This window comes from Sinohyriopsis cumingii, chromosome 7, assembly GCF_028554795.1.
Source record: "Sinohyriopsis cumingii isolate HCF-2022 chromosome 7, ASM2855479v2, whole genome shotgun sequence".
In the NCBI taxonomy this organism is placed as follows: Eukaryota; Metazoa; Mollusca; class Bivalvia; order Unionida; family Unionidae; genus Sinohyriopsis; species Sinohyriopsis cumingii.
In genome coordinates, this window is record NC_142967.1 from 59,650,188 (window position 1) to 59,761,641 (window position 111,454).

At 34.6% G+C, this 111,454-nt stretch overlaps 2 protein-coding genes across 5 annotated transcripts; one reads left to right on the forward strand and one right to left on the reverse strand.

The window, feature by feature from the left end:
* Positions 1-1,316: 1,316 nt before the first annotated feature.
* On the reverse strand, positions 1,317-37,676 carry LOC149795345 (transmembrane emp24 domain-containing protein 9-like). 3 transcript variants are annotated; one of them, XM_089965119.1, is made up of 5 exons: positions 37,503-37,676; positions 26,624-26,739; positions 20,739-20,843; positions 14,777-14,923; positions 1,317-4,201 (listed from the first exon to the last, which is right to left on the reverse strand). In XM_089965119.1, exons 1-5 carry the CDS (start codon positions 37,633-37,635, stop codon positions 4,052-4,054), a joined length of 651 nt encoding a protein of 216 aa, XP_089821245.1. In that variant the 5' UTR covers positions 37,636-37,676; the 3' UTR covers positions 1,317-4,051. The 3 variants fall into 3 exon arrangements, with proteins under 3 accessions (XP_089821245.1, XP_089821243.1, XP_089821242.1); XM_089965117.1 differs by lacking the exons at positions 1,317-4,201; positions 26,624-26,739 and adding exons at positions 5,070-6,694; positions 28,042-28,157; XM_089965116.1 differs by lacking the exon at positions 1,317-4,201 and adding an exon at positions 5,070-6,694 and having other exon boundaries at positions 37,503-37,675.
* Positions 37,677-37,825: 149 nt separating this feature from the next.
* Positions 37,826-102,116, forward strand: LOC149795346 (uncharacterized). Of its 2 annotated transcripts, XM_089965120.1 has the most exons (13): positions 37,826-37,967; positions 48,357-48,515; positions 53,672-53,731; positions 57,144-57,248; positions 62,666-62,788; positions 74,055-74,227; positions 81,597-81,669; positions 84,478-84,562; positions 87,459-87,597; positions 91,154-91,230; positions 96,437-96,622; positions 98,322-98,576; positions 100,993-102,116. In XM_089965120.1, the coding sequence occupies exons 1-13, from the start codon at positions 37,875-37,877 to the stop codon at positions 101,400-101,402; spliced, it is 1,938 nt and encodes a 645-aa protein (XP_089821246.1). In that variant the 5' UTR covers positions 37,826-37,874; the 3' UTR covers positions 101,403-102,116. The 2 variants fall into 2 exon arrangements, with proteins under 2 accessions (XP_089821246.1, XP_089821247.1); XM_089965121.1 differs by lacking the exons at positions 37,826-37,967; positions 48,357-48,515; positions 53,672-53,731 and adding an exon at positions 54,299-54,350.
* The last annotated feature ends 9,338 nt before the right edge of the window (positions 102,117-111,454 follow it).

Here is a 111,454-nt window from a genome sequence, read left to right on the forward strand (position 1 = left end):
GTAATATCAGGAATAACTATATATCTTACATAAAATTCTGCCCCAAATCATCCTGTAGTCCACTTGAAATTTCTCCAAGTTCCTTTTAAATTAACCAAAAGAATGTTTATGGATAGGCAAAACATGCCTAAAAGTCTTTGAAATCTGCCTGGATTTTTTTATATACAAAAATCATGCTAAATGAAGTGGTTGTAAATTTACATATTTGAAGCAGAAACTCCAGAAGTATCATTTGTTCCTCCATCAATAGTCTGAAACACTTAAATTCAATTCAGTGCCACCAGATACATGTATGCACACACAATATCATGCACAACTTATCTCGCCTCCTCTGCTCATTACCCAACTTGTTTGAACACTTGTTAATTTGACATTCCTGCATACCGTTTTGGACAATATACCCAGGAATTAGCACATACTGTGTAGTAACAAGCTCAGCCACTATGTTGTAAAATTCATAAATTTAAAACTTATTATCATTATAAGCTTAATTTCAATTGGTGTCATTGTTGTTATGGGTGTAATGCCAGTTTCAGCACAAAAGGCTATACATGGCAGCCAGTATATTTGGTGGAGGAAGAACCCTGAAAAAATCCATAAAGAATCACCAACCATCAGGAAGCTACTGGCAAGCTTTCCAAATGTCACAAAAAAAAGCAGGTAAATGTAATCACTTTTGCTATGGTTGGTAACGTTCATGAACAAGTTTTAGGATTCTACGAGAAATAACATTAGCAAAATTTAACACAAATTAAAACTTAATATCAATGCCTACATAATGCCATTAGAAAAATGATACCAATTTCTTGCCAATGCTTTGCAGGCAAGAAAAATTTACATTTTTGTACAATTACTTGAATACTAAAATTTTATACAGGTTCAATTTCTTGACATTTTTGTCCCCAGTAATGACAGTGGAGAGGCAGATAGCAGTAAATGTGAGAATGACTGGGGCAAATTTACATAAATCTATTGCTGATATTGTCTTCCAAAGTTTAGAATTATATGTATTTTCGTTCTGCACTGAATCTGCTAAATACCGTAACTCACCTGTGAACAGTTTTGTGGTGATGAATGTTTTTGCTTACTCCGTCAAGAAAGCCCTACATATATGAGAAATATTTTGGTGTGTGGTAACATTTTACCAAAGTGTCGGTGCATTATTTGATAAATTATATCATTTTCAAAAACTTTAACAAATATACCTTAACACTGCTGACAGTGATGCTGCTGTCAAGAAGTGATAACTATGTCTTATCATTCACAAAAGAGACAACAACCTGACTTATGTGTCGGGAAGCAAACAAGAAAAATGCTGAGGATATTTAATTTTATTACAAGACTTTATTTACCGAGTAAACAAAACTAAGACAAAAGAAGTTTAAAACAAACACAGTTTATACTTAGACCATGTAGTTATTTCTGCCAAAATAAAAGTTTTTCTGATACATCAAGAATCATGTCTCCAAATTCAAAATAAAACCATGCATTGCAAGATGAAATAATTAAACTGGTAAAAAATTGGTAAATGATCCTTGTATTGACTATATATACTCACGAGTCAACTCCAACTGCAAACAGCATAGACTGTGATCTAATGCACAGGAAGACAAAGGTCTGTGTTGTTTGTAGCTGGACTCGACTAACAAGCTCCTATATATGGACAACTTGAACACATCCAACCTTGGACATGGCAGTTTGACATCTTACACGAATCATGGATTGTATTTGTCCTTTAATTCCTATAAAAATATAGGATCCTTTAAAAGACCTATACTTTACCAAACTGTCCTGTAATTACTAAAGTTTACTTTCAACCTTATTTTTTCCCCGGCTATGCCAACATTTACATGATCTAGAAATCTGACAAAAAATGTATCCCCGTAGTGCACATTTTACCATTCTGATTACAACTCATCTAAGTTATATTTTCAAGCAGCTGAACATAAGTCATCTTGTGTTGGTTCTGTGGCTCATGCTTGTCTTCTCTGTATTGGAAAAATATTAAATCTTTGTATCTTATAATCATCCTACATTGATGAAAAAGTAGTAGTAACTTGATTACAAGTTGGATGTTTCCAACTGGAAAGTTATGTTGTTATTTGAAAGAATAAGTATGCATCAAACCACAAATGAATGAGGTCATGAAAAACAGTCCACGTTTATATAGGGACTATACAAAAAATGCAATGTTACTTTTACATAATAACTAATTAGTACATAAAATTATTAAATATATAAAGAAATGTGTACTTTACACTGGAAAAACAAACCTGTACTCAAGTAGCACATGCAATTCTGATGTATAGCTGATGTCACAAAATTGGACACGTCAAAACAGTCTGATTACACAAAAATGTCAAATTCTTGGGTCACTTTTGCCATGTTATGTAATCAATGAATAATGGCAGTTTATGTTCAGGGCTGTTCCATTAAAACATACATGGGAACCAGGGAATGCAAGTTTAAGGCAGGGTACTCACCCATAGATGCAATTTAGAAATTTCTTATCATTTTAATATGAACTCAGTGAAATTAAAGTACCCTGGCATACATTTTTTAAACACCACCTTCTCTGGGTACCATGTACGTTTAAATGGAACAGCCCTCATATATGAAATATCTCATAAGAAAATGTATTCTGTACAATTTATACATTACTTTTCATGCAAATACATTAAACAGTTTAAACACTATATAGGTCTTCCTTGTTATAATATGGTAGTTGGGTCCATAACAGCCGACTGCATTATGTACTGACCCATGTTAGAGTAAGACTCATGGTATGTACTAAATCATGACATATTGAGAAGTGTTGTATACCCAACAATAGTATAATGGGGATTAACAGAATCTGTTAAATTATAGTGTTAAAGATAAAACGCTAAGCTTCACGTTATTTTCTTTCAATCCATGTTGTACATTGGTACGATTTTGGTTATGGGGACCATAGTGGTACAGATTTATATCCGGAATCCTGTTACAATGAACCATGTTAAAACATGGGCAAGCTTTATTACTTGCATCAAATGAAAAATTTATAACATACATTAATTATCGTGAAATCTTATTAAATTATAGTGTTAAAGATATAACGCTAAGCTTCACGTTATTTTCTTTCAATCTATGTTGTACATTGGTACGATTTTGGTTATGGGGACCATAGTGGTACAGATTTATATCCGGAATCATGCCACAATGAACCATGTTAAAACATGGGAGAGCTTTATTACTTGCATCAAATGAAAAATTTATAACATACATTAATTATCGTGAAATCTTATTTTATTTGGAATACCAATTTTAGTGGATGTTATAGTTACCACCAACCATGAATTTAAGAAAGCCAACTAGCTGATTTTGCAATAGAAACACTGGGATATCTATTACAAAACCAAAAAGTTAAGTGCTGGCAAAATCGTCAGAAAAAAATGATGAATGCTGATATCCTTAAAAATAAATGAATTCACAAATATCTATCATTGGCTGATGTGTAAAGTCATTCCTAGTTTAAATCCTCACTCAGATTTTAATTTTACAACAAATATGACATGAAGTATGAATATCACTGACAATAATTTGTTGTGTAAAAAACATTAAATTTCCTCCGTTCATACATTCATGTGAAAATTGCATACTGAATTTCTACCCATTTATCTGATGCAAGCATTGACACTGATTATTGTTTACTTGTTTTCAAAATGTATTTATAATGGAACTCAAAAACTTTATTCCTCAAGATGGCATTTATGTACTACAGACCTTATGATTCCCTGTTTCAGAAATTTAGTTCACGAGCCAAGCCTTCTGAAGCAAAGGTCATAGTACGTTCATGCTATCTAGGGACAACATTAAAAAAGTAGTGTCATTTCCATTACTAAAGAAAATTAGTTGTTACTAACATCTTTATAATGACACATCTAAAGTCTAGGATGCAACATTTTAAAATTACAATTACTCCAATATGTCACACAATAACTTCAATTTATCACACAATATCTCAAATTTATAACACAATAACTCCAATTTATAACACAATAACTCCATTTTATCAAACCAGTTTCTTTGCTAAGAAGAATCGTTTCAAGTGAATCATCTGAAGAAGACCAATAACTATTAGAAGCAGAGTCTGGCCAACTGACCACCAGAATACTCGCTGATTTGTACTCTCACTGGTAAGACGAAAACGTTCTTCACGAGTCTGAAAAATGGGTGTTACAATAATTATTTTATGTTACAATGATGATTTACTGCAAATGAAAATGAGAGGGTGGTGCTATTTGCAGTCAGAATGACTAACTCAGATTTGATGGCTAGAAACGAAGTTATGCATCAATAAATAGAAATGGGATTTTTAGAAGAAAGTGTACTGTGAAATAAGGAGGACTGAATTAATATCAGCCAATATTGGTGGGCATTTACAGAAAAGATAAATGGGTTATAGTACATTTTTCTTGGTGCATTTCAGATGGCAAGGAAAGTAAAATTCACAGAGGATGTAATTATATATGGCAAAAAATACGCTTTTACATTTAGCATTTATATAGGAACAAAGACACAACAGCAAAATAGGTTGCAGGGAAACAGGTAAGGAAAGCTCTTGTTACACAAACTGCATTTATGTATGATCTAAAAAACCTCAAACTATTTACAAAGTTTACAACTGTCTCTTAAATATTATTCATTTTAAGTTACAGGTTTGCCTTTCCATAGTCTTTAACCCTTGCATATGTAAGGGTGGAACTTGATGTGGTACTAATTACCGAATGTCTCAGGTTGTTATTATTTTATTAGCTTTTTGATATAAATAAAGAACTGGTTCAAAAGTTAAAACTTTTACTTTCTTTAAGATTCTATAAAATATTATTCATTACAATGACTCCTTTGTCATTATAGACCCATCCACCAAAAGTACGGGGATTCAAATAATAATAACTCCACATATATCTTGACAAGAAATACAGGGTTATTTGCAGAACTGAAATATGGGGAAATTATCCGAGTGTTGCATGGGTTTAAAGAAGAAATAAAAGGCATGGCTTGAAAGTATAATGTGCAATTTTCGTGCATTCAGTTGTTTTTTTTTTTTTTTGCATGGTTGTTTAAAAATTGTCATGAATCCAACAAATGTATACCCTAGAATACATGTTGGAAATGTGAGTGTTCAAGTAGATGAAGAATGGAACTAACAAAGGAATGATATTACATCCGTCAGACATAAATCAATGGTAAGTAAATAAATATTTGAGAGAGAAAATCTTGGGAAAGCAATCATAATGAACAATAAAGTGAATAAACCTCCCCCCATTTATAAATAATGTACCATATATATTAAAATATACCCATGTACATATTGGATCCAAAAGCAAACTGCATAAACACAGATCTGCCATCCCAGAAGCTCTGGGTCTCTGCAGTTTGTTATGTGTAATTTGTTGAACAAACTAAAGAGACCCAAATCTTATGGCATAGTGTGTGATGGCAGATCAGGCTCTATGATGTTGGCAGCTGGACTCGATTTATATGCGAGCACATATGGAAGTTTCACAAATATGCTTGGCAGACAATAAATATGAAAATCATGGATCACATATGCAATTTCTGCCAGTTATGTTGCACCTGCACCTTAAATATGCCAAGTGTATCATTCTTGCTGCATAAAGTGTATGCAGTGGCATCAGAATAGTGTGTACTCCAAGTTTCAGTTGCAACAAACACAACAATGGCGAGATGCCAACTCCTACTGAGGTGAAATAGGAATGGCAGCTTTCAAAAATCAGAATCTGAACATGAAAATAGGAAAACCTCAAATTTTATCCAACAGTTTATTGTATGCATTAAATCTTATGGATTGGTTGATACATGCTTCCTCCAGTAATTTTTCCGACCATGTAACACAATTCATCGAGAAAAGACTGCATGACATGGCATTTGTCCAATGTTTATGCCTTGCGTTTGCCATTTAGAATGTGTGTAGTAAATATTTTTTGGCCAAAGTATTTTCCTCATTGATCGTTTTAAATTTTAAACCTTTCTTAAGAGTTTCTCAAAGCTGGTGTGAATTCCAACTGTTCAATATTCCATTACCTTCTGTGATTTAAATATACTGGTGATCATGTTATAGTTTGCCTAAATAAAATTATATCTGACCTGAAAATCTGAATCTGAAAGAACTTACTACAATAGGGTTATCCCAGGTTAAAAATAGTAATATTCGCACCAAAACTGTAATTGTTTTCATCTCTGCATTAATATTACATAGGCACTGAGTATTATCAAATTAACTTTGCATTACATGCCCACTTATAGGATAAAGTAAACAGACACATCAAAAACATGACTCATATGCCCTGCAGTGCTTGAACTAACATATATTTTTCTGGTAATCAGCACACATAATTTGTACATAACCTAATTAAATCAAGAATTTTCAACTTTAAATGTAATATTGTCTATAAAAAAAAGATAAATTTTAAGAAACCACAAGATTTTTTCTCTCAAAAAAAAAGAAATATCGAAAATGTAAAAACTAGAGATCCTTAAATTATACGAGCTTCTTGGCCTCAAAGAAACTCTTAAGGTGCCTCATCTGCCAGAATCCAGTAATTAACAAAATAACTGTTTGAGCTATTGACCACCATAAGACTCTCTGGTTTGTGCTTTCACTTGTTGCTCGAAACCTTTCCTCTCGATACTGAAAATTGACAAATACAAATAAAACTTGTAAAAACATGTGGAATATCAATGAAGCATACATTTAGCATAGATTTTTGAGGGCATGTTACTGTAGATCATATTTTAGTATCATCACTTTTTGTAAATATTAGCAGCCTGTGTATTTGCAACAGAATGGCAATGTATACAGCTTTTTGTATCAGCATTCAAAATACACTGGTACAACATGCAGCAAAATTCTGACTTTGTGTACCTACTAATTACAGTTTGAGTAAATGTAGTCGGCATAGTTGACCAAGAGTGCAATTAAAAAGGATGAGTTAATGACCCAAATACTATATACCATTTATACTTGCTTGTAAGGTGAATCCAACTACAAACAACAGTGACCATAACTTGCCAATGAATGCACCAGCGGATCAGGGTCTACACTGTTGTTCTTTTTGTAACAAATCACATAGACCCAGTCCTAGCACATTATGCAACAGCAGATCTGGGCCTATGCATTTTGCAGTTGGACTCAACTTATAAGTGAGTGTACATGGTAGTTCAAAAGCATATCAAAGTGCAGAATTGCTGTTGCATACTCAACACAGTAAGTAAGAATGATCCTTTGACAGGTCACTAGTTCCAAAATGGAACCACAAATCAAACTGTCATTGTGACCATGCATAAAAAACTACTCAGCAACACTGACAGCTGGGATCCATATTGTATAAACAATTTCACCTAGAGGCCACCATTATTTTTCATTAAACAATGTAAGTCTGGAAATAGGGAAGTTCTAATGGTATATATGTAGATCCAATGTCAGCTCCAAAACCATTTCATTAAACATGTCTTCACAATTTTTTAAAATATTTCTTAATACTTGGCTACCAATAATAAATTTCTCCCTGAACATTCAGCAGGTTATTTGGGTAAAATTCTGTCACAAGATCAAAAATTCACCTATCATTGATTTTTTTTATATCTCGGAGTACAATCTGAGGATGTGTCATATTTATGGAATTCCTCAAATTGTTGTAAAGGAATAAACTGATTTACAGGTGTACAAATTAAGAAGTTATTTTTCATTCTTTCTTCCATCTCTTCCACAGTCTAAAATCTCAACACTGTCAAAAGTATCAAAATGAGATAATTTATGGCTCTAAATTTGAGGAAAACTTTGAAATTTTGGTAAGACTGGAGCCTAATGGTGGAAGTGAGCTTCCTACGTAAATCAGTGGCAATGACATCTAAATATTACAATTCCTAAGCTGGCAACAATGACAATCCAGTCAGTTCAAGAGCAAAATATTTCTTCAAAATTGACAGAATGTCTATTTTAGATTTAGTTGAAGTAAAAAAAAAAAAACAATCCTGATTTACTTTCAACAACACTGAAAGAATGTGTATAGTGCATTGTGAAAATGTGGGTTTGCACCAAAGATTTTTTTTTGTGTATACAAGTACTATTGTGCAGCATATACACAGTTCTACAAGAATTTTTCTTCACTTGATTCAAACAAAATTAATATTAAAATTAGTTCAAATAATTGGATTAATCTGAACAGTTAAAATATAGCAGATTAGTGGTATAAAATGAGGCATGACCAGCACTGCAACTTAGTTCCAGGATTCATGTAATATTTTGTCCAACAGCCTCCAAAACTTGACCTCTGTGCTCTCCCAGCATGACTTTGTAGGCACATTTTGTGCTTCACCACCATTAAAGGGACTAGTTGATGTTACTGATTGACATTTGAAGAGCCAATGCACAAAGCCCACCCACTGAAAGTCTGGTGTAAAATCCCACTTTTGAAAATTCAATTATCTCTATGTAGATTACACATTGGACAATAAACTAATCATTTTAAGAGGGGCTTGTATATTCAGTACATGTGTGCTTAGATCAGCCTCAATGCAGTATACTTCTATCTGCAGTTATTGTGGATGTCAAAGATTTATGTGCATTCCCAATACAGTTTAAATTATGCAGCTAAATAAGTCTACATCATGATCAATGGAAAGCAGATCACAGACACAATAGGAATTTTACATTTTTTATTTATTCAAATAAATCTGAACAAACTTAATGCACCAATTTGAGGCACAACTTTTGGTTTCCGTTTAACAGCATAAATTTATCATACTGTTACAAAGGAAAAGTAATTCTGTGAGACATGGAATAAAAAGAACAGAAAAACTGAATTTACAATGTAATGCGAACAGTATGCTATGTCCTTAATCAGTAATGGCAGTACAGTCAACAACAGCATGTGTTCCCAAAGTTGAAATTAAAAAACTTTGTGCTAGCTAGTACTGAATGCAACAGGGCCTACTGCATGTGAATGGTAAGGGAATGACCATTTAAATTTTGGACAGAGGCCTGCAGGGACTGGGATTTTCTTTCTCATTTGTAAATTTTTTCTTCTTTCATTACAATGCAAAATTTTTAAAAGTAAAATGAGCTATAGGGTAAGTTCATTTCCCCCACATAAATCAGAGCAAGACAATTGTTTTCAAGACTTTCATAAGGAATCCCATAAAATATTAAATAGTCTGTCCCTATGAGAGATTTGACATCAGCAGATGTTTACAAATAAATCAAAACAGTACCCACTGTCAACACTGTTAAATAATATTTGCAAGATTTAGCATCAAATGAATATGTAAATTTCAGCTTAGGAATGTGGCTTTCAAAATTTAAGTAAACATCAGTCAGGTAGACATTGATCCTATGATCAATTACCTGGGCACCAAATCAAAGGCAAATGGTATTAAATGTTTACAAACTACTTTGCTGTAGGGTGACAACAGCATGAAAGGCATGCAAAAGTATTTTTTGGTGGTTGAAGCGTAAATAAAAGAACTGCTCATTTTAGTATTTATTTGTACCAAAATACGAAGTAAATAAAAACAAAAATGGTAGATGAAACTGTGAAAAATAAATATGCAATGCTTGCTGTGCTGTTGCCCATGCTACTAGTGTAGTCCATGTCTATGTGATGAATTCTGATGATATGGTGTTACACAGTAATCATGTTACAACCTTTAGCTGATGTTATTTCACACAGATTGCAATGAAGACTATTTTTTATCTTAGCATATGCCCAAAGTTTTGCTATTTTACCCAGGCCTCACTCACTCTGTTAAATCTGAGGATTTGGTAAACAGTGTTTCCAACTGACTTGTAACTATAATGAAATTGAGTTTTGATATTTTATTTTCAAGATGTAGACAAAACACACACACAATCCTTTAGCCCTCAGCTTTAAACCTTTCATTCACAGTATGTTTTCTCCCTCTGTAACATTCCTGTGGTTTAATTTTACATCTTTTTCCAATCATGGTTTATTTAAAATAATGACATGTGCTTTTAGATGCAATCTGATATCCTGCAGCACATTATTTAGTGTCCACTCACAAACTACTGTCTCTCTCCCTGGTGTGAAATAAAACCATGGTATATTTGTTATAACAAAAATATATCCATATAAATATTATTAATATACATCTAGCTAAGAACAGCTTCACCAACAATAACACCTTTAATGTTGATATGTCTGTGTTTGACAGACACGCATTTGATGAGAGCCATGTTTTACCATTTGATCATGCATTTCTCTTTAGAATATTGGCTGCATATGAAATTTCCTTATATCAGTTTGGTGTTGGTTATGTTGTTTTTTGTGTTGGGGATACATTTATTGGGAAAACATCAACATGATTTTGCATATCTTAAGCTGTTGTGAGTACATCACCTTTCTTTTTAAAAAGATTTTGATTATTTGATACATTTTCATTCAACATTTAGCTGATAATTCTGATGTCAAATTTGGTCTGGAAGAATACTAAAAACAAAACTGAGTCTGATAATTTACAAGGACAGCAATAGAGATAACTCAGTGCCCAACCATGCTCTCTCTCTATCTCAATAAAACTCTTAGCACATACTTACTGTCATAAACAGTCAACCATGTCCATTTTATCTACATCACATCCTGTGGTGGTCAGATACAACTCCTTCAGAGGGTGTGGTTTATACAGCTATTATCTGTATGTTTTTATTGTTGTAGGGTTTAACGCCATTTTTCAGCACAAGATAGGCTATACATGACGGCCAATATAAATGGTGGAGGAAGAACCCAGGAAAGAACCACCGACCCATGAGAAGATACTGGCAAACTTTCTCTCATACCCACATTGGCTGAAACTGAGACTCAAACCCACATAGACACAGGTGAGGTGGCAATGATCCATAATGGTGAGTACTTCAGATCACACGGGTGCCCTCTATTCTCTGTAAGAAGCCATGACAACTACATCTAAACGTATGGAGAGGTGGTAGTGGGTCTGTCTTAGTCCTCTCCACTCACACGACTCATGGAGAAACCAAAAATTGTGTTACCTGTACTGTACTTCAAAAAGTGCAATGATACAAAAGCAAAATATTTGGATTCAAACAGATCTTAAGTTGATTTTTCTTTTTTGTTTTCTTGCGAACTACTGCACAAAGAACATACCATTTCCAACCAATACCAGAAATTTACAGAATGAACAGCGTAAACCCTTTTATTGCAATGCCAGATCAGGGTCTTTGAAGTCTCACTGAAATAATACACGGAAATGAATGGTGTAAACCCAGATCTGCCACATTACTGAAACAGGCCAAGGTCTATGAAGTCTGAAATAATACTCAGAATCAAAACTATATCTTAATATGTTTGGATCAGGGCTGTTTGCAATTGGGTGTGCATGAAAACATCAGAAGCATGCTGGTAAAGTACATGGGTTATGCTGTGCAGGGCTGTGAAGGACAAAGGCCTGGTTATTGCAAATTTCATATGTTTTGTAGCAAACTTATTTCACAAGCAGTATGCTAATTATCTTGCAGCAATGACAGTTTAATAGTTGTGTAATCATACCCTGATATTTATTTTTATGTGATATATTTAACATAAAGTGGATCATTTGGTAAAGGATCAATTCCACACAGCCTACAAATATTTACATCATTTTTTTAAAATTAGCTATTAGGTTTTCCAAAGAAAGATGAATTTCAGTTTTAGGGGATTTTTACAAACAAGTTCATTAATTAATATCAATATGATACTTTTAAGTTACATGACACACATAAATAGTTCCAGGAACTGACAAATCTTTAGCCATGGCCACAGGGCTACTGGAACTTTTGGTCTGGGCTACTCCATTTTGAATTAAGGAAGGCGTTTAACCATGATTTTATTTTTCAAAACAGCAGTACAGAAGTGTTTCAAAAAGAGAGAAAAAAATCATATTAATGACTATTAAAAAAAAGTCAAACGTAATTCTTACAGCTTCATTATTCTGGTAGGCCCATGGGCAATCAGCTGATTTGAAAACTGTCAGACCCTGTTAATGTCAACTAGCTGAATTCTGGAACCAGTGACCCAACAAATAAACTCAATCATTCATGCTATAACCATCTCAACTATGAGTTAAAACCAAACATCAGGGAGTCATGCCAGAAGGCGATTCTGATGAAATAGTCACCCTCGCCCAAGATAATTTGCTTAAACAAGACAAGAAAACAAAGTTGGCTTCGCTTTACCATGAATTTGTGCTTACCCCCTCATTTTTCCCACCTGAACCCACTGATAATTTGCACCAAATGGTGTTATCTTGTTTTTTAGTGTTGGCATTGTTATAAAATGTTTGTATACCTTACACAATAGAAACTTGCTTTAAAAATGAACTGTAAGTAGCTTCAGGTGCCTGTATCTACACAGTGTTGCAATTTTACTGCCAAACATACAAATGTAAAATTCTAGGAAGTGAGTGAAATCATAAACTATTCAACCCAAAATCTAAGATTATTGCCAAATATGTGTCATGAAAAAAGTATGAAGATGTTACTTTTCCCAACATTTCACCTGAAAACTAAGTGGATTAACATGATGTTGTTGTTGTTGTTGTTGTGGGGTTTAACGCCATTTTTCAGCACGATAGGCTATACATGGCGGCCAGTATTAATGGTGGAGGAAGAACCCGGAAAACCCTGGAAAGAACCACCGACCCACGAGAAGCTACTGACAAGCTTTCTCACATGCCCACATTGGCTGAATCTTAGACTCGAACCGCCGCAGACAGAGGTGAGATGGCAGTGATCCGTAACGAAGAGCGCTTTAGACCACTCGGCCACTTGGGGCCCCAGATTAACATGATTAGCCTTTCATGAGTATTAGTAACCAATTTTCTGGAATAGTCATCTATTTTCAAGCTCACCTTCTAAATCTACCAACAAATATAGGTAGCATTTTTCTAGATTCAAGACATACATTTATTAATATAGTCATAAAGAATGAGCATGTTTTGTACAAAAAAAATTGCGGAGCCAGTAAAACACCAGTTATTGATGAATTTATTTTGTAACTGCAAGATCTGACCTAGAACTCATGGCTTTCCTTATCAGCCAAGATCTGGGTGATCTACCCAGCTACTTTGACTTTACATCTGGCTCCTTAAAAAAAAAAAAAACCTGTAACCCCATGGATGGGGGGGGGGGGGTCCCACGACATCCTGTCTACATTGGTAAATCAGGGTCTGGAGAGTGATTTATCAATGTACAAGTTACCATTTCTTTATTTTAACTACACAGTGGTTTCCTTTGTTTTAAACTACTGAGTTTGAAATCATCTGATATATAAGAACTAACACAAAACTTTCAAATCGGTTGGTGTGGTAGCCATACTGGATGCAAGACTTGCACTATTTTCTTTTACAAACATGACATTATTATAAATATTTTGGTGAAAATCCAATGTCTGTATGACCATTCATTCAAGAGAGTGCCAGCAACATTATCTTGATGGTCATCATGGAAGCCATATTGGACAAAAGAATGGCATCTTTTTAATTTGGACCAAGGAGATTTCTTAAGAAGTCTTTTGATGAAAACCACATCTGAATGTGACCATCCATTCAAGAGGAGTAGCAAGAACAGAATATTCAAGTGGCAGTACTGAATCACCTGGACACAATAAGAAGTCTTCTGGTGAAAACAATGTCAGTATGACCATCCCTCTACAAGAAGTGATAACATAAAGGCTGTTCATGGTTATACTGGATGTCAGATACACAACATTTTAATTTAAGACCAAATAAACATAATTATTAGTCTTCGAGTGAAAATTTAATGCTCATATGACCATCCATTCAGGTATAGTATCAATAACAAGATCTGAAAGATGGCTACAGTGGTGGCCATGTTAGATGACCAAATGGTACCGTTTTCATTGATGACCAACAAGACACCAAAAGAAGTCTTCAGGTACAAACAGAATCCATCAAGAGTCTAGGAAATATAAGCAAATACAAAACTTTAACCTAACCTTACTACAAATTTTCTGACACTGACATGACCCCAAGGTTGCATGGGTCAAAACACGTGTGCAGAATCATTCACCTTAAGTTCATAACGATAACCCAAACAGTGTATCCCCTAGGGGTACAAGACTGAGAGTCAGATTCCCCTTGATGTCCGAATGAATAAATAAAATAAACTTTGTTATCAAAACTGTGGGTCAAAATAAAAGTTGGGGGTCTCTAAAGCACAAATGAGGGTAAAGGGAAACACTGCCAAACAAGCAAGGTGTTTTGGAAATATAAGCAAATAAAGATTCATGCCATGTACAATAAAAATCCTTCAAGATATTTTCTAATTATATGCAAATGAAAAACATTGACCAAAACATTAAACTGTTGCCACTGCCAATGAAAAAGCAACTGATACATTGAGATTTTTCCTAACATGGATTCAATAAAAAGGTCATATGCCAAGGGAAGAAAACTACAATTTTATTTAATTTATATGTTTTTGTGCAAGTGCAATGATGGCACTACCTTATTTTAGACATGGGGTTATCCAATGTCCAGGGCTTCAAGAAGCGAAAAATTCATGGAAACCCTGTTATGAAAATGTCATGCAGGGACAAGCTTCTGAGTTCTGCATGTACACAGATTGCTATATTTTATGATAGACAGGCTAGCACACAGATATAAAGGCTACAGCCATATGCCTTAAATAAAAGCTGAAAAAAGATATTGAAAAAAGTCATAGAATAAGATGTGTCATTACCCTTTGGTAGTTTTGTTCTTTAGTGACTTGTTCAACTTGGTCAACAAGCTGTCTAATGCGAAGTTGGAGCTCGGAGAGTTTATCTTTTGCCTGGACCTGTTGATAATCTATGGCATGCTCACCAACCTGGATATCTAAATGCACTCTCTGAAATGAACCAGTATTTCAGTAATGTCAATCATAATATTTTAGCACCATAAAACATGATGAACCAGTATTTCAGTAATGTCAATAATAATATTTTAGCATCATTTAACATGTCAATTCGATATATTCATAATACAGATTTGGAAGTTGTTTATTCATCAGACTGGTATTTTAAAAACCAAGTTTACTGTTAACAAGAATGACATACTTTGCACTAAATTCTTCAAGATGTTCAGCTTCAAAACAATGTGATTTACCACAGTTGCTATCTCAATTTAATGCAGAGAAAACATGCATGTACATGTTTGTGCTAGTGCATATGTACCTGTGTGTCCCCTCATCCCAAACCCGTTAGTCCTACCACAAGAAGGTTGGTTAGTATTCTGAAGGATTTTGCATACATAAAAGGCTGTGAAAATCCTTAGATTTTATACATACCTGAAACGTTGAGTCAGCAAAACTAGTCAAAATTTCATATTTATCCTTCATATTTTACATAAGATTCAATGCAAACTATAAAATTCCAGAAAAACTACCTTTCTGAGGCAGGCTGATCATGTTAATCTGCGATCCTAAAATAAAGTTGTCTTTCTTAAACAATTTTAAATAGTTTAAAACTGTTGAAAAATTGAGAAAATGCTAAAATACTGTAGCATACAAATCTGGTCATCATATTAAGCATACAAACATAAAAAAGAAATTTTTTTTGTCAACCAGGAAAGAATTTTATTTTATTTGTTTTAAAAGTGTTAATCTTTTCCCTCTTACATCTAAATTACCTCACTGATGTTGGCTGATAAAGACCTATTCCCTGAAAAATTCTTCACTATTTTGAATGATGCGTTTCCCTCAGTTGCAAGCAAGTAAAAAGAATAAATATAGTTGGATCGAGATACAACTTACAAATAATAGTAAATGTATGACAATTGATGTAAAATTACCTTTCTAAAACATTTTGACTGATATATGCCTTGTAACAATGGTAACAGAAGTAATGACTTTTAAGATCCTTTTATGATATTTCATTGATTTAATTTAACCAAGTAAAAAAAAAAAAAGGAAATTAGAAAAGGAAACAGCAACAAAAAACCAAACTTTTATATATAAATACAGATAAAGTTTAAAGAACTGGTGAAATACATTTTCAGTCTATGAAATCAGATGGTATATATAATTAGTGTATGGATACAAGAACATATTTTACATATCACAATAAAAGAAAAGTAAATTGTTTATTAGATCTTGTACAAAAAGATCACAATAAAGGAATAATTGTAAAAAAGTAAACTAAGTGACCATTCATAATTTATTTCTGTCAAAGGAGATTATCAGCACTGGTTATCACAGTACTCAGTTTGGCAGGTAAATGCAAAAACATATACAGATACAAAAAAGTCTGATGTGTTGCTCAATTTGTGATCTGCACAGGAAACAGGTATTCTTCAAAGCATGCTACAAGTAATATTTCTCGTGCATGTATAAAATGATTCCTTTTAATCCTTCTTGGAGATGATAAATAAGAAAAAAAATTGCAATAACCTAGGACCGTTATAGGCTAATAAATAGCAAATGCAAAAAACATCTCTGAATTTTAATCCAACTATGGACTATATTTCATGCAGTGATTGTTAAGAATTCCCACAGCATAAGATTCTGCATTGAAAATAAGTCTGTTGATTTCTACATATTTAGTGATTTCCAATCGTAAAGTTCACCACAAGGTGAGATGGGAGTGGGAGTGGTGGCAAAGGGGAAATGGGAACGATATGCTTTATGATGTTTCTGTCAATCTGAGGAAATCTGGAGTGATACCATACATGTATATGAGTAAAACATGCATTGATACCACATGTGTATCTCAGGAAATCAGGAGCATAGCTGCCAACATTCCAGGCTTGCAATTAGTGAAAATAGGGATAAAAAGTAGTGAATTTGGACATGAATTAGTGAAAAATACCATGACAATAACTCCATCCACTCTGACAGTCAATACTAGTATTACTACACTATATACAGTAAGATCGCAATATAAAACTAAAACACTACATATATGCACAAATATATCTGCATTTCTATTTATTATGGTATTCATAAACTTCACATGTTCTTGTGGTTATATATCAAGACATGATACTCTGGCAGACCTGAACTTTCTTAACTGCTTGATTGTAAATTTGTTTTCTAAACAGTTCAGACTTCTTGCCTGCTGGTTGATCTTGGTGACTAAAATTGCTGACAAATTTTCAGCAGCTAAGAAGGCCCTAAATTCTGTCTTATATTTCCTCACTAGAGAAAATATTCTTTCGCTGTCACTGTTGCTGTGAGGAATGCACAGGAGCTGCAGCACTTCTGGTTTTTCAACAGGAAAATTTGGAATCGATTTTCGAGTCCAGGAACATGTCAGAACAAATGTTTAGCATGGTCTCCAGCTGATAAAGGTAGATTGTGTTCAACAAGAAAACTCACAAATAATGCTTCAGCGTTGGTAGCTTGCAGGTCTTCCACTGATGGCTTAAAATATTCCAGTGCTGAAATCTGCGATTTCTTAATTCTCACAAATTTGAAGTGTTTTTTGCAACCTATGTGCTTCTTCACATTGTCTCTGCCACCATGCCCAATACTAAAATTTGTGGCACACAGTGCAAAAAGCATGATATATATCAATGTTTAATGGGAGAATGCACGGCCAATTTTTGATATATTCCAAATTAAGTTTCATTTTTTGAGCAATACATTTCGTTTTCCTTGGTGGTGAAGACATTTTCAAGATCTTACATGTGATGCCAAATGGTAACTAAAATCAGTGTTGGTGATGTATGTGTGGAACAAAATTCCGGTTAGGCCCCAGTTTCTCTCAAAAGCATTTGTAAAACTACTCTTATACATATAGATTAAAACAGGATAAAAAGCTTGCTACCGGGCCAACTGTACTAATAGGCTATAATTCTACTAATATCGCGACCAGCAGTACCAGACTGTTTTTACAACTGCCAATATCACGACCAGCGCTTAACAGGAAATCTGTTATTTTAAAAAATATTTAAAATAATTGAGAATTGGAGAATTTTTGGCTTGCAGCTTGAATCCAGGAATCGCTGAAAAAGTCGTGAAATTCATGCCAAATTCATGAGGGTTGGCAGCTATGCAGGAGTGATACCAGATGTGTCTCTGAGTAAATAATGCAGTACAACCAGACGTGTATCTGAGAAAATCAGGAGTGATACCAGATGTGTATGTGAGGAAATTAGGCAGTGATACCAGATGTGTATATGAGCAAATCAGGCATTGATACCAGATGTGTATCTGAGGACATCAGGCAGTGATACCAGATGTGTATATGAGGAAATCAGACAGTGATACCAGAAGTGTAACAGGGCAAATCAAGCATCAATACCAGATGTGTATCTGAGAAAATCTAGCACCAACGTAGAGAACCTATGTCTTCTTATTTAATAAATAACACATAATTTAAAGCAGTGATACCACTGTTTATCATAAATTTACCTTTCTTCCAATCTAATAAAAGTATGGAAAGAAGGAAATGACATTTAAAAAAATGTTGTTTGACATAAACCATTCTTTGAAATAACCAAGATGTGAGGTTTAAATAATGTTCAAACATTCAATTCAGAATTAAAAGATGCCACCATTTAATTCAGTTAATGAAGTAGCTCATAATTTCTTTCTTTCCCTGGAGTGCTCCAAAAGCAGTGATGTAATACATCAACAAATTCCATCTGTAACTATCTAATAACAACATTTGCAGGGATGGTCCTGGCTTTTAAAAAGCTGTCGCCAAAAAAATCGCCAACCTCAATATTTTGTCGCCAATTTTCAAAAAGTGTCGCCAAAAAAAGTAGTGTACATTTTTCCAAGTGTTAATTTAGTCTATTAATGTAACAGGCAATGAAAATTACAAAAGATGGATTAGTTAATACTTTAATTACAACAAGCATTAACAAAATGTTACAAAGTGTTACATGAAGATCCGTCACGATTTTAGGGCTGCCCACTTGTTGAATGCAGTTTCAAAGTCTAATTTTTCACATCTGTACATGCTGATTCTCATTAAATTCTCTCGAGATGAGATGCAGAGCTTATTTCTGATGTCAGTTTTTATGAGGTTCATCTTACTGAATCCACGTTCACAGTCCTCAGTGCTGACAGGTGACGCCAGTAGTCTCTCAGCAGCCCCCTCCCCCTTTTATGGCTAGCTTCACAAAGCTTGTAGCAAATTGCTTCCTAAATCCCTAGAATGATCACTGAATGCTGTATAAATTTTCTCGACAAGAAAAATATGATCTCCATTCCCACGAATGAAACTTACATGAGTCAACACCTGGCAATATTGGACCGTATATATAAGCATAAATTCACACCCAATTTAGGGATTCTTTCACTCCTGTATTTTGAGAAATAAATAATTATTATTAATTATGCAAAACTGTTGTTTTTTTTGCAATTTCTTGTTGCAGAGTTTAAGTCTCTGCAGCCGTAACACGGGACTGATGGCAAAAGGAAAAGATCAATGAGTAAAATGCTGCACTGGCGACAGATGTAATTGTGATTGAGATTTTTTCCATTTGCTTTGTATTTATACACAGTAGTCGGTACTTCAAAGGTTATCAGTTTTCTATGAAGGTTCAGCAAAACTAATGTATTGGTATATGTATAAAAAAACCCAGAAGGATTAGCCATACAATTAATTGTATCTGTTCTATTCGCGTCTTCAGAAGTCGGTCAGTTGTAGGTATAGTGCGGTAGCATGATTGACTGTATCGCAGCATACAGTACTCAGCCCAGATGTCAGCATAAGCAGATTATGATGTAACAATGCACTGTAAAGATGGGGTTGTCAATAAGAACAAAGGATCGTTTGCGTAACAGATTGATTCCTATGCATTGCTTAGTCAAGTTTGTGGCTTCCTTTCGTTCTGCCTTTTAACTTATCCAGTCCAAATCCATGATTGCATGTACAAATTAAATAACCAAAAAGTATGTCGCCAAAAAAATCACCAGATGGGATATTTTTGTCGCCAATAAGGGAAAAAAATCGCAATTTGCGACATTGGCGAAGTCCAGGACGATCCCTGCATGTGCATGTGGCACACAAATTTATTCAAGAGGGAAAGAAAGAGGTAAACAACATTTTCTTAAAAAGCAGATCTGAGTAGAAAAATCATGCATTAAAAAAATAATAAGCCTCTTGTGAATACTGGTGATCAGCTGGCATGCTGAAATACTTTGAAGTGCAAACTTGGGCTGAAGACAGTCCGACATAGAGTGGTGTTGATTTTTTTAATTTTACAATGGCAATGTCATCAAATCTTGTTCTGCAGCTTTTGACTCAAATTGGTTGACATATGGATGTTGCTGATCAACACTGGATGAATTTGTACATGACAAAAATAGCAGGATTTCCCAGTTTGAGGAGGAATTATATAGATCATAATGTGACCAAACAATGATGTTATCTGATTTTAATGAAACGCAACAATGTTTAGGACCAATATCTTTCAAGCTTCAGTATTATTCAGGGGATTTGGCACATAAAACTTTTTGTTGGTTCTTGTTTAATGGCACAGAAGGAAATAAAGGTTATTTAGTGTGGAGTTACCTAAAGTAAATGTTTATTGCTCTGTGACACTCCACAGTAGACAACCTAGGCTAATCCAATAGCAGGAATTAAACCTGCATAATTTCATCACTGAATCAACTGAGTTACTATAGTTCCTTTTTACAGAGACACCTCTTTATCTCAAGTTCAGGGAGAATATTACCTTTTAACTTTAAATAAGAAAACTAACAAACTTACCAGCTGTCCACTGGAGAACCAGGCAGTGGAGTTTGAGTGAAGACAGATCACGTGTTCTCCTGCCGAGTGGGATGTAAATGTAAATCTACCTTCAGCTGCATATGTCTGTGATAAAAAATAAATTTTTATACATATAAAAACAGTTTTGCACAAAAATTTTGAGCAATTTAAATTAAGTTATATTTATGAATAAAGGTTTTCCTTATGTACTATTGGCATTATGCATGTTAAACAAAATTTGCCCAAATTTGAAGGTATTAAATGCCGTACTCTTCATATGGCAACTCTAAAAGCCTCATTTACAGATTTTGTGCACAGTGAGGGCATAGGATGGGCTAAGCCACCATCACTGAGAAAAAAAAACTTGTATTTAATCAATCTGCTAAAATTATATATGGGATGGTCTTACCATTTCAGTTTTAATAATTTCAAATGCAACCAGCCTGGTCAAATTTATTTCAAAGTAAATTTAAAATGATTTATAATGGCTTAATAAACAGAATACAATTCATATAATGTACCAACAGATCAATGTTGTTTCTTCTACTGATAATTCCTGGCAAAACAGGACAGACCCAGATCTGCTAGTGCATTATGCACCAACATATCTGTGACTGTGTAGTAAGCAGTTAGACTTGACCTATAAGTGAATATATATGGTAGGTTTCTGAATATGATGTATGGAGATAAAAAGCAAAAAAACCACAATGGTAAATATAGAGATGGCAAACTAGAATAGACTAAAAAATCTTGCACTTAATTTCAATGCCAAGCACATATATATATTGTATATATATATATACATATATATATACTGTAACAACATGCACATGAACAGTGAATCCTCATACCCAGCTCCCACTCTTGTAACACAGATATGGCCATGGATGCCATCAAGTATGATTGTGTAATTGTGGAGTTGTCAACCATTTTGAAAAATTCATATTATATGTAACTAGTTCCAAGCGATCCTAAAATACTTACAATTTTGTACAAGTTTTATGGGTATATTTTCTTGTTCTACACTTGGTTGATTATCTTATAAACTCATAATGGACATTAAACAGAAAAGTATGGGGAAAATGCACCCATCAGGAATGATCTAGTTCAAATATTTCAGATTCATCAAATTTGCATGGGTTGAAATTCATAATCTTCATCAAATACGTTTGAAAAATACACAAAGAAATGGATACATTGGTGAGTGAATTAATGAAATAACATAAGCTTTCTGGTGCTAAAAGCTAATTTACTGCAGATTGTAACTCACTAAAGGCTTCCCAATTTATTTTCTACTTTACATTGATTTTTTAATTAAAAAAATGTTCTTTGAACTGTTACTGTGATTATTAAAACAGAATAAGAATTCATTTTCTTTATTATTTAATAAAAAATGGATCCATGTTATTTTACATCCATTCCATTCCAGTGTTCACAGTATAAGCTACCATCTGGTAACCAATGTAATAAACAATTACACAGCTCGCCATTACAAAGTTTTTAGCAGTCTCCAGTAGCCATTACAAACATTAATTATCACTTCTGTCTAAAGTGATCCTGACAATGAAATGATGGTTTGTTTATCTAATTAATTTTTTCCCCACAATTTTGTCTTATTAAAGTTTAAGTAATTTCTTTGTAAAACATAAACTTTGAATTTCATCACTATATTGGCAGTTTTATGCTGATATTACACTGATCCAATCACCCAACCATAAACCTACCTACCAAATGTGACAGGACATACATAACAATAAACTAGCAGCACTATAATGAGTTGATAAAAATCAGAGGTTAATGTTGTTGTTGTTGTTATTATTATTTAATCATTGTTCTTAAACTGCACATTATTACCACTGACCTAGAAGCTAGACTATACTGAGTAAAAGTAACAGGCTGTGAGTATCCAAGCAACAGCAAGTAGTACAAATATAGCTTATGCATCAATAACTGCCATTGCATTAGTTGGTAAATGTAAAGAGGGGTTCCACTTGTCAAAATGTAATGATGTGATCATGTTGAGTTGTTTATTTCAATATAACCTGTGCTGAGAATTACCATATATATTCGCATACAAGACAAATAATTTTGGAAAAAATAAAAACCTGGAAGAATGGAGGTTGACTTGTCCACATGACTAAGCCTAAACTTGAAAAGCTAAGTTTTCTTAAGGACTACTGGTATATATTGTTGTTGTACATGACTAATGAGAGAACATGCCTAACCTACAGGGCCTCCTCTACTGAAACCCAATGTGAATATGAGTATCGATTCAGGTGGTGTAGCAACAGCAAGACTTTCAATATGGCTGAACTTGTGGTTCCACTTAGGGTGGGTCATGAACATTGTAATGTTTTACCTATTGAATTTGGTGGTGGTGGGAGGGGGTTGGCTTATATACAAGTATATATGGTACTTTTACATACACTAGTATTCATATGCTGAAATTTGTAGTGTGCTTCAGCAACAGTTTGTACTATGATAAACACAGCAAAATTAAACTCAGTCCCTATAAATGAGGCATCACATGAAATGCAAGCAGGCCACAGATCTAATTCGTACACTCGTTCACATGTACAAGACATAGGGTAGCACAATATGTCAATGCAGGGTGATTAATACTGACAGTCTACCACTTGCAAAACAGATTCATTCCTACTTACAACTTCACTAGTCATTCCTTCTGAGGCCAGGATATGCGTGAATAGCATATCAATGTGATTATCAATGCTAATACTTAACTGTGACCATTTGCTTTTATGCATGTATAGAATTATTAAATTTCATAAGTTTAACCAAACTATAACTCTAAACATGAAATATGGGTCAGAAATATTTCTTTTTAGAATAGGACTGCAAAACTTGTGAAGATGCACCCACTCACCAAATTTCATGATTCCTGATAGGGTAGTATGCATACAGTATGCCTAAAACATGAACGGAGATGATGCCAGAACTTTTATTATCAGCGGGAAGTCCTCCACATATACCTCTTGATGAGGATAGATGGAGGGACAATGGCAGGAGAGCTGTTGAACATATAAGGTACATGCATAGACAATTTAATACATGCTTTTATCACTTCTTTGACCATTAACATACAAGTTATCTGCGTACCCATTTCAGTTTGCTCAGCTGGAAATTACTCTTGTTTCATATCACATTTTTTAAAAAACTTTTGCAAATGGAAAACCATTTAATGGAAAGCAGAAATGACAACAAGAATCTTCAAACTCCCAATTCTGTATAGTCATTATTTATTTACTGTTTCAAATGTTAGCCTGTTCCAATATAATGAGAATTTCGCTTCAAGAACAGAATCTCCACTCACACTTTTATTATTATTAATCTTTTTATTCATGGCAGAACCAGAGCAATTTGATCAGTCTGAATAGATCAACAGATCTTGGAATGGCCTTCTGCATAACTAACTAGACATATTTAAACATGTTCCAAAATTCTGTCCAAGGATCACTCTTTCTGCAAGGATTAAATGACAAGGTATAGGCTTTCTGTATCAACTGCTTTCTGAACTATGTTCAATAAGCATCAAGCCATCAGACATTTCCTCCACCATTTCATTCTTAATAGATGATCTTTCCATCTCCCCAACTTTCCTAAAGAAATATCTTTTCTTTCCACATGACTCACTGCTGATGCACTTTGTATATTTCCCTAATGGTTGATCAACACATCATTTTGCTATACCAATCTAGGAGCAGTCAGAAACCCTTGACAGTTTCTGCAATCAAATCTCCATCATATTCAATGACTTCCCTGAGTATGATATTGAGATCATGGTGAGAAGACAAAGAGACAATGAACTGATCAACCTTAATTTCAAATTTTAAACAAATATCATACATTGTGAATGACAAATCATGGGAACCACAAGTAATCTAAATGATCTTTCCCAATTTGGGTTTAAAAGATGAATGACCCATTTTTGCGAGAGACCCGCTGTCACACAACCTGACAGCATTTCTGCTTGTGTTGTCCTGAGCTAAACAACATTTGTTTAGTACATCCTGCAAAAAATTAAATATAGGCCACGATGACTTTGGGTTGTATGTGTATTGTAGTAACAAAGATACAGATCATTATCAATTTCATGATTTTAGCACGAACAGTGCCTGTGAAATGAACATCAAATACAATTAACTCATGCTAGTGAAGCATAAAATATGTGCCATATGAACTGAAATGTAGTAGTGCTCATCAAGATGCATCCCTTCATCAAGTTTCATCATTCTAAATAAAATATGTACACAGCATGCAATCCCCCCAAAAAAACTATGAGGTCATGAACTAAATGCAAAATGTAACCTACATCAATAAAATTTAAAATACAAGCCACAGTGACCTTTCTTTAATGGGTAACTATGAGATTTATATGATCTTCGCTAATTTCATGGTTCAAGCATGAAAATTTAAAACATTTTTTATTTCAGTTAGTGAAGCACAAAATATGGGTCAATGTGACCTACTTTTCATATGCTGGGGTAGTGCTTACCAAGATATATCCTCTCACCAAGTTTAGAGAATCCATGTGTAACAGTATGATAGAGCAGATAAAGAACCTATGCGGATAAGAGCTAAATGCAAAAACTTGTAATAAACTAGTAAAATATATCGGCCATGCTGATCATATTTGATGATTCTTGCATTAACAGTGTTCGAGATTAAACCCAAGTCAGTGAAAGCATATATCTGTAGCAGTACTCTTCAAGAGCATGCAGGTTTCAAAATTCAAGGTACAGCAGTATATGTGTGTGTATATATATATGGTGCAAAGAACATGGTCATGAGCTAAATACAAAAAAGACAACCTAACCCAGCAAAATAAGAAATGTAGGTTACAGTGACCTTCCTTTGTCGCAAGGATGTCGCAATATATATCTTATTTATCATCTACTCTGAAAGTTCCTGCTTGATCAGAACTTGAGAAATAAATTAGAACCACAAAATTTAACCAACATCAGTAAAGGCTGAAAAATGGCTTACAGTGACCAACTTTTGCAATGAAAGTTGCATCCTTTAACCAAGTCTAATGAATCATGGTATAACAGTTTAACGAGACAGTGGGGTAAAAAACTATTTATTCTCAAGCTAATGCAAAAAGTTAACTTTGCCAGGAAAAAGTGAAATAAAGTCACACCGATGTGTGGTACTAATAGAGATGGCACACAATACTCTAGTTATGATTTTTGTGTTGGTCCTGCTTTTATAAAACACACAGCTCCAAGTGCATGTTCAACTTCTATTTTCCACTTCTACTTTCAATAAGAACTTAGCATCGAAAAAAATTTTGTGAATTGTATATGTCATCATATCAATGATATAAGTAAGTAATGGACAAAATATGAATCTGTCAAGGTAGTTTTACGTCACATAATTCAATGACGTGTACATCTGCATGCTTTATTATGTCAATATGACCAAAATGAGGTATGGTTGCTTTAGTCCAAAACTAGTATTATCAAACCACTCATAACATGAATCTCTGCCTACAACGAGGGATATAAAAATTAATTTAAATGACAAAACACTAATTCAATTATTTTCTCAAGTCTGTTCTTTCACTTACTGATATTACCTGTTTAGTATGCTTTGACCCTTTCCCAGGGAGTCACGGACAGAGGCCTAAGAATCACAACCCTCTTGCAAATGATCATAACAGAGTCAACCTGTGTTCTGTGATCGGCAAATTTCCATGCTGAGGTTTAGAAAATGTAAGATGGATGGACAGACTGAGACAGAAAGTACCACAATAATCATCTCAATGAAGTGGAAATAATAATCTGGTGCATGGTACATCATAATATTAAAGAATATTGTCTGAATTTTCTCAACTACCCTCGGGCTTCAGAATTGTCAGAACTCACCCTAGATAAAATAATTTTATCTTCTGGATCCTTGACTTCAACATACATGCCCAGGCCGGGCGCAGATGGAAGGTAATCTTTTACAGAATAATCGTACACCTGTACTTTGTAGTTTCCTGAAAATAGTGGTGTAGGAAGGAGATAAGGTGGAATGAACAAGCTCATAGAACAACTTGGATTACACAACCAGCGTTATGCTCAAGATTAGACTGAAATGTTTAGCTGCAATATTCTGTGACACTTGTGTTCATTTAAAATACTCCCAAACAATCTGTCATCCCAATTCTGAAATACAATAGAGAAATAAAGCATTTTCTTTTAATTGACTGCACCTTAGTCAAAACATGTCCAAAGAATACAGTTTAGATCAACTGTAGGAAAAGTGAGTACCAGATGAAATTTTTCAGCTGACTGGAGAGTAAATAATGTGTTATATGGACCTCATGTATAATATACATGATGATATGAAAGAAATTTGCATTTTCAGGATACTGCTATTGGCCCAACAGTTCAGTCCAATGGTTAGTGTAGAGTCAGAGAAGCTTTGTACAAGTAGCACTTGGCAAATAAGGGATTTGTTTTTATTCCTTTGCTTGCATAGAACTTTTCAATGATCTGTACTGTTTTGAATAAGCCAATTTTGAATCCAGTGATGCTAACAAATAGATCAAAGACACTCTGTATGCCACAGTTAATATGTTCGAAAAATGGACACTTGTTCGTTGTGCACAACTTGCATACTTTAGTGTGCTAGCAAAGGAAATAAAACTTTTTGCCCTAAATATAATGAAAGACAGCAACGTTTTCCAGAGGAAATCTGCTTCAAAACAGAACAAAATGGGATAAATTACATAAAAACTTTTCAAACATTAACAATCATTGAACAGTCAGTCACATCTATGAAAATTTACTTTTGATGAGTCATTGATGGAATATGCTGTAATAAGCGTAATATTTTTTTAAATACTATTTTATACAAAAGTGTAAACTTCTGTCTTTATGGTGAAAATATCACAAAAATGGACTGAAAGACCATAAATTCATTTAAGTTTAAATTTATGTCTTTTTATATAGTGGACAAAGTCATGTATTTAACTTTCTGGCCAAAATTAAACTTATGTGTCAATATGCAATTATTTCATGACTCGTGCTTGGTCTGCATTAAGAGACCAATGGTCCATTGAAATTTTCAATACATGTATATGACTTCTGTCTATTAACAAACAAATGCAGCTTGACAAATTTTAATTCTTTGGACATGTGTTTGACAGTGTGGATTGAGTACACAGAAAGGGTTTTGGTCAATGACATGAATATTGCTGGCTTTCATTTGCTGATATATGGTGTCTCCTGTACATAACATTGCACATGCTATTGGTCATTCAGCTCTGAAAAAGTGATGTCATCTGATTTCTTACCCTGGACAGGATCATTTTATCTTCAGGATCTTTAATTTCTACATGCATCCCAAGTCCATGCACAGTTGGGACATAATCATTGCTGTTTTTATCAAATATAAGAACTTTATATCTTCCTGTAAATATAAATAAAACCAAAAAAATTAAATGGTAACCATATATCTAAAAGTCACTGAGTGACTTGCTGTACAATCTAGATAGTACACTGTATGAATATACAACAGTCCCCCTCTTGAATGGCTCCCCTGACCAGTGGCTACCATCTTTTTACGGTCAGAATCCCTTGGCACCGACGAGTTTGTGTTCAAAAGTACCCTTCAATAATGGCCAACCCTCTAACGCAACCAGCGACCAGCATATTAGTACAAAAATGTCAAATGTTCCCCTCACAAAAGGCAACTTTTTATTTCAAATCTGTCCAGAACCAATAATTAATTCATATCAGATTATCTCTACCGTCGATACATGTCTCCCAATATCAAGTGTCTGTTACTGAAAGAAGTGTTGACTAAAGTCTATGTAACACTAAGATTAATATTATATCATTGTCCATAAAAGCAGACATTTACAGGAAATGGGCTCAACAATGTTATGATAAGAGTTCTGGGCTTCACACATCTGTCATGTTCTTCTTTGATGCTTACAACCAGATGTAATTGTCAAGATCGTAACAGGGTCAGCATACGCTAAAAACTGATTTTAAGCATTAACGCATGCACAGAGAAATTAACTTTGAACAGACAAAGACCGAAAGCTCATGTGACAACACATTTATTGCTTCCTTTACGAAGAAGGCATTTTGTCCACTGTACAAAAGTTTCCTCTCCATAATTAAATCGGATAGTTAACAACATCCAAATAAATCATCACCAAACATTAACATGTCATCATGTAAATGAAGACATTATTTTTGAAGAAAGTCTGTTATTCTACTTGACAATATCGGGGCGGGGTGGGATGGGGAGGGGGGGGGCATGCTGAACAATTTCATGTAGAAAAGACTAGAATAAAACAATTTTATGTTTGAAAAGACTTGAATAAACAATGTTGTAACTGATGAGGATATTCAGCAGCAGTGGAAAAACAGCAAATGGAAAGAGAATTATGTATGTACCAAGATTTAAATGAAGTTTTTGAATGATTTAGACATGATTATGGTATTCCATTAAAAAAAGCTGGAACAATATTAAGGGGGGTTTTGGGGGTCCTCCCCCAATGGGTTTTCGAACACAGGCCAAAGACGAATTTTACACTCATAAAAAACTGCTCATGGTGCAACTAATGATCATAAAATAAATCAAAATAATCATTTGAAAAACTAATAAACTTACCAAAAATGTTCAACTTGACTTCAATAATTTCATAATATTTATAGTCAAATGAATTTGTTCACCAATACTACCGATGCTGAAGTTATTTCATGTGGATGTCATTGTTCAAATCATAATTAAGTCACAATAATTTCTAAATTTTTGCAGCAAATTTATTATAATTCTCTCTTTTCATAACAAATTTGTAAAATAAACACAGAAGTACATCAACTATATACAAATAATCCTATACATTCTTTTTCTCCAATGGATACAACTTGTAAATATGCCAGTCGAGCTCTTTTGTGGACTTGGCAAAGATTTCTTTAGCCTATCTTTTTGTCACCACTTACTTTTTTGGCTCAATGTGCAATCGTTTCTTTTCCTTCTCAATGAGAACCTTTTTCCTTTCAAGCTGATGCTTGTATTGGCGACATGCAGTGCACATATTCTGACAGAGGGCTAGATCTGTTATCTCATGCAAGAAATCTTTCTTCTTATAGTAATTAAATGCACTTTTTACAGATGCCTTCTGAGCTTAAATTTTTCCATATCAGCTTCTTTTGTAGGTGTTGTTCCAAACTCTTCCAACTGTGATTACCGTAAAGCAGAGGTCACAAAATGCCAGTCCTCAATCGTTCAGTTTTCTTATAAACTGACCAACTAAATTTCCATCAACTTTTCGCTCCAGCCATTCCCATTTCCATACGTTTTTAAAACCTTTATCTAAATTTTTTGTGTCATGGTCTCTCTCAACGACTTGGGATGCCATGTTTTACAAGCATGCTTCTTCTTTCCATTGCCATCAGTTTCCATTACACGAAGATTTCTTGGATGAATTTAAACCTTTGACCAATCAGAATACTCTTTACGAGAGTCGTGTACTAACTGATATATGAAACAAATAATTTACAAGGGTCATTGCAGAATGGGAGCAGAAAGACCAGTTTTGTTGTAAAAAAAAAAACAGACTGGAGAGGATATAAAAAAGGTACTATATGAAGAAAAACAGAAGTTTCCATGCAGGACTTCCAAGATCATGAAGTATCAGTAAAGGTGTGTTTTCTTTTAATTTTTGGATGCAAAAAAAGGAGCATCAACCCAAGGCAAAAGTAATGCATTGTAATGGTCCCACACTTTGTTTACTTCCCAGTGATATAAGCTTTGCTGTAACTTTTACAATGCATAGCTCTTGTATTGAGGTAATGTTGCTTTCTAAGTATGCACTGCCAGTTCTGTTCTGGCAGGGATACATACCATAATTTTTGCACAAATCCACATTTGTTTGTACCGCCTATCAATTTCAATAACAACAATCTTTAATGTGATTAAAAATGCACAGAACTTTTGTCAATTCATTCAATGATTTATAACTTCTGTCACTGTCATTTACCAGTTTCGTGCCTAACAGTGTTTCCATACTACGGTATTTACCGCATATGTTGGGACAGATAAAATAATTATTTTTTTTCCTGTCCCAGAACTTAAGGTGAAACATTTTTCACCTTGGTCATATGTCCCAAGACTTAAGAAACGAAATAAATTTGTATTGCATTTGTGCTTGCTGCCCCACTGCACGTTGCAATGAAATAGATAAATAAAATGCTTAATTGACAATAAAAACAAAGAAACTTACCTTGTGTTGTTATCATTTATTCCTTTTTTCAACATGAGCATTAAAGAATAAAATATTTCCACAAAATCCATACTTTAGTGTGTATCAATTATGTCCGATACCACACACCACGTTGTTCATTGACATGAACATTGAGAAACAATTGTGTGTGGTTGTGCTCAAAGGTTTGAACATGTTATCCGACTGAAAACTGGAGCCAATAAAATTGCAAACAAGAGGAACTTAGTCAACCAATATCTTGAAGACGCCATACACGCATGACACTGTGTTGGGTGGAAAATAATCAAGACTGAATTATATCCAGGTCTACTGTATGACAGTATGTGGCAAATAAAAAGCGTCTTTTGAAAACACATTCACTTGAGTGCAAGTGACAATCTTTTCACCAGCGCAGGTTACAAAATTATCCTTACTATTTACCTGCAGACAGCAATGCTCCTTTGTATTAATTGTAACCACATATGCGAAGCACATAGAAGCCCTGGTGGTGAATAAACACGACTGGCAGCAAGCAGTTAACTCCTTCTTTCAACCTACCAACAGGACATCAAAGACAAAGGTTATTTTTATTACAAAGCAAGCCCACTTTGGACTCGGAAGCTGAATTTTTTTAAAAGGATATCAATACAAGGGTTATTTTATTGCAAAGCAAGCTGACCTCGGAAGCCGACAATGGATTCTTTTAAGTGTGCCTATTTTTTTATTTTTTAGCTTTGAATATACAAAGACGGCAGAGATATGGAAGCTAACTTTGGTTCCTTTTCATCACTATTCACGAAAATTTTGAAAATAAAGTGAAACAATGGAACAGTTTTAAAAGTTACACAATATAGTGCTTCGTGCGTGAACATCGATGACCTAGCATCATCCAAAAGATTTGGAGAAAATAAAATCACATGATGAATTCGTGAAGGCTAGAAGAGAAACAGATCATTTCGCTGACAATATGATCATTAACATGGATGAAACTCTAGAATACTTTGATCGCATTCCTGGATGGACTGACGATAAGATGGGCGTCAAAAGTGTGAGAATTAGCAAGACTAGTGCAGATTTGAAAAAATCTGACTTTTGTCCTTGCAGTTTCCGCTTCAGGTGGTGTGTTGCCTCTAACAATTTTTCACGGTATGAGAAAGCTAAAAAAGATATTCATGTACCAAAAGAATAGATTGTACATGTGCAGGAGAAGCGCTGTGTTGATGAGATGCTGCTGCAGTAGATTAAAGAGTTTGATCTCAAGTACACAGTTTTATATTTTTTAAATAAAATTTCAGTTGGAGTACAATTTCCGACAGGTAATTTTCGAATGATTTAAAAGGTGTCCCAGAACTTATGACTCTAAAAAAACGATGTGTCCCTGAACATACAGTGCACAACAAAATTACTTTAAAATTAATTTATGGTGTCCCAACATATACGGTAAATACGGTAACATGGTACCATATCACACACACTATGGGTGAATCTATTTTCCTCAGACAACAGAATCACGCAGTTCATCCAATTCGATAACTGCCTAAAAATTCCATAAATTACCATCAGGTTAAGAGTTTAGAGTTATATCCTTTCCACACATGTACATAGAAATTACACCATTTATAAAAGCCTTGTAAAAACAAATTTGTAGCTGTCATTCTTTTCCTTAGCTTGATTTGACAATGTAAATATCAGAAGTAGACATTATGTATATTTGATTTAATTATATCTGATCCTTTTTTTTTTTATTTCTTAGAGTAAAATGATTGTTTTTTGTCAGGGCCACACTGGGTAAACATCATCTGTAACAAGCACTTGCTTCTATAACCTTCCAGAAGATGATCACATGACCCCTTGTTTACATTTCAGAAAGACCATATAACCCATGTTTTGGAGAATTAATCTCAGTACAAGCTGGGCTGTTAAACTGTTGTATGCTGTGCTGTTTGGAGTTATTTCAAATTACTTGGATTCAAAAGAATTAATTCTGTTATTTTTCTGAAAAAAATGTGTGCTCATGTAATATTGTGGAACAAGAACAGTTATTTTATAAAAATTTATTCAGCTATCAGAAACAGGAGTGATAATTCTGGTTTCTACAAGGAACTGTAGACTTCAACACTACAGATTTCAGCATACATCATCGTCTTCCAACCTGTATTCTTCATCGGGATTCGAACGTGAAATCAGTAGAACATTTTGTTATCACAACTACAAAAAATTATTCTTGGATTTGATTCTATAAAACCGTAAATTCACATTTTTTTATACTTTTATAGAATTTTTCCAGGGAAATAAATTATTGCATTCTTTCAAAGCTTGTTGTTTTTACTCTTTCTTGTGTTACTGTTTGTTCAAGCCTAAACAAGTGACATAAGAACGTATTTTTCTTCTATCTACATATATGTGTGGTCGTGCATCCACCCCTTGCCTGAAAATGGACTTGTCCAGGAAATGGAAATGACCAGCAAGCAGGGCTGTCTTTTACACTGAAAAACTTGTGTTTGGTTAGTCCTACATGTAAGACTTTGACGCTGATTATTTATGTTTACAGCCTAACTAACGGCGCTGTGTAGCATGTTTTGATGTCGGCTAACATCGTTATGAAAGTCACGTTTTCAAGAATATTTCCCACAAATGACAACTAAAGTAACTACGCTTTTCTACAAAGTAAAGTCATAATGTTTTAGACAGACTTTACTTACTCTGCCTTTTCTCTAATAAATTCAAATTCTCACAAAAGAAATGAACCTGTTTTCAAGATTCTTTGGCCTACATTTCAGTTGGCTGGAAAGCAATGAAAGCCGGGAATGCCGAAATCGGGGTTACTAGAAACACCGAAATACACTGAAAAACCGAAAGACGCCGAAATACACACCGAAATACACAAGTATTTATATGTTCTCTCTTTATATATCGGTTTCCACACACAAATTATTATTTGGTTTTGTGTGAATAATAATATAATGCAAGATAAAATATGATTTATGTGACTTTGATACGAATTATTTACTTTTTCCTAGTTAAAGGACGCGTCAATTGGTCGTACTTTATTGGACATGTTGATCGTTCCAGAACGGAGGTAGTAGGATAACGACTGATCGTTCCGGAACGAACTTAATCTCCGGAAATGAGAAGTAAATGTTTTGATATAAAAGCGTTCTACAGTATTGATATTATCACATACACAAACATGAGCAACAAGAATGGATCAATATCCATGTGTTATTTGTTTTGGTGAATGTAAAACTGATGCTTTTCAATGCACAAATTGCCGACAATGTGTCCACTGGGATTGTATTTCCATGAGTGCAAAAGACTTGAGATCATGGTCTCGCGATTACTTGGAGTTTCTTTGCACGACGTGTTCTTTAATGGAGATGTATATGATGCTGGACATGCCTTACAAAGGTAATACAAATTTATGTTCTCTCTATAAATAGATACCTTGATGAATTACATATTGTTTGTCGTTATTATTCTTCAAATATATATTTTGATCTTGATATTCAAAGAATTAAATAAGATTATATTCGTGCCTCTTTTCCCGTTGAAATGAATGTACATGTTTGTGACAATTACATACTTTTCCTGTATCTCTCTTTGTATCCATCTATATATTCTGTCCATACAATACATTATTAATGTTATATACTATTGAATTGATTGACTTATTTCAAAGCGTACTTCAGTCGAGAACAAGAAATCACTTAATATTACTACTGTCTGCGCAAAACTTCGCGAGGACGATAAAAATATTGAATGTATTGATTTAAGTCACATATTTATATAGTTCCTGTTCTTTGTTTATATTTGCTCTTACTATTTGGGGAGAGAGAGTAATATGCTCATGATTTCTACTAAATCCCCATTTGTAATTGCAATTGACAAAGTTTCTTAAAATAAATGATTTAATTTATATGTACCTAACCTATATCTGGCCATTCTTGCCCTCTGGTCATACTTAATGCTTTAATCTACGTTTCTCGTTTTGTCCTGCACACGTTCTATTATTCATTTTTATTTGACTGCACACCCGCTGTTGTCTTCCCCGTGATCTCATTGCTTATTCAAACTAAGATAACAATGTCGAGTGCATTAAAGAAATGGCCCCGATTTTGATAGCGGGTGTGGTTATGCATACGTAAGTTATAAGATAAAGAAACAAGCATTCGTCTTCTTCAAATTGAAAGCTGTCTGCAGCCTGGAAATATATTTTTACAGTGTCATTTAAATATGACAAGAATTTCACTTATATTTAAATGACACTGTAAAAATATATTTCCAGGCTGCAGACAACTTTCCATTTGAAGAAAATGAATGCCCTGACCAATGCTGCGAAGTCAGAAAGTAAGCAGTCAGACTGGATAAAGATAACAGAGCAACAATGCACAAACTTGTTCAAATGCTTCAGACGCCACATCGACATAGACACAAATTACATGATTTCGATTGACGGTCATACAATTGTTGTTGCACCAAGGACTAATGGACGAAAACCTGGACAAAGGAAACGAAAAATTAATGTACGAACTGTGACAATTACAGCTAAAACATTTAAACATGAACCAGAGATTTCGTGATAATGTGCTGTATTTTATTGTGTTCGGTTAGGTTTATTTTACCTTGTCTTGTGCAACATGACTTTTAGTTAGATTTTCAAGAGGAACATTATCCTGAATACTATTGGATTAATTATCTGCGCGCTCAAATTATGCATTCGTTCAAACCTGATACATTATGTGTGTAATTAAACGTAAATATTAAATTATGCCAAATAATGAATAATACGTCTTTTTTTATACAAAAATGCTTACCTGAGTTGTCTTTGTCTATCATCATGTATCGTGGCTTGTTACGATCACAATATTAATCTCAATCTTGCATATATACTATCGAATACACTTTTGGTACTTTGTTACATTTCACTTTCACTTTGTGTATGTATTTCAATTCGCCGTTTACCATATATATGTCAAATCAAGTAATTTTATTATTATTCAAACATGTATGACTATTCCCAGTTCACAAATTTCCAAGAAGAATACTTTTTTAACATCCTTGCAAACTGTCATATCATCATAACCGGTATATATATGCCAAATATTTGGAAACCTTTTAAACAAAAAATAAATTAAATGTCATGTATTTGTCAAAAACTATATCATTAAAAGTTATAGTAAATATATAATATAATGTCGGCAAATACTTTTGATACTTCTATACTTTTCCCTTTCACTCTGTGTATGTATTACTACGATTCGCCATGTATCAGGTCTATCGAATCAAGTACAACCGAGTGACATCGTTACATGAATTTTGCTATAAATAGGAAAAAAGTAAATAATTAATATCAAAATCACACAAATCATATTTTATTTTGCATTATATTATTATTCACACAGAACCAAGTAATAATTTGTGTGTGGAAACCGATATATACAGAGAGAACATGTAAATACATGTGTATTTCGGTGTGTATTTTGGTTTTTCAGTGTATTTCGGTGTTTCTAGTATTTAACGAAACGAATGAGAATATATTATGCCTAGTGGAACTGTAAGAAAGGGTTCATTTCATTCAAAAAACATCCCCAACATGTACCTACTTGAACTTACTTCGGCATACCTCGACTACTGTCACATTGCAACAAATTCAAATGTATATCAATGGAAAGTGAAAATGCGTCCGTTTGCTAGTATCATATTTTCATCCCGCCAGGATAAAGACAGCACAGTAAGTATATTAATTACACATAAATTAGTGGAAGAGTGTCGATATAGGCTGCCAAGTGTGAGAGATGTTCCTGAAACTTTGATTACTCATTCCGATTTCAACGACATAAGAACACGCTATACAAGGCTGTTATTTGGGTAGTAAGACATAGCACTAAAACAACATTTGCTATGTCTTACATTGTAGGACTACTGTTTGGTATGAAACACGTAGATAATAATGGTGCTGGTCCCACCCCAATCAGGTTTGAAATGATAAATTAATGTATGAACCAAGTTATGTGCTGCTTTTAAAAAAATCTCTTTTGTGGTTTTCGTTTTTTTATTTTTACATCGGTAGGGGCACAAACAAACGCTGAGACTTATTCACACAATACAAAAAATGATGGTTCTAAAGGATTTAACGCAATGGTTAAATGGAACATGGATTATAATTAGCGTCTGGATACGAAGCTTAATCGAATAAATTTATTAATTAATAGCGCGATCATTCGACTGAGTAACAAAGTGGACGCTCCAGCACGAATTATATCTCCACCGACTTGCTGTCCACCACCAGTCACGTCAGTTAAGAATAAACGGGAGAGGACAAATTGTTGGTCTACACGTCATCCCTCGAAACTCAATGCCATTTACTATTTGGAATAAACAATCAATAAAGGACTAACAGAAATTGCATATTTATATGGATAATATTTATTAACTTTCATATTCGACCCTAATATTTTGATGAACTGTGACGACGAACTGAAATAAACGGCATGAAGACGCGATAGAAAATGGACACATGTTCAGCTGAAACTTACCTACTACCATAGTCTCATCAGGAATTTCTTCGATGAAACATTTTTTCTCAGTTTCTCCGATGTGAAAATAAAGTGCCGAGGCAGCAGATAAGCAAAAAATTAAGATAATCGAAGTGCAACGTCGAAACGACATGTTGTTAAATTGGACAGGAAACAACTAGTAATTTGTACACATGCGCAGATGATGGCCACGTAGATTACTAAACACGGCTAGAATTTGGTTAGTGCAAACATTGATTCGAAACAAACTTATGCTAACTTTTCTGATTTCCAGACTAGTTGTTGTATTCATTATGATGACAAAGGGAAATCAAAAACTGTAATATATTTTCAGAGTTTGGAAGCCAGTCTGCTGCCGGCTATGGAAGTGAAATGGCTAGCAGACGAATGGAGCAGTCATCAGTCAGAATTTCTGATGAAGAATATACAAGACTAGAGAACAAATTTGAAGCACTGCGAAATGAAGTAACATGCCTTCTGATCCAAACAGACCCACTTTTGGGCAATATTGATTATAAGGGTTTTAAACGTTGATGTCCCGTATAATCAATGCAGCATCAGCAATAGTCCGCGTTTCTTGTGATTGACATAGGACATGCAGTAATAAAGTACAGCTTTTACAAGTAACCTATCTTTAATAATGATGTATCCAGTAATAATACAAATCAAGTCATATTTGGCTTTTAAATGCTGCTTGGCAATTATTTCTCCACCTGAAATGAGTACTGTACGCGTAATCAAATTCTGTTGAGTAAGATGTCTCTTGAGTCCTACATTATAAGACGTATCACGTTATTTACGTTTTGGTGCTACGTCTTACTGCCCAAAAAATGACGTTGTGTTGCGTGTTCTTATGTTGACTGACACTGGTACCAGCCCAAATTTTCAAGAATATCTCAACACCTAGAAACATGTATCAAAGTTTTTCCACAAATTAAATTTGTATTGATTTATGCGAACTTGACCTACTTTGGTGTCTTGTCAATTTCACACACAAGCAAATGGACGTGTATTCAAGTTCTGCCGAACTACATTTCAGTTGGTTGGAATATGATGGAAGTTGAGAATGCTGAACTTGGTTAAAAGGATTATAAATATCTTGAACAAAATGAACCTATCCAAACAATTTCTTTGATGTTGGTATATTTTTATTTGTTTCATTAAAAAAACATTTTTCAAACCTTATCTGATTTTGGCATTCCTGGCTTCCATTGCATTCCAACTAGCTGAATGGAACATGAAAAGGTGTCCATTTGCTGCTATCTGATTTTCATTTCATCAGGATAAAAAAAGCAATGTAAGCAGATTCAATTAGATTTAAATTTGTGGAAGAGTGTCAATATCGGTTTCTAAGTGTGTTAGATATTTCTGATAATGTTATCTCATTCTCCTGTCCGTCAACTTTGGAACATGTGACACAGGGCCATTATTTAGGCAGAAAGCACCAAAACATAAATAGACCGCTCCGGTGGCCTAGTGGTTAGAACGTCTGCCTCGGATGTGGGAGGTCGTGGGTTCGATCCTTGGCTGAGTCATACCAGAGACTTGCAAAAATGGTAGTAACAGCTGCCTCGCTTGGCATTCAGCATTAAGAGGTTAGTGTTAGGACTGGTTGGCCTTGTGTCAGGATAATGTGACTGGGTGCAGGGAACATCATGCTACATGTCTGCGGCATGATGCCCCATTGCTAGTCATCACTATAAACTGCCACATTGCAGACATAGTAGCAATATGGCTGAAATATTTTTAAAGCTGTGTTAAAAATCAAAATCACAATCACATAACACCAAAACATAAATAATATGTGATTTGCCTTACATTGTAGGACTAGACCTATCCCCTGACAATTATTGTTACGGTAGTGAGTGTGATGTCAAATTTGCATGAATAACAGTGTTTCTGATCTGATTTTACCTGTCCGTATTTGTACGGAATAAAGCCCATTCATACGGTCATTGGTCTGAAAATATGATTTTAGGTTGCATTTGATTTTTATTTTTTCAAAAATTAATTTTTAAGTCGTTTTTGTTTCATTTCGTTGTATCATCTCTTTGGTCTGCATCTGCAGTTTGTGCCATATCACTGATTTTAACATTCTCAACATCCGATTGTTTAAGCAAAAAAAAATGCCACTTAGACAAGAAAGTTTCAGCACAAAATCGATGATGAAAATGGAAAATCTACACATAAAAAGTAGCATTTTCTACCAGTTTTTAATATTCTGTGGCCATGCCTTAAACCATCATCTAAAGGAGAACATTTTGTGCTCTGAACTATTTGCAACATAGACTTTTCCGGTGCACATGGTGGAAGGAATGACTGTTCTCGGCACATGGAATCGGAAAATCATGCAAAATTGGGATCGTTAGTGAAGGGAAATAGAAATATTTTGTCCATGATGAAGGAAAAAGAAGTCAGTGATTAAGACACATTTCAAAAGCAAATAACACGTGCTGAGGCGATTCTATGTGAGTTTATCATAAATATAAATTTATCATTGAGCACAGCCGACAAGTTAACGGAAGCAATGAAAAATATGTTCCCAGATTCCAAAATGGCACAAGGTATTTAGATACAATCTCTCTCTCTCGATCTCTCTCAGAGACACACACACACACAAAGACAGATGCACACTCATTGACACATTAGACCAATGTGGGTTGCTTTTCCTTATATATTAGATCTAAACTTCTGTTTTTTTGTTATTGTTTTTTGTAAAAATTAAAACGGAAACTCAGAATCACAGTTCGAGGTCAAAGAATTGCCCCCACCCTGGAATTCTGATGTGTATGCTAGATTCATGAAAGCTACTTGTTTAAACATTAAATATTTCCATGAATACTATTGAATATAAAAATATATCAAAATGGATAGAATTTCATAGATATAGAAACTAAATGTAATGATCTCATTGTAAAAATAAAATATATTAAAAAAATTCAGGTCATGCTCATTATTACAGTTGTACATAACTTGGCTATACTTGGTCATTAGTTAATTAGTTTGCAGATATTGGAATAAGGTCTGAAATGCATTTTTGTTTTTTTCAATTCCATATAGACTTGGGTAAATAATAGGCTTTCTGTCTGTGGTTGTAATTTTTTTCTTTCCATTTTTTAATGTTATTGCTATTCTTCAGGATTGAGATGTCGCAACAAAGCAACTGCCGTTATAAAGAAAATGTCAACCCTTCAGATCAATGACCTAACTGCATGCATGATAAAAAATGTTCACATTCAGCATTGCCACTGATGGAAGCAATGAAGGTGACAAGAAACAGTTTCCTCTTGTGGTTTGAACCAAGCAGTCAGAATTAGGACAGGTCAGCTCAGAGCTATTGGCACTGCCTGTATGTGAAGGTTCTGCTACTCGTGATACAGTTTTTAGTTACATGTTTTTAAAACTACTTTCGACGGTGGGGATAGTTATGCCTTTCAAAGGACAACTGCACTGACATGGACTGTTGTTAATGATAGCTTGTCAGGTTAGTTTCTTTAAATCATTATCTATAAAACTTAAGATTGGACTGAAAATTTTGTTACAAGGCTGTATGTACTTCATTTTATAAGATTAGTATCTTGTTCCCTTGATAAGGTATTTCATTATTTCTGTTTAAAACAATTTCATCATCATTCTTCTTGGTATTGATTATGAGATTATAAAGTGCCAAAATTCCTTTAAGTTTTATTTTCTTTGTTTTCTTTTCCACTATCTGCATTCTGATTGTTTAAGTGTTATGTCTTTTTCAGGTGAAAAGATCTTTGATCTTGTGCACAAAGAGCTTTTCATCCGTGGAATTCTGTGGAAGAATTGCATCTCATTTGCATATGACACTGCCAGTGTAATGACTGGGAAGAAGAAAGGAGCTTTATCCTTTGTGGAGAAGGAACAGCCTGAAGTCTTCTTGTCTGCCTGCACCCTTGACTTAGTCACTTTGCAGCAAAAAGAGTTGCAGAACGCCTGCCACCAGTTATGAGGTCCTGGTAGACATCCTGTACTTCTTGAAAAAAATCTGAAAGATCTTCGGGGACTATATGATGTTGAACCAAAAAAAAGATGCTCAAGCATGGAAGAACCAGGTGGCTGAGCATTAGAAGGTATGACACTGATGGATTACTATTCAGAATATTTGTTAGCAAACTGCCATTGAGTTTTTCAACAAATTCTGTGTAATTTCATTAGTTATAGGCCAGCAATTAATTTACACTACAATAATCATTTCCATGTTTCAGCTACATGTTAAATTGTTTAAATAATTAATCTAATATGTAGACAATGGCCTTAATGTCCATTTCTGGTCAGAATAAATTTATAAATATATTAATTTATGCAGTTTCTCAAATTTGTTGCCTTCTTGTTTTTCAGATGCCTTTCAAGACTGCTTGAAAATTGGGATCCATTAAAGCATTTCTTCCATGAAGAACAAGCAAATAACCAGGAAAATCTGAAGAGAGGGGCCACTGTGCACAGAAGATTGATGTAATTTTCCAGTTCCTTCGTTCTCCGACAAACAGGCTGTATTGTTTATTCCTCAGATATACCATCAAGGCATTTGAAAAAGTCCTTTAAAAGTTACAGGCAGAGGAGCCCATGATCCATGAGATGTGTCCATTGCTGTGTAGTCTCTTAAATGATCTATACAGTCATTTTCTTAGGCCAGATGCTATTTTGAATCATACTGTGGAGGAGGTCCGTTTCAGAAATTGACAGGAGCAAAAGGATGATGAAGAAAGAGATTTTCTGGGCAAAGCAGAGGCAAATCATCTGCGAAAGAGCAGAACAGACTTTTATTCCTCAGTGATGGCTTACTTTGAAGCGATCTGCACCTATCTTTTGGAGAAACTGCTACTACAAGACGCTCTGCTTCAACACATTTGTGTTGTGGATCCTAAGAATCAAGTAACAGCAAAATCAATAAACTTGCATTACTTTCTGAAAAGATTTCCATGCTTGTTACCACCAGGTGCAACTGCTGATACCATCGCAGAGCAGTTTTGCCGGTAACAATCAATGGACATCTCAGTGTGTTTGAAAAACAGAATAGATGAATTTTGGATTGCTGTTTCTACCAAGTAACCTGATCTCCCGTCTTTGTGTAATGTCATGCTAACATTACTCACTGTGCCTCTTAGCAGTACTCTTTGTGAACACATTTTCAGCTGTGTTAGGAAAAACATTACTGATGAGAGATCCTCACTAACCAATCAGACCATCAAGGCTTTACTGATCCTAAAGTCAAAACCAAAGAATTTTTCCAGTGAGTGGACAGATGACCAGCTGGGTAGGATAAAGAGTGCCATTAAAAACCCATAGACAAAGCCTTCATTAAAACATTAATTCCAAGTGGATCAGTTTGATATTGTTGACAAACTTTGTACAAAATAATATATGAAGTTCATTTCCATTCTATTAAATGTTGACAAAGCTGATACTAGATTTTATGAAATAATAAGACTGAGTTCACCTATCTAGATGAAGTTATTATTTTCTGAGTGGATAAGAATGTCTATCATAATTTTGTATCAAGTCTTAATTAACCATGTATAATGTAACAAATTGGCATTATTTAAAATTTTATGGATATGTGTGAAGCTGAGAAAACAGATCTTCTAGAGAAAGTAACAGAGGTAAATAATGGAATAAATTTTAGTGTGTGGAGGTATTCTTTTGTGGTTTTTGTCACTGTAATATAAACAAGATCTTTAAGTCAGTGGTGGTCAATTTCTGCAGATTTTGCCTTGAAACACAGAATTACCTGAATACCAGCATCTTTACAAACTAAGACTTATTTACTTAATATTGTATAGTCATTATGTCATGCAGTACTGTGTAGTGCAGCACTGTCCAACCCGCGGTCCACGAGCTGTATGCGGCCCGCAAGCTGATTTTAAATGGCCCGCCAGAGCTCGAGCAGCTATATAGTCGCTGCTTTTCCATTTTCTGCTGCGGCCCTTGGCCTCAAGAATCACATTTTTCAGTGGCCCATGGTGTCAGAAAGGTTGGACAGCACTGGTGTAGTGTATTGATAGTGTCTACTGTTTTTGTGCTGTTTCACAGGTGATGTGTGCTGTGTTATGATGTTAGAAACACTGAATGAAAATACTGACTACCTTCAAAAAATACTGATTGACATTGCTTAAAGTACTGACAAGAAAATGTGTGGGTAAACAGTTCTGGTGTTTGGTAGCTTGTTGACTGATGGGAACAAGAGGCAGAATTTTTAGGACTATCTCACACACTTGGCAGCACATATTGATACTTTTCCACAAATTACAGTCATGTTTTAGTGGGACCATACATACTCTGTTATTTTTCAAATAATGCCAAAGTTGGTTAAAAGGATGACAAGTATCTAGAATGAAAAGAAGCTGTCTGAACACATTCTTCATTATTAGTAATATTTTTATCCATTTCTTTAAAGAAACATACTTCATCTTAATCTGATTTCAGCATTACCTGCTGCCATTGCATTCCAGCCAACTGAAATGTAGGTCTCCAGAACTTGAAAACATGTCCATTAGCTTGTGTGAGAATTTAATTTTGTTAGGAAAAAAGACAAGGTATGTAAAGCAACACAATTTGAACTTGTAGAAAAGTATCAATATGTGCTGCTGAGTGTGCGAGATATTCATGAAAATCTGGCCTCTCATTCCACTGTCATTCAACTGGGGAATAGATTACACATTGCCATTATTTAGGCAGTATTATTTTACCACCAAAAACATAAATATTAAGAGAGACATCTTACATTGTAGGGGTTCAAAAAGTGACTTTGTTTTGTTAAACTTTATTGTATGAAACACTGTCCTGCACATGCACAATGTCATAAAAATTTATTGAGTTACAGACTCATTTTTCATGGTATAAAAAATGCTTATAGATTCATTCTTTTTATTGTGAGAAAAGAAACAGCTATGGTAAATCAAATTTGTCTGCTACCATATACTTTGCCCTATCCCAGATTTATTTTCTTGAGGTGTAAGACATCTTTTTAGCCTTCAATAATTTTGATTCATTAACATGCTTAGTTTATATTTGCTGACATTTTCACTTATAAAGAAGGCTTCTGGCCAAGAGGAAGTAGAAATGTGTGACATAAACCAATATTACTGTTCAGGTTATTCTCTGACATGTGTACTGTATGCTGTTTTCAAGAAATGACTAAATTCATTATTGTATTATCTTGCCATGGTACTGATTTAGAAATTAATAAATTTATTTCTAGAGAAGACATGAATATTATATTGATAGCTGAATGAAAGATATTTAAATTAAACTTAGGTCATGAGAACTATTTTAGTAAGTGAAGCGTCACACAAAGAGGCTGGTGACAGACAGTATCATAACTGTTTGAGGTAGAACAACTGAATTGAGGCTTTATATGCAAAATACACGCTACTTGTAAATGTAAAACATACTACATGGATAAATCACATCTGCCGGAACATGAGCTGTCACATGTAAAACACAGTTTATTACTTTTAAACCCCATGACATGATTTTTAGTAACCGGAGGGGGAGGGGGGAGAGAGAGTTCTCTTTGAACCATGATACATGCCAATAACCATGTCTAATACTTGTGGAAAAATATTACAACAGGACAGTTTATAAAGTTAATTATCAAAGAGGTGATTAAAAGGTAAGGTGACACAGATAAACAACCATCACTAACTAGATTACTTAACTTTTCTGTGGAGCACTGCTGTGGGATAGGATTAGGATAATTTCCATACATAAAGTACATGAAGTAGAAGAACCTAGTTTGTTCACAGTTACTTAAATGAAAGGGCCATGTGTTGAAGAAACAACAGTTATTACTTTGTTATCTCAAATGATAATGTATGCCATCTTTATTCAAGATTATTGAGTACTTCATGATCAGCAACATTTCTTTAAAATGGATTCAACTCCATATTTTTTAACATAATTATTTTGGTAATTTTAGTAGCATGGAAGTGTGATTAAGATTTTAAAGCAAAATGTCAAAATTTATGTGTGATTCAGGGAATGATGGGCCATTGGTAAAGTGATCAGTGCCCAGCAGAACTAAATTTTAGAATTTCTGAATGACTTTGTAGAGCACAGTAGCAAGGAGAGGCACTCAATTAATTACCCATATTAAAAACACCATATTGACATTTAGTCATTCTGAAGTATATAATGTCTATATAAAGATTAACATTACCAAGCATCATGACAATGCACAAATGCAGCACTCAATCACAAGTCAGAAAGGGACAGCCCATTTAATATTCATGAAGGCCTGGGAATTCCTTGAAAGAAATTTCTGGCCTATGAAATAACTTTACAAAATTCTTACGCAGATGTATAGAAAATGTCAGTATCATTTAATTCATGGGTCTCAGTTTTGTTTTAAATAAAGATATTTTTATGGGTACTTAAATTTATAGTTTTGTCTGACAAAATATACATACAGTGTATTTGAAGGTATTTAATTTCATTGGTTAAACTCCATAAATGCCCTAAATAAAGAATACCAAGGAACAAAACTATTCTGACAACAAACATCAGTTGCTTTAATGGTTAAAACAATACTGCCACCAGTGTGAGCACAAATCTAACACCTGTCAAGATCATCCACTTTCAGCATCAGAGGAAGATTACACAGCCAACAACACTAAGCTAATCACTTACTACAGTACATGTGAATCATCTGTTAATTAAAATGCTCTCCATACATTTGCACCAGCTAACATCAAATACTTTCTGACAACCATGGTCTTAACAGTTACTGAAGAATGGAAAAATCCCCACTGTTTTGGATAATGTCATCATTCCTCATGTGAACCAAATATAAGACTAGATGTCTCTTATGCGATGGCAGATCAGGTCTCTTGCTTTTAGTTGGACTCTACTTGTAAACAAGTATATTCAGTATTTAGAACATTGTTCACTCAACAGATTCAATATGTATTTAAATGAGGGCAAATTTTTTTTCCCTCATCTTTCAAGACATTGATTTAAAAATTGAAAATTCATTGCTATGCCAACTCAGTGTGACCATTTGTTCACCATGTTGAAAATTCCAATGAGGACAGACCATTATCTAGTGACAAATTGCCTTCATGATATCTTTATTTTAGATGTTAATATAATTCCCAAAACACACTTAATAAATCAGACAGAGATTTTAAATTGCATGTGCAGATGCATCTGGCACTTTCTTAGTCTAGGCAGGTGCTCTTTTTATGTAGATCTTCATCATAGACATTGCAATTAAAAACTAACATAAATAGTTGAGCAGTTTTTCAAATGTTCTCTGACAATCTAGCAGTTATAATATGTTTAAAAAAGAATGCTTGAGACTCTTAGCTGTGTGAATATGTTGGACTGCAATTTGGGTAAGGTAGGGTAAGAAAAAATGTTATTATGTATGTGTTAGTTTTGGAAACAGATTTTGTTCTTCTTTTCTCCCAATCTTCATTTTCCCACTGGGATCCCAATTTAAGAATTTGATACATCTGATGGATTTATATTTTCTGCCAATGTAGACCAAACTGACCTTTGTAAACAGGTGACCTCTAAATGCAGGTTCACCTTTGAAACTTGCTTTTATGAACAAGTACCATGTACCATATACCATAATCATTAATAAAATTTAGTAGTAGTACATTTATTATTATTATTATTATTATTATTATTATTAGGTGTAGTAGTAGTAGATTCAACTGATTTAGTTTAATGCACTATTCTGCTAAATCATTAGGTATATGTCAGTACAGTGTGACCCCACTATAGCATGCCCTGTTATAACACAAATTCGGATATAACATGGTCATGGCTGGCTTCTGAAATTTTATATACATTTATTTTTCTCGCACACAAAAAATCTTAAAAGTACGAAACAATGTAACAAATTTATTATCATTTTGGGGAAGAGATTGCGCATGAATAATACAACACAATAGTGGTATGGCTTCTGAAATTTTATATACATTTTTCTCGTACATGAAATAATAGTTTTTATTTTTATAAGTATGAAAAATAAAGTGTAAAAAGTTTATTCTAGGATCGTGCAGGGTTTTGCTAATGTCACGAACTGTGATTTTATTTTCCTTATTGGCTCCAAAATATACCATTTGGCGATTTTTTTTATTGGTGACATTGTTGGCTGTTTAAACTTGTATAAACAACCATTAGTTTGGAGTGGAGAAATTCAGAGGCCTCGTGAAGGAAGCTGCAGACTTTATATAAAATGCACTAAAATTTATCAGTTGTTACAAAAACAATTTCTTTGTACAAACCATCTTAACAGTGCATTGTTTTTTTTCATAATCCGCTTATGTTGACATCAAGGATGAGTACTGTATGTTGTGAGATATCAGCTTTTTTGTTGTTGACATTTCTGGTAGCGGAGACCAACCAGATGAGGCATTATCTCGTAATCTATCTTTCGTTGGATTTTCGGCTGCTCACTAATAATTAATATATTTGCATAGACCGATATCTGTGTGTGGATCGTAATAAAATTCTTCTTTCCACTCAGAATTAATTTCTTCTGAACTCCCACATTTTCTGTACTAATCCATGTCATCAAACCAGAACACTTGCGTCTCTATTGTTGTCCATTGACCATTTGGCTGACACCAAAATAGTATATTTTAACTATTTTGTCTCATGAAAAGCTGTTATTTTTCATTTTAGAATGGGTGGGCTTATTAGTTTACATGTATATGCTAAGTACTATTTACTTTCACTCAATCAGTTGATTGGTTGATTCTTCTCTCTTACTTTATCTGATTATGAAAACTGACTTTCCACAAGTATACCACCTTTTTGAAAGAAAACCACACACAAATGATTGTCATATTCTGATTCTACTCATCATTACAGTATCAGATATGTAAACAGAAGTTGGACAGTAAGAGTGAGGCCTTGTTAATCCTAAGCAAAGAACTGGATCAATGTCGTAGCGAGCGGGATCAGTTCAAACTGATGGCAGAGCAACTGCGGGAACGTTATCAAGCCTTGAAAAAGCAAAATTTAGGACAGGTTTGTGTGTCATTTGTTTCTTTTTATGCCATTGTTTCAAGAAGTGATGAATATATAGTTTCCTTTATCCATATTTCTGTTATTCATTATAATGCCATGTTCAGACTGTGAGCCATATTTCAATACACCAATTAAAATCAGACTTGCATTTATGGATGCATATTATAAGGAATTCATTCCATATACATAAATTGGGTTACTGTGGTCTAATTCTAGTGTTAAGTCAAAAATACTTAAAAATTGTATCCCAATTTAAGTTTTTTTTAAAAGCTTTAATGCTAGCTCATCTTAGTTTGAATGTATATTGTGCACTTAAAATTTTGCCACCCATACATATTTTACACTTTTATCAACATTTCTTAACAAAACATAATTTGTCATAATGTGCATTGATTCAGGGTGTCATGGGAGTTCCTGCTTACTATGTTTCTTGGATTAAATTACATTTTAATTAACCCTTGTAGTGTTGTGTTGTTTTGCTTGACCTTGAAAACAGTGCTGAATTGTTTCTAACTGCTCAGTCTGTGTATGCTGAATTGTTTTGGAACAATACTTACTTTTTGGGCCAAATGCATAAAACAACTTCAGAACTATAATATTTCTTAGATTGCAGTGAAATTGTACAGAGTGATGCATATATGCATGCAGATTGCTAACACTTAAAATGTGTGTGAAATTTATGTGTTCATGGTTACCATAGCAACAAAATAGCAAAAAAGGGTGGAAAAATAATTTTTGAAAAAAAATCGAATATAATATATACTTTTCCATCAAATATAGTTATTCTGAATGTGTACATGGACAATTAGTTTTTTTTTCTACATATCACACATCCTCAGTTCATTACTTGTAGGCCTATGCTAGATAATTAAAACTTTACTTTCAAACATGTCTTTATATTTCAGTATGTTAACAATATTTAGATGATGCAGTATTTATGAGTGTTATTATTCTCAAAGGATCTCCGTATAAATATAATTCTATTATTTATAGTACATTGATAAGGAACCAATACTAATCATATTGAAAATGATAAATAATTAAAGACTTACTTTGGTTTCTATAGCAGCCACAAAATAATGTTAGTGTTTGAAAGGTTTAAAAGTCTTTTTAAAATAACATTGTTGGTCAAATCTTTTAACAGCATTCAGTTTTCAAAGAACTCAATATTATCAAGCTGTTTTAATTATGAAGGTAAAATACTAATTATCATAATGTAGAGAAAAAGGCTGGAAATGTAGAACAATTCTATTTCTCATGTTTTATTGTACAGAAAATACTGTTTATGCAGTCTAGTTGAACTAATGGAAAACTAGTTTACTCATTTGAAAACTGTTGAAAGGCAGATGTCTTACTGATTTTTATGTAAACACATCTAAAAGCAAGTATTACTATTGCTTGCAAGAATAAATTTGATGAATACAACTCTATACGTGTGACAGATGTAATAACTGACACAAAAGCAATCTGCAGGTTTGTCATCAACTGCAGTGGGCTTTATTTTTTCATCACATCATGTAAAATGAAACAAATTTTTTTCAAAATTAAAAAATGTTGAAAATGTTAGGATTTCATTGATGGATTTAATGACTTTTAGAGTTATTTCTAGATGCATATTACATACAATTTTATTTTTGCCAGCTTCAGTACTAAATCTTATCTATGTCTTAACTTTCCTTTACTATCTATAAACATGCAAACTGAATGCATATCAATAGAATCAGTTATATTATGTCTTTGATTTATTTTAATTGCTTTTATAATTAATGTGCTCTGTGATATTTGACAGTACATTTAGTTTTAGAATAACTTTCTTTACAACTCAGGTTGTTTTAAGATCTTATTTTTAATACATTTTCTGATGTTCAGCTAATTTGAGCACAACTAACAGTGGCCTACCAAATAGTCGTATTTGATTCTGTAACATTCAAGTGTCTATGTCTTAATGATTTTAATGCGATATCATCATGTAAGTCAGTATTATCAAGGCCATTAGTTTGGTTCTTAACTCTACACAATGGAGTAGTGTAATATTTTTTGGTTATATATGGTACGAAACATCAGCTTAGAAATGTCAAGGCAGGTATGCTCTTTGATCTTTACCGCCAAGTGTGGCAGAAATAAACAACAGTATGAACACTGAGATGTGAATGTGCAACAATGGATGGGGGCTCTTGTGTCCAGTACAATATATGATAATAATATTGGCTGTCAGGTATTATTTTGAGTGGAGCTATAGATTTGAGAGGCCTAAAAGTCATTATTACCAAAAATTAATATAATTATTTCTCATTGATTATAAATTATAGAGCAAGAGTTGCAAGGTTTTCAATGATAATTATTAATTGCAACCTACCAAAAATATTTAAAATAAAATTGATTTCTCAGCAACAATCTTAACATATCTCTCCTCATGCATATTGCTATCACCTGATAATGTGTTTTAACCAATCACTTTGCCCCAGCAATGTTTATGAGTTATTAGCCTTCTTGACTTGCAGCTGAATGTAGTACGTAACAAAATCCTGTGAATGGAGCTAGTCTTATATTTTTACATGGATTCCCATGAAACTTGAGAAATGTTTTGCCATCATCCAAGGATGCATTTTTCAATAAATCACTGCTTCTGTAATTTATATTAGAGTTATGCCAGCTTTGTCTTGCAGCTGGATGTAATATATGCCAGGATCTTGTAACTGTAACTAGTCTCTCAGATTTCTGTGGATTTCCATCAAACAAGAGAAATGATAGGGTCACCATTTGAAGATGTAAATATCAACAAATTATTTTTTGGCACACTTTTTGTTAGAGTTGTTGCCCATTATGTCCTGAAGCTAGCTATAGTATATAACATAATCTTGTGAATGTAGCCAATCTTTTATTTTTTATGGGTGATGGTGAAGCTTTGCACATAGTTTGATAATCATTTTTGAAGACACACTTTTCAACAATTACTGCCCTTGTACAATTTTTGTTAGAGTTATTACTTCTTACATCTTGCAGCAGAATTCAGTGTGTGGCAGAACCATGTGACTGCAACTATAGTGCAGTTTTTTATGGATTGCTCTGAAACTTGGTACATATTATGGTGTACATATCAACAGATCACTGTGCTCCTATAATTTTGATTAGAGTTATTGTTAATTTTTACTTGGTGCTGGATGCAGTGTATGACAGAATCTTGTGACTGTAACTTGCATCATAGTTTTCAGTGGATCACCATGAAATTTTGAACATGTTTTGGTCATTAACAAGTGCACAGTTGACATATCACTCAGCAGCTGAATGCATTGTAAGATAGAATCTTGTGAATGCAACTATTTGTGCATTTGTTTATGGATTGCTGCAAATCTTGATACGTATTATGGTCATCATCGCAAGATATGTACATTGATACATCACTTGGCTTATCTGATTTTTGCAAGAGTTGTTGCCCCTTTTTAACTCGTAGCTGGATGCATTATGTGGTAAAATATTGTGCATACAATTACTCTTGCAATTTTTGGTAGATTGCATTGAAGTGTGTCATCATGAGAAGAAATGTATGCTGACCAGTTGTTGTAATTACAGTTTTGCAAGAGTTATATACTTTTTGGATTTTAAACACATCACCAAAATAGCGGCAGATGTGGGATGAGGAAGAAATTGCAATATATTTAAATGAGAAAATTGCTGACCATTCCTCTGACTGTATCACTAGTCACTGTCTGTTATTCTTGTGCAGAGTGTGCTGCAATATACACAAGTTCAATCTTCCACAAAATTTTAAAGTGAAACTTAAAGTAATAAAAATGTTACAACTTGTCATATGTTCTACATGTGAAGAGTACCTAGCATTATGTCCTTCAGAATATGTTTTAACAACATTCGAAAAGTCCAAACTAATTTAGAGATTTCCAGATTTGAACTCAGATCATGGTTTGTACATTGGTTTGTGTTATAACGGCCTACTGGCAGGACAACTTCATCTTCATTATTGTTGTAAGTGAATGTAAGTTTGTATAATTTTATAAACTTCCTCATTAAGCCAGTTTGATCAGTTTTTAATGATATATTTAAGGCCCCTCATTGAGATGCTTCTTTTTATGAATGAATGATCACATCAGCTTATGGTTTTCATCAAATGATTTATTATGATGTCTAGGTGGTCCATATTGAAAATGGTGCCAGTCTGGCCTCCAATATGGCCACCACAATAGTTGTATTGAAAATATTGTTATTGCTATTCCACCTGGATGGTTGGAGACATCAGCTTTTTGCTTAAGCGAAACAACTTCTTATGATATTTAGTTCATATTAAATGGAGTTTGTGGCAGTCTGGTATCTAATATGACTACCATTGAAGCCATTTATAAATCTTGTTATAGGTACTCATTCAGAATAAGGTTTTCACCAGAAGACTTTTTATGGTCATAAATTAAAATGGTGCCAATCTTGCATCTGTTGCCATCTTGAAAATCTTATTATTTCTATTCCACTTAAACATTTCTTATGATATCTGGTAGGCTCAAAATGAAAAAAAAATGAAAATGATGCAAACTAACCTTTAATTTGACCACTGTGCTGGCCATCTTGAAAGTATTGTTATCTCAACTCCACCAGATAGATAGTCATATCAATATGGGATTTTACCAGAAAACATCTTATGATACCTTGTTGCTTCTAAATGACTGTGATGCCAGTTATACATATATTATAGCTTACATGATGGTTGTCTTGAAATCTTGTCTGTACTCTCCTTGAATAGATGGTCATATTGAAATGAGGATTTTCAACAACAAAACTCATAATGATGTCTACTTAGCCTTGAATAAATTTTATATAAACCATTCTGGCATTAACGCCCTTCAAATTTATACAAATGATGCTAATCTGTATACAAATATTGCCACTGTTACTGAAGTAGGACAGATAGTGTCCTTTCAGTATTGGACAAATAATGTTGATCTGCTGTCAGATATAAATTAAGGTGCAAAAAATGAAGAAGTCTTAAAATAATTGTTTTCTGAACATATGCTGTCAGTAGCATTGGAAATAGATTTTACAGTAAACAGCCCACTGATCCAGATTTCTCTTAAACTGCTTGAACATATGGTTGTTGGGCAGATTCATTACAGTGAGTGATCTCAAGAACACTGAAATCTCTTTTTTTTTAGGTACCAATGTCATCTGTGGACACAAAGACATTCAAACAGTATACAGACATGCAGAGTCAGGTAAATTCTATGAATTTATTATGCATTAAGTGAAGTAAGGACTCACAAAAACCTTTTCCTTTTGTCCTGACTGGCAAAACATTTACTGCGTGGATTATAACCATACTGCTTTCTTGTTCCTGGACTGAGTAGATGCCAGCTTGTGAATAAATCTGTGCATTTTCTACCCATAACATGCTCTGAAGTACAACCTCGCTCAACATCTAGCATCCATATCTAGCATTGATTAATTATCACATTAGTTATTGTGATTTCATTCAAGAGTGCTCTTAAAACTCGCCTTTTTTTACTAGAAGAACTGACTTAAAGACTTTGTAATGTTTACTTCCTTATTTATTGTCAGTCTGTTTTTGTTTTGCAATTTCATTGTGTTTGTTTTTGTAATCATGTCATATTTATTTTTGTATGTTATCTAATATTGTAACATGCTCATAGCTTCAAAGATTAAGTGCTGTATTAAGTGTACATTATAATTATTATTATAATTTTTAATTGTTACCTTTGCCAATTTTGTCTGTTGTCAGTTTACAAAACAGCCAACTTTGTTTCTTTTTATGCAGGTACCCAACACAAGCTTGATTTTATAATGGGTCAAAACCATGAAAATATTATGTTCAGGGTAAATGCAGTGCATATATAACCCTTCCAATACCTAACCCCATGTAATGGAACAATTTTAACCATGCTGTCTTCACTCAATGATATCAAGAAAGTGTGCATGTTACAAAACAGCCAACTTTGTTGTATTTGTTTGTGCAGGTACCAAACACAACCTTGATGCTAAAATGGGCTACATCATGAAAATATTATGATCAGGGTAAATGCAGTGCATTTAAAACCCTTCCAATACCTGATCCCCAGTATTGGAAGGGTTGTAACCCTGTTATCTTCACTCCATGATTTCAAGGACGAGTGCTTCAAAAACCATTCCTGAGTCCTGGGCTAAAAAATATATCCATAAATACTAATCTTATATCACAATTTTCATACTTAAATAAATTAAAAGATATATATTTATTACTGTAAATGCTCTAATTTAAATGCTGCTGCAAAGTTGGTACTTGTATATCTGAACTAGCAGCAATTGTGTTTAATATATACCCTTCCAAATTAGAAAATATTTAGAACATTGGAAAAGTAACATTTTTTTTAGAAAGACCTTTGAAAACTCTTGATTATACAGCTGCAGTTTAATCGGTTTTACTTCAGTTGCAAACAAATAAACACAGATCATTGAGAATGAAAATTTAATTTTTAGATTCATAAAATAGCAATTTCTTATTATTTCATATTATCAAGGAATTACACTTGTTCAGGGACTTGCACCTCTCTTATTACATCATGTTCACTCTAGGCCTGCGAACTATGGTGCTTTGTACATGTGGTGAATTGTTTACACTGAACCATGCAAGCCATTTAACTTTCAACACCGTAAATTTTATAATTCTAATCCTTTTCAAACATTGAACTAACAAAGATCTTACATAAATCTGAATATCAATTATGGCCTATAACATGGAATTAAAAATTGTCATGTGTGGAGAAAGATTTGATATGTAACAAAAAGACCAGAATTTTAACCAAATATAAATGTCAGTTACAAATGAACTACATAAATGATCCCTTTAAAACTTTTAAATAATTGTCAAAAATCACTTGTGCTTTCTCAAAATGATATTAATTTGTTTTAAAACAAAGACTGTAAGCACTCCATACTTTCTAGTCTTTCCTTTGTTTTCACTTTCCCTAACCTCATTATATATATATATATATATATATATATATATATATATATATATATATATATATATATATATATATATATACACACACATATATATATATATATATATATATATATATATATATATATATATATATATATATATATATATATATATATATATTGTTAGGAAAATGAAATATCAGTTGACAGTTTCCAGTCCTACTGTATAATGTATATATACCTGATAATATTTTTAAACCTTCTTAAATATGAATATGAAAATGATTTGCATGATTTCTTATTCAATACTGGGTAGCTTAATATAGGGACAGTTCTTAAAGTACTATTTAGGTTAACCTTAAATTTGGCAAAATGTGCTTTCTATTAGAGTGCTTTATGCACAAAAAGTAAAGACACTCAAGCATTTGAAAGTCAACTCTCATGATACTTGATCAAAGAACAAAGAATCGTAAATATATTCTGGTAAATACTGGTAGGCAGGTATATTGTAATACTGCAGTGACAGAAAATTTTATTAGCATAATTGTTTTGATTTAACAAGAGCAGTTAGCTGAAAACAAGTTAAAAACAATTTGCATCTCCAAATTGGTCTTAGTTTATCTCTGAAAGCTAAAACTTAAAGTTCTCACACACCCCCACTAAATGGTAACCTTGTAAAATTCACTTCATACAGGATGTACCCAAATTTAAAATAGGCTGAGAAGGGTGGTTTAATTAGGATTTTCACATTTTATGCTGCATAGTTACCTGTATAAATTTGTGCTGATAAAATATTTTTTGTTTTTATTTACATATTATTAACATGTAAAAATATATAAATATACCCATCATGCATTGCACTGTCAGAGCAACTTTTCTTAAAAGAAGTATTCCAACAACAAGAAAACAAAAATTGTGTTATCTGAATCCCATCAGGATACTCTTATTTATCCTTTGTTGTAGTTCAGGTGATTACTTAGACTCAGGAACAAGATCAAGTTTACAATAGTAAGAATCATCAAGAGATAGCACTCATCCCCCTCTAGTCCTCTCCCAGAGTTTAATGTATTCATTTGTCCTGCACTCTCGTTTTATGTGCAAACACTTGTGCTACACTTTGTTTCCATGTAATATAAAGAAACATTTAATGTGGAAACTTCTGAGTATCAAAGACACATCTGTTAAACTTGTTTGACATTACAACAACTTAAATTGTAATGCTTTGATCAATTTTAAGAGTTATGCTCCAGAAATAAAAATGTTTACAGACAAACATGCAGGTGGGCATAGTGCTAGGGGATAAAAAGATGTTATTATCCCAGTTGATATTATGTATATTTCACCTTGTATAATAAAACCAGTAATGATTAGACTAGTTTTTTTCTGTACCACAAATGTGATATATTTTATATTAATTCAGGAAAAGAAAATACTCAATGAATGTGTGGCTATATTTTTTTAGAACTCCCTAAAAATGAGTGTTGATGATGTTTTATGATACTAAATTCCTGATTTATCTTCAATGTATGAACACATTAGTAAAAATTGTATTAAAAGAGAAAACCATATTTACAGAAGAAAAAGTAGTGTACTGTTTTAAGTAATTATAGTAGAGAGATTGATTTTAAAATTTCATAAATTACTTTATTTGTTATAATTTTTAATTAGCACTGTTTATTTTATTAGAGTCTGGCAAAGCTGTTGTTTGAATCAAAGGAACACAATAAATCCCAGCAGTTTGAAATGGAAGATCTCAAACAGAAGCTTCATGATGCTCAGGGAGACATCAAAGTGGGTGAAGTACTCCTATTAGCCACATTATCCTATTTTGTTCATCTGTTAAGCATTACCATATATACTCATGTATAAGCCAAATAATTTAGGAAAACAATAAAAGCATGGAAGAAGGGGGGTTTGGCTTATCCATGGGCCAGGGTCTAAGCTTTAAAATTTTAAAGTTTCTTGTTGACTACAAATTATTTTTTCTGTGTCCCGTGACTTAAATGCATGTAAATAAAATACATTTTCAGTGTCCCAAGACATACTAAACAGGTATAAACTACTATGATTTTTTTAATTAATTTGCATGTGCATTTTCTGTTTTCTCCAACCTGAAAGGAAATAAAGTAAATAAATACTTCATATTTCATGGGCTGGTTTGAGTTTACACAGGTGACTAGGCTGTATTATAATGTACAATACTTACACAGTGCAAATTTTGCTTACTGGTAGTGTCATTTAAATTCTTGTTTCTTCCCAAAAAACTTTGATGCAGATTTTGCTTTTTTCATTGTTCACATTCTTCCAGATCAAATTTCAGCTAGATGTAAATAGCTGTTTCCATTATGTTGATCCAGATGCTCACTAGATAATCTTTTTCAATGATATACATGATCCTACAAATTCAAGTAATCTTTATGAAAAGTTACACACATTTAATTGTACAAGGCACGTGACTTGATATATTCATATAACTGTTACATAGTCATAAAAAAATGGTAATAATAAAAGCTAAATTTCTGAATATAGATTGACTAAGGTCATCGTCCATCTGCTTTAGTTTTGTGTTTTGTCTGAACAAAATGATAATTTTTTACACATTTGATAGCTGGTTGTTTCGGCATCTTCTTTGTTTATAATTTATGGACATGTCTTTTGTTTTCCAACAGCAATCCAGGTCATTTAATCGTTAACATCCTGAAACTAGCTTGGGTTAAGAGGGAATTTTGTCTGGCAGCTATACCTATACATTGATATGTAATTACCTTTTACTCCATAAATATTATTTAAGTTTAGTGCAGTGGTGCCTACCATTTGAATCCATGGGATGTACTTTATTTAGCAGGATATACTTCATTCAGCCCAAAACCTTCAATGTACAAGCGGTGGTGCCATTAAGTAAGTTACTAGCCTAAATGTGAGCATTAAACCAAACCTATATTAACTTATAACATTTCCATGTAATAATCATTCATGCCAACCCTGAGAAAGGTATACACATAATATTTTCTAAAATAAGTTTGCCTAAATAAATGCATTTAGAACTTACTGCATCTTGTGATGTTGTCTCAGACACGTGGGTCAGCTTATGCCTGTGTCGTGCACTTTTTAATGTTTTTACCTATTCATTTTAGGGGGTCGGCTTATGCGCGAGTATATATGGTAACTATTTTTGACTCATTTGACTATGAACAGATAAAGAGATATGCTAACTTTTCCCTTGTACCTTGCAGCTCACTCTTACAAATTCAGCAATAGTTAATATAAGAAAGTGTTATCTTAAACTTATTTTACTCTTTTGTTGGGCCAATCCTTTGTGCAGTAGGAGAATCCTGATTTTTTCCTATACGTCCGTTCATTCATCTCAAGAAGGGCTATTAGCATGATTGCACAAAAACCTCATGGTATGGACAAATGAAAGTTGAGGTATGTGACTTGTGATGTTTAGCTCAAATAGTCATAGACCAGGAGAGCTAATGTGATAGCCCGGTGTCTGTTGTCAGTCAGAATTTGTCTGTTCTCTATCCATTGGTTAACACAGGCTTGTTATTGCTACTCCTTCTAAACAACTTTGAGAATTTCAATGAAACTTTACACACACATTTATCCTAGGGTCTAGTTGTTCCTAAATGAAAGTGGTTCTACTTAGACATCCAATATGGCCACCACAGCAGTCATCTTGAAAATCTTCTTATCACTTCTTGTCCAGAATGGATAGTTATATTTAAAAAAATGGGTTTTCTCCAAAAGGCTTTTTATGATGTCTAGTTCCTCTATATGAAAATGATGCCAGTTTGATGTCTGATATTGCCACGATGGTTGCCATCTTAAAAATCTTGTTTATTACTACTCCTCCTAAAGGAAGACACATTAACTTGTGACATCTAGGTGCTCCTAAATGATTCTGATCAGACATATAATATGAGACTCTATTTATCACTAGTCATTCAGAATGGAAAGTCATATTTACATGGAATTTTCACGGGAAAACTTTTCATGATGTCTATTTGGTCTTAAATAAAAACTCTGCTGATCTGTTATTCAATAAGGCCACTACAAGGGCCGTCATGAAAATCTTCTCGCTACTTCTTGATGAAAATTCCTATCATCACTGGTTTTTACAAGAAAACTTCTTATGATGTCTAGATGGAAGTAAATCAGAGTGGTGCCAATCTGACATCCAGTGTGGCCACCATGGCAGCTATCTTTAAAATTTTGTTATTGCTTCTCCTCCTAAATGGATTGTCATATCGACATGGAGTTTTTGTCCAAATACTAATTGTAATATCTAGTTGGTTCTGAATATAAATAGTATTCTATAAAAGTTCAAATGTCAAAGTCACTGATGTAAGGGATAAAATGGTTTGTGCTTAATAAAAAAAATATCGTACACCACATGCCAAACTGTTGGTTGTCTTGCCCTTTTTGTGAGGAAGAATCACAGATTTTTAGGTCATGTGCAAGGTCACTCTGATTGAAAGAAGATTTTTTCCCCAGACGATAACGTTATATAATACTGTTCTGGACTAAACTTTGTTGATGGAATGCACTTGTAAGGAAAAAGTATAATGTAACATGGTGGGACATGATGCTACATGTTTGAGGTATGATACCCCAGTGCTAGACATCACTATAAATTACCACATTGCAGACATCATAGTGATATGACTGAAAATTTTTTAAAGCTACATTAAAAATCCAATTCACACACACATTCATAATAACTTTTGTTTTAGACCTTTTACCTTGAACAGATATTTGGAGTACTTGTAAAGAAATAGAAAGGGCATATTGATTTTGGAATCCAGAGGTTAAGGTCATTGTGACTCTAAGAAAAATGGATTTTGCAGAAGAACTTGTTTTCAAAAGTAAGTGTCCTAACCAAACTTTGTGGATGGTTTTCACTTAGTATATTAAAGTAGGCTTTAGATTCTAGGGGCTAAAGATCTGAGGTCATGGTCATGGCAAGTATAATGAGAAAATCTTTATGCACAGTAAATTTGTTAAAGAGAAGCATGCCTTGACCATAGATCTTGGTCATTGAGACCCATTGATCAATAATGTCAAGAGTGAACTTTGTCTCTCTAGTGCATATGTAGAACTATTACCTTATTTACTGTATAAATTGGACACTATTTGTTGGGACACCATAAATTAATTTTTTGTGTGCACTGCCTGTTCTGGGACACATTGGGTTTTTTTGAGTCGCAAGTTTTGGGACACCTTTTAAATCGCTCAAAAACTATGACAGAAAATGCATGCAAACGTAAATTTTATTTTTAAAAAATATTAAACTATGTTGTTGAGATAAAATTCTTTAATCCACTGCAGTAGCATCATCTCATCAACCCAAACCTTCTGCACACCTACAATTCATCCATTCGGTACATGACTACTTTTTAGCTTCCTCATGCTATGAAAAATCATCATTGGAGGCAGCACATCTGAAGTGGAAATTACAAGCACTAAAGTAAGATTTTGTCTGCACCAGTCATGCAAATTCTCACTTTTTTATCCTCCTTCATACCAACAATCCATCCAGAAATGATAACAAAGTACACTGAAATATCATTTATATCAATGATTATATTGTCTGCAAAATCATCTTCTCTTCTTACCTCCATGAATTCATCAAATGTTTTATTTCCTCCTCCTTCAGGGAGACACTGGGTCATCGATGTCCATACATGAAGCACTAAAGTGTCTCACTATAAAAACTTGCATGGTTTCAATTTATTTTCACAATTCCCATCAATACTGGTAACCTATCATGTGCTGAAAAATGGCGTTAAACCCCACAACAACAACAACAACCATCAATAGTTGAAAAATGTAACCAAAGATAGCTTCCCTATGTCAGTCGACTTTGTACATAATATAAATCGGCACACTTAAAAGACTCTAAGAGTTGGCTTCTGAGGTCATCTTGCTTTGTAATAAAATAACCTTTGTACTTGATATCATATTGGTAAGTGCCAGTTGTGTTTATTTACCAACTGGGCTTCTATTTTCTTGCCATCTATAATCTTAATTGGTGCAAACAGGCATTGATTGTTGAATGGTTTATAGTTTACACAGCAGTAACTTGCTTTAATAATGCTTTTTGTAACCAAGCAAAAAGATTATCATTTGCACTCACAGTGAATGTATTTTCAAATAATGATTTTTATTTGTGAGATACCATTTTATTTGTAACCTGAATATAATACAATTTTGTTAATTTGCACCTTACACCATATGCATGAATGGCAGGTGCCATCAAGCAGTTGCTTGATATTTCCCTCTCTTGTTCTTTTGTTGCAATTTTGTTGAATCCAAATTTTCAGTCTGATGCAATATTAAAACCTTCAATTACAACCAGACACAGTTAGTTTCTCTATATGCATGTCGGTGAACAATGTGTCATAAGTTATCTGACACTACAGTATGGATTCATACACTGCATACATGGAGTTCTTGGGTATATATTTGCTTTAATGCTCATGATGAAAGAAAGAGGAATAAATGATAACAATACAAGGTTAGTTTCTTTCATTTTATTATCAAAGAAGTGTGTTGTTTATCATGTATTTTGGGTGTGTGTGCAAATTCAGCATAAATGTATTTAGTTGCTTAAGTCTTGGGACATATAACCTGGGTGAAAGAAAGTTTCACCATAAGTTGGGACAGGAAAAAAGTATTTATTTTATCATGTCCCAATTTATATTGTAAGTACAGTAAACACTGAATGGATATAGAATGTTCAGTTCATGGTACTCTTGTTCTACCTCTTGGACTTGAACTCTGATCTAAAAACATCGTTAGCACAATTACATGACATCCACTTTTCACATGCTTATATGCATCTGTAGTTAATCTAACTATATTTTTTATATATATTTTATGCCATTTTAGTAATAGTTATTTTTATAACTTGCTAGACTGTAGGATCTTTTTTCATCTAATTGGGGACATAATTATTTAATTAATTTATAGGCACAAGTTTAGTTTAATTGTTTGTAAGTACAAGTTGAGTTTCCTATTTTGCCTGCATCAAATCAAATAGTTTGCAAGGACAAATAATGGCAGACATTTCCTTTATGACAATCTGAATAACATTTCTATTCATCAAGCTGCTACAATAGATACAACTTTAAATCAATTGTTGGTTGAGTATGATTCTTTGAGAAAATGTATCACCTTTATATGCAAATACTTTTTTCTTCCAGCTGCTACGTGAGCAGATAGCAAGACAAAGGGTTGGAACCACAGATGAAGGAATGAATATTCGGCACTTCCCAGCTCATGAAAGGGAGGATCTTGTCAAACAGTTAGAAGCTTCCAGAGAAGAGGTATTGAATATATTTTATCAGCAGCAGCAGTATCAATCCCATAACCCATGAGGTCATTGAGACACCACAGATGACTCAACAACCAATTCTCTCCATCTTTTCCTGTTCTTTGTGAATTGCCAAACCCCATACTTGTCCACTCTTTAAAGTTGTCTTCCCACCTCTTTTTCTGTCTGCCTCTTCTTTTGCATCCTTTCATTGTGCCTTGCAAAATAGATTTTGCCAGTCAAAATGATCATGAGACATGATTGTACCACTTAAGTTTGTGTTTTTTGCAGTGGTCAAGAGGTCTTCATAGGGTCTGATGACTCTTTGCAGGGATGGTGCTGGGTTTAAAAAAGTTGTTGCCAAAAAAATTGCCAACCTCAACTTTAATTTGGGTTTCAAACTGACATTGGTAGTGATCGTAAGCATGAACCTTTTGGTTGCAAAAAGGAAACTTTCACGGCACAATAAATATGTTCCAATCACTGTTAAATAGAACAATGCTTTTAAGTCTGTTGCCGACTTTCTTTGATCGAAGGCCTAAGGCTTGCTTTGATGAAGGTTCTTGTGTTATTGACAGTGCCGCTAAAGGCACTCTTTGAAGGACCAATCAAATGCTTGTTTGTTATTGCTGTAGCAACATCAAATAATTGTATAACATTGATGGAGACACAGGTTTTTTTCTTCATTTGCTTAGTATATGTACAGAACAATTGATGCTTCAAAGGTAATCAGTTGTCTTTAAAGTTTCAGCAAAACCATTTTTTCTGGTACATTTTTCAAAGGGGAAAAAATTGACATCATCGGGTTGATTGTAGCTAGTCAAGTAGCATGACTATTTAGGTTATATTACAGCACAGATTACTAAGGCCAGCCATCAGTATAAAGCAGATTATGATATAACAATGCTATATTAGGGTGGTTTGTCAGTATGAGCAAAGGATTTGTTTATGTAACAGTAGATTCCAGTGCAATTTTATATCCAAGTTTGCATCTTGCTGTCATGGTTTCTTTAAATTTCTCAACTCCAAACCCAAGACTGTAAAAAGTTATGCAGTTTTTAACAGCCAGAAATGTTGTCGCCAAAAAGATCACCAGATGGTATATTTTGTCACCAATAAGGGGATAAAAGCAATTTGTGACATTGGCAAAGCCTAGCATGATCCCCGTCATTGGATCCTGTTATGGATCTCTTTGTTGGTTACATGTGGTGTCATTTATTTTTGTTTGGGCTCAATTTTCATGGTTTTGTAATTTAAAAAAGGCATTTTCGTGGGTACTTAAATTCGTGGTTTTGCCTGTCAAAGTTTGCATATAAGTAGGTATTTAATTTTATGATTTAACCTCTACAAATACCCAAAATAAAGAATAGAAAAGAATGAAACTATGCTGATGCAAATGGTGGTCACTTTAATGTTTAAAACAATACTACCACTTGTATGAGCACATACATGCCAACCATTATGCTTTTGGCGTAATCATTACAGTTTTTTCCTCCAAATTATGCATTACGCGTAACTGTATTCGAATTACGCTTTTTCGATATATCCCCCTCCAAAAAATTTATTAATTTTTGTTATCATTTTTATTAACATCCAATTAATCCCACAGACCTTATTCAAGAAAAGACATCTTCTATGTAACTACGACATAAGAGTACGCTTCTCCAAAGACCTGCATGCACTTTCCTAACAGTATTATGTTCTATTTATAGCAGTTACCCTACTTCAAGAAACATGTTGGTTTCTATTTTGAACGTTTAACCTTGGTTTCTATTTATAGCAGCTGTATGGCTTAGTTAGGAGAGAATAGACTGGTTTTCTAACTTTTAATCTTTGCTCACAGATTCTTTGTTCTAATTCAGAACAGAACCAGTCTGTAGGTATTTGGCGCTAAAAGTCAAGTCATATTTATTTTAGTCAATGCAGTTTGGGCAAATATATTTTTCAAATAATTTCACAGATGGATTAGGAAAAGAAGAAAAACCGATTCAGAGATGAATACATGAATTACACAATACAGCATTCCATTCTAGTGATCTTCATGCACCTTGCATGGCTGCGTGGAAATGATTTTAATATTGGTCATGGTGGTAAAACGAAAAAACCTTGAATTAGCTTGTTTACTAACTCCAGTACTGAGGTAACTTCATTTTATTCAGCAGAACTAAATTGTGGACACGAATTTTATAAATGCAGATGCAGTAGTCTTCTACATTGATTCTTTGTTCAGACAGATGTTTCCTGATTGTACAATTGTAGAAAATATGCATGTGCAAGAACAAAATCATCTAATATTGTTAGATGTTTAGCAAAAGATACTTCACTTAAAATTGCAGAAGCTTTGAAAATTGGGCCATTTAGTATTGCAACAGACAGGAGTAGTGATTGTAACAAAAAGTTGTCTCTGTCATATGATGCACCATGTTGCAGGAAAAGATGCTGATACATTACAAGAACTCCTGAAGTATCAAGTTGGCAGTCCACTTTACCTGACAATGTACTTCAAACAGATAGAGTTGAATTTTTCATCTTATTTCCCAGCTAAAAGAGCAAATAACTGTAAGATATGAATTTCCTCTTCTTGTCAGGTTATGAAAGGAATATTGGTTCTTTAAAATTCCAGAGGGATAAATAAATCATTTTGTACATATATGCTTATTGAATTTTTATCATGTTATATGTGGATTACTCTTTTTCTGCCCAGATTATTCTTTTTGGTATGCTAAACAGGTCATGGACACCAGATATTACTGGTGACGATCAGGGCACAGTATTAGTAAACTTTGCAACCTCATTAATCAAGTCATTACACCCTGAATGGATAATTGCAGGTCATGAAAGATCAGACCGAATTATCTGTGGTTTTGAGAAAGCTGGACTTGTTTAATTCAGCAATATGAGGATTCTTTACCAGAGAAGCATTTGTGATACCATGAAACTTGATTGACACAATGTTGATACAGTGGCTTTGTCCAAAAATCTGTGAAGTGTGAGCTTTAATACTCAGTACTTTGCTGTAATCAGTGTATATACATAGTGTTTCATTAATAATAGTGTTTCAAGAAATAGGAGAAACTTGTATCATTTTTTGTCATGGACAGTAGAGACCTAAACTTTCAGATAAAGCATCTAGACTTAAGCCAATTAACACAGAATGGATTCTCACTTCACCTGAGAAAGTAACACTTGGGATGGATACAACTAAAATGGACTTTGATAAAGCGGGATGGATCTGCTGATCGTTTATTCAGCAGTTATGTTTCTGAAACCTAATTAGTAATAACCGTGTTCTTGATTTCTGTTTGCTTAATGGAATAATGAATAGTACTTGTGGTCAAAAGAATAACTTATCTGGTAAACACTTTTTTTTATTACTGAAATAACAGATATTTGAATTAGACAAGTTAGTTGTTTTCCCATTGATCAGTCTATTCAGTCTTCGTGATCCAATAATAAACAGCTACACACATTCAAGGGCATGTGCGCTTCAGAGAGACACAAAACTGTGATCACCAGTTTATTTTCTTAAACTTTAATAACTAATTTTTCACAGAGATTTTCTAATTTCATTGGATTGCATAAAGATTAAATATGCTTTCATTATTGTAAATGGATATAATATTTGCATTGTGAAGTAAAGATGGACACAAACTATGAGTAATCTATTACTAAAGCTTCAGATAGTCATTACTTGCATGCTGAACTTTCATGATGTTTTGTATGCAAATTAAATTGTGTGTGTGTGTGTTTTAAAATACTGGTGCTATTAAAAAGAGCAAGCAAATGATACCTTACTATGGTAGGGTTGGAGTGCTCTGTCTTACCCTTAAACACGTGAAAATTGCTACTTCACAAATTGAAAAAAATGATTGACATTAAAGCATATTTGTATATTTTTTGGCACAAAATGCTTTTTAGTTCATTTGGCCAGGTGAGCTTATCCTTTAACCCTGCATCTATTAGCAATTACTATTTTAAACTTCTTTTTTTTTAAAAAGCACCTGACCAATTTTGACCAAATGTAGTGCAGAACATTCTTGCATGAAGGACTTCTTTAATATTCATGCAGATGCAACCACATATAGCTATCAACACTAAAAATAATATAAACCCTTTCTGTGACTTTTTCTCATAAACCACTGAACAGAATTTTATCAGTTTACAGAAAGCATCCTAAAAGGAACACTTTTCAACTTTATACAAATGGTATCAGTCCACTTTCAAGTACGGTCACTTTTACTAAAAATAGAAATTCTTTAAACTATTTTATTCTCCAAAACTGTTTAAGAATTTGACCAGACTTGACATAAAGCATCCTGGCATGAAGACCTTAAAGTTTATTTAAAATTTGCCAATCCGGCATCAAATATAGCCACTGTTTCTAAACATTGAAAACCCTTTAAACAACTTATCTCCAAAACTGCTTGACAAAATTTGATCATGTTTGACAGAAAGCATGCTAGCAAGAAGACCATTTAAATTTATACAGAAGATGTTGTCCCATCATCAAATACATCCACCATTACTAGAACTGAAAAACCATCTTCAAAACTGAGAAAAAAACAAAACAGAAAGTTTATTCTGTACTTTAGGCCTTAAGGACACACAGTACTAATGATATGGAAAATGGGAACCAGCCTGAAAGTGGGTGAACATAAAATGGAGTATATATGGGTTTGGCTGACTAGGATTGGTTAATAATGTAAGTTATGTTTTAGGAAAAAGAATCTTTTGAGAGCTTATCTTAGTTGTAAGTGAAAAAAAATAGAGACATCATTTTAATGATGGAATTTCAGTCCTTTAACAGTCTTGAGTTTGGAACACTCATTACTAAAATTAACACCTGACCCTTTGGTGCAGAATTGAAAGCACATATTTCAAACACATGCAGGTCCAGAAAATGCCACGGCTCATATCCTTTCCTCTACACAGAAGCTGACATCCAGGTTTCATCTATACTGATAAATATAGGTTTGATCTTGAGCACTCAAATATTTTAAGTTATTGAATTTTTAATATCATGGTGTTTGCATAGGTTTACTATGGGAACTGAATTAGTGCTGTGAGTCCTTAAGCCCTTAATACATAACATATTAAATAGTTGAATACACATTGCACCATAAACAGTATAGTAAAATATGCTTGTTTATAATCATACTTTTTGATAGCTAATTGCTTAGTTTAAAAGCTGAATACAAAAACTTTGAGACATTTGTAATTAGGCTTATTTTCTGAGTGGAAATTAGATTTGCAAATTTATCCACTGAAGGGTTGATATAATACTTGTTGAGATATTTCCATTGGTATAAGAAGTACATACGCATACAAAATAGTTGTTGTGGGGTTTAATGCCATTTTTCAGCACAAGATAGGCTCTACATGGCAGCCAGTATTAATGGTGGAGAAAGAACCCGGGAAAAGCCCAGAAAGAACCACCAACCCACGAGAAGCTACTGGCAAGCTTTCTCACATACCCACATAGGCCAAACCCGAGACTTGAACCCACACAGACAGAGGTGAGGTGGCAGTGATCCATAACGGTGAGAGCTTTAGACCACTTGGCCACTCGGGGCCCCATGCAAAATGGTACTTATCTTCTACACACATGATATTTTCTTTCTGTCATAGTTTGCAAACTCTTTGATCTCTTTTAATTTTAGTGTATCTTCCTTGTTCAATCATTCAATCATGTTTAGAACATCAGAAAGGTGCAAACGTTTTTCTGAAAATGAAAGGTAGTTCTAATGTTAAATATTTCGCAATTTCCAATACTGAATTGTACTGACTGTAATAAGCATATTTTGTAAAATCGCCTCTCTTACTTGACCAGATCTGTAATGAGGAATCAAATAGACATTGTCTGTAATAACTAAAAATTTAAAGTATTTCTGTCACCCGTTTCTTGCGCTATCCATGCATAACGAAAACCATGAGAAAAGATCACATTTTTAACTTGACTGCCCCATGAGCTTTTACTGGCATCATCCAGTTTCTTAACATGTACAGTAAACACTGTTATGAGAGACTGCCCCTTCTGCCAACAAAAATGGTCTTGTAAGACAGGTGGTTTCTTATAAGAGGTTTGTACATAAAGACCAGATTCCAGGGTCCAGTTTCAGAACAATTTAAGGAAAATTAACCACAATCACTGTACATACATTCTATTCTTTATTAATAGTTTTAATAGTTCTTGATAAAATATTGTATGGATTGATCTGAAAACAAAATTATGTAGTGATAAAAATATGCTTATTCCATTAAATTTTAAATTACATTTACGTTTGAAGATGTACATGTATTAGCATATGAAATCATTTCTGATTTACTCCTTTTCCTTTATAACACCCTAAATTTGTTTTACCAATGTTTAAACTGCTATTTTTGCGAGTTGTCTGCTCTTTTTCACTTCTTTCAGTTCCAATAATTATTTTCTACAGTTTTTAAATGTGTCTCTTTTTAGTTGGACATTTGTCCATTGTTACTAAGGTTCTAGGTACAGTGCAACCCTGCTATAACGCACCCCGCTTAAACATAAATTCGGATATAACGCGGTCGTGGAGTGGCTCCCGAAATTTTGTATATTCGCATATGAAAAAAATATTTTTTGTTCAAAGTACATGAAATAGTGCATAAATAAATTAGTATCATTATGGGGAGGAGATCGCATATGAATTCCAATTTAATATGATCGTGGAGTGGTTCCTGAAATTTTAAATACATGGTTGTGTCTTTTTCTCGTACTGGGATTTTTTTTTTAAAGTATGAGAAATAGTGTGTCAAACATTTAGTATCATTTTGTGGAAGAGTTTGTGTATAAATTTTAATATAATATGATCGTGGCGTAGCTTCTGAAATTTAACAATATCACCAGGCTCTTGAAGTGTTACTCCAAAATAAACATCGGATATGTTACTTATTACTGGTCCATGAGTAAAGTCAGTAAGTCGTCTTTGTGGTTGTCTTCAATTAATTCTGTATACAGTCGTTGCTCAAACAATAGATAACATGTGTTTCTTCTTTAACTGCATACACAACCAAGCAGCAGACAATGTGGTGGTTGATAACAGATTCTCACAGTTTAATAAACATCAAAAAACAAAAGCCGCCAAGATGTTTGCTGGGCTTGTCGGTGTTATTAGATGCAATCAGTTGACCAGAAAATAATGTCCACTTTATTAGCTGGAAACTGAAAAGGTATGAAATTTTACATGTGTTCAACTGTAATTTTCTTTTATAAAAGTGACTCGTGACCATTGCTGCCTACTGCGCTTAGTTCTCGGGTTTTAACTGTGTATGGGGTTTTCTTATGAACTCATTAATAATTTATTTTTTATAAAAATATTTTACCGTTAAGGAAAAGCAAGTTCACAAACGCAATTTGTTCTCTGCACTTTACGCCAAAAATTATTATCATTTTGGGAAAGAGATCGTGTATGAATTCAAATATAATACGATCGTGAAGTGGTTCCTGAAATTTGAAATACATGTACATGTACTTGTATTTTTCTCGTACCTGGAAAAATACTTCTTTTTTTAAAAGTATGAGAAATAGCATGTAAAACGTTTATTATCATTTTGGGGAAGAGTTCGCGTACAAATTCAAATCTAATATGATCGTGGCTTGGCTTCTGAAATTTAACAATTTCACCAGGTTCTCTAAGTTTTATGCCAAAATAAACATTATCGGAAATGTTACTTATTACTGATCCATGAATAAAGCCAGTAAGTCGTCTTTGTAATTGTCTTCAATTAATTCTGTATACAATCGTTGCTCAAACAATAGCCGAGATCAGTTTCTTTAATTGCATACACAACCAAGCAGCAGACAATGCAGTGGTTGATTAAAGATTCTCACAATTTAATAAACATTAAAAGAAACGAAAGCCGCCATGGTATTTGCTGGGCTTGGCGGTGTTATTAGACGCAATCAGTTGACCAGTAAATAATTTCTTTATTAGCTAGAAATTGAAAGGGTATGAAATTGCACGTGTTCAGCTTAAAATTTTTATAAACGTGACTCGTGACCATTGTAGGCCTATGCACTTAGTTCTCGGGTTTTACGGGTATGGTGTTTGTTCATGAACTCATTATTAATTTTCTTTTTTTTTTATAAAAATATTTTACCGTTATGGAAAAGCAAGTTTACAAACGCAAGTCGTTCTCTGCACTTTGCACAGTGATTAGTATAGTAGTTTTCACATGTTTTTTTTCTTCGATATTCACAAAATCTGAAGTGAAAGTTATATGCACGCTGAAAGCATGTGTTGATTGTTAATTATTCTTGCTGTAGTCATTCAAACGAATAGGCGTACAAGCATTAATTATTGGAAATTTGCAATGGATAAATGTACACGGAAACGCATATGAGAAAAATTTTTGCAATAGGAAATTTGTACAGACACCGCTCATAGACCCTGGAAAGTAATGAACCATACACGTGCTTCGTCTTTCTTAACCTAATTTTGCTGTTCATTTTTCACACTGAATTCAGACACATAATGATGTGTGACAAAATTATTGAATAGTTTAAATATGTACACAACTTTGGCAATGGAATTACATATATTATGGATTAATTGCAAGCCCCGACGGTACGATATCAGACGGCAAGTAAACGGTGTTGATACTCTGTTCATGCTGTATATTAGACGCTGAATTCAGACACAATGATCTGGGAATTTTTTTATATTAAATGTTGTAAATGTTTGCAGTTTTTCAATGGAATTACATACATTATAGATGAACTGCATGCCACGACAGCACGATAGTAAACGGTGTTGATACCCTATTCATCATACACATTAGACATGAATGCACGTATATGTGCCAATGAGTTGTTCTCAGAAAAAAGTAAAATACTGTAAAACCCCACATTAACACGACCCCAATATTAACGCGATCCAAATTTTTGGACCCCAATTACCGCGTTATAGCGGGGTTCCATTGTATTAACATTATTAGTTTTTAGTTGTAATATCAACTATAAAGACGGTTTTGACTGGGCTTTGGGAAGATATGAAAAATCTATACATGTCATTGCATATCTAACAATTAATGAAAAAAAATGAAACAGTTATCTCATCCAATAAAAGAATCATTTACTCAGAGACAAAGGTCATTGGTTTAATTCAGAGAACACATGTGGGGATTAACTCTATAAACAAAGTGTGCAATCTGGTCGCAACTTGAATAGACAACAGCTTGGTGATTGGGATGTAATCACTATAACATTGGGGAAAAAACAAACAACAAACATCACAATCCGTTATCTCTGTCAATCAAATCCCACAAAAGATTCTCTTTTACTGGTTTAATAGACAAAGATCTTATTCATCCCCAGGCAGTATGGGTTAAGATAAACAATATATGTGAACACTACCTCAGTTTCGGCACTACAGTGGCATGTACATCAGCCTGGTTTAGGGACTGTAAAATCTGTCACCGGTAGCCAGAATCCTTGTTTTTGTTCTTGTTGTTTTTATGTTTGTTTTTTATCACAGCAATCTTTGCTAATCAAGCAGTCATTGTTACAAATGACTACATTAAGGTCAGTGGTGTTTGTCTTTGTTCCCACGATATGGTCGTTCATAGAGCTGGATACTGGGTCCTATTTGTACATGGTAGCTGCGATAAGGCCAGGAACCAGGCCAAGTGCTGGAATAACCTATATGTACTTTTCTCTGGTTTACAATTTAAAAAATACAAGACACTTTAAGCATACCTAAAATATTTCAAATAGCGGTAGCCAACTTTTTTTAATAGAACGGTCATTGTTACAAAGATTAAATAAAGGTTGGTGGAGTTTATCTCCGTTTTTGTGATGCGGTCATTAATGGCAGTGTCGAAATGCATATTTTGTCAAGACTTCTGGTCGTGTTCAGTAGGTGGTTGCTCATGACAGAGCATTTATATAATAAAATTGATCCATGCATAACAAATGTGGTTGGAAATGACAGGTGGTCGCTCATAGCAGAGGTCGCTTATAACAGGTTTTACTGTATAACATTGGAAAGGCTATCTGCTTGTCGACATAAGTATAATTTTATTCCAGTACTATACACATCTGAACATGTAAGTTATATGCAGAGAGTATTGTCCACATTCACCAAGACTAACATAATTATTCACATTATTGGTATGTTAAGATATCTTTTACAAAATCTTTGATGAATTGCTTATGTTTCTGGTGAATATTGATACCCCCATATTTCTTAACCATAACATAAAATTGGTTTCACAATAGCCTCAGATATTTTAAATATATTCCGTACATGTGATCTTCCATTATATGTTGATGCCTAAAAATTATAGATACTTCTTTCAACGCTTGTAATGCCATCATATCTTTAACCTTTGTCCAGCTCAACCTCAATGTGATAAGCAACCCTATATATTTATAAAATGACACCGTTTCAGTAGGTTTGACCGTATGGTACTAATGCTTATAATTTCTCAGAAAGCCATCATTTCAAAAGACAAATATTTTTTTTATTTTTTTTATTAATTTCCATTTCTGGTTGAATACAAAAATTCCTCTATGGAATTAATTTGTTATTGCAATAACCATACAGTTTTAGCACAGTTAGTGACATCATCCTATTATACATACAATAAGGGTGGCTGAGTGGTCTAAAGTGCTTACCATTCTGGATCACTGTCGTCTCACCTCTGTCTGTGTGGGTTTGAGTCTTAGGCTCGGCTAACATGGGTATGTGAGACAGTTCGTCAGTAGCTTCTCGTGGGTCAGTGGTTCTTTCCAGGGTTCTTCCTCCACAAGTTATACTGGCCACCATGTATAGCCTATCTTGTGCTGAAAAATGATGTTAAACCCTACAACAGCCACAACAACATAAAATGAGGCAAAGATCTCTGGTATATACTCTGATGAAAATACCCTTTTATCACACTTAGTTCATAACTTTTGTACTAAATCATTAACAAAAAGACAAAAAAAGTATTGGGCTTGGAAAAGATTCTCGTCTTGTTCCCATATTGCAGTTAAAATATCTAATTTGCCCATTTGGTGCTCATATACAGCTTTTCAAAGAAGAATACATATTTTTCAAATTTATTCAGTTTTTCCATCAATACCTTTCTGTACAAGAGAAAGCAATAGTTTGTTCTGTTTTCTGTCAAAATGTCCAGTTGCACTTTTAAGGAATGCATGAGGTGGGGTGGGGCAGGAGATCTAAATCATTGAATGCATACATACATACTACATATATAAATCTGTATATCTACCTATCTGTTTGTAAGTAAGTAACCATTTCTGTTGTTAGTTTCTCCAGCTACAGAGGGACTTGCAGCAGGTTTTGGATGAGAAGGAGGAACTAGAGAGGGAAAAGGATGCTTACAAAATGAAGTATGAAAGGTTGAATCAAGAACTGAACTACATTCTGAAAGGGGATGAGAAGAGAATTCTGGATATTGATGCTCTTGTCATGGAAAACAAGTAAGAATTTTTTAGGGTATTTTATGTTTAATATGTGATATTTGAAAGAAAAAAGTTAATTACCTGATACTTAGCAATATCATATTTTCTGTTGAAGGGGTTAATTGTTTGCAGGTTTCAAATTTTTCAATTAACTGTGAAAGTCATTATGTAAAAAAAGTTAATTTCTATTCCATAAATTTTTACTGTGTTCAGTTTTTATAAAAGAGTTTAGTACAAGACTGCACTTCCCTAAAAATAAAATGAATTCAGTATAACTATCAGTTCAGGAAGAGTACTGACAACAAGGATTTCCAAAATGGCCATATTTTAATCAACTCTAAACCTCTAAATCTTAATCTCTAAACCTCCAAGAGGCCACCAAATCTTGTTATCAATATCTCTCTGAAACAAAAAGCCATATCAGCTTGGGGTTTTCACAAAAAGACTTCTTATCATTTCTTTTTTGGTCCTAAATGAGAATGGTGTTGATGTGACATCCAATAAGGCCAGAATGGTGGCCATTTTCAAAATCTTGTTATAGCTACTTTCTAAAATAAATCATTGTAGTAACATGGTGTTTACACTAAAGACATATGATGTCTAGTTGGTCCTAAATGAAAATGGTGCCATTTTGGCATCTATGGTGGCTTTCTTTTGAAATCTTGTTAATGCCACTTCTCCTGAACAGATTGTCATAGTGACACAGGGTTTTCACTTTTTTAATGATTTCTAGTTGGTCCTATATGAAAATGTTGCCAATTACACCTAGAATATGGCCACTATGTTAAGCATCTTAGAACTCTTACAGATACTTCTTGACCAGTGGTCATATGGGCATGGGATTTTCACTGAAGAACTTCTTATGATGTCTGGTTCTATGATCAGACCTTCAACATGATGGTCATGGCAGCCATGATGAAAATACTGTTATTATTACTTCTCTTTAAGAAATGGTTATATTGACATGTTGTTTTCATGAAATCATGTCTCAGTATATGTAGATGATTATAAATGAAAATAATGTCAAAGTGACCTTTAAAAATTTGACAGATCTTGTAACAGCCACTTGTCAGAATGGGTAGTCAAATTTACACTTTTTTTTTTTTAATGTTCTTCTTTCTTCAATCCCTGGCCGAGTCATACCAAAGACATAAAAATGGTACAAACAGCTGCCTTGCTTGGCATTAAGAGGTTAGTGTTAGGACTGGTCGGCCTGGTGTCAGGATAATGTGACTGGGTGGGACACCATGCTACATGTCCGCGGCATGATGTCCCAGTGCTAGACATCAGTATAAACTGCCACACTGCAGACATCGTAGCAATATAACTGATTTTTTTTAAAAGCTACATTAAAAATCCAAATTACACACACACACACTCTTTCTTCAATATTTACTTATACCTGTGTTGTGTCTGACCTCCCAAATGACTGTCTTGACATCCATTCAGAAAATGTTTATATGGCAACTTCTTCCAAATGGTTGATGGGGTTTACATTAAAATGCTGTAACAATATGTAGCTGGTTCTGAACCAAAAATGGTGCTTATCTGTCCTCCAGTATGGTATCATAGTGTCATTCTGAGAAATCTTGTTATCACTATTCCTTTTGTATGAAAATTGACATTGTCATGGGGTTTTCACTGAAACATTTCTATAAGTATTTGATTGGTTCTGGATAAAAATGTTCAGATATGACCCATAGCTGCCAAGCCTCACGGATTTGGTGTGAATTTCACGACTTTTTCAGCGATTCACGGATTCACACCACAAGCCAAAAATTCACGAATTCTCCAATTCTTAATTATTTTAAATCTTTAATAAAAATAACCGATTTCCCGTTAAGCGCTAGTCATGATATTCGCAGTTGCCGAAATGGTCCAGTACTGCTGGTCAAGATATTAGTAGATCTACAGCCAATTAGTACAGTTGGCCTGGTAGCAAGCATTTTAGCCTATTTTAATCTATATGTATGAGTAGTTTTCCAAATGCTTTTTTTGAGAGAAATGGGGGCCTAGCCGGAATTTATCTCCACACATGCATCACCAACACTGATTTGAGTTACCGTTCAGCATCACATGTAAGATCTTGAAAATGTCTTCGCCACCAAGGAAAAAGAAATGTATTGCTCAAAAAGTGAAGTTTAATTTGGAATATATCAAAAATTGGCAGTGCATTCTGCCATTAAACATGGATATTCATCATGCTTTTTGCACTCAGTGTGCCATCGCATAGACAATGTGAGGGAGCACATTGGTTGTAAAAAAGACGTAGAAGTTGGGAAATATAAGAATTCGTAGATTTCAGCTCTGGAATATTTTAAGCCATCGCCGGAAGACCTGCAAGCTACCAACTCTGAAGTATTATTTGTGAGTTTTCTTGTCGAACACAATCTGCCTTTATCATCTGGAGACCATGCTAAACATTTGTTCTGACAAATGTTCCTGGACTCGAAAATTGCTTCCAAATTTTCTTGTGGAAGAACCAAAAGTGCTGCAGCTCCTGTGCATTCCTCACAGCAACAGTGACAGCGAAAGAGTATTTTGTCTGGTGAGGAGAAATAAGACAGACTTTAGGGCCTCCTTAGCTGCAGAACATTTGTCAGCAATTTTAGTCACCACGATCAACCAGCAGGCAAGAAGTCTGAACTATTTAGAAAAAAAATTTACAATCAAGCAGTTGAGGAAGTTCAAGTCTGCCACAGTATCATGTCTTGATAAATAAATATTTCTGCATATATGTAGTGTTTTAGTTTTATATTGTGATCTTGATATAGTATAGTATTGACGGTCAGAGTGGATGGAGTTATTGTCATGGTATTTTTCACTAATTCATGTCCAGATTCATGACTTTTTACCCCTATTTTCACTAATTGTGAGCCTGGAAGGTTGGCAGCTATGATGACCACTGAATATCTGCACATTTGTGATGGAATTTTGAAAAACAGACCTTTTTGACCTTGGGGCCAAGTCAAAGGTCATCACTTGCCTTTTGTGTTTTGCTGGATTTAGCTGAAGTATTTAATTAGTTCTGGATAAAAATATTTTAGACATGACCACTGAAAGATTTGCACATTTGTGATTGAATTTTAAAAACCAGACCTAATTGGCCTTTGTGCCAAGTCAAAGGTCATTGCTTGCCTTTTGTGTTTTGCTGGGTTTTGCTCAATGTGGCAGCAAACGTCTTATTCCCAGGTTGTCTTCGTGGATTTCCATTACAATGATTTTGTGGTCCAAATGGAGGCTGAACCTTTGACCATTGGACCATCTTTCACAGTCTGCATAATATGAGGTTGCATCTTGAAGGCAGGGAAATAACAGTAGACTTGTTTTTGGGATACCTCTGCAAGTACAACCTCTAGCAATCACATTTGATATGGATATGAACACAGAGGACTGGCAGGAACTTGTCTCTTCTGGTATGCCAGAAGGGTGTGGCCTTCTAAGAAACTATTTACATATCAACATTCTTGAGAGGAAAACCGTTTCAGAAGTTTTTTATTGGTGCCTGGAGTTCTCATTCTGTCCAACAATTCCACTGTGGTGACTTATCTCAAACAGCAAGGTGGAACCAAGTCTCCAGAAATTTGTATTCTTGTTTGGGATTTTCTAAAGTGGTGTCCCGAATGGCAAATCCATGTCCAAGTTCAACATATCCTAGGTTGGCTAATGTATTGGCAGACTCATTGTCCCATTAAAACCAATACAAATATAATGGACTGTTCATCCCATGGTTTTTGCCCAGTAGGTTCCCAATGAGATCAACCTATGATGGACCTATTAGTGACAAGGTAGAGTGCCAAAATCCCAACCTTTGTCTCTCCAGTCTTGGATTCAAATGCAGTAATAATTGATGCTCTTTTCTGTGGATTGAAACATTCCTCCAACACCTCATTTTCCAATGGGGATGCATGAAGCAACAAAGTCAGTGTCTTTTCAGCCTGATTATTCCACTCAAATGTGAAATCTTGGATCAACCTCATCAGTATCACAACAGAATTGCCAAGAATCAAGATGTTCCCTCATCTGCTGTAAGCAGCCGTGATAGCATGTGTTTTATCCCAGCCCAGAGTTATTGAACCTGCATGTCTGGATCTTATTAAAATATGTCCTTATAAACAAACAGTTATCAGAGCAAGTGGTAGAGGATCTGTTGAGTGAAATAGCCAGTCCACCTTAAAGGTGTATGAAGGCAGTGGAATATACTCTCAGTGGAGTGCCCAAGAACACTTTATACCACTGCAGAGGGGCCTTGATGGTCCGAGTAGTCTAAAGCATTCACTTTTACGGATCACTGCCATCTCACCTCTGTCTGTCTGGGGTCAACTCTCCTGGGGTTTTCCTTGCTTCTTCCCCCACCAGTTATACTGGCCACCATATATAGCCTATCTTGTGTTGAAACATAGCATTAAGCCCCGTAACAACAACATAAACATACCATTGTAGACATTCATATCTCCATAGCCAACTTTGACAAGATATAGCACCAATCACGATAAAAACCAGCCATTCCACAGTCACTAGCACACTGCATTGTCATGAAGAGAAGATATCAGACAAATCGAAGAACTATCTGATCTTCTGTTCATTTGGATTTCACCTGTCCAATGACACTGGATCCTTGCCCAAGTAGAAATTATCATGGTACCAACCTTGCGGAACAAGATACCCTTTTGAACTAATCTCAAGAGCTTCATTGGTCCACCTCTCATATAAGTCCTGCTCCCTCACTTCATTGGCAAATGGCAGGCATAATCAGTAAATACCTGTCTTATTGGTGGACCTATCTCTATGCATTTCCAACAGGGTGGGTCAGTATCACTAATGATGCCCCCTGCTATCATTGCCAAAAACAGGCTAGCGTTCATAGGTAATCAGACTTTGATAATAATTCCTGTCTACTCTAAGACATTTCATCTTAAGATCACATTCAGGACCCAGTGCAAGCTCAGAATGTGTACTTAAGGAAGACTGAGCCATTGCATCAAGGGAGATCATGCCTCTTCTTGCCCTTAGAAAGGGAAAGGACAGTATATCAACGCAGACCCTTTTGACCTGGATAAAGTGGGCTATCTGTTCTGCATGTTGGAAATACATACACCAATAAATTAGCTGTTCGTCTTGGCTCGTGAAGTTAGGACAGTTGTTGTAAACATTGCATATGAGTGCAACTGTTTCTCTAACTGTTACTACCTGTGCTGTGTGATGGAGATGAGAGTATACTTCTCCAGTTTTTATCTCAGATATCTTTTATCCTAAAAGGATCAGCACGGTCTGGTGGACCATTACCCATGGTGCAAAAGGCTATCTTTTGAGGTTGTTCGACAGCTTTGTAAGGATGCAGCTTCATGATTTACAATGGATTTGTGGGAGAATAAATTTTTCTCTTTCGAAGCCCCTTCCCTGTTTTTGGACTTGAGATGGTCTCACCTGGGTAAGGGGATGTATCTCCACCTTTTTCCCATTCTTCTAAGGTATCATGATTTTGTTACATATTTGAAGAAGAAACCAACTTTTTCTTATAAAATATGTTTCTTTGGCAATACAACCCAGTCAGAGTTAAAAATATACATACACCTTCCCAGCCTCCCGCCATATAGAGAGCATGCCTTCTGCTTGAGTAGCAGATGGATTTGGTGCCCATCCTAGTATCAAGGGAAGATCATTATCCAGCTGCCACCTGGGTGGGTAGATAACTTTTAGCACTTTAGCTAAAAAGTTTTAATCTGTGAGGGCTGGATTTGCAAGGTAGTAGTAATTCTTATAGGTTATTGTGATCAGGTAAGTATTATTGATGAAACATTTTACTAGAAAAATTGGTTTCTCATAATATCAGAGATAGTTTAAGTGCTCAGCATTTAAAAACTATAAAATTAAATTACCTTGTCTTAGATTCCCGGAAATTCTTTTTAGCCGGTAGAGCCTTGGTCCCTTCAAGGGGATTTTATTTCTAAATAAAAGCCAGTATTTTTTAACCCCAGTGGGCTCTGTGATGTAGAAAAGCCCATATGGGCTCTCCAACATGTCATAAGAGACAGCCAATGGAGGGAGATAAATAATGTTAGTTAGAATGCTGGACTTGACATCTGAAAGGGCATGATTTTCATTCCTACTACAGTCCTACCAGTTTATGTCGACATCCTCAGGCCCGAGGAAATATTGTCGACATAGGCAGATATCGAGATAAGTGGGGGGGGGGCGGGTCTGAAAAAGAAAAATACAAGTTAAATTTGTCAGTGACCTGTCGTCAGTGAGTAGCACTTACACTTTGAGAAAACAATGGAAACTTTGAGTACATGAAGACAAAACCAGTGTGAAATACACTTGTATATTGACAAATTACATTTTGGTTACCTTTATGTAATAAAATCCACAATAAAATATTGCATTGGTCACATCCTGATATGAAAAACATTAACTACTATATTCAAAGTGGATATTCAATGTCAGTATCAGCACATGGTTGCATAGTTGTTATTTACATGCTTCAAGTACACGTACTTAAATTGGCCTAGATTTTGGTCAGTCTGTTCCCATCTTATTGAGGCCACCAAGAAGATGGGGATATTCACAGTGAAATGAAAACATGTCAACAAGTTGGTTTAAACAGTACATGTATTTAGATACAGAAGTCATCGTGAAAAGTATATAAAAGCAAACAAGAGATATGCAGCTGATATGACTAATGAAGGCATAATATTGTATTCATTTACACATGCTAAATAAAGTTAAAAAGGAAACTGTCACAGCACAATAAACTTGTTTTAATCACTGATCACTTTGGAAAATGCAAGAATTGATCAGATTTCATTGCTTTTATTTAAGTCACCTAGAGAGGCCAATTTTATAGGACCAAACAAAAGCCTGTTTTTTTTCCCTCACTGCGACATTAAAGTTTGGCAGCAAGATCAACTAATTGTTGAATAAAGTACAGGTTGGAGATGGCTGCTTGCTGACATAAATGATTAGGCGGGAAAATTGAAGCCTGTCGGCAAGATCAACTAATTGTTGAACGAAGTATGGGTCGGAACTGGCAGCTTGTCAACATAAATGATTAGAAAGCTAAGGATTTGTTCAAGCTGGGACCAACGGCTTCTGTTGATATGTACGTTTAATTTTTATCTTGACGTTGACATAAGCATGACAACTTTGGTAGTAATAGTAGACCAAGGGACCGGGACTTTGCTTTTCTGTCAAAATAGGCGGCTTGTCGATATAAGTGGGTAGGACTGTGTCAGATCAACTCAGGCTGGCTGCCATTTTGTTTCTTTGGACGAGGCACCTTACTCCAGTTGCCTCAGCACAAATAACATTCTTGTGTTGCTGTTCCATAAAACACCAAACCAAACCAAACCATTTCTTTAATATATATTGTATTATGATTCCCCAGATATCTCTCTGAACGCATTAAACAGATGGAAGAAGAGAAATCTATGGCAATGGCTACAGTCTCCAAATACAAGGTATATCCTTTGCTTTCCCATACTTTATTTAATTTAAACTGTGAAATAGAGTAAAGAGTTTAAATTACCTATATATTATTATTGTTCTTTTTTAAGCACATACTGCTGTTTTTAATTTCTTCTCCATTTAGCTTCGGCTACACAATTACTGTAATAAGATGAAATTTCTGGACATCCAAGTAATTTTAAAAGCCAATGAAAACTTAAACATTCAAGTTGGAGCATAAAGTAAGGAATGCTATATCAGGTGCTTGAATAGATTACTGGCAGGCACTGAAACTGCATTGAGTACCCAATTTATCACTTGGAGTGATGGACAGTGTTGTCAGTAGGCAGCAACAAAAACAGCTGACATGCTCTACAACTCATGATTATTCATTGCAATATATGTAAGCACTTGATTTAGACAATTCACATTCTGAATAAAGTAAATGAGCTTGTGTCATAAAAGTTTTTAAACATGTATGTGGGTTATTATGTTTGTTTTCCTTTCTCCATTAAGCTAAACTGGGTTGACATTTTTTCCTGATAAAACATCTCCAACACATAAGTTTTAGCAAGTTCTTCTCATCTTTAATGTTATTCATTGGCAGATTTCCTCTTAATAACCACATTTTGTACATAGTTGGTTAAGTCTTTCTGCCATGAGTAACATTTATAAAAAATGGGGTTCCATATTTAAATTCCAGAACCATTCTGAGCAGTTTGACTATACATATTGTGTGCAAACATTGCCATATTTCAGGTTGTTGAGATTGCTTCAAGCATTTCTGAAGGAAAATATGGATTTTCTTTCAGATCTTCAGAGTTAAGATGCTATGAATAGATTTAAATCATTTTGGTATATCAGAAATGGCTCCAATCAGTAGTTTTTGTGTGTTATTATAATCTGGATCATGTTAACTTTGTAGATAAGTTTTAATGTTTTTTGAGACTTGTTGGTCTTTGATCATTTCATGTTCTTAACCGATTCGGCCCCGATCCCGTCTGTAGGCGTGATGAGGCTGTACCCTACTTCAAAGCCCTGCAGCATCAAGGCCATTTAAGATAGACCAACGTGGATGGTATTAAAAAAAGCAGACAGATATAGCTCTAAAATGATATCAAATAATCTGGAAGTTCTAGTTGCACTACAAAATACAGTTAGAAAAAGCTCATTTTTTGGACCCGTTTTTTTTCCACCCAAAATTCGCTCGAGATCGGAATGCGATTTTGTGTCTGGATTTTAGACCTTTTGGCCTCAGATCTAAGGCATACCGGTCTTAACTGCACACAGACAGGTGAACCTTTGAAAAAGCTAGGATAAGGTGGGCATTTGGAATAAATTGCGGTCTCCATACGAAAATGATGGGTCTATTAAGCAAAAAAAAAAAAAAAAAGAACTCCAACTTTTACCCTTCTGCTCATGCACAAGCAAAATAACCAATGGAAATTGATGTTTCTAACACAACTAGGCATTATTCTCATGGATAATCCGTTGAAAACCTCTGTATTACGATGTATTCAGAAATAGCACCCCAAATCTCGTTCCTACGCACATTTCAGGCAAAAACGACAAAAACCTCTGGGGCCGAATGAGTTAATGGGTGAATTTTCGTGACATCACTAAATCGGAATATTACTTATTTATTTCATCATTTGTGAATCAGTATTGCACATAAGTTACAAAAAGAGCCATTCTTTGACAATTTCTAAGAAATTTCCATAAACTTGATTAACCGATTCGGCCCCGATCCCGTCTGTAGGCGTGATGAGGCTGTACCCTACTTCAAAGCCCTGCAGCATCAAGGCCATTTAAGATAGACCAACGTGGATGGTATTAAAAAAAAGCAGACAGATATAGCTCTAAAATGATATCAAATAATCTGGAAGTTCTAGTTGCACTACAAAATACAGTTAGTAAAAACTCATTTTTTGGACCCGTTTTTTTTTCCACCCAAAATTCGCTCGAGATTGGAATGCGATTTTGTGTCCGGATTTTAGACCTTTTGGCCTCAGATCTAAGGCATACTGGTCTTAACTGCACACAGACAGGTGAACCTTTGCAAAAACTAGGATAAGGTGGGCATTTGGAATAAATTGCGGTCTCCAAACAAAAATGATGGGTCTATTAAGCAAAAAAAAAAAAAAAAAAAGAACTCCAACTTTTACCCTTCTGCTCATGCACAAGCAAAATAACCAATGGAAATTGATGTTTCTAATACAACTAGGCATTATTCTCATGGATAATCCATTGAAAACCTCTGTATTACGATGTATTCAGAAATAGCACCCCAAATCTCGTTCCTACGCACATTTCAGGCAAAAACGACAAAAACCTCTGGGGCCGAATGAGTTAAAGCTTGACTCAGATTAACCAACATGATATCTGCCATGGTTTGTGAACTTACACAGAGTTTACAGAAGTTAATGTGCAATAATTACGTGAGTTAAGGCTGATTCACACTTACCATTAATGGTATTACATGTACATGATAAACAGACTGACAGTGTTTTAAAACAAAAACAAAACACTAAAAATGCAATCAGAATTCTTATTTGTAAAAGGCAATTTCAAAACATTACCACGAAAATGTTCTGTATTGGCAAGCAAAGTTATAATGTAACCTAGTTTGCCTAGACTACTGCCCACAAGCATTGAACTTCCTGGGTGCATCAATGCACAGTCCTGAAAATAAAGTTATTAATTTTGTGGACAAAATATTCTGGAAGATTTACAGCTTTCATTAATGCATGAAGTATCAAGTGAATGAGAAGAGAAATTACTTTTTTAAATATCTGGATATTTTTGTCATTGTTTCATTACAGACCTTGCTTGAAAGGAAGAAAACCAAGGGTTGTATGAAGTTGGGACAGGATCGCAGTGGTGGGATGGTTATGACACAAAAACAAGGTGTGATGTCACTGGACAACAAATTTTTACAAAAGTCATGTTACTGAAATAAAATTAGTCAATTCTTATCAATTTTTATGTGCTGAACACGAATATGACAGTCAAATTGCAAAATTGGCTCTAGTTTTTTTGTAATCTGCAAGAAATTAATGTTTACATAACGAAATGCATTCCAATAGTAAAAGGTCAACTGTAATAGCCTACCTATAAAAAATCAAGTCATTAACTACATCTTAGATTTCTTCGCCTGTCTCTTGTACAGCTGTTCGGGAGCATCTCTGAAGAGTGTCCAGCAGTAGTCAGCCAGCATTGTAGTGGACCATTTTCCCTGGTATCTTTGTTCCATTGTTGCGATATCTTGATGAAAACGTTCGCCGTGTTCATCACTAACAATACCACAGTTGCTAGGAAAGAAATCCAAATGGGAATGAAGGAAGTGAATCTTTAGAGACATATTGCAGCCAAGTTTCTTATACTTCATCAACATGTCTTCTACTAGTTCCTTATAGTTTTCTGCCCTAACATTTCCGAGGAAGTTTGTAGAAACTAGGCGAAAAGCATTCCATGCTTGTTTCGCGTCACCTTCCAGCAAGTTGTTGAACCGGTCATCTTTGAAAAGCTCTCGAATCTGAGGACCCACAAAAACTCCCTCTTTAATCTTTGCTTCGCTGAGTCGAGGGAATTTTTCATGCAGGTATCGGAATGCTGGCAAAGTCCGGTCAATGGCTTTCACGAAGTTCTTCATCAAACCTAGTTTGATGTGAAGGGGTGGTAGCAAGATTTTCTGAGCCTCAACCAGAGCTGGGTGTTGGATATTCTTCTCTCCAATGGCTACATTCTGCCTGTGAGTCCATTCCTTCCTCATGTAGTGCATTTCCCTTGCTCGGCTATCCCACTCGCATAAGAAACACATGTATTTTGTATATCCTTGCTGCAGTCCCATTAAAAGGGCAACTACCTTCAAATCACCACAGAGGTGCCAGCTGTACTTGTTATACTCAATGGAATTCAGTAGCTGCCTTAAGTTATCGTATGTCTCTTTCATGTGGACAGCATACGCTACTGGAATAGATGGAATAATGTTTCCATTGTACAAAAGCACAGCCTTGAGACTCAGTTTCGAAGAGTCCACAAATAGTCTCCATTCTTGTGGGTCATGAGTGATTTTTAAAGCATTCATGAGGCCCTCAATATCGGAACAGAATATCAGATTACTTTCCTTTCTGAAGAAAGGCTCCAATTGCTGGTGGCGCTTTCGATATGCAGTAATTGTGACATCTTCTTCTAGAAGATTCCATTGTTGGAGTCTTGATCCTAGCAATTCTGCCTTGTTCTTTGATAAGTCCAAATCACGAATCAGGTCATTTAGTTCTTCCTGTGTTATTCTGTGTGGGGTTGATGATGCACCACAGTGAAAATCTGGATCACTGCATGCTGATGGACCAGGAGAAGAACAGGTCGACTCACCTTTGTCTTCGTCAGATGAATCAAGAGAATATTCTGCTGGAGGTTCTGGAATAGGAAGTCCCTCACCATGTGGAACTGGTCTCAATGCAGACGGAATGTTTGGGTAGACTATTCTCGACTTCTTTCGCTTCGTTATTCCGCCGGAAAGAGGAGGAACCAAGCAGAAGTAACAGTCATTTAGGTGGTTGCTTGGCTCTCTCCACACCATTGGGACTGCAAACGGCATTGATGACCTTTTGCAATTCAACCACTGTGAAAGCTGTGTTGTACATGTAGCACAGCATATATGCGGAGCCCAAGGCTTGTCTTGGTCACCAACCTTGCATCCGAAGTAAAGATGATATGCCTTCTTCACTTGAGAATTGATACTTTTCTTCTGGTTGGCAAATGTCACTTCCCCACAAATATAGCAAAAATTGTCCGCGGTATTAACACACTTTCGAGGCATTACTGTTCTTTATTGTACGTAAATGGATAAAATAATAAGTTTTATGTAACAGTAGCTTGAACTGTCTCGCACAACGTCTAAAATATTTTAAATGCTGAACCTATCTGATTGGGCTTTATATAGTACACTGCTTACGTCAGCTTCAGCAGCCGCCTGGCATTAGTATAATAGGCCTACACATGTATAGTACACTGCTGACGTCAACTTACTTCAGCAGCCGCATGGCATTAGTATTGCATTGCATCAGAAAATGATGCAATCAACTGTGGATGATGTGAGCATGATGGTATTATGCAATGTTACATCATTATTCCGGATGTTGCTGCAGTCCTACTGGAGAAATTTACACAGTGAAACATAGAAAATGAGGTATATGAATATCTTCAAAACGAGAGCCAATACAAATTTTTCACGGTTATATTCGTGTTCGGCACACCAAAATACTACAGATTAGGGCCTTTTCAAGTCAGTAATGATTTCACTGTTGACCAGTGTGTTCGTTTAAGTTGATTTGATCACATCGTTGTTAGAGTTATATTTCTCATTTAAGAATAACATTCAGATTGATCTTTTAAGAAAAAGAACACCAGTGACTTTATCCACAGCAGATGCTCACAAAAAAGGTTACTCAGAAATTATAGTATTTATACTCCATGACATCAACTGGTGCCAGTTTGCAATTGCCCAATCTTTTCATTAGTAGCCATCTTAAAATCCCTCTACTTTAAAACCTTGTATCATTGTAGCTGTCTACTTTAGCAATTTTTACAAAAATTGTTACATTGCCCCAGATATATTCTTTTGAATCTGGGTTATTTTTTTGTTGAAGAAAATCAAAAGGCTGATAGTTTACATTAATTGACTGCATAGAATACAGTTGAAATTTTAAATATGAAATTTTATATACGACACATGCATGGAATAATAAGCTTCCCATGAACCATCTGTAATAGAAAGTGAAGTTATTAACCTATTTTACAGCGGAGCAACTTCTGGACAATCCTAATTTTACAACAGCCAATGCACAGGCCATGTCTGATCTGCAAGCCTTGGCCAGGTCTCTACTGGACACTGTCAAAGACAAAAACCTGGCACTTTCACATCAGAGGAAGACCAATAAGTAAATCAAGATTTTTGTTAACCATATTTACCAGTGCAAACAGTGTAGACCCAGAGCTGTAGTCTCCTTTAACCAGTCTTATGGCTCTATGATATCTACCCCCTCCCCCATCAAGAGTGTCTAGTAAATTTTGCTTCATTGATCACTGTTACCAATACACATTATTCAAGCGAAATCTTGCTTTGATACTTATGTAGACATATTTCATTCATTCAGAACTTCTGTTGGAAGCTTATAATTATATCATTAAATACCATTCTATTAACAGACACCAATGCAGGGGGTATGTCTTAAGCAGTGAATAAAGCTCAGTACTTACAAGGAACATGATTTCATCTCATAACAACGATATGTTAACTCAACCTTGCCATTCAAATCACTTTTCAGAATATTTTGAGAAAGCCTTGTTTTGAAGTCACTGTTTTTTGTTTTTACAAGAAGCTCTTTTGCCAGAGAACTCAAAGACAGACCTGCCAGCTCTTATGATCTTGCCATAAGTCTTACAGTAATTACCCTTTAAACATGGACTTAACGACATACTTGCAAAAAGTACAGAAAAATGATCGTAGCCGAAAAATCAAGATAATTGGTTCATCCGTGTTTTATTTGGCTCCGGGTTTCATCTTAAAATTAGTGAAATTTGTATTTTGGAACTAGAGTTTGTGCAACTATACTAGTGGTAAACAAAGTCTACGCATACATTACAAACTTTTCAGTTGAACATAATGTTTATCGTCAATGTGTCAAACTTTTAATTACGTTTTCCAACTTTACAATAGCAGTTACTGATATTTTGTTACACCTTACTGAAAACTGGTCAATCTTACGGAAAAAAATCAACTGCCTTACTGACACTGACTCATCAGGGTTGGCAGGCCTGCAAAGAGCCATGTGAGAGGTCTGGATAATTTGAGCAATATTTATTTTGTCGTAAATGTTCATATAAGGTTGTAAAGATAGAATTACAGGATAACAAATTAGTACCACTGCCATCACCACCACCACCCTCCTATATTGTGACAAGATATGTGTTGACACTTTTTACAGTTTCATTCACGTTATGTTCAGCAAAAATCCTATATCTTGGCTGCATTCAATATGAAATGAATCTTGCTTTGTTAGGGCAAAAGGTTCTGCCGAATAGAATCTACAATGTTGCAGAAAACAACACTCCCATAACAATCAAGACTGCGCATATATTTTGTTCAGATTTTAAGTTATTAACAGTGGAGCTCATTCTCAAGAGACAATCTTGGGAATCCCACAATTTGGTTTCTGAGGAAAAGTGGTCCTTTAATAGAGGCACTCTAGCATTATTCAAAGTTCAAAATTTGAATTAAATTTGTAGTCAGTTAAAGCAGGCAATCTCTCAATATATAGGTGGTAATTAGTACATGTTAAAGTGTACTTCATGGAGTAATAAAATCTAATTACATTATAAATTTTCATTTCATTTGTAAATGCTAAATGTGAAATTTTGAATGAGTGTTAGAATATGTAAGAATAATGAAGTACTGAGACCAGTTTTCACTCTCAGAGACTCAGTTCTCTTGGCCATTGGTTTCATTTAGTTGCTTGATCTAAATAAAACCCAGACTAATAGAGCTAACCCAACAAAATTCATTTTCTATTCATGTAACATTCTTCTAACTGAATGAAGCCTTGATTGCTTACAAATTCTATTCAGTCAGGATTTGATATAAATTAACTTGATAATACTTGTAGCATAATATTCTCAGTACATTTTATACGTGTATTTATTTATGCTATGTCTTCTTTCCCCACCAACCACTCCCACCCATTTTATTTGCCCACCTTATGCCTGGCATAATGAGTTACATCATTGTCAATCTATATGTCCAGCAATTTATTAATAATTGCTTCTCCAGCTCTTAACTTTGTAATGGCTGGAGAGATTTTTATGAAACTTTGACGAAGAATATACCATTTATGTAAGTTTGACAAAGTATATAACATGACTAGACAATATAACTGGTACCATAGTTAGAACCGATGCTTCAAATTCAAGTTTGTAGCAATGGAAAATATAATTATGTGACCTTTTCTATATGTAGAGTATAGATTTTCAACCATTGAAGATATTTTAATGAAGCTTTTTCATCTTGTATTAATAAGGATGGTGTGTCTCATACCATAGCCTCAATTTTGAGGTTATGGCAAGAGAAACTGCCATTCTTTGGCTAGTATCCTTATCTGGAGTATAAGTTTTAAACATCTGAAAATATTTTAATGAAATTTTACCTAGTTATATATCATATATAGACATTGTGTTGCATATCATAGTCATGTCACTTCCATCAAGTTCAAGAACATGGCGAGGAAAAATTTAATCCAGTAACTTGACACGTTAGCTGGAGAATTATTTTTGAAGCCCTGAAGATTTTTTAATGGAGCTTTAGCCAGTTGTGATCATGTATCTGGTGTGCTGCATGCCATACCTTTTGCATCAGGGTCAAGGTTACAACAAGGAGAGAGATATTAGCGACCTCTCCATGTAAAACGTTTAAAGGCATTAAGCTATTTTATTTAAACTTTAGCCTTTTTATGTAATTTGACTTGTCATTGTCTGATATATTCAGTTATACCCATATCTCAAGGTCAAAGTCACACCACAGGATAATTGAGTCACTATCCTTTTTGCTTATCCAGGCTGACTCTTTGTAACCCCTGCAGATATTTTGGTGAAACTTTAACCAGATTCACACCTTTTCAAATATTGGTAAATTCCCAAGCTGAAAGGGGGGCCCCGAGTGGCCGAGTGGTCTAAAGCGCTCTCCGTTATGGATCACTGCCATCTCACCTCTGTCTGCGTGGGTTCGAGTCTCGGATTCAGCCAATGTGGGTATGTGAGAAAGCTTGCCAGTCGCTTCTCGTGGGTCGGTGGTTCTTTCTGGGGTTTTCCCAGGTTCTTCCTCCACCATTAATACTGGCTGCCATGTATAGCCTATTGTGTGCTGAAAAATGGCGTTAAACCCTACAACAACAACAACAACCAAGCTGAAAGGTCAAGTTTATTGGTAGGGAAAAGATAATGAGAAAGGTGTATCATGTACCATTTGTGGTTCTCTTGTCTTATCTTTTTCCCACCAATGTAATCAAGATAGGATGTTTTTTTTATTCACATTTTTATTTTATGTGACACTTGATTAGTACAAGAATTAGACAGCAAAAAGCTTCATGATAGGTCTAAATGTTGTAGCTCAAGCATTTCTTGTGCGTTACAAATACTGCTTCATTGTAGCTCACACTCAATATGTTGAACTTGAATATATTTTGTATATTAACTTTGTATTGTTTGAAATTTTCACGCAGAGTTAGGGGTTTCAATGCCAACACATTGATCATGTATTGATTCTCTGTTTTTTTTTCTATCTCCAAACCAGTTATATAGAGATCAGAATCAGCATTGACTTAATATTAAAATTACCTTTCTTATCATAAAAGAAAGACAGTTGTTTCAGTTTCTTTGCATGGAAATCAATTTATACTTTTTGACCAAATTTTATATTGTGCTATGACATTGCTTGATTTTCAGAATTTTGGGCAACCGGGTGGCAGAGTTGGAGAAGAAGATCAAAACCCTAGAGGTTGCAGGATTATGGAATGTTCCATGTAAGTGACTACATGCTATTTAGAAATTATTTCAGTGATTCGAATGTCAGTACAAAATGTCATAATTTTACATCATGTGCCAGTTCTTGTTTGTTAGGAATGTTTTCATGACATGCCTGAATCCAAACAGCATCGACTGATTGGTCTGAGTGACATTGATATTTACTGTTTTGAAACCAAAAACAATAGATTCATATTTCACCCCAAGGGCTGATTCCCTTGTGTGGTGATTTGTACTTAAATTTTATTGGTTTAAGAAGAGAGGGAAAGAAACCAACTAATTTTCTTGTTTGTCTAGAAGGTTGAGACTGTGGATCTTTCGGAAACAAAATCAGTTGTCTTATTTCACATACCAAGTGCATGCCTGCCACAAAGTTTGGTCAGAGATGCATAGTTTTCTGCAAGCATGAAAAATATTTGTATTTGAGAAGTTGCAATAAAAACTGCTTGAATTTTAAACAAGTGGAAAAACTTAATGAAGTTTGCCCAAAATTACTTGAATTTATTGGAGGGAATACAAAATGTTCAAACTGAATAAAATTGTCACTTTTTAAATAGATTTTTTTTGTTATTTATTCATTTTTTTTGTTTAATGAAACCATTGAACAAGGTTTACACAGACCAAACATCCATCTTTTCCATCTATATGCTATATAGACCAAGGAAAGAAACTTGTACCTATTATCTCCCATTTACTGCCGCAAGTTGGCACCAGTTTTAAGTTCTCATTCAGTGCTGTCAACATAGTCATGCAAGACCTTTATGAAATCCTATGTATATCATTGTGATTTTAACCAGTCTGTACAGAAAGTTAGTATACTAGTGCATGGTACGGTTTTTACTACATGTGGTAATCATTTTTGTTACTTTTGACCAATATTTATGTGAACCTTTTTGCAGTTGTATTTATTCTGACTTTGTGCTGTGCCAGTTTAAGTAACAAATATTGCTATTGTGATTAGTGAACACTTTCAGGTGGGTATTTTCAAAATTGTTTTTGACGTTCTTGTCATTTCAGTTAAACAGTGATAACAGATTGCAGTAAATGTCTCACTTGCACTCGATAATTGACTAAAAAGGACTGATGCGTTTTCATATTACTTCCACAGTCTGAGTATGTATTTTACTGATTCTGCTTGCCACTGGCTGAACAAGATACCATTTGAACCATTCTCGAGAACCTCACTGGTTCACCTCTTATATAAGACCTGCTTTCTCATTACATTAGCAGTGGCAAGCAGAATCAGTGAAATACATGCTCTTTCAATGGACCTGAACTACATGCAGTTCCAACAAGCTGGATTAGTACGATGGCCTCTGCTTTCGTTGCTGAAAATAGGCTCCCATTCATGAGTGTCTAATCTGGACACTTCATTATAAGGTTGTCCTTTCCCCATGTGATCTCTGAATTGGTACTTAAAAAGAATCAAGTCACTGCATTGAGGGAGATACCCCTATTTTTACTCTCACAGAGGGAAAGGACAGTGTGTCAGCACAGACACTTTCTTCATGGACAAAGGGGGTTATTTGTTCTGCAAATTAGAAAGTAACCCCACACTAAATGAATTCACTTCACATCTTGACTGATGAAGTTAGGGCAGTTGCCAAAAACATTACATTGGAGCAAAGCTGTTCTCTAACTGTTGTTATCCATGGAAATCTTGGTCCACTTTTCCAGCTTTAATCTCAGAGGTCTTTCATTCTAAAAGGCATGATCTGGTGTTACCTTTAGCCATGGCACAACAAGTTACCTTCTTAGGTCATTCAACAGCTTCATAAAGACGTGGCTTCATAACTTTTGCTGGATTTGTGTGAGGGAGAATTTTTCACTCTCAAAGCCACTTCTCAAAATGTGGAGGCTATTCTCCAAATATCTAGAAGCTATCTCATGTATCTTAGGGGAATGGAGATGGTCTCTTTGGGGTATGGCGATGTATCTTCCACCTTTTACATATTCTTCTAAGATATTATTATCTGGTAACACATTTGGAGAAGGAACCAGTTTTATTTTTCTAGTATAATATGTTTCTTTAATGTTTAATCATAATACATGTACACTCTCACAGTTTCCCCATAGTTACATCCATATATAAAAGGTGCATTGCAATCCAATAGTAACTGAAGCATTCACAGGAATTGATGCTAATCCCCGTCTCAAGGGCAGATCACTATAATTGCCACCTACATGGGCAGATAACCTTTAGCTTTTTAGCTGAAACATTTTAGTCTGAAAGGGCTGAATTTGTGAGGTAGTAGTAGTTCTTCTAAGGTATTATGATTGGGCAAGATTATTGGAGAAACCTATATTCTAGAATAAAACTGTTTTGTCATGGATTGCCATGAAACTTGGTAAATATTGGTCATCACCAGATGTGCATGTTGACAAATCATGTTTCTCCCACAATATTTAATTGTACATTTTGTCTTGTAACAGTGTATTACTCATTTTCCTTTGCACAACTAGTTCTACACTTATTAGCTCTATGTGTTATAGAGCAGAAAAGCTAATGGGTTAGCCATTGTTCCTCCATATGCATATGTTGGCAGAAGCTTGTTGTCACTATTTCTCCTAACTACATTGAAGATTGACTTGTAACTATACACGTACATTCATCCCAAAGTCTAGTTGATCCTAAATTAAATTGGTACCTCTCAGACATCCAATATTGACACCACAGTGGACATTTTGAAAATCTTGATATGGCTACTCCTCCTCCTGAATGAATGGTTGTATCAACATGGGGTTTTCACTAAAAGACTTTTAATGATGTATAGTTGGTCAATATGATATGCAATATGGCCACCATGTAGACATCTTGAAAATCTTGTTACCGATACTTCACCAGAAGGAAAGTTCTTCACTTGGTGGTTTAACTAAAATACTTAAAATGGTGTCTTCTTCATCCCACATGAAATGGTCATAATCTGTCATCCAGCATGGCTGCCATTTTAAAACTCCTCCCACATGGAAAGTCATATTGACATGGGGGTTGCACCAGAAGACTTCTTATGATGTCTAGTTGGTCCTAAAGAAAATTGATGCCACTCTGAATTCCAATATAGCCATCGTAGAGGACATCTTAAAAATCATATCCTACAATACTTAAATAGATGGTCATAATGTGGATTTTACCAAAAGATTTCTTATAATAGCTGGTTGGTCCTTATCGAATAAATCCCTTATCAGAGAGGAATAAGGAGTTCTTGGAAGCAGAATTTTATTTTCACAATATCAACAATATGTTGGAGGACTTAACTGTAATATTTGTCCCCAAGGGAGTCATGGTAGCTCAGTTGCTGGAGCATCAGACTCCTAATCCAAGTGTTGTGCATTTCATACCCACCCAGGCCAGCCCTAGATGACTGCCTCAGTGTATTCTTGGAAAAGGAACTTAGCTTTCATTTCCTTGGCATGATTTGCCCAATAATCTGTACTTTACTGGTTGTTAAAACCAACAAATAAAAACAAACTTGCAGATCTCCCTCACGATATCAGTGTTCATGAGAGCCATGCAGATGGACTGCCTTATAGGTGGGTCACATTATATATGGGTATTTTATACCTAATATTGATACATAAACAAGCTTGCAGATCTCCCTCACTATATTACTGTTAATGGGAGCCATGAATATGGACTTTCTTATAGCTGAGGTCACCTTATATATGGGTATTTTATACATAATATTGATATTTAATCATGAAATAGAATCCATGACCATACCACCTTATGAAAGGGACCACCTTAGATTGGGGTATTTTATACATGATATTGATATTACATAATGAATACCATGCCTGCCCTTAAAAGACACCACCTTATACTGAAGTGTTTTATAATGAGGGAGTACTCACTGAAGTGTTGCACTCAGATAAATCTCATCAAGTAAGACATAGTTCATAAATTAAAACAAATTCAGGGTAGAATTAATTCTGTGAAACTCTTTTTAGTTCCGACATAGTGCTTTACTGGTTGGGATGCTGCCTGTAATAACGAAAATGTACTTGCTTTTCTTTACCTTAAATTAATTTTCTAAATACCCAGAGTGCTTATTACACTGAGTTGAATATGGTACGTTGTGCCATCCAGTACCAAAATTTATGTCAGATCACTTTAATATTTACATTTCAGTACTTTTTATGTTAATATAACAAATTTGTGTCATAAACTGAAAAAGTGAAGTTTACTGAATCATATTCTTAATCAGTCTATTAATTTGGCCACAAGAGTTTTGTAACTGGGTTTATAAATAATACTCAGCTATTTTGAGATTTACGATAAAGATCAGAAACCATAAAGTTGCTTGCACAATTGTTTTCTTTTAAATATAGTGTGATTCATCAGATGATATGGATGCAGTTTTTTAAAAGTAAATAATTTAATCTAAATTATATCAATTCCATCCACCTGTTGATTTTTGTATTGTATGGTACTTCAGCTTGGACTCCATGAAAGCAAAGTCACTTATATGTGTAATGTAATACTTATGATATAATTGCTGGTTTTGACCTAATGAAATAAGATATCTCAAATATTGGGGGAAAATTTGATCATATGGGGCCATCCATTTAGTCGTATGCAAAATTCTGGCAAAGCTTGACCCTTCCCCCCTCTCTGTACACATGCATACTTTTTTACACCACCCCCACCTGCATATATATGTTTGATGGCCCCCCCCCCCCATTCTATTGAACGGCCTATATTTAATGCATGCAGAAACGATCAAGGATTAATAATAGTAACGTGTTTAATAAAGCAGATAGGCCACCGATGTTGAATGTCTGGTTGCATCAAAGAAATGAGCTACGTAACTTTAAAAAGTTTGTCTAATGTCCACTAAAATTCAAACACCGACTGAACCCATTCTAACAGGTTATGTATTAAACCTATTATTATCAAGGTTTCACCCCCATCCCCTTTTTCCTATGTGTACGTACATTATCAGTAGACACACACCCCCCTGATACACAAGCATATGCATTTGGGTTAACCCCCTCAATGCGTATGTACTAAATGGATGGCCCCTAAGTTAGAAAAACATATTTCCCAACAATTTCCATGTTTAGAGTTTTAAAGGATTCAAATCGTTAAAGGTTTTACCTTGATGAGTTGATTTATTATGGAATCATTTATTTGCATGCTGCAATATCACTTCTTTGATGGCAGCTTAAAATTTGTCAGTATCAGCATGTTTGTCTTTGTTCCAGCTCATGTGTCAGCAAGTCTGGTAAGGTTGAGAACTGAATGTGATGAAGCAAAGACCTTAATACCACAACAGATATTGGATTCTAGTGATGTAACTCGGGAAGTGGATGGAAATGTGGAAGTGGAGAGAACTTCTGTCTCTGACAGCACAACGACTAGCTCAACCAATAGTCCTGAACATCACCCAGGTGCCGTGTGCTTGCTTCATTCCTTACTGACTTCTCAATATATGGGGGTTGATTGAAGTATTCTAGAGCAAATGGATTTAAGAGTAAAGATCTTCAGTGTATCTATTATACAAGGCTATAATTTCTTAAATGTATTAAATAAGATTTTGTGTGTGGTGAAACTTGGATACACTATTTTGAACCTAAAAGTAAGAGATAAAGCTGTGTATGAAAGCACACATTCACCATCGCCAATAAAAGCATGACTTTTCAGGTCAGCTGGAAAGGCTATGTGCATTATGTTTTTCAGTACGCGAGGAATAATTTTGAACCTTTTGGTACCAAAGAACACCACATTGAATAGACTGTATTTTGCCATGCTAGTTGGCTTTAATTTGTGTGAGTTTATATACAAAAAGTGTCGATACTTACTGAAGGGTGGTTTTCATTTTGCACCAGGATACCCTCACACGCCACACTTTAAGATTGTAATGCAAACTTTTTAAAAACTTGTTATCTCAACCATAAATCAGGTCACATGCAGCCCAGATTTAGCTCATTGCGACTGTTAGCTTTTTACTATGGGGAAACTGTTACAAAAGCAGAAAAGAACTTAGGGATGCACTCACTGGGTTACCATGAATGTTGTACATGACAGGCTGCTACACATGTTTAGAATATGAGTCACAAGATGGAAGAAGTCAAACGTTTGAGTTTGGTGACCTTTTCGTTACAGCATTTGTTATGGAACATTTTGATCAACCCTTGTACTTACGTGCATCCTTTTTTCTTGCCCTCTTGTTTACTCATTTGCTTACTGGCTTACTAAGCCACCTAATTATCCTCTTACTTTACTCATTCACTCTCTTTTTTGTTTCTCACTCACTCTTGCATTAGTACCCTCTCCCCTCTTAAAGCCCAACATGTCCCTTCTTCAGCAGATGTCTTTTTATATGCTCCCACTGTTTGCAGCATTGGCATCTTGATTTGGTCCTGCCTGTCAAGCCATCCGTCCCTGTGTCCTGAGAAGTTTGTTTCGATGATTGCAGACAAACCACTTAGACAAATGAAATTTGGCTAGCATATTTGTTAACATATGTAGATTACCAGAATAGATTTTGAAACAACTACAGTAGTTATTAAATTCATATCAAATTTTTTTACTTGTTGCACTCAGATTTATTTGATGAAGACCTTCTTAACAATATTAAGTAAAACATCTTTAAGTAGACAACTGAAATTTGGTTTACATTAAGATTTTCATGCTGTTACATGAATTTTCACCTTTTTTTAAATACTTTTTTTTGAAGTTTTGGAATACACTTTTGGGTTTGATGTGGGGGCATGGTTGTTTAAAAAAAAAACTTACAAAACAAATTAGGCTGTCAGTTTTTTTAGAATACACTTGGCCTTTCATTCTCTTTAGTTTTTTATGTTGTTCTCCTGTCACTTTCTCTTCCCAGATGATCTCCGGATTGCTTCGTTTATCAGTGCCTATCCCATCTTTCCTTGGCAGGTGCCCTTGACATACCCATCTACATTTCTAGTATTAAATCTGTATGATTACTTTGTTTTATCTTCCTGCATTATAGATAGACATTCAGTGACCTTTTTCAAGTAGCAACAGATCATAGATTTTTTTTTAAAAGAAGGAGGGAATTGTAATAGCATGGTTTGATGGTGAGAAATCATGTTTCAACGAATCTTTGTTTTATTTCAGGTGCAAGTGGAGATCATCTGCAGAGTATTACAGCAAGCATTGATGTGGATCAGCAAGAGGAGGATGAAGTGCTTTCTCGACTGTCTTCAGTCAATCAGCGGAGTGTCAATTATGAGAGAGAAAGAGTTGGATTGTCAAGACTTACCCTTGAAGATCTAGACCTTCTGCCAACCAAGGAAGTGACGTCAAAGCCAGCTGATGAGGGAGATATGCATACTGCTAAAAATGAACCAGTCTTAAAACAATCAGAGAAAGGTCTGTCAAGTCAGGACCACTCGTTGGATTGGGGAAAGGTTTCATGAATAGGGAGGTAGTCACATAGCAAGGGATAAGTTGGCTAATTTATGAATTTATTGGAGAATATTCCAATGTGGTAGTTATTGATGTGTAGTGTCATTTCATGGGGGGGGGGGGTGAAGGTCAGATGGAAAGGCTTTAGTAGATGTTTATTTGCAGATCTGTAAGATACAGTAGGGACTATGTAAATTTTTTATGTACATTTATTCAGATTGGTTTTGCATTGCTAATGCTATGTTGGTTTCCACTTACCTTTGTTTTACCTTTCTATCCATACATACATGGCCCAATTTCATTTCAGTGGGAAGGTCAGAAAAAACTTGGACTTATGTTTTATATACTGAAATTGTTAAAAATATCATAAGAATTGCAGATAAGAAAGCTAGATTTCAACATTTGTTTATCTATAAGAAAATATTATGCCCTGTCTCTTGACTTTTGTTCCATCTCTTTTTCTTCCTCGCTTGTATATACATGCCAACACACACAACATATCATACCTGTATTGTGTATGTTTTTTTTCATTTTCATCAGTGTGCAACTGTACAACTGTTTTGTATAGTTTTTTCTTAATTTTTTGTTTACATTTGTCTTTTTTTTAAAAAGTCCCATGAGTAGACATAATTTTTTTAAAAATCGACCATGATCCAGAATCTTTTTTAGTTATGCACAAGAAAGATGGGGATGACACTAATGTGCTTTGGAAAATTAACATTAGGCCTGGAGATCAAAACAGGTCTTTTTGCTCCATATCCTGTGTTAAAATGATAACGTTTTACGCAGAATTATTGGTTTTATGTCGAGTAAAACCCCAAATCTTGCATATCTGGCATTATTTTAATTATGTGTGCTTTTTTAGATGAGTAAAAGCACCACAAAATATTTAAATTGCATTTTATCCTTTTATTCTGCCAATACGTACTCTGCACATACATTTTTAGAAAGAGCAATGATTATACCATTTTTTAAAATATTTTGGAAAATTTTAACTGATGTGCATTGTCTGAATAAAAGTTTTGAATGAAGTGGATCAGATAGTTAATTCAAACAGCAAGATGCATTGCCAGCGTGTTGGAAGTAGTACTTATACATAGTGACGTCATTCTCATGGATTGAAAATGTTACACTGCAAATTTATATCAACTTTTTGACCAAAATCAGCACACCATATTGCAAATTCATAACTTTTCAAACATAAGATATGCAATTTTAGTAGAAATGATGAACTTCTGGACTGCTTCTTTGGTGGATTTTTTTTTATATTTTTAGACTTCAGTTTGTATCAGCTCCTGGCATAATATCTTAGGGTTTATGGAGGACAAATATAAATATGTAATGATGAGACTGTGATAAATCCAAAGAAGTTAAAATTACACCTTGAAAATGTGTTTTGTCAAAATACCTTGCACACAGCTATGTTTTTTACTAGTAGAGACACTTTCATTTTTGAGTTGCTCCACAACTGGATCATGAAGCACTTAAAGATGAGTTTGAGGATTATTGCATGCCGCCTGATGAGTTTATGCCTGTATTGTCAGATGATGGCCAGAAAATGAGTTTTTGTAGCTACATGGTGGATATTATCAGCCAGAGAGTTAGTATTGGCGGCAACCACTTCCTAAATCTGAAAGAAGTCATTCAGCAACTACTTACCTTGCAACACAGCCATGCAGACTGTGAGAGATCTTTTTCTGTGATGAAAACAATACATATAGATTGTAGGAAGTCCCTGGATGCAGACATACTAACATCATTTATACAGTGTAAAATAAACATTAACACCTGCTGCATAGACTTTAAAACCCAAGATTACATTTTGAAAAGTGCAAAGGATGAATGTGTTACATATAATAACTTGTGTGTTACAATACACTCAAAATCAAGAGAATAAAATTATGTAAATAATTATGTAAATATATGTACAATTAGTTTGTGTGTGGTACTTCTTGTTTTAAAACTGTTGGTCTCATACAATGTATTAATACATTTTTCATGTAAAAATGTTTTTGTCTTTGTAAGGTTTTTATTGGTCTGGCATACAGGTTTTCATTTCAGGGGTTTGACAGGTATGATATATACAGCTCTCAATTATAGTACCCTTCATTCTAAATATAATGCAGTCATTCACTTCTTTGTACACACATTCACCTTTTATGCAGCATATGCACATCCACAACCTTTCACAATATATGATGGTTTGGTACATTATATAATCAGCAGTTATGGACAAGCAAGTTTTAATGAAGCACTGGATGTACAACACACAAACACATACACACACACTCTCTCTCTCCACACACACACACCTATACAAGTAATGAGAATAAATTTGTTACCAATTCCTGTTGACAATTTAAAATTCAATATTTCATAGGTTCATCTAAGTCACATTCCAAAGAATCCCCCCAGTCAGACATATTGGACCACTTTGGGAGGAGATCCACTGCAAGTGATAGGGATGATGGTGATGAAGATCACACAGAGGACATTGACAAAGTGGAGGAAGAAAATGAAGATGATGAACAATCTGAAAAAATACATCTCTTGATGGAAAGTGCAACTCAGAAAATTAAAATGTGTGCAGCAAAAAGTAAAACTGCAAAACTTCCCACAGCTGAAGGGGAAGATATAGATGCAATGGGTAAGAGAACTGTTGAGACTGAAACAGGAAATTCAGAAAAATGTATTGCTCATGGATCACCAACAAGTGAAAGACCAATGGTGCCCTCTGGTACTGAAGGCCAGAAAGAAAACATACAGCATTCAAACAATGTTGAATGCTGACATGTATACATGATCTCTCTTGAAACTTTAGTCTCTGTTCTCCACTTACCAAAATCTCTGACTCATTCTTTGCAGTTTAATGCTGGGTCACTTAATTCACTGCAGCCTAACAAATCAAAAGCATTGTCTTGTATCAGTTTGATTGAGAAGGTCAGAGTCATATGCATTATGCAATTTTAATCACACTGATGATCAAAGTCCTACTAAAAATCTCCATATACAAGAATCTCACAAGAAGTGCTTGGTGTAAAAGACAAGTTGTTTAACTGTGGAACAGTTTCTTCCTTGACAACCCAGATTATGTATCTTTCATGCATGTCTTAAATATTTGCGCAAATTTTAAAGCAAATTCTTAACATTCAAAATGACACAACCAGAGATATGGTACCCATGTCTAATGCATACTTAATAGGATAAAGAACAGCAAACTACAATTCCAAATATGGTGGTTGAAGTGATGAGAAATATAACCATTATCTCTACATAGTGAGCCACTATTAGTGGTAGTTGAATTTGATTGTCTTGTATCAGATTTATTTTGTACAACCCAAATTTTAAAGCAGTAAAATTTGGAATGCATTTGAACTTTTGCATTAGATTAAGTACTTTCTTAAAAATTAGTTGAATACTGACTGAGGATCATTTCTGTACATGTACCAGTTGTTGCCATAATGTAGATATCTTGCAAATAAACATAAGTTTCTGCTTCATGTATACATCTTTAAAAGTAAATGACCTTTTTGAACAAAAACCAGTGTAATTAAGTTTATTTATGTAATTAATATTTAATTTTTCCTTCAGTGGAACAGTTGAGCATTTCCATCTGAGGGAATCACATAATCATCTTTTGCATATGTTGGTCAAGTGTTTATACGTTCTGAAGATATACATTGTCATTGACCTTCTCTCTATAACGTATGCTGTGTGATGCGATTCATGTTCTACTGAAGCATACCCCAGTATTGTTCCATGATTTTGGTACACTTAATTGCATCTTAATTTCTGCATTGAACACTGTGAATACCAATCTTCTAAATAGTGTGCTTCCATGGTCAGGGTTACATGTTTTATGTCGGAGCATAGATTGTATGAAATTTAGTATCATTAACAAATGCACCTGTTGTTGTTTTAAAATGCAACAATAATTTAATTTTAAAATGATATATAGATTATTGTTTGTTTAAAAAACAATTCTACATAATTTTGCAGTTATAAATTATTTAGATTCCATAGACCACTACGAAAAAGACAACTGAATGTAGAAAATGAAACATTTTGCCTTGAATAACCAGTGATATATTAAAATATGAAAGCAGTGTAACAGACTCTTGGTTGGCTCCAGTTTTTGTGCTCATGCAGAAATATACATTAACATACATACCTTGCTTGCTAAAAATATAATGTCGGGTGTATGCAAAGTCTGAATTTATAGGCATTCTTTTTGTTAACATTATGTCAGAGCTGAATTCGGGAAATATTCAATCTCATCTTTTATAATGACACAACAAAATTGTATTTAATCTTGACTACTTACCATTAGCGGGACACAACTTTTGGATTTGATAAATCAAATGAAATATCTTCCCTATCACAGAGTTATTCTGTGTGGTAGTCTGTTGGATACAAGTTGTACTATATGTCAGAGATGTTTGATTTAAAGAAAAAATTGCAGAAAGGCATCTTGCATTCTTAAAACTTTTTCAAACCTATTCTAGTCGGGATATTACATTTTCACCTAGCCTTCTATAGAAGGATTTTAAATTTGTTCTTCTGACTACTCATTTGTGGAACAAAGTTACTATATGTACTTAAAACTCTTGTAGACTTGCCAGAGACTCAATTACACTATATTCTTACTAATCAATTTTTCATAAGCCAAGTAGGGAGATTGAATAAAAAATAAGGAGATTGGGACTTAAAATGAAGAGGTTTCTTGTGGCATATTTTAAGCCTTGTGTTCACTATATAATGACCAATCTTTTGGGTCCAGTATGCATAAATTTTAAAGGACAAGTTGCTTCTCCTTGTGCCTTGCCTTATTTTTCTCCGGGACATGCCCTATTTTAATAGTCTGGTAGTTGTGGCCAAACAGCACAATAGCTTCAGGTTATTCTTAAGTAAACAAGCAAGAAGCGAATGTGACTAATTAACAGTTAATTCTTGTCATTGCAATTGTCTTTTGATAAGGACTGGCTCACTGTCATGCTTCAAAGAAACCACCTTTGTCAGTATGTTATGTAAGCACCAACAATTCTTACATTACTTATTTAGTCTCTAATAAACAGTAATTTAAATAACACACAATACATAGGTTCAGTATAAACTTTATTGTAAATATAAATATTCTTTGGCATAATGGGGGCAAATCCTGTCACACCACATTGCACCAGCCGAACTCTGAATTGTTTCTATAGGAGGAATACCTTAGGAAGAGAGACTTGGAGGAGTTTTTAGGGTTGTGAAGAGTGTCCAACACCTGTATGTGGAACTGCAAGGGGCTGATATGAGGTGTATAGGGACACTGATAACTGAAACTCGATAAGTCAGATCCTGAGGATTGCTCTGATAACAAACATCAGCCGATACTCCATACATGCACCGTAGGAAATGGGTATGAAGTATATGGGCATAATAGTTTAGTACATTTAAGTACTGACACAAATTGGGGGTCAGAAGCAAAGTTGTGAATGCATGAAACTTGGCAATGGCCCAAACGAAGTGAAGGAAGCTCTGTGACTATGGAACAGTGCAACTGTAACGAAGGCCCCCAATTTAAAGAAATGAAAGGATAAAGATAATAATGATTGATAATGCAATAACATGGAAAATGCATGAACTAGATTTCAAACTGCATAATAATCCAGATGTGCCTAAAGGTATCAATATTAGATATATGTATTTGATAACCAGTTAGGAATTCACTTGTCCACTAATAGAAGATACAGCTGAAATGACAATGTGGCAAAGGATGTGAAAATGAATGTTCATGCCAGTCATTCATTTTCACATCCTTTGCTACATTATACAACATCTCTGAAGTGTTCCAAATTTGTATGATGGTATCTCTAAGTAAAGAAGCAGAATAGTGCATTGATCGACACAAGTGTGCACCGACAAGTGAGGCACATGCTATGATATATGCCTCAACACAAAGCAAACTCTAGTCTGTCAGAGTGCACCTGAATAGATCTACAAGATACATTAAAGGACCATTGACCCAAGGCTGGATCAGATGGTACGGAATTCCAGCCTTAGCAGCACTGGTATCTGCCACAATGTGGCAGGTATGTACATTATAGTGATGTGAATCATAACCTAACCTGAGCAAAACAGCCTCAGTGGTAGTGATAAGGATAGTAGTTCTACTTCAGGCACAAGCATTGTCCATGAGAAACAGTGGATCACAAAGGCGAGCTCCAGCTAATATCTGAATACGATGGAATTTCCTCTTCACCTGGAAAGGACAAACAAGGACATCATAGGTCATATAATTAATATGATATCCACACCTTGAAGGAAAATGTCATTCTTAGATGCTGTACAATGCAGAATGAATAGGCATTTATCGATATGAAATATCATGTCCGACATAAACTGATTGTTTGTTGCAGAAATAATGGGCTCCACGAATAGCAAATTATCCACACTGCAGCAAAGCAAAAGAAACCAGTGCACAATTAGTTTCTAGTAATAGTTCAGTGGACTCCATATCAAATTAGAGGCCCCAAAGAGAATGCCAGTTTGAACGTAACAATCATTTTGGAAGGAATGGTGTCCAAAGGACATGACACTAAATGTATGTACACAAATGTTCCTGAGCAGAAAGAAGATGGTTAGGAAGAAATCTGATGTAGCGCATATAACATGACAAAGACTATTGTCTGAAAGTTGAAATAAAATGGACCTCCATACCAACTCCAACTGCAGATGTGGCTGCACCATGACCTCCAGCCAAAGCACTTTGCTGCTGCAGACTCAGATACTGCTCCAGACAGGACATGGGACACAACAATGATTGATATGTTGATACCAGCATGAAAAGGGGTCCTTTTTTTTTTTTTTTTTTTTGAATTTGAATCTCATCTCGAGTCCTCAGGCAGTTTTAGTTTACAGAATTTGTTTACAATGCTTGAACTGTGAATTCACCATATTGCAAGAATCCAAGAAATGCCACTAGACACGTGCATTGCAGCAACAAGTCCACAGCCAGTGAACTCCCTCTCGCAGCATAGGTGACAATTACACCAGCATCCTGTATGAAATAGGGAATCTGGACATAACTGTGATATTTTGTTCATTTTTATCACACGAAGTATACTCTGTAACCTCTCTGACTCCTGAAATAGTTCCTATGACCAGACTTTAGGTAATGGAATCTAATTCCTGCAAGGTACAGCTTAATTGTGGAGAATTGCAGCTGCAGGCTGGTGTGACAGCCTGTGACGAAATAAATCAAAACATCTGAGACTTCATGTAAAGAGTACAATTGAGCAACAACACCTGACGTTGTCAAAAATTACAACAAACAATTGAAGCCAGTTCTGTATACTGACCTATTTAACAGACACAGAAAAACACAAATTCCTGCGCATGTCATGTCAAAATAGCATGAATTCTGAAGTCGGGGACACACAGTAACCAGAAACATTTGTATTCCATGTCACAGAATGTCAGTGGGAAACTGAAGTGTTGTAAGATGGTCACGTCTTCAATGAACCCATAAGAAGTGTTCTTGAATGAAGAGATATGAAGTGCAGTGCCATATGATATGGACGGCTCTGTCGGTCTGTGCACCCACAAGACTGCTGACCTGTGCACAGTTGTAAGATAGTCACGTCTTCAATGAACCCATATGAAGTGCTCTTCAGTGAACCATATGAAGTGAAGTGCCATGTGATATGGATGGCTCTATTGGTTTGTGCACCCACGAGACTGCAGAACTATGCAGACAATATCCAGAAACATTTGTATTCCATGTCACAGAACACCAGAGTGGAAGAATGTGCTGTAACAAGGTCACATCTTCAATGAACCCATATGAAGTGAAGTGCTCTCCAAGGAACCCATATCAAGTGAAGTGCTCTCCAAGGAACCTATATGAAGTGCAGTGCCTGTATGATGTGGATGGCTGTATGGATTTGTGCACCAATGAAACCTGAAATCAGAAAAAATATTGGAAAGAAGAACCAGGCAATACAAAGTGCTATAGTAATGTGTAGAAGAAAAAAAACAAAAACAACAAAGTCAGCACTGAATTACAAACTAGAAATTCTATCACTCAGGCTAATGTATTTCTAAAGACATCAGACTGCCATCTACCTAAGACCCAGGTAAGACTGTCTGATAGACCCTGCTTAGCACCCTCCGTTGCTGCCCCAGTCCTAAAATTATAAGTCTTGAATAAAAGAAGATTAAAACCACACAGCAAGAGCAATGTGGGCAAGGATTGGTTGAACTCCTGCATAGTTATGGGAAACCCTTTCACAGGTAAGGAAGAGTGGGTCCAAATAACAACCCAGCATTTATAAATATTGAAGCAACGCATGAACAGGGCTCTGGTCTTGTAAATTGGGGTGGGTATGACACTTAAGGCAATAAAGGGTACCCTTGGAGTGTTTTAACGCTTAAACTCCACAACTAACTATTGTCTCTGATCTGAACCTGAGAGAACTGAAGTTAAGTTTGGGTTTCTGTAACCAGGTTGTCTTACTGTCATTCCGCAACTCACAGGAATACACAAAAATGCAAGTTGAAAAATGGACTTAAATAGAGCTACACAGAAGGCAATGCGAGTGATTCATGGCAGGACTATTTTTGTAATTTATTTTTATAGACTACATTGTCATTTGATAGTCTGGCATCAGTGCATGGTAAAAGCTTACGAAGCAATTGAATTAGTTTGAAATAAGAAAAGAATTTGTTGGATGAGGGATATTGTTCAGTTTGTGCACCTAGCCAGTAACCAAGACATAGGTAGATAGTGCAAAGTGTTTTGCAAAAGATACAAATGAAAAGTACCAGATTTAAAAAAAACAGGGAAAGTGCTCTATAGTTTTAATGTGGTTAAATTGATGCAGTGTATTCTAACTGCATTGTAAGCCTCCATCAGTCATGGAATGGGCATTTTATTGTAAAATGAAACAAAATTACTCCCTGTCTGTTATGTCTGTTAATGTCAGTAGTTCTGGGATTTCTTCTGCATAGGCTGGGTCAGAAAACCAGGTACTTTTTCACATCCGGGCATTTTCATTGCATAGTTACAACCGCCAAGGTGAAAACAGCCTCCATTATTCTAGGTGACCTTGCAATATGGCAGAAAGTAGGTCACTAAGCCAGTGGCGTCATCCTGGAAGAATCTGTGAACCTTCTTGAATTTGTTAGCGATGATTTGGACGCACTATCGCCATGATCGACAAGGACTCCACAGCTTATCCATTGATTGTTTTAATGAAATTGGCTGCATTTAGCTCAAACGCCAAGCAGGTCTGAGATTATGTTGCGACCATCACAGAAGGGATGGAAGTTGTCTTCCTCTAGCGCTGCATTGATGTCAAAGATGGGGCCATCCTGCAGCAATGATTCTGCATGTCTAAAGAATAGTGTGTCCAATGGATCCATGCTTCCCTCATGCCAACATTCTTAGAGTCCATCAAGGAGTGATTACTTTCAGCTAACATAATCGCTGTATTTTGCAGCGCCACCACTGCGTACCCATCAAACCATGAGGCTCTCCCGGACTCTATGAAAATTGTGGAGCTGTTGTACCTTGCGGTGATATGGCAGTCGTTGTGGAAGATTGTGTCAATGCGGCGACACATGATTGTAATTCGACTAACTATTGCTTGACAGCTGCCATGTCCAGCATGTTTCAATCATGTGGTGTATCAGCTGCTTGCAGGTCATGTGACAATGCTGTTTGAAGACATATGAAACATCCATCTGGTCACATGATGATGCTCTTGAACACAGAAAATCAGCTGTCTGCTGCACATTATCTCTGTACAAGATCCTTTCCAGTCGAAACTAAAACCTTGTTGTTTTTCTCATCTAAATGTTTAACCAATTTTTTGATGCAGTCCAATTTTCTGGAATGTCTACCCTAGTTGAAATTATCACAGTTAAGTTCAGTATTGCGAACGTTGGTCAAACAATTAACAGTTTATCTTGATATACAAGAAGCCATTGTGAGTTGAATAAACATTATTCCCAAAAGATGGAAAGTAACGTGGTATCAGCAAACAGAAGAATGTCTGTTTCTTTCTGCAAATAATGTTAAAAATTAATTGCAGCATCTGCACCAAAAGGAATGCATCTCTACAGGTGTAACAGCTGTATGAATGACATCTAACTCACAATGTTTGATCCCATGCTTCAACTCAGTCATCTGATTGGTTCAACATGACAACATATCTAAATTTAGTTACTAGCTTATTAACATATATTGGCTGCAATGACATCATGTCTGGGTAGAGAACCATAGTAGACAAAGAGGGGCCCAGCAAGGAGCCAGAGAAAGATGCACTGTTTATTACTTAAACTACATTTAAACAATTATAACAAAAGAAAGAGTGAAAACAACAAGCTTTGAAAAAAATGAACCAATAATTTATTTCCCTGTAAAAACTGAAAAAGTACAAACTTATGGTTTTAAGAATCAAATTCAAAAATAATCCATGAATTAAATTTTAGAAGTCTTAATAATGAAATGTTCTAATGACTTCTAGTTCGAGTTCTGACGAAAAGTCCAAAATGGAAAGCGATAACATATTGTAGCCTTTATGGTGCTGTAGTTTCTACAGTTCTTTGTAATTCCACAGACAATAATATTCCAGTGTTTGAATTTCCAAATAAAATTTAAATAAATGTCTTTGTCCAAGAATTCTGTATGAACACTCAAATATTTCCAGGAAAAAGAATTATCTTTTAGAATAACAAATAATTTGAATAAAAAATAAAATATAAATCCAACTGGTCACAAACACACTTTCCAGTGTAAAAACTCAACTGCCTAATTTCTGTATAAACAAATGTTATACAGTAATTTGAGACACAAAACAGATTCCCGGATGAGGGTCATGTGATCACAATCTAGAATGTTTTAGAAGGTATCTACAAGTCTAATGGCACGTAGTCCAGTACTGCCTCGATTTCACTATTATCATTCACACATTAAAAATGAATTTGAAAAAAAGTGGTTTGCTTGATTTTCAATCAAGTCCAGGAACTAGGTCAGCATAAGATACAAAGTATAGTGTTTACAACTAACAATCAGGTCAAACTAATTTTCTGGAAAATATAAAATTCTTTGTTGTTGTTGTCATAGGGTTTAATGTCATTTTTCAGCACACGGTAGGCTATACATGGCGGCCAGTATTAATGGTGGAGGAAGAACCTGGGAAATCCCCGGAAAGAACCACCAACCCTCGAGAAGCTACTGGCAAGCTTTCTCACATACCCACATTGGCTGAATCCGAGTCTTGAACCCACGCAGACAGAGGTGAGATGGCAGCGATCCGTAACGGTGAGCGCTTTAGACCACTCGGCCACTCAGAGCCCCTCAAATTCCTTGTAAACAAAACTACTTTACTTTGTCATATAATGAAATTAAAAACAAAAATATTTTAAAACTTGCTAACAATTAAATCAAATATAACTTAAATATACATAACACAATGGATTGGCAAATAAATGATGCCCTATTTTGTTGTAACTAACAGTCTCTAAATGCACAGTTTCAAGCTACTGTACACGTGGCAACTATTTTCCACACATATTATATCCCACCTTATTTCCTCATTGTCAACTCGTAAAGCATTTAAGATTGTTTGCTAAATAACATATTTATTCTGAATTGGTTATTTGAGGGCACATATTCTGCATGGTATGTTTTCTTATTCCTTCTTTCAGTTTAATGATGGTAATTAACATTTGCATATACAGTACAGCAGTGCCAGGTATTTACTTGTAAGTTTCTTTCGTGGAAATGGAGATGGTACAGCTTTCACGCTGATCATTTGGGTTTGAAAATAATTCCTTGCAATTTTATTGCTGTGGTCTTTTTTTGTGGTTTATTTTTTAGTATTATTGTGGGGATTTTTTTTAAAGTCATAAATTTACATAAAAAATGTTTAAACATAACATTCTTTTGACGGAAGAAAAGATTATTGCAATGTGATAAGAATTATTTTGTCACAGCATTATTGACAGGTCATAAAGAACATGTCTTCTGTGGTTTGCATATGTTATATCTATTTATGTAGAATTCTTTTTAGTAGAAATGAAATTCAACTGACATAATGTAATAATTGGAAGTTCTCTGCAAAACTTAGGAGATGTTATGAAACTGGGAGGTAGGCATGGAAGAACTCCCAAAATTGGGATTTTTTTTCCCTCCCAGCATGAAGGTTAACAGGTATGTATATTGTATTTTATATTACTCTTGTTAATATTTTCAAATTTGCTTTAAAAAGTTAATCCAAAACACAAACTGATAGTCTAAGGCTTATTTCTGCATGCTAAGGATTGTATTGATTGTTTTACTTCTAAGACCTTTATTTTTTTTAAAATATTAATTGAACAAGGCTTTTATTGACCATTAATAATAATAATAATAATAGTTTGATAAAGAAGTGTTATGCATAATATAATTGAACAAAGAGTAAAGCATTATTTAAATCAACAATAATTTCTTTAGTCATACTAAATACTTAAAAAGAATGGTACTAACAGATGCCTCGCTTGGTGCTGAGCATTAAGAGGTTAGTGTTAGGACTGGTCGGGATAATGTGACTGGGTGGGACATCATGCTACATGACTGCGACATGATGCCCCAGTGCTAGAAATCAATATAATCTGTCACAATGCAGACAGCGAAGCAATATGACTAATTTGTTTTAAAGCTACATTAAAAATCCAAATCGCACATACACACACTCTCATGACTGATTGGTCATATCAGCATTGGATTTTCACTAAAATACTTCTTATGGTGTCTAATTGGGTCATGAATTAAAATGGTGCCAATTTGACGTTTAATATGACTGCCACAATGA

Coding starts and splice junctions, on each gene's coding strand:
- LOC149795345 (XM_089965119.1), bottom strand. CDS start 37,635: ATGTCGTTTCGACGTTGCACTTCGATTATCTTAATTTTTTGCTTATCT. Junction 14,924..20,738: donor GGTTCTCCAGTGGACAGCTG/GTAAGTTTGTTA, acceptor GGTTCATTTCAG/AGAGTGCATTTAGATATCCA. Junction 4,202..14,776: donor AAGAACAAAACTACCAAAGG/GTAATGACACAT, acceptor CCCATTTTTCAG/ACTCGTGAAGAACGTTTTCG.
- LOC149795346 (XM_089965120.1), top strand. CDS start 37,875: ATGGCTAGCAGACGAATGGAGCAGTCATCAGTCAGAATTTCTGATGAA. Junction 48,516..53,671: donor AAAAGCAAAATTTAGGACAG/GTTTGTGTGTCA, acceptor CTTTTTTTTTAG/GTACCAATGTCATCTGTGGA. Junction 74,228..81,596: donor GCTCTTGTCATGGAAAACAA/GTAAGAATTTTT, acceptor ATGATTCCCCAG/ATATCTCTCTGAACGCATTA.